We start from the raw sequence: 111,998 nt of genomic DNA, 5'->3' as shown, positions 1-111,998 counted from the left end.
GTTATTATGTAGTGAATGTGGGTTCTCTGCGTGAGGTTGATTAGATTGTTCTGAATCCTCCCTCTTGTTAATGCATCATGTTAGAACCCTGCCGGCAGTTTGTGGAGAACGTGGAAGTCCTCATCTGAATGCTGGCAAGAACGCTGCACCAGATTGAGGAGTAATCTGACTGATAATCTTTTATATTACTATGCTCACAGAAATAAGCTACGGGTTTAGATGGAGCAATAAAACCGAGCTCTTGCATGTAATTTGCCCTTTGTGATGATAACAGTAAAAGATTATTTTTTTTTTTTCAGCGGAGGGGGGTGAATGGGTGAGTGGGTGGGTACGCATGGACATAAAGAGAGAGAGAGAGAGAGAGAGAGAGAGAGATAGATAGATAGATAGATAGATAGATAGATAGATAGATAGATAGAGAGAGAAAAAGTGAGTGAGCGAGAGAGTAACAGAGAGAGAGAAAAAGAGAGAGAGAGAGAGTTGGTCAGAGTGGGTAAGAAGGGAGTCTAAAGAGAGCTGGAGGAAAGAGGATGCTGGAATAGAAAGCAAGGGGCTCTGAAAGCAAAGCGGAGGATGAGGACAGCGAAAGGATCATCGGACAGTCCAGCAGTCGCAGAGCTGGTCAGTTTCATCCGCAGCCTTTCGCTTATTTCTCCAAGCCTATGCAAGCAGTAGCAGCACCCATGGACCTCATTCCCATGGACCAAGCAGCCCTTAGCTGAATGGCATTCAGGCGTTGCCAAGGATTCGGATGTCTAAGAAGAAGAGGAGCACGGCAGTCGCCAATCAGAAGCCCAGATTAGTCGGCTCCCCAGGCAGGTCCCCCCAGGCCAGGCCGGGGCCACCATGGGGATAGAACGAGGCCCGAGGGCCACGCTGGCCTTCACGCTCAACTGCGCGGCCTTCGCCTTGGCCGTCTCGGCCGTCACCACCAGCTACTGGTGCGAGGGGACCAGGAAGGTGGCCAAACCCTTCTGCACCGGACCGGTGAAGGTCAAGCAGACCTACTGCATCCGCTTCAACAGCTCTGACATCAACAACACGCGCCTGGTGCAGTACATCTACGAGACCGGGGAGGAGAAGTTCCTCATGAGAAAGTTCCACACGGGTATCTGGTTCTCATGTGAACAAGCTGTCGACCTAGTAGGTAAGAGAAACTCGGAAAGTATGATATAAAGGATGCTTCCAATTGTGCTTTAATGGATGTCTTAAAAAGAAAAATCAGAGGAATCAGTTTTGGTTGCATATACACTGTAAAAAAACAATCCTGTATATTATAGTTATAATTTAACATTAAACAAAAAAAAATGGCAATAAAGAATTGAAAAAAAAAAAACCCAGCATATTATTGTGTAATTTACTGTAAATAAGTTACACAGTATTACACATTTCTTGGAGTAAATATGTAATAAATTATTCTTTACTCCTTTTTTTGAGGCTTTATTTGCCAATGAATTACTGTGAATAATATTATATCCGCCCATACACTTGGAAGATTTTCATCGTAATGAACACTAATACTGGCAGCAGAGATGATGCAACGTTACTGCATTACAAATCCCAGCCAGCATTAATCCATGATTTACAGTAAAGAAAATAGTAAATTGCTCTTATAGCCTAACAACATCGTGTAAAGGCAACAAACCATTATATAAAATATACCTGAATACACCAAGCAAAGGCAGCCCTGCAGGAAAGAGTCCACACAGATGATGAGTTATAGAAGGCTGTACTAGTTCATTATGCCAATAGGAAATTGACATCCTAACAAAAGTTAGATTTTTTGACTATGTATTAGTTGTTCAATTTAGGTAAAATTAGATATAGAAAATATGGAGTAAACTTTACCCAAACAAAGTGAGAGCAAATTGTTGCTTTAAATGATTAAGTATATTCTATGTCTTACGTTTTACATTGCATTATTGGGTAAAATTTGGGAAGCTTCTGCATTGTACATTTTATGTGTTTTGTCTGGTTTGAGGTCTCTTGGGAAACTACTTCACTGCGTTCTACAATTTTACCACAGAACAGTTACTTACTGTATGAATTTACTGTAAAGATTCTTGAGATTTATCTTTAATTATAAAATGTTCTTTCACTATACCTCTCTATTACAGGTTTTCCATCCATCAAGTGTTTTTCAAAATAAAAAAATACAAATAAAAAAAAAACAATATTGCAAAATAGTTTTTTTACAGTAGGAGAGGGTGAAAATATAGTAACCAATACCCCTTATACTAACCCATACTCCCTATACTACCCTATACTCCTCAAACAACCCTATACTACTTTATACTAACCTATCATATACTGCCATCTATAACCCTATAGTAACCTATACTCATTATACTAACCCATACTCCCTACACTACCCTATACTCTTTAAACAAACCTATACTACTTTATATTAACCTATAATATACTATATATATATATATATATATATATATATATATATATATATATATATATATATATATATATATATATAACAGTATAGTGACATAAACTCCTTAAACAAACCTATACTAGTACTATACACTAAACCACACTAACCTATCATATACTACCTTAGTATAGTATAATAATATAGTAACCAATACTCCTTATACTAACCCATACTCCCTATACTACCCTATACGCATTAAACAAACCTATACTACTTTATACTAACCTATCATATAGTGCAATGTATAACCCTATACTAACCTATACTCATTATTTACTTACCCATAATCCCTATACTACCCTATAATCCTTAAACAAACCTATACTACTTTATACTAACCTATAATATACTCCATGTATGCAGTATAGTGACATATACTCCTTAAACAAACCTATACTACTATTTACTAAACCACACTAACCTATCATATACTCCCTATATAACCCTATAGTAACCTAAACTCCATATAGACCTTATGTTACCCAACACTAACCTATACTCCTTAAACAAACCTCTACTACTATATACTATCATATACTTCCTAAATAACCCTATAGTAACCTAAACCCCTTGTACTAATCCATACTCCCTATACTACCCTATACTTCTTAAACAAACCTATACTACTTTATACTAACCTATAATATACTCCATATATAACAGTATAGTGACATATACTCCTTAAACAAACCTAGAATAGTACTATACACTAAACCACACTAACCTATAATATACTCCCTATATAATCCTATAGTAATCTATATTCCATATAGGCCTTATACTACCCAACACTAACCTATAATCCTTATACAAACCTCTACTACTATGTACTAACCTATCATATACTTCCTATATAACCCTATAGTAACCTATACCCCTTGTACTAATCCATACTCCCTTTACTACCCTATACTTCTTAAACAAACCTATACTACTTTATACTAAACTATACTAACATATCATACACTCCCTCTATAACCCTATAGTAACCTTTACACCCTATACTTCCCCATACTTGCCTTACTACCCTATACTACCATATACTCTTTATATTCCCTACGCTACTATATAGTACCCTATACCCCTATAGTATAGAGTATTTAGTAGAGTATATACTCTATTCTCTGTATACTGCCTATCCATAAATTACCAATACTACTCTATACTGTAAAATACTATAGAACCTATCCATGCTCAAATAATTAATTAAAACACCTTCATTTTTAAGAGTGCCATATGACACTAATATCATAAAGTTAACTTGCAGTGATTGTCTAATCTTTTACAAAAATGTAATAATAATGTATTAAGTGAAAAATGAAAATCAGTATATGCACGAGATGCAGACATGTACACTCATGTAGCATTCTGAAAAATTCTGAAATGTTGGTTGTTGTACAATTTGGGGATAAAATAATTTTCAATAATTTTGCACAATAAATAAAGATTAACCAGGTTTGGGATCACAAAATCATAGATCCAGCTGTAGCTGTGAAACCAGAGCTGTCTGCAACTTGTTTGACTATTATTCAGTGATGTACAGTATATAATATTATTTATGATGTATATGATCATATCTATGATAAATGTATTTGGTATCAAAGCCATACTTAGTTAATATTGCAATTTTTTTCTTAAAAAAAAAACCTTTTTATTTCCATAGATAAAACATCTTTAAAAAAAAAAAACGGAAGAAGAAAAAAAAAAACCATAAGTGATTTCCCATTTGACTGTGGAAGCTTGGATTCTTTGAATCTGGAATTTAAATCCCAGTGGTGTTCTGCAACTGGTTCAGCTTTAAAGCTATAAGGGTTCCCTGGAATATTATATATTACATGTTTTAATGGTTATACACATTTCTCAGAATATTTCGCATTTTTCACAAAACTAATAATCAAAGCTTTGAACCGTATATACTATCACTAAACCTTTACACCACCAAAAAAACCACTTTGGCTAAAACAGACACATAGACATACTATACACAAATACACAGCAGGTATGTATTAACACAAAAAGTTAAAAAGTATTTTTTTTAACTGTAATACCTTACATACAGCCACGAAATTAACTAATTTTTTACAACAACGGTAAATCCAACACATATAATGATCTATAAGCGAGTCGTCGACTGCACCATGCAGCTTGATTTTAGGCATTTTGTCTTTGCTATCGTAACAATAGGAAAAGTACACTTTGTATGGCTCAAAACTTGCAAAAAGCATGTACTAATTCTTTTAATTAATCATTGTTGTGTATTTGGGCGTAATGTAAAATGAACCAGTCAGTGTGCCAGTTGTCATTCCCTTTAAGTGGCAGGTGTGCTCTGACTTTTTGGCGGATTGGTATTTCAAAGTCGCAGCGCTTCTGTGCTTCACAGCAGAGGGAACTGACCTGCTTGTTCAAACTGTGAAGGTGCACCAGCAGGTCAATTACGGAAACAGCATGTTTATATTTGCGTAAAAACATCCAAACATACAAGCATCCAAAATATTAAATTATAAAAAATATAAATTAAGATTTTTTTGAGAAAGAGAGGAAAAATAAAATATCTGTAACAAAAAATAAAACAATATTGAACCAAATAAAAAAAAATTACCTTTAAAGCAAACAATATATATATATATATATATATATATATATATATATATATATATATTTTTTTTTTTTTTTTTTTTTTTTAAGAAAATGAAAAGAAAGTAAAAATAAGCACCAAGAAATACAATATTATACAGTAGTATGTGCTTAAACTTTTGCAAATAACCAAAATAAAATAAACAACTTCATTTATATTCTTATTGATCTAGTTGACTTTTTTTTGGGGGGTGATTTCTTTGCTAACTTTTTTTTCTTTCCAGAATCAACGTATGAGTTTAGTGACTATAGTGAAATGAAAATATGTGCCAGCTGTAAATCAAAGCCAGACTTTTTCTGTTTGCAGGATTTTCCTGTAGAGAATTCTTGGAGATCACTCCAGATCATGAAAGAGGTGGGTAAGTAATAGTTACAATAGTGTCTCTTATACTGAACAACTTTAGAAATAAATGTACTGATGGGAATTTGTGTCCCAAGACTTTTGCCGTGTCTCTTGGTAACGACACGTTGTCTGTTAGCAATTACAATTATAGACAGATACCACCCAGATGCACTGTGGGGGGTAATAATGCTGTATATGGCGTTTTCCTGATATACTGTACATGTAACACTGTGTATCAAGGAATGTTAAATGCCTGGGTAACTTTGGATATTAAATATCTAATATAATTCAATTAGACCCCACTATCAGTCATTTTTCCAACTTAGATAATGATCTATAGATGAGCCGTCAACTGCACCATGCTTGATTTAGCTTGATTCAGGGCGTCACTATCATTGTCTTTGCTATCGTAACAACAGGAAAAGCGCTAAAGGCATGTACTTATTCTCTTAATTATTCATTGGTGCGTAACGTGGGCATTTGGGCGTAACGTGAAATAAACTAATCAGCATGTCATTGCTGTTCCCTTTAAGAGACAGGTGCACTCTGACTTTTTTTTTTAAATTGGGATTTTAACGCTGCTGCACTTCTGCGCTTCTCAGCAGAGGAAACAAAATGACCTGCACTATCACGCTGTGAAATTGCTGGAGCAGATCGCTTACGAGAACAGCAGTGTTATTTTATTTTCTATTCTGTTTATTGTTGATGTTAAAATTGGGCTTGTGTTGCCAAGATAGCAATGAGTATCTGATGCTTGACTGTTGTTTTCAAGTTCGTTTAAGTCAGTGGAGCACCTGTGTTTTCCGATGCCAAGATAGAAATACGCCAGAACCTTACCAGAACCCACCTAATTCCAAACCAAAAGTACAAGATGTAAAAAATAGATTGTTGGCAGGGTCTAAGATAGCAATGAGCATCGCCATGAGCACTATCCATCCTCAAACTGTTTCCCTGGTCTTTGTCTTTTTCTCCTTTATTTTTCTTAGTCTCTTTTCTTAGCCTTCATAATTAACCCCTGCTCTCTCTGTCTTTTGCTCTCTCTCGCTCTCTCTCTTTTGCTCTTTCTCTCTCTCTCTTTTGCTCTCTCTCTCTCTTTTGCTCTCTCTCTCTCTCTCTCTCTCTTTTGCTCTCTCTCTCTCTCTCTCTCTCTCAGGGGTGCTCTGGTTGTGTATTGTTGGGGAATGTCTGTACATCTCTCTGCTCTTTACTGGAGGTGCCCTCATGATGGTGGAGATGTGCCAATGCTGCAACATGATGAACAGACTCAAGCTCAACGCCTTCGCTGCCCTGTTTACTGCACTCTCAGGTAAAATCACAGTTTATACATTTTGAACCTGGGAATCTTTTTTTTTTTTGAGGTACTTGATAGATCCTATAAAAGATCTCACAGTGCATTTTCTGTTTAGCTTTTTTCAGGAATTATAAAAAGCAAGGATATTATGTAAAGGGGGATTCCTCAGATTTTTCAAAATGTCTGCAGGATTCAGCTGATAAAATCCACTTAATTCCAAGGTCACCCTATATTGCACCAGTCAGTTGCGAAATGCGTAGCTTAAAAAATGCATTGGGTGGATTGAAGCGTGAAAAAAGGCATGAACTAATTCTCTTAAATAATCATGGGTGTGTTTTGGGGGTTAAGGTGAAAAAAAACAATCTGTGTGTGTGTGTTGCCATTCTCTTTAAGAGGCAGGTGTGCTTTGGGTTTGTGTAATGCTGTGTGTTCTTGTGTGTGTTTAATGAGCAGGGGTGTATGTGTGTTGAACATACGCTGCAACCCTGTGTTGCCAAGATAGCAATGAGCATCTGATGGTTGACTTTTATATGTCATGAACCTGAGAATCAAAGGGCACACCTATAGGAATGGACTCTGATGATTGACTGTTCATTTCAGTCAGTGGAGCTCTTGAGTTTTCCACCGCCAAAACAGAAACATGTCCGAAATTTTCCTGAAAACACCTCACTTCCAGACCACCACGCCCATCAGTGGAGATTTATTCCTAAACTCTGACGCTATTTTAATAGTGCAGGCACAAGGCATGAAAATAGACTTTTGAAGGGATGTAAGATAGCAAAGAACATCAGGACAAGCCTTGTGAGACAACCATATCCACCATATTTGCGCTGGGCACAGATGGCATTTGGGAATCCCCTGGGGTGCCCTGAGTTCTCCCACATTCTCCACCGCTGTGAAAAACTCAAACTTGCTTTCTCTAGAACAAAGCATTTCATTAAGCCCGAATAACGGGAATGACTTTACCTGAGTTCACATCTTAATCACCAAATCATGCAGGAAGTTCGAAAATTTGGTGAAACGCCCCTTTAAGACAGAGATATGTGGCATCTGTGCTGCTGTGTTTGCTTTTATATTGTAAATTCCATCTGCTCCTCTATTACCCCTTCACCCTACGAGAGCTTAGAGCTGCTTCTGAGGATAGAGCTGCATCTGTCGTTTCCGGTTCTGCAGAAATTCTCTAATAATTGTGTGACACGGTGCACCTTCTCTTCTTAAAACAAAACCAGCTAGTTTTCTTTGTCAGTTTTACATATTTTTACATGTATTTATTAAACTAGCAAACCAAAAGAAACCAAAAGTTAGAAAAGTTTTAAAATATGTTTTATTTAGATATGCTGTACATTAATAATTATGTACATTAATAGTATAAGAAAAATAAATATTACTGCATTAGCACTTAACCTACCTTACACAGGCATAAAGCAACTTTAAAGAGAAAAACTTCTTAATGTTCATGGAGATCAGTGTAAAAAGAGTTTATTTCAGGCTATTTTTCAGGAGATTTTTTATTCTTCCATTAGTCCATTCTTCAAAAAGTGTTGACACAGTGTAAAGTAGGGCTGCACAATATATTGTTAGCATCAATATTGCAATATTATGTTTTGTGCAATGTCAGTAAACCTTTTACAACTCAAAACTATTTTGCTTCTTAAAGCCCCACTAGGTAGGATTTCCTGGATTTTTGATCTTTTTAAAGAAGTGAAATTACAGCTTGAAACTCACTGCAGCGCTGCATTGAGGTGTAACAGGAGGAATAGCGGTGCTCTCATGTCTCATGTGCCGGAGCTTCTTTGAGCTCAAACCAGACTCCGAGGCGGCCGCGACCATCGCTCGCGAGAACTGCAACCTGCTTTCCAACCTTTAGTTCTAATGAAACATTTATTACACTCTGCGACTGTAGGGGGAGCCCACAAGCATAAAATCTCAGTCCTTTAATACAAAAAAAAACATACTTTTCTCAATTTATATGACAATATCGACTGGAATATGGATTATATAATTTATTTTACTCCAGCCATTGATACACAGATTGCAATATTAATATTATGATGTGTAAAATTCTTCTATTTTTTGATATAGCAATACATATCACAAAACATTAAAATATCACAATGCAATTTTTTTCCAGTATCGTGCAAATAGTTAATAGACTGGAATATGTTAAGAAATAAGTAACATGTCCCATGATTTATTTTTTTTTTGCATTGAATGTGGATGTGATTGATTTCTGTGGATGTGATTGAGTCACTTGTTTGTTCACATGGACAACCGAGAAAGCCCAGTGCAGTGCAAATTGAAAAGCGCTGCAAAAGCACAAAACACATCCATCAAAATTACAACACAGGCGCAGCAAATAGAAAAACGCGCTGCAAAAAGAAAAACGCGCTGCAAATAGAAAAACGCGCTGCAAATAGAACCACAACACAACGGAAGTGAGTCACAACACAACGGAATTTTCCCGGGGGACCTTAAAAGATGCTGTACCAGCTGTATACAAAGGACAATAAGTGGCAAACAAGCTTCTGAAAAGTAAGTTATGTTTATTACCTGTGATTACCACGGTTGTGTGCATATTATTAAAAGTTCTGCTTCACAAAACGCCTTGTTTGCCACTTATTGTCCTTTGTACACATAGTGAAGTCCGAGACGTTACTGAAGACGCAGCTTAGCTGCTACAGTATCTTTTAAGGTCCCCCGGGAAAATTCCGTTGTGTTGTGACTCACTTCCGTTGTGTTGTGGTTCTATTTGCAGCGCGTTTTTCTATTTGCAGCGCGTTTTTCTATTTGCAGCGCGTTTTTCTATTTGCAGCGCGTTTTTCTATTTGCAGCGCGTTTTTCTATTTGCTGCGCCTGTGTTGTAATTTTGATGGATGTGTTTTGTGCTTTTGCAGCGCTTTTCAATTTGCACTGCGCTGGGCTTTCTCGGCCACCGTAGGGGGAGGTGTACAGTGTGTGTTTATCGAAAATGTGTTTTGATATATGTTTTTCACAAAAAATGAGCCAATGCCAATGAGTTTGAGTTAGAACAAATATTTTTTTAGTATAATTTGATGAAAAATGAAAACGGGTCCCACAGACCCAAACACCATACAAGGGTTAATATACCTATTTGTTCCTGGCATCATTTATTTTCATAATGCGTGTGTGTCTCCTCACCATTACCTCACCTTCAGTGTGTAGTCTTATCAACAAGGTAGTATATTTTACAATGTGTTGTACTGTATGTTGCTCATGCACGTGATAACACCTCACAACTTATACATATGTAAGTAGGACTTCCCAAGCCATTCCCTGAGGTAACACTTCATGATCAGTCTTCCCTAAACATGACGATCAGTCCTTCCCCTCATGCCTGTGTTTTAGCACGGACACTTCTGCACTGCTCACATGGCAGGCGGGAAATCCTGCCAGCTCTGCTCCTGCTGAAAACACAGAGGGGGATTACGCAATGCCCGGCCAGCCCAGCTGCTCCGCCTGCCACCCTGTTACCCCGGGCAGAGGCGAGCACTCCCTCATTTAGCAGCGGCAGAGGGCAGGGAGAAGAGGGCCACGTCTGCTGAACAGTGTTGGGCACGTTACTTTGAAAAAGTAATTAGTTATAGTTACTAGTTACTTTTCCAAAAAAGTAACTGAGTTACTAACTGAGTTACTCCATAAAATAGGGGTGTCGCGATTCCGATATTTAATCGAAATCGATCGAAATTATGTCATGGTTCAAGCCTCAAAGTCAAAAAGAGGATCGATGGACCCTCCCTCAAATGGCGCAGCACACTGTAGCAGACGCCACGGACATTGTGACTGCTCAAAGAGCTCTTTCTCTTAAAGAAAAACTTGAATATTGTTGTGTCTTCTTGTTTCTTGTGGACTCCTCTTTGGGTGTTCTTGGAAGGCTGTTGTTTCTTGAAATAAAACTCAGTACACACTGTCTTCTTAACCGGAATAAATATTTATTTCAATCAGAAGCAAAGTGTGGGAGAGAGCTTGTCAATTCTTGGTGTCCCAGGTTTTTCTCTCTCTCAGTCTTGTAGTCTAAACCGTTTAAATAGTCCCTCACAGTCACGCCTATAGCTCTCATGCCTAAAAAATTCCAACCACCCTATTTACAGCTTTACCATATATGTAAATATGACCTTTTGAGAAGCGGCATGTTGTTTACCTGCAACCACTTGTGACATGCCAATCATGTATAGAAATGGACTTCTCAAAAATAGTTTAGCTGGACACATGAACTTCTCTGGGCTAAAGGCCTCTCAAACAAGAAGTGGTAAACATCCATAGTACAGAATACACCTCAATATATAAAAATAAAAGTAGTTTTGTCAAGCCTCAAATATGTTAACAGTTTTGGTACCTTAAGGAGCATCTTTCTCTTAGATAAAGTTAATAATATATCTTTGTTAAAGAAAAAAGTTCTTAAAGTCTTATTTTTCATGTTTAACTGTTATAGTAGGATAGGGTTCAGTTTGTTAAGGCTCTAATTGTTCTATTATTATTTTGTACATGACTGTTCCTGTATTTTATTATTATTTATTTTGTTATGTTGCACATTGCTGTTTTAATAGTGCACACTGCTGCTACCAAAAAAAGCCACGAGATGGCATTACATATATATCTTAATTTAATTATATAAATTTGACCCTTAGTGCCGAATGTGGTGTATTACAGATCACTTGTATCACTTTGCATCACTTATATCAAGCCCACCTTTTGAAATGAGATTAAATCAAATGTAAATTTGATGAATCAAACCAATGACTGACGAATCTAAAACTGGCATAGGCCTCTCTGCTGTAAAAAAAGAAAATCGAAAATCAAATCGAATCGTGACCCTAAAATCGGAAATAAAATCGAATCGAGGATTTAGAGAATCGTGACACCCCTACTATAAAAGTTACTAGTTACCAGTAAAAGTAACTATTGTGTTACTTTCGTGTTACTCGCCCCTGTAACCATCACCCCCCGGCCCCCATCTTTTCAGAGCATGTTTCATAAGCCAGATGAATAGAATGCACGACAGCGAAGACAAGTACCTGCATAGAGGTTTGTCCATGACAAATTTTTCATTTCTTTTCGCTCACTGAGTTTGAAATAGTTTCGGTATTTCCATCTGGAAAAGGCTGTTTTGCTGCTGGAGTCCTCCTCACTCGCCATCTCTCGCTATGTGCTGTAAACATCCGCCACTATGCATACGCTCTAAACACCCACCCACCTTTTTTCTCTGATTGGCTGAAGATGTAATCTTACTATACCTTAGCCAATCATTGCTTAGGCGGTTATCTCATCCTCCCCTCCCTTGTGACTCACACACACAACGCACACACACATACACATGCGCCTTTGTCTGTAAGTAAAAACTTAATTGAGCCGTTAAACGGGGTGTCGGAAATGGTAATGCGTTATTCATTAGATTCCTCGTTACTGAAAAAGGTAACGGTGTTAGTAACGCCATTTATTTCAATGCTGTTATTCCCAGCACTGCTGCTGAATGATAGCTCTGCACCACAAACCTGTTTAATAGCATTTTAGATATCAGAGTCTACTGTTGTCAGATTTCTGTAAATTCAGTTTAGGATATCATCTCTTCACTTCTACAGTTTCTCTCAATATCAGTTTAATATTGATTTCCGATGCTGCGTATTATATGGCATACAATATGGCAGTGTACAATACATCCATTTCAGTTTCTTCTCACAACATCTAAAAAAAACGTTTTGGCAACAAGAATAGCAAGCAATGATGTGTTTCAGGTGTTATTTTGCCCTTTCCTTTCTGCAAACATATCTTATGGTGTGCAACAGTACAGTTCCTGCACCCTTTTCTTCCACAGCCATCCCTTGTAATGTGTGCAGCATGCGGTTATGCATTGCCTTGTGGAAAAATGCATGGGCATAAAAGGAAGACCTCAGTGTAGACCTCTTTTTCTGCATTATTGCTGCAGCATTACCAGGCTTTGCCAAGACAAATCTTTGCATTTGGACTTTTGGTAACCCTTATTTGGATTGTCTATTGCAGATGCTCAATAGATGCTCAACTAACATTCAACTGCATGTCTACTAAATGTAACTTTTCTCTTTACTGAATTCTATGGTCTAAGTAAATTCTTTTCTGAATGATACTAAATGTAACCCTACACCTAACTCTAACCCTAAATTATATCTTGATATTTTTAGGGTTAGATTTAGGGTTTAGCTTAGTGTTTTGGTTAGGGTTATGTTTAGGGTTAGATGTAGGGTTTAGCTTAGTGTTTTGGTTAGGGTTATGTTTAGGGTTAGATTTAAGGTTTAGCTTAGTGTTTTGGGTAGGGTTATGTTTAGGGTTAGATTTAAGGTTTAGCTTAGTGTTTTGGGTAGGGTTATGTTTAGCTTTAGATTTAAGGTTTAGCTTAGTGTTTTGGGTAGGGTTATGTGTAGGGTTAGATTTAAGGTTTTGCTTAGTGTTTTGGGTAGGGTTATGTTTAGGGTTAGATTTAAGGTTTAGCTTAGTGTTTTGGGTAGGGTTATGTTTAGGGTTAGATTTAAGGTTTAGCTTAGTGTTTTGGGTAGGGTTATGTTTAGCTTTAGATTTAAGGTTTAGCTTAGTGTTTTGGGTAGGGTTATGTGTAGGCTTAGATTTAAGGTTTAGCTTAGTGTTTTGGTAAGGGTTATGTTTAGGGTTAGATTTAAGGTTTAGCTTAGTGTTTTGGTTAGAGTTATGTTTAGGGTTAGATTTAAGGTTTAGCTTAGTGTTTTGGGTAGGGTTATGTTTAGAGTTAGATTTAAGGTTTAGCTTAGTGTTTTGGGTAGGGTTATGTTTAGCTTTAGATTTAAGGTTTAGCTTAGTGTTTTGGTTAGGGTTATGTTTAGGGTTAGATTTAAGGTTTAGCTTAGTGTTTTGGTAAGGGTTATGTTTAGGGTTAGATTTAAGGTTTAGCTTAGTGTTTTGGTTAGGGTTATGTTTAGGGTTAGATTAAAGGTTTAGCTTAGTGTTTTGGTTAGGGTTATGTTTAGGCTTAGATTTAAGGTTTAGCTTAGTGTTTTGGTAAGGGTTATGTTTAGGGTTAGATTTAAGGTTTAGCTTAGTGTTTTGGTTAGAGTTATGTTTAGGGTTAGATTTAAGGTTTAGCTTAGTGTTTTGGGTAGGGTTATGTTTAGAGTTAGATTTAAGGTTTAGCTTAGTGTTTTGGGTAGGGTTATGTTTAGCTTTAGATTTAAGGTTTAGCTTAGTGTTTTGGTTAGGGTTATGTTTAGGGTTAGATTTAAGGTTTAGCTTAGTGTTTTGGTTAGGGTTATGTTTAGGGTTAGATTTAAGGTTTAGCTTAGTATTAGTGGGTTATTTGAATTCTAGTTGAGCATCTGGAACCTCTAATGGACCATCCAAATAAAGTAATGTTTTGCTGATAACATTAGATGGGAATGTATGTACTTTTCCTCTTTGGTCTGGACCACTTCTGGTTTCTTTTGCACAGTAAAATCCTGAGTGGCATTTGTGAATTTAACTCTGTATTGTAGAGCTTCACAAAGGTGTGCTAAAGCAATCTCTTGCCCATGTGGTTCTATCAGTTATAGCTGAATGATGGTTCTCCTAAAGGGATGGGAGATCACGGTGTTCAGCACAGGCATGTGCCCTTCCCATTTTTTGCACTTAAATTCATCCTGAATGTAATTGTTTAAGGATATTATGCACTTTAGAGGATGAAATCTGCAAATCCCATCTTTTTTTGAAGAACACTGCCTCTGAACATCTCAAGTTTCTCAGGTATTTTTGGATAAGCTGTCCATCTGTCCATATTTGCTCCTCAAAGTCTCAGGCTTTGTTGGTACTGCTTAAAAAAATCATGATAAATCAGTTGATGACTTTGGGCTTTGGACTCTGGGAGCACGGCTATCTTACACCATGCCAGCAGTCTATTTTCAAGCCTTCACCTGTGTAATTTAAACAGCAACGGTGCTTGTGAATATATTTACGCCAATGGATGTGGTTGTCTAGAAATGAATTGCATTCAGGTAAATTTCCTGTATTGTCGAATTGCTATCTTGGCAACGGAAAACACAAATGCACCACTGACTGATTAGAACCTATACATACCTTCATGTGTAAGTGTAGAAGGGCAGTTGTTATTAGTTATTTGTCTCTAATGTAGTTGCAGGTTTTTTTCAGTATTTTGTTATAATTTTGGTTTAGATAAACTGTTTTGAGGCAGGGAGTGCACTTTCAGTACAGGGGGAAGTGCAGCTCTAATATAGGCTCTGCCCTGAATCTACTGCTCGTCCCAGCATCGCAGGGATTTCGTAGTTTGTGCTGTAATCGGATTGAAGCGTTTGTGTGTGTGTGTGAGGGGGGTGTGGAGTGGTTTTGCCAGCCCAGAGGAGACCACCCACTCCCCCTCCCTCTCTCCCTCTCTTCTGCCCCCTCTCTCTCCCTCTCTCGTTCACTTCTTCACTCCTCATTCCCCTGCATCCCTCTCCCTCCCTCCATCCCTCCATAGCTCATTAATCCTGAATAGTGTAGCATAGAGATTTTTAACCCCCCAGAATATATTGTGGCGTCTGTGTGTGTGTGTGTGTGTGTGTGTGTGTGCCAGCTTGTAGTGTGCCTGTGGGGGCGGGTCATGGTAATCCGGGGCCAGCGGGGCATTATGGGGGTATGTTTTGGGTGGGTTAAGGGGACCTACCATCTCTGTGCTGGATAGCTGGGTTGGTGGCCTCAGGGCTGTTTGTGCTGTGTTGGCAGTTGGGTTTCGCTCTCCTAGCCTTGTTAAAGGCTATAAGTGAGTGGCAAGCCTGTTAATAAAGAGCTGTTGAGTACTTGCAATGAGTCTCACGAGTCCTCCTTCCTCTTCCACGCCACAATATGTATTCTAGAGGACAGAAAATGCTCTGGTGGCAACTCATCTGTTGATTGTATCAGTCTTGGAGCTTGTAATCATGTTATATTCGGCTATATATTTGTAGTTTAATACTGACAAATTCCAAATTCCACTACATCCAGAAAAAAACGTACTGTGCAAAAGTCTTGTAAAGCTGTTTATGTGGACAGTAAGCCTTTACAGTCCTGTAAAAATGAGGGCATCACATTAAAAACATGGTTTTATTATGGCAAGACCTACTCAACTAAGTAATGAAAAAATTACTTGATACAAAGTTAAGTGAAAAAAGACTATCAAAATGTTATGATGAAACTGGCTCTCATCAGGATTGCCTCAGGAAAGAAAGAGCAAGAGTTTCTCTGTTGCACAGGAAGAGTTCATCAGAGTTACCAGCCTCAGAAGCCTAAAGTTGACAGCACCACAGATAAGTGCAAGAGTATTTTGTTTTGTTTAACACTTTTAAGTTACTACATAATTTATTATATGTTCCTTGATAGTCTGGAAGAAATAAAAACATTAATTAAGAAGGTATTTCCAAACTTGGTAGTGTATTTAAACTTAAAATAAATTTGAAAGAAGAATACACTATTTTGACATACTTAACACCTCAGCATACTCCTTTTACTGTTGCCAAAAATCCAAAAATCTGGCTTCAGCAAACAATATAACCTAATTGCACGCAAAACAAACATTCTCAGATGTCAGTAAAAAAAAAGTTGTGCCGTTTATGTTTCTCTCCCTCAGGCCTTTTCGGAATGGTAGCACACATGATGTTCACTACAGCTTTCCAGCTTGCAGTCATTATGGGTCCGGAAGACTGGAAGCCTAAAACCTGGGACTACAGCTGGTCCTACCTGTGAGTCAAACACTAAAAAAACACACACATTTTGCATAAGAAGTAAAGTAACGATATAAAGACCACTTCAGTTTCTGAATGAGTTTCTCTGATTTTGCTATTTATAGGTATATGTTTGAGTAAAATGAACATTGTTGTTTTATTCTATAAACTACGGACAACATTTCTCCCAAATTCCAAATAAAAATATTATCATTTAGAGCATTTATTTGCAGAAAATTAGAAATTGAGCTTTCAGACCTCAAATAATGCAAAGAAAACAAGTTCATATTCATAAAGTTTTAAGAGTTCATAAAGCAATATTTGGTGAAATAACCCTGGTTTTTAATCACAGCTTTCATGCATCTTGGCATGTTTTCCTCCACCAGTCTTACACACTGCTTTTAATTTAATTAAATAATGCACTTTGAAAGAAAGGGGTTGGGTGTGAATTCAACCAACAGAGCCCACTGATAGGTATGTGTCGCTCTATTGTCTACTTGTGCACTTTTATTGTAGAAAGTGCACAAGTGAGTAATTGACAATGTTTCAGTTTTCAGGATATTGTATCTGATTTGTGGGCATACTGTAGTATGACCATTGTCAATGTATAGGAGAAACTCGCAGGTCATGGGGGATGTCTGAACATGACTGTGTAGAACATTTTAATGAATCATTCACTAGTTAACAGTACCATATACAGGGGTTGGACAATGAAACTGAAACACCTGTCATTTTAGTGTGGGAGGTTTTATGGCTAAATTGGAGCAGCCTGGAGGCCAAGCTTCATTAATTGCACATTACACCAGTAAGAGCAGAGTGTGAAGGTTCAATTAGCAGGGTAAGAGCACAGTTTTGCTCAAAATATTGCAACGCACACAACATTATGGGAGACATACCAGAGTTCAAAAGAGGACAAATTGTTGGTGCACGTCTTGCTGGCGCATCTGTGACCAAGACAGCAAGTCTTTGTGATGTATCAAGAGCCACGGTATCCAGGGTAATGTCAGCATACTACCAAGTAGGACGAACCACATCCAACAGGATTAACTGTGGACGCTGTAAGAGGAAGCTGTCTGAAAGGGATGTTTGGGTGCTAACCCAGATTATATCCAAAAAACAAAAAACCACGGCTGCTCAAATCACGGCAGAATTCAATGTGCATCTCCTCTCTCCTGTTTCCACCAGAACTGTCTGTCGAGACGATAAATGATTGTGGTCTAAAACCAGGTGTTTCAGTTTCATTGTCCAACCCCTGTAACTTTTCCATGTGATTCATGAAGTATAGGCTTGTGCCATTTTGTGCTTCACACCATGAATAAACAGAATATCAGCAATTATTAATATTTATGATCAATCTGATCAATGATTGGCCAAAAATTCTATTTTTAATTTATATTTGTGTTACACAGCCAGAAAAAAATATCTCCAAATAATGTCATATTAGAAGTTTACTTACGTTTTGCCTCGTCTTTCCTCTCTCTCCACTAGTTTGGCGTGGGCCTCCTTCGCTACCTGTATGGCCTCTGCCGTCACCGCCCTCAACCACTACACCAAGACCATCATCCAGTTCAAGTTCAAGCGGCGGAACATCGAGAAGAACCTGCGCATCAAGCAGAAGCTTCTGGAACTAGACATGCCTGAAGGCTTATGGGACCTTTACCTCACCCCAGACACTGATACTGTAGATCAGCACGTGAACTTACCAGTGAATGGCATCAAACCGCACTGTTCTCCAGTCCTGGACACTGGAGCGCTGGACTCGCAGGGTGAAGAGTACTGCTGAAGCTCTTCATTCTTCTTACTTTTCTCTCTTAAACAACCAAGTGTGACTTTCTCAGCATACTTTTACAGCTTATGTTGTGTTGCTAATTTGAACCAGTCCAGTTCAGTTCATTTGGGCAGGTGTAAGCAATGACATTGACCACCAGAAGGTCTGTGCGCCTCCAAAAGAGCAGAAGTTTGGATTTTTAAAAGCACTGCCCACATAATTAGCATTTGAGCTGGTAGTGTGGCAGAGGAGCAGTAAATTAGTAAGAAACTTAGTGTTTTAATGGATTGCAGATTACGTTTTTGACATGATGTTACTGATGTGGTTTTATTATATTAAAGTTGCCAAATTAATCAACAATAAAAAGCAGAGATCAAGTAAATTTTATTCTTTTTGATTGTGACATCTTTATTTGTATGCAATGTATTGGATTTTTTTTTTAATTAAAAATATACAGTAGCAGTCAAATTAAAAATGTTCTGCATTGTACATTAATACTAAATCATCCAAACTATGAAGAAAAACATGGAAATATTTAGTTAACAAAAGAGTGTTAGATAGAATACCAGAAACCAAAATATGTTTTATATTTTAAATTCTTGGAAGTTAGATGACTATGCTTATATTTGCACATATTGGCATTTTCTCAGTCAGCTTTATGAGGTAGAGTCACTTGGAATTCAGGCTTTCAGTTAACAGCTGTGCTGAACTCGTCAAGAGTTAATTACTTAGATTTCTTGTCTCTTAATGTGTTTAAGAGCATCAGTGGTAAAGTTGTGAAGGGGTAGAGTTGGTATACAGTGAAAAGCTCTATTTGAGTAATGCTAATCCATATTATAGCAGGGACTACTTAACTAAGTAAAAAAGAAAGGTAAGTCAATCTGAAATGTCATGATAATGATGAAACTGGCTCTCATCAGGATCTCACAGGATCTCACAGGAAAGGAAGAGCAAGAGTCAACTCTGTTGTACAGGATCATTTCAATACATGATTTCTTCATAGCCTGGGTGACTTCAGTATTCATTTACAATGTAGGAAAAAAAGAAAAAGATAAACATAAAATAAGAAATTGTGTCCAATAATGTGATTGGTACTGTATGTGGGGGACTGATATGGAATGTTTTGGGCTTATTTAAACTGCAAAAAAAGTATATCTTAGATTTTTTTTTTTAGCTATCATTTCTAATTTTGAGATTATTAAAGCTACAGCTTTGGAAAAAAAAATATGAGACCACTTAAAATTATGAGTTTTTTCATTTTACCAAATTGAAAACCTCTGGAATATACTTAAGAGGAAGAAGGATGATCACATGCACCAGGAGTGGCATAAAGTTATCCAAAAGCAGTGTGTAAGACTGGTGGAGGAGAACATGCCAAGATGCATGAAAACTGTGATTAAAAAACAGGGTTATTCCACCAAATATTGATTTCTGAACTCTTAAAATTTTATGAATAGTTGCATTATTTAAGGTCTAAAAGCTCTGCATCTCTTTGGTTATTTCAGCCATTTTGCAATTTTTTGCAAATAAATGCTTTAAATGACAATATTTTTATTTGGGAGAAATATTGTTTGTAGTTTATAGAATAAAACAACATTGTTCATTTTACTCAAACATATACCTATAAATAGCAAAATCAGAGAAACTGATTCAGAAACTGAAGTGGTCTTTTAATTTTTTTCCAACTTGTTTTACGTGATTGATTCTACTAAAATTCAGAAAGTAACACAAAATTTAGTTTTTGGCAATTAATAATTCTTTAAACAATTAAAAATATTTTTTTATTATAGTTAATATTGCTGACAGGAAATGTGAGAACGCTTGGGAACGTCTCTGAATGATTGGGTAAGACTGCCATCTAGTGAACATTGAAATCAGTGCAGCACCTCAATAATAATAAATCAGGCAAACTTGTGAATTGCCACTTGGATTTAATGTAACTCATTTGGAGGAAAAACACCAAAAACGAAGGGGGAGGAGTATGTTTGAGTATTACATTAGAATTAAGTAAAAAAAAAAAAAAAAAAAAAGAAGTGTGACACTGATTTAAGGGCCAACATTTCTAAAATATTTTAAAGATTGTATGAAATATTAGACTGGCATAAATATCTGCATTAATAGTCTGTAGGCATATACCACACTGCACATATTTACCACTAGTGTCTTCAGAGTGCAATCCCATATAATTTCTATATAAAAGTACGCTCATTTGGACTAAAATCTATATACAGCATCCTGACAAAAACATGAAAATGAATTATGGAGGGTTGTTTCATTTACCTTTCATAAGCAAGTACAGGAAACACACAAATGCTCTACCACTCATCTAGCAGGTGTGATTGAAATCTGCCAGGCAGGCTTAAAAGGGTTGTGTCCTGAAAACTAGTGGTAACCAAAAGAAAAGCCCATACCTAATTTGGGGATTTTGGCGGGAAAAGAACAAAGGCTGCCAGGGAGAAAGCTGGCTTTCCCAGGAGAAAGGGAAAATACACAAAGCAAACAAAAAATGGCTGCTCAAACAACAGAAAAATGAAAAGGGGTTAACAGAAAAATAGAAAAGAAAGGCCAAGCCTTTCTACCACAGGTAAATGTAAATTGTACAGTTCTTTTCTTTTTCTTCTCTCTCTTCTCTTTTGTTGTAAATGAATGGAAAACAGAAAAGAGGTCCAAAGATCCAAAAGCTTGAGAGAAAGAATAGCAGCCATTTGGCTAATCACACACACAAACAAGGATACAGTAAATGCTAGTTTGTGTTCCTCCCTCTTTTATAGGCAGGCCACATGTGTTGCTAAACGAGCCTGATCACCACCAGGATCTACCTATTGCCCCCTCTGGTGGCTGGAGGCTGCCTAGCCCTGGAGCCAGCTCTTACTCGAGGTATTATTTTTCAGCCTAAAGTTTTTCAGCCTTTTTAACAAGCTCTGGCTGTAACTCCAACATCAACAATCCCACCATTCAACACACAGCAGCAGTATTGCTAGCACCTTTAATGCCTTAAAGCTGTCTACCATAGGAAAATAGAAATGATGGGAGGTATAGTGTCAAATTACAAAGAACCATATGTCCCCAAAAAAAGGTCTGTCCCTGGTTGACTAGCAGCTGCCACTTAAAGCAGCCACTAATGGATTATGCTAGCTTACTAAAGGATTATTTTAGAATAATGGGTTGGAAAAAAATATATTATAAGAATGTATTACCCTGAATAAGCTCTTCTTCTCCAGAAGTTTTCCATCAGTGGCGGATGCTGGTTTTTCAAGGAGGGGAAGCTCAATTTCGGCCTACATCTTAAAATGTGTCGGTTTATTTATACCTAAATTCTACCCTCCCTGAGATGGTTTCATCAAGAGGAATGGTCAACAGTACATTTTATTTGTTACAGCACTTCCAGTCAGCCAACTCACTTTATCATACCAGGACAGCTGAAAAGACCTGTTACTTTTCCCCACCTTTTGCACCAAATTAATCTGAGGAGTTGGTTTGTCCTGCTGTTTAACTTTTTCCTGCTGTTTAAGTTTTTCTTTGTAAGGAAACTCTCAAAAGGCTTCGCCAAAACCTGGTCCACAACATTAAAACTGTCTGCCATTGTGTGCAGTTTGCTACCTAGCTAGAGACTGGTTTGACTGGCGTGAGGCTAGTGTAAAGTGTGTCCGCCTGTGAGTGCTTTGAGGCGGTGGAGGGGCTCAGCAGCACCCGCTAGACAGAAACTGCGATAGAAGTCAGAAAGAGTGATAGAAGTCTGAAAGTGTGATAGAAGTGTGAAAGAGTGATAGAAGTCAGAAAGAGTGATAGAAATCTGAAAGTGTGATAGAAGTCAGAAAGTGTGATAGAAGTCAGAAAGTGTGATAGAAGTCAGAATGTGTGATAGAAGTCAGAAAGTGTGATAGAAGTCAGAAGGAGTGATAGAAGTCTGAAAGTGTGATAGAAGTCAGAAGGAGTGATAGAAGTCAGTCTCCAAACACAAGCAGCTACAAAAAAACACCAGACGCTAGTCGTTTTTAACAAAGAAATGCCGCTATAAGGATTAATTAAGTTAAGCGCGTTGTAGCACATATGTAGTCAATGACATGTACACACAACAGTATATATTTGATCATTTATTTTAGGGGAAGCTGAGCTTCCCTTGCAGTCTTAGAGCAATCGCCTCTGTTTTCCATGTATAATTAATTGACTTAGGTCTTGCTTTCTTTTATTTGACATTGGAACATTCGGGTACAACAAAGGCTACATAAGGCACATACTCTGCCTTGTTTATATCATCATGACAAGTGCTTAAAACTAACAAAGAGCTTGCTTTTAGATGTCTTAAGTTGCTTTTCATTTGCATGAAACTAAAATAAGCTGTGAGTTCTTTTAGCAGGTGTATCCTGAGTGAGAGAGGAGGTTCACACTGATTAGTGAACTGAATCATCTCTTGGGGAAATCTCCACATCAGTGCTCCTCTCTCTTATCCTTCACTGCCCCCTACAGCCTCTCCTCTCACATTCACTTTAACACTAATCCACTACAGAGTCTGTCAGTCCAATAAAACAGCAGAGGGAGAAACACTGTGTCCAATAATCTGATCAGACTTCATTAAATCAGCTCCATCATTTATCCCAATTCTGCTGACGGATGGCGCTCTTCACAACCACGTTACCAAACCCCGCCCCCTCCACTTTATTACCCCCACCCTCCATACCAGCCCTTATTCATTCCCTCCTTTTAGTACAACTAACTGCACATCCATCAGTAACTCAGATATGGTCACAATCAACTCAAACAATGCACAGCAAGAGTTTTTCACTTCTGCATTTTATTCAAATCCATCAAACAACTTTATCGTAGAAGAGAAAAGATGAAGGAGTACGTAAGCAGGAGATGATCCAGTGTTTGTTGCTGGAATCAGCATTCTTTCACTACACACTAAACTACTGTTTCTATTCAGCACTGCCAAGTAAGAAGTGTACGTCTGAAGAAGAAGAAAAGAATGAAGATGAACAGATGTGATCAGGTTCAGTCCATGCATTCAGACTTCTTCATGCTTTTACTTGTAGTTTTTGAGGCAGCAGACACTTCACATGTTATGTCTTTATCTTTCTCCCACTCTGATCTCTCAATGCTCAAATAGCTGCTCAGTCTGAACTTCTTATTGGGCTGCTGCTCTGCAGAGCCAGTGCTCACTCCACTGCTGACCGCCTTTCCGTCCAGCAGCCAACGAACATCAGCATAACCAGTGGACATGTCACTGACCACACACACTAGAGTGGCTTTATTAGACTTCAGCTCTTCACTGGACGGAGGGAAGATGCTCAGAACAGGAGGAGGAGCAGCAGAGTCTGATTAGAGAAAGAAAGAAAGAAAACATTTATTACATTAGAAATGAAGAGAATGTGAGGATAGAATTTCACTGATAAACTCTAAAAACTCTGCATTTAAAATATGATGCCTTAAACATTTTCACAACATCAAACATTTTCCAAAAACATCATTTCAAATAAATCTTTACACCAAATTATTCCACAATTTACCAAACAATAGTTGAGTTTGTTTATCATATCTCCAGTGATGAGCTTGATTTCAGAGGGTTAAAGAGACAGTATGTGGAGATGAGTTCAGTTTAACATGAATAAAAGTTTAGTTTTTGGGACGTCAGGATAGAAAAGCTTTAAATGAAACTCTTTTATTAGAAGGAAATAGAACTTTATGACTGTTTGGCCTAACTTTTCCAACAGAATAGTGTATTATACTTTTAAATGGAACACAAGTTTAATCAAATATCTGGGTATAAATTTACCAAAAACGACTACAAACTTGTATTTAGTAAGTAATTATAGCCCCATAAATAAAGCAATAAAATCAGACATTGATAGATGGTCTCTATTACCGCTAGATCTGTTGAATCTAATGGAAGTCATCAAAATAAGTGTTTTCCCACGTCTATTATATCTCTTTCAGTCATTACTTATTTCTCAAGAACACACGGATATCAAGATTTATATGGAGTGGAATGAGGCCTAAGATAAGGTACAAGACGCTACAGCTTCCCAAAGACAAAGTAGGGAGAGCTCTTCCATGTTTACGAGATTAATATACAGCAGCACAACTTAAAAGTTTTAGCATGTTGGTGTTACCCATGAGTATGAAGCTACATGAAAAAAAAACTTATGAAATAACACAAATATCTACCCCTTTACAGTCTTTACTCCGAGTCAGAAACAGTAATTTGGATTGTAATATTACTGATAACCTAAATAGATGGACTAATCTTGCCCTAACAGTCTGGTTTAAAGAGGTCAAGAAATTACAAATAACTGAACAGGTGACGATTTTGATAAATACTCTTAAAATACTCTTGGCAGCAATTAAAAAGGCTGTAACTAGAAAATGGATACAGCAGGATCCCCCAACAAAAAAACAGTGGATTGATGCAGTATTCTAAATATACACAATGGAAAGATTTACGTTTATGTTGCAGCTAAGACTGAATCAGTTTATAAAATACTAGCACTGGGAAATAATTAGCACTGTGCAAAATGATGTATCTCATCATACAACATGTAAACTGCCTCTACAAGCAAAGTGGCACCATGTATTTCTGCAAGTCAGCCTTTGTTCTTGTTTTTTATTATTAGTATTATTTTTTTATTATTAATGTATGCATGTTTCTTATATATATACTTGATATATTTGTACACATCTGTTTACATTTTTTATACATTTGAATCTACATATACTATCCCTTTGTATTTATCTTTGTATTGTATTTTTTTCGTTCTTTCAGTTTGAAAATTGGGGAAAAAAATTGATAAAAGAAAAAAAAAAGAATAGTGTTTTATACACATAAATATTTCAGATAAAGTGTGAAATATAGTTTTAAAATAATTAATTAATAATTAAATATCTTGTTTTAATATAATATTGACTCTATCATTTTAAAAAGACATTTACCTAAACAACACATTAAGAATTTAACAATTACTTTTTACTCAAACATCAACAAAAATATGAAAGAAAACAAAAACATGCATTAATTTTTCTATTAGTTAAATATGCAGACTGTACAATCTGCAGTGAATATATTTCATTTGATTCATATATTGATTTAAATACATTCACTGCATGTAGCACAGTCTTCTTATTCGACTGATCCTAACTTCAGTATTAAGATACAAGGTTTTAACAGCAATTATAAAAATGCTTTGAGATGCTGCAGCTCAAATGTTTACTCTTAATCAGTACTTTAGTTATTTTCAGAGATAAAATATTTATTGCTGATTTTATTATTATTCTTTTTAAACTATTACTTGAGAGTGAGTGCTGACTATTGTACTCTACTCTGTGTATCATAAAGCTCTATCATTAAAACAACAACAAAAAAAAACAGATTTCTTTATTAATAACCATGAAAAATCAATTGATTAATGGTATTTTGTAGAAAGTCAAATTTTTACTTCACCCACAGCTGACCGTTTACGTGCCAAATCCAATTCAATAAATCCCTTCATTTGTTACATTTCACAATTATATTTAGTTTAATAAACTCTACAAAATATAAAACACAATAAATTTTATAAAAATACATTCAGTGATAGTAGAAGAGATTTCACATTCATATTCAATAAATCATGATTTCTTTACAGTTAATAAAATATAAGTTAAACTGAATTCATTTTTCTGGTTAAATAGAGAAATGTAATGAAATATAAGATAATCAGTGTAATGTAGATAAAGAGAAGAGTTTCTTACCAGTGACGATCAGCTTTGTTCCTGGGCCGAATACCACAGTGCTTCATTTCATATCCTCACCCGTACAAAAACCTCCTCAGTTTCAGAAGTGAAAGTAGCGGAACTGAAACGTCCTCTAGACTTCAGCTCTCTCTTCTACTGTCTATGATCAGCACTGAGTCCTTCCACATCCCATTTCAGTCTCTGGGAATTCCACATCTCTGTTCTCCTGGGATTTCTTCACACGTCCTGCTCAAGAGAACTGCACCTATTAACCTCACTTTTAAAGGTTCTGAATTATTACAGTAGATATTAAACTTGTAGTGGTAGAGTTAATAACTGTGCATTCCAGTTATTCTAGTAGACTGAAATATCATATGAATCTAAATGCACATAACTATATATTTTTTTTTTCTTTAAAAGAATTAAATAGAACTTACTTCACACTCTTGTAGTCTGAGATTCTGTTGAAGTTGTTGTGTTTCCACTGTTGTCTGAAAGCAGAAGTGAATGTGAGCAGTGAGGAGGTTTTTGTCATGATCTCAATCACTGTGATACCCGTTCATCAGCATAGATGTCCCATGTATAACAGTAATACACTGCAGAGTCTCCTACCTCCACATTACTGATGATCAAAGTATAATCTGATTTAGATGAGGATGTTGAATTAAATTTAGGAGAAGAGAAGCCAGATCCATAGCTAGGAGAACTCCAGGTATTATACATCTCTAACACATACTGTGGAACTCCTCCTGGAACCTGTTTATACCAATTAGAAAAGCTAACCCTAAGCGGCCCCACATTACAGTGCATAGTGGTGGTCTCTCCTTTAGTCACTGTGAGAACAGGGGGATTCTGGGTCACCACAGTCACACCACTGACACCTGCAATAAAAGCAGCATCATGTTACATTAGTTGATGCTCACATTAGATGTAGGTGAATGCTGAGGAGCTCCAGTGTTGTGAGATCTTACATGAGAGCGCAGTGAAGAGAGTGCAGAGTGCTGGCAGCATCTTGTCAGTGTGTGATGCTCTCTGTGCTGAGTGAAGAGATGAGCAGCTTGAGGAGCAGATAAAGGAGAGAGTGCAGGGATGAGCTATAAGAGAGACAGGAGGGGGCAGAGGGAGGGGTCACTCAACTACACTCATCATATAGGAGCATCTACACACTCTCATCATCATGTGCTACAGGATATGATAATGATTCATCTTCATATATATCTCCTATATGGAGGAATTTAATATGAAACTGATGATCATGTTAAATAGTGGTGTTATAATTGACACTATTACATATTACTTATTGATTATCTTATATTAAAATTATTATTTTAATCCATTAAAATTTTTGATTGAGTTTTTCTCTCATTCTAAAATGATGATCCACAGATAAAGCTCCTCATTTGCATGAAGCTAAAATAAGCTGAGTTCTTTCAGCAGGTGTATCCTGAGTGAGAGAGGAGGTTCACACTGATTAGTGAACTGAATCATCTCTTGGGGAAATCTCCACGTCAGTGCTCCTCTCTCTGATCCTTCACTGCCCCCTACAGCCTCTCCTCTCACATTCACTTTATCACTAATCCACTACAGAGTCTGTCAGTCCCATAAAACAGCAGAGGGAGAAACACTGTGTCCAATAATCTGATCAGACTTCATTAAATCAGCTCCATCATTCATTCCACCATTAGATTCAGTTGTACTGAACACAATAAAAGTGCTGTAGAATTATGAATATTTAATGAAACAGGGAGAGATGTGAAGAACAGCACAGCAGTTCAGATTCTCTCACCAACAGAACAGAATGAAATGAAAGACAAAATGAAATGATAAGCTAAATCGAAACGATTCAAACAGAACTGAGTAAAAAGTATAAATGGAGTGGATTTAAAAGAATCTCATGAAAATAGCAAGAAAGAAACAAATTCACCAAAATGTTCCTGAAACCCATCAAACTCTGCTCTTCCCGCACTACTGAGTAAACCACTCTCCTGCTGAACAGTAGACTGCAGTTCACGCTTCTGCTGACGGATGGCGCTCTTCACAACCACGTTACCAAACCCCGCCCCCTCCACTTTATTACCCCCACCCTCCATACCAGCCCTTATTCATTCCCTCCTTTTAGTACAACTAACTGCACATCCATCAGTAACTCAGATATGTTCACAATCAACTCAAACAATGCACAGCAAGAGTTTTTCACTTCTGCATTTTATTCAAATCCGTCAAACAACTTTATTGTAGAAGAGAAAAGATGAAGGAGTACGTAAGCAGGAGATGATCCAGTGTTTGTTGCTGGAATCAGCATTCTTTCACTACACACTAAACTACTGTTTCTATTCAGCACTGCCAAGTAAGAAGTGTACGTCTGAAGAAGAAGAAAAGAATGAAGATGAACAGATGAGATCAGGTTCAGTCCATGCATTCAGACTTCTTCATGCTTTTACTTGTAGTTTTTGAGGCAGCAGACACTTCACATGTTATGTCTTTATCTTTCTCCCACTCTGATCTCTCAATGCTCAAATAGCTGCTCAGTCTGAACTTCTTATTGGGCTGCTGCTCTGCAGAGCCAGTGCTCACTCCACTGCTGACCGCCTTTCTGTCCAGCAGCCAACGAACATCAGCATAACCAGTGGACATGTCACTGACCACACACACTAGAGTGGCTTTATTAGACTTCAGCTCTTCACTGGACGGAGGGAAGATGCTCAGAACAGGAGGAGGAACAGCAGAGTCTGATTTGAGAAAGAAAGAAAGAAAATATTTATTACATTAGAAATGAAGAGAATGTGAGGATAGAATTTCACTGATAAATTAAAAAAACTCTGCATTTAAAATATGATGCCTTAAACATTTTCACAACATCAAACATTTTCCAAAAACATCATTTCAAATAAATCTTTACACCAAATTATTCCACAATTTACCAAACAATAGTTGAGTTTGTTTATCATATCTCCAGTGATGAGCTTGATTTCAGAGGGTTAAAGAGACAGTATGTGGAGATGAGATCAGTTTAACATGAATAAAAGTTTAGTTTTTGGGACGTCAGGATAGAAAAGCTTTAAATGAAAATGTTTTATTAGAAGAAAATGGAACTTTATGACACTTTGATCTAATTAAACTGGATTTTATTAATTATGTATTTGCAGTTTTCACTGTCAACAGTCAATATGAGAAACATAAGGAAATTTATTAGGTATTTTTCGAGCAGAATAATGTATTATAAATATAAACTCAAATAATAAATCTAATTAGTTTATCAGTTTAAATGTGAAATATATTAATTAATTAATTAATTTCTTGTTTTAAAAAAGACACTTCCCAAAAAAAAACATTCAAAAAATTAACAATTACTTTTTTTACTCAAACATAACCAAAAATTGTTGAAGAAAAATAGTATCAGACTTGTATTAATTAATACACAGACTGTACAATCTGCAGTAGGTATAGTTAAATAGATATATATACTGATTTATATACATTCTCTAGACGTGACAGTCTTCTTATTCCACTGATCCTTACTTCAGTATTAAGATACAAGGTTTTCACAGTAATTATAAAAAGGCTGAGCGATGCTGCAGCTCAAATATTTAATCTGAATCAGTACTTTAGTTATTTTCAGAGATAAACTATTTATTTCTGCTTTTATTATTATTTATTTTAAACTATAACTTGATTGTGAGCGTTGACTATTGTTCTCACCTCTGTGTATCATAAAGCTCTATCATTAAAACAACAAAAAATACAGATTTCTTTATCAAAAACCATAAAAAATGAACTGATTTATGGTATTTTGTAGGAAGTAAAATTTCACTTCATCCACAGCTGACAGTTTAAATGGCAATTCAAATTCAATAAAGCAGTTAATTTAATATATTCCACAATTATTCTTTAATAAACTCTACAGAATATAAAACACAGTAAATATTCATAAAAATACATCAGTGATAGTAGAAGAGATTTCACATTCATATTCAATAAATCATGATTTCTTTACAGTTAATAAAATATAAGTTAAACTGAAGTTCATTTTTCCTGGTTAAATAGAGAAATGTAATGAAATATAAGATAATCAGTGTAATGTAGATAAAGAGAAGAGTTTCTTACCAGTGACGATCAGCTTTGTTCCTGGGCCGAATACCACAGTGCTTCATTTCATATCCTCACCCGTACAAAAACCTCCTCAGTTTCAGAAGTGAAAGTAGCGGAACTGAAACGTCCTCTAGACTTCAGCTCTCTCTTCTACTGTCTATGATCAGCACTGAGTCCTTCCACATCCCATTTCAGTCTCTGGGAATTCCACGTCTCTGTTCTCCTGGGATTTCTTCACACGTCCTGCTCAAGAGAACTGCACCTATTAACCCCACTTTCCTGCTGCAGCTGAGAAATGTGCTGAATGAAATGGAGAAGTGAATGTGAGCAGTGAGGAGGTTTTTGTCATGATCTCAATCACTGTGATACGTAAACACTGACAGAGTTGAAAGATGTCCATGTTCCACAGTAATACAATGCAGAGTCTCCTACCTCCACATTACTGATTATTAACTGATAGATGATGTTTGAAGAGGTTTTAGATGTGAAGCGTGAAGATGGAAAATCGGCTCCGTGATGAGTAGCTGAGCCACCAGAATCAGATCTCAGCACAAACTGATGAGCTGATTGTGGAATCTGTTTATACCAGTGGACGCTATTGCTTTCATGCTTTGCGATGTTACAGTCCATGCTGATGGTCTTGCTCTGCTGCTCCGTCAGAACTGAAGGGGTCTGTGTCAGAACTTTCTGTGAACTGACCCCTAAAACATAAAGCAACATTGGAGCTGATGATCATCAATATCATTTTAAGCACAATCAGAAACAATCAAACCCCATCAATGTAAAGAGAGAAGCAGGAGGAGATCTCTTACATGCCAGAGCAGGGAGGAGGACACAGAGGGTGGGCAGCATGTTGTCTGTGTGATCAGCAGAGTGATGAACAGAGTGGAGGATGAAGAGAGGAGAGAGAGCTTTCATAAGGAACTGAGGGAGGAGGAGTCAATCTGTAATCAGCAAATCAGCTGTGAGTTTGTTGGCGTCTAACCAGTGCATCAATCATCCAATCTATTTAAAGTTCTCAATATCAGATTTGTTTGAAATGTGGTATTTGATTATCACTAGTTAATGACAAAAGTATGCCAACGCTTGACCATCATACATAAATGAAGCAACGGTATGAAGATGTTCTTTTGTAACTTTGGGACGTTGGGTCAAAGACAAATGAACACAGTCAAAATGATTCATACAAGATCATAAATACACATACAGAGACGTGAACAATACATTTAGAAATGATAGCTGTTGGTTATCAGCTGGTAACTATCAGCTTTAGACAGCACTACATAAATACACAGAGAATGGAAATCAAAAGCACAGTGTAGATCTGAAAGATAAACGGGACTGTTTTCATTCAACCCCATCACCCTCAAGAACACTGTACCAACTGCCCAGGTAACATGCCCATGTGTAGCTTGTTTGAGCAGCTCAACTGGGAACTGGGAAGGTTTTGTATATGGGTTCCATTTAGGCTCCATATATGGATGTCTCATTTTAACCCTACAGGTTTACCCTACAGTTGTAGACTGAGCATGGGGTCTAGATAGGACCTATGGGAGATTTAGCTGCACAGCAAATTTCTGGAGTTAAACAAAAATGTGTGAAAGTGTTAAATTGTGTGAGTTTAGTCTCCTACTTAAACTACAAGTTGACTTGAGGGGAACTCTTTGGTGGTGTAGTATTTCAGAGTTTATTTCAAGGTGTTAAGGAGCGTGACTGAACTCTAATAGGCGTGTCCCCCAATCCCAGTTTACCCTCAGTGTAAAGTCTTGCCCACCAGGGCTTCTTCCATGGGGTATTCTATTGTAATCTATATAATGGTTGTTTGCCTAACTAACATTTTGTTGACTATAAGAGCAAGTTACCATCTTCTGCACTGTTAAGTGTGGCAAAGTGCTGGCAATGCCCTGAAAATGGCAGTGTTTAAAATATTACAATGTTTTTTTAGAATATTAGTTTACCAACACAATTGTTTTTGCATTGATTGTTAACACTGCGAAGGAGTTTATGGTAAAATTAACTCCAGCTGAGAGCTGTATTTTACTCTAGTTTGGATAAATATTTAACTCCTTAACAGAGTTAAAAGGCCAACTCCCAGAAAAGAGTGTACACTCATAGAGTGTATTCAATAGTCATGCATATACACTTAAAATTAGTTGATTTTAACTCTCAGGGAGTTTATTCCAAAAAACTGAATTTGCTGTGTGGGCTTTAAAGATAGGGCCCATTTAGGAAGCCTAACAGTGTCTCAGTAGCATCACATGCACAAACCCACTCACTTAGCCCAAGCTCCACTCATCTGAACTCCACAAGAGCATTGCTCATTATATGAAGACTTTATGTTAGTTAATCCTGCATTTCTTAGTTAAATTTGTATCAAAAGACAAGACACAAGATCCTGCTCAAAAAATAGAAAGCCATGTGTAAAACAATTCAACAATACTTATTATACCACAGTTAGTTCCGACCCTGCAATGTGATTGGCTGAGAAGCGTTCTATGAGTACCTATCAGCCGGTAATGCACTGTAACCGAAGCTCTCCCTGTATAACTCTGCCACATACAGGTTACCTAGCAACAATGCAGCACTTACAAGCCAAACAGCGCAGCTACAAACAGAGCAGCAATGAAACTATTTTAACTCGCAGAGTGTTTATGACCAAACAGATTGTATTTTCTCATCCTTTTTAACTAAAAAACTTTATAAACAGCGATAATGGAACTGTGGTATAATCGCAATAATACACTTGAGGTTCCTGCTAGGCAGAGAGGGAGGGCTAATACTACACGTTGAAGCGCACCCTCTTGTGTATTATTGCTTAAATATATTGCATATAAAATATTGTATTTCATTCTTTTGTTGAAGTTCTGAGAATGTCTTACTTTCCTAATGAAAATTGAGCCCTTAAATCTCATAAACATCACCTGTAAACCTATTTCAGGTGGCTTAAGATAGGACATGGGTGAGAAACACTGTAGTCACACAGATTAAAATCTAAAGCCTGAATGCTAATATAATTTAGGAAATACATGAAATATAGTTATTTACATCAGTCAGATAACACCAACAAATTGTAAAGAAATAAATAAATGTATTTTAATTACATTTTATCTCTATTACTCTTGTAGTTGGAGATTCTGTTGAAGTTGTTGTGTTTTCACTGTTGTATGAAAGCAGAAGTGAATATGAGCAGTGAGGAGGTTTTTGTCATGGTCTCAATCACTGTGATACGTACTCACCAACAGAGCTGTCCCATGTCTTACAGTAATACACTGCAGAGTCTCCTACCTCCACATTACTGATGATCAAAGTATAATCTGATTTAGATGAGTGTGTTGATGTGAATTTAGGAGAAGAGAAGCCAGATCCATATCCAGGAGAACTCCAGTCATGACGATTCTTTAACACATACTGTGGAACTCCTCCTGGAACCTGTTTATACCACAGAGCTTCCCTATTAGTAACCGTGCCCAGATTACAGTACATAGCGGTGGTCTCTCCTTTAGTCGGTGTGAGATCAGGGGGATTCTGGGTCAACACAGTCACACCACTGACACCTGCAATAAAAGCAGCATCATGTTACATTAGTTGATGCTCACATTAGATGTAGGTGAATGCTGAGGAGCTCCAGTGTTGTGAGATCTTACATGAGAGAGCAGTGAAGAGAGTGCAGAGTGCTGGCAGCATCTTGTCAGTGTGTGATGCTCTCTGTGCTGAGTGAAGAGATGAGCAGCTTGAGGAGCAGATAAAGGAGAGAGTGCAGGGATGAGCTATAAGAGAGACAGGAGGGGGCAGAGGGAGGGGTCACTTTATAACAGTCTTTATATGGGAACACCTACACATACTTGTGTTCTCTTCTGCTCTGATTCTCTAGTTGTGGATTTAAATGAATGCAGGGTAACAGTGGTTTGTAGACACAAGACTCTACAGTAGGTGTTCTGGATGGGGTTATTAAAAAAAATATATAATCTCCTCATAGAGTCTAAACTTGAACTATTTATCTAAACATCTGAATGTGTGTAGATCTTATTAATTAACCTGATTTACTTTTTGCTTTTAATAATCATGAAAATTATAACAGCACACACGCCTTAATGAGGATGAAGACTGAATTTTTTTAGTAAAGTAATAGCCTCATGATGAACATTTCTGCTTAGTATCCATACCTAAGTTGTATTTCTCTCCATCGTGGGAAATATTGGAAATATTATTTGAAAATATTATGTATGTAAAATAATGAGAAGACCTTTAAAACTAAATCTGATTTTTTCTACTCATTATTCCACAATCACAAGCAAGAATTCTACCCTTTACCTGAGTATTTTAGTTTTTTAACACTAACCAAAGCCATTTAAGTGGCTCCCAGGGTGATCAATTACAAGAAAAAATATTATACTAATGTGATTATGAAAAAAAAAAATAATGAGAAAGAAAGTAATTAGTTAATATTGATAAATAAATTAAAGAAAGTCTCCTAAAAAGCTTTTAGTACACAGTCTAAAATCTGACTTGGTCTTGAATCAAAACTGTTTTCTGTGTTTTATCCAGGATTAAAGCTCTAAATGTTGAATAGAAATTTCAGATTTCCCGAATGTCGTCCGTCTTTCTCTACATAAAGCTTCATTTATAGAAATAAAATGATAAGAAATGATCTGCTCTGATAACTATGAAAACAGTGAGGATCATTTTGGAAGTGTGAAAAACTCTCTTTTCATCTTATAGTGCATAAACTTTATTGATGTTTTTACCCAACAATTGTATCTTATAATTTTCATGTAACATTATATATTATAAAACTCAGCAAGTGGGCAAAGGAGTATGTTTATAACTTTACTCTATATTATTTAACTCTGATATTTTTTAACTGTGGATGTAATAAAATAATACAATTATGATGATCTTTTTTGTACAGCCATTGTTTAATTAAAACGTAAAGTCATCTACCCACTATTGTCAAATTAATATTATCATATAAGACCATATAAAATCCAGTCATAGGTCTTCTGAACATGTTTTGGAACAATGTGATTAATGTTTTTGGTTATTATGCTATTTCGTACTGTACCTCATTTTTAAGGTATGTATGATGGTACATACATGTAGAATATAATGAGTGAGGTATGCTAGAATATGTAAGGAAGTAAGTATATTTGGCTGTTCATATTCTTACATTCTAAAAACGGTAAACTGAAGGAAAATACTTTTTAATTGTTGTGTTTATTGTCAGCCAATTAAAGCAACACTTAAGAAAAAACAGCAACATATAAACTTAATAAAATACAACTCAATTCAGTTCAGATTATGTTGATGTTATTGTGTTTCCACTGTTGTCTGAAAGCAGAAGTGAATGTGAGCAGTGAGGAGGTTTTTGTCATGATCTCAATCACTGTGATCCCCACTCTTTAACAGAGCTGTCCCATGTAGCACAGTAATACACTGCAGAGTCTCCTACCTCCACATTACTGATGATTAAAGTATAATCTGATTTAGATGAGTGTGTTGATGTGAATTTAGGAGAAGAGAAGCCAGATCCATAGCTAGGAGAACTCCAGCCATGATAATTCCTTAACACGTGCTGTGGAACTCCTCCTGGAACCTGTTTATACCACCGAGCAGCACTATTAGTAACAGTCCCCAGATTACAGTGCATAGTGGTGGTCCCTCCTTTAGTCGGATTGAGAACAGGGGGATTCTGGGTCACCACAGTCACACCACTGACACCTGCAATAAAAGCAGCATCATGTTACATTAGTTGATGCTCACATTAGATGTAGGTGAATGCTGAGGAGCTCCAGTGTTGTGAGATCTTACATGAGAGAGCAGTGAAGAGAGTGCAGAGTGCTGGCAGCATCTTGTCAGTGTGTGATGCTCTCTGTGCTGAGTGAAGAGATGAGCAGCTTGAGGAGCAGAAAAAGGAGAGAGTGCAGGGATGAGCTATAAGAGAGACAGGAGGGGGCAGAGGGAGGGGTCACTCAACTACACACCCCATAATGATAACCTGTAACAGTAAAATGTAATGACTTCTGTGATGTTTTTCTGGTAGACATGTGAAACTGTGGATCGAGGAATGTTAAATGTTCCTCCTTAAGCTTTATTATTCCATAACTAACGTTAATACAGTGTGTGATTAATGTTTGGACTCAGTGTAAATTCTGGAATTATTAATGAGTTATTAATAATCTGATGTGTTTATTGTCATCCACTCACTCACACCCAGGGGGCAGTTTATCACAGCCAGTTCACCCACCATGTACATTTTTCAGAGGTGGGAGGAGACTGGAATATTGGAGGAAACCCAGACAAACAAGGTGAGAACACACCAATCACCTCACAGACAGTGACCAGAGTGAGTATTGAACCCACAACCCCAGACATCTAGAGCTCTGTGACACACAGACACTACCTGTGATTAAACTGTGCTGTAGAATTTCTCTACAATTAATTTATTTTCAACAAAACTACAATTAAATTAATGATTTATATTTTCTTGTTGACATACATTTGTATCAAATCATCCTATAAAGTTTTATGATTTAAATATGAAGATTTTCTTCATTTATCATAACTACGAATGGGTTTTTGTTACTGTGTTTATTGTACATCTAAGGTGAGAGTTATAATTTCAGGTAAATGAGATCGACAATGATTGGCTGGATTCGTCCAAATGTACATGGATATTAATACAAGAAAAATAGTGTTTCTCTATGTTTTGAATCCTGTCTGCTTAAAGATATCATTTTTGATCACTGTAAACAGGGTTTTTTATGTAAAGAAATGCTCTCAAAGGTGGAGATTTGTGAAAGCTTTGTTCTCAGTGTTGTTGTGTGGATGGAAAAACACAGGTGTGAATTTCCCAAAAGGTTCTTAAGCACAAAGATGATTCTTAGATGGTCAAGCGAGCTTCACACTGACCACTTTCTCTCCATATTAACCTATTGTTAATGCTGAGATACTTTTAGAAAACTGAACCCAGATATATGAAAATGTTAACATCACAATGAATGCATATTTCTGGCTGTATCTCAAATTTTTCCTTACTCCCTAAATAGTGAACTACATAAAATCCTAAAACTACAATTTAACAAAGCAGATGGCACTAGATTTCAGATTTACACATATGAATAAATGTAAAGAATGTTCTATAACAAACATATAATGGTCTATTTAGATTTAGAGTCAGTCATTTACTCACACTAACATAGTAGTCATTCGGGATTACACCTTTATGTTTTCTTCATGTTTTGTGGTGTGTTGATGACTCTCTTTATGAGGTACTATCGCCTCAAACAGGGCTAGCATAATACTAGCAAGCATTTTTGTCTCTGTGTGGATGGTAGTATTAAAAAAAATGGAGAAAGCTCTGTTCTCATAAAAATCACATAAATGTAAGAAAAGGATCCTTAAAACAGATGATAATTCATGATATCAAAAAAGAAAATATGATACAAAGTTATTTCACATCACAACCTATGTTTTATTGTTTCTTTAAAATAAATAAATAAATAAAGTTACATACAGTATAAATGTGAACTCTAATAAAAAAAAGCTGCAAATCTAAAACAAAAATTTCATAATTTTACACTGCTTACTCTTGTAGTCTGAGATTGTTGTTGTGTTTCACTGTTGTCTGAAAGCAGAAGTGAATGTGAGCAGTGAGGAGGTTTTTGTCATGATCTCAATCACTGTGATACGTACTCATTAACAGAGCCGTCCCATGTAGCACAGTGATACACTGCAGAGTCTCCTACCTCCACATTACTGATGATCAAAGTATAATCTGATTTAGATGAGTGTGTTGATGTGAATTTAGGAGAAGAGAAGCCAGATCCATAGCTAGGAGAACTCAAGTCATGATAATTACTCAACACATATTGTGGAACTCCTCCTGGAACCTGTTTATACCACCAAGCTCGATAATTAGTAACCGTGCCCAGATTACAGTGCATAGTGGTGGTCTCTCCTTTAGTCGGTGTGAGAACAGGGGGATTCTGGGTCACCACAGTCACACCACTGACACCTGAAATAAAAGCAGCATCATGTTAGATTAGTTGATGCTTACATTAGATGTAGGTGAATGCTGAGGAGCTCCAGTGTTGTGAGATCTTACATGAGAGAGCAGTGAAGAGAGTGCAGAGTGCTGGCAGCATCTTGTCAGTGTGTGATGCTCTCTGTGCTGAGTGAAGAGATGAGCAGCTTGAGGAGCAGATAAAGGAGAGAGTGCAGGGATGAGCTATAAGAGAGACAGGAGGGGGCAGAGGGAGGGGTCACTCAACTACACTCACCATATAAGAGCATCTACACCACATGTGTCAAACACAAGGCCCGCGGGCCAAATGTGGCCCGCCACGTCCTTTTATGTGGCCCGCGAGAGCTTGTAAAATCTTAGTGTCTATAATAAATAAGTCAGAAGCGTTCTTTGACCAAAAACTACATTTCCCACAATGCTTGTCGATTGTATTACCCGCAAAGTTACGGCTTACTGCCACTACACGGCAGTGTAGTCATTGATGTGGAAACCCTGCTGGAGGGAAGGTGTAACTTCGCGGGTGTAATTGAGACATACAAATGTTTATCCCATAATGTCCAGAAAAAGAGAAGTTGATGCAGATGGACGGTTGTGCTTCAAGGCGAAAGACCGGTATGCCTTTTGTGTTACGAAGAGTGTTACTGACCAAAATAAACGCTTTTTAGGAGAGATATAAGTTCTGTGTAAATATTTATAAGACAATACCTGACAAAATCTGTTTTAATGACGTTAATAAACATCACTGTGACAGCGCTAGTCGCAGTTTCACCACAGCAAAGGACGAGGACGTGAATCACTTATCTAACCAGCCTTTACTGATTTCTTCCCCCAGTAACCCTTTCAATAACCTCCAATAGCCTTCAACAGTCTAACCTTGCAGCCGTGCTGTGTCCACCACTAAACTCCGTAGTTATAAACATCATAAGGTTAGCAGCGCGCTAACTGACCTGTTTTTAATGTAATCCCAGCAGTGACTCAGTGACGGCTGCTCTAAACTGCTGCTGTTAGCTGCTTGGGCTGAAAGATGAACTGTAGAGAGCTGTATTATCCGGTTAGTGGGGTTAAAACCTTTATTTTCTACACGGAAGAACTTTAATTTAAAAAACGCTCCAGACTGGCTCAACTGAGCCCTGTAGCCTGTGGCTGGACTGTAGCTCTGACTAAGTAAAGACTGCGGGCTTGTGGTGCTGCTGCTGCTGCAGCTCCCACTAGTGGTTGTATGAGGAACTGCTAAATCTGTCAAATGTTCTTAACAGCTCACAATTTTTGATTTTATATTTATTAAGCCTTATTGCAGTATCAAACATTTTGATCAAAGTTAATATAACTTGTATTTTATGTCATTTCTATTCACTTGAATAGTTTGGTTCTTGATTGATGGAGTTTTTGGATTTCATAACATGACAAATTAAAAGGATTTATGTTAATAGAGCAACAAGCAAACATTTTTTCCATGCAACTGTAATATTTGATTGAATAAATAATATATTGAGTGGTATTTAACATTAAGGAGTAATTACATTCATTTTATATTACATTTGGTTACATTTTCTTACATTTATAAGTTACATCTGGCCCTCAGAGGACAGCCAATATGCCAATGTGGCCCTCGGCCAAAATGAGTTTGACACCCCTGAGCTACACACTCTCATCATGTGCTACAGGATATGATAATGATTTATCTTCATATATATCTCCTATATGGAGGGATTTAATATTAAACTGATGATCATGTTAAATAGTGATGTTATAATTTACACTATTACATATTTCATATTACAGTTATAATACTTATTGATTATTTTAGATTAAAATCATTTTAATCCATTCAGAGTTTGAGTCAGTTTTTCTCTCATTCTAAAATGATGATCTACAGATAAAGCTCCTCATTTGCATGAAGCTAAAATAAGCTGAGTTCTTCCAGCAGGTGTATCCTGAGTGAGAGAGGAGGTTCACACTGATTAGTGAACTGAATCATCTCTTGGGGAAATCTCCACGTCAGTGCTCCTCTCTCTGATCCTTCACTGCCCCCTACAGCCTCTCCTCTCACATTCACTTTAACACTAATCCACTACAGAGTCTGTCAGTCCCATAAAACAGCAGAGGGAGAAACACTGTGTCCAATAATCTGATCAGACTTCATTAAATCAGCTCCATCATTCATTCCACCATTAGATTCAGTTGTACTGAACACAATAAAAGTGCTGTAGAATTATGAATATTTAATGAAACAGGGAGAGATGTGAAGAACAGCACAGCAGTTCAGATTCTCTCACCAACAGAACATAATGAAATGAAAGGCAAAATGAAATGAGAAGCTACATTGAGACGATTCAAACAGAACTGAGTAAAAAGTACAAACTGAGTGGATTTAAAAGAATCTCATGAAAATAGCAAGAAAGAAACAAATTCACCCAAATGTTCCTGAAACCCATCAAACTCTGCTCTTCCCGCACTACTGAGTAAACCACTCTCCTGCTGAACAGTAGACTGCAGTTCATGCTTCTGCTGACGGATGGCGCTCTTCACAACCACGTTACCAAACCCCGCCCCCTCCACTTTATTACCCCCACCCTCCATACCAGCCCTTATTCATTCCCTCCTTTTAGTACAACTAACTGCACATCCATTAGTAACTCAGATATGTTCACAATCAACTCAAACAATGCACAGCAAGAGTTTTTCACTTCTGCATTTTATTCAAATCCATCAAACAACTTTATTGTAGAAGAGAAAAGATGAAGGAGTACGTAAGCAGGAGATGATCCAGTGTTTGTTGCTGGAATCAGCATTCTTTCACTACACACTAAACTACTGTTTCTATTCAGCACTGCCAAGTAAGAAGTGTACGTCTGAAGAAGAAGAAAAGAATGAAGATGAACAGATGTGATCAGGTTCAGTCCATGCATTCAGACTTCTTCATGCTTTTACTTGTAGTTTTTGAGGCAGCAGCAGACACTTCACATGTTATGTCTTTATCTTTCTCCCACTCTGATCTCTCAATGCTCAAATAGCTGCTCAGTCTGAACTTCTTATTGGGCTGCTGCTCTGCAGAGCCAGTGCTCACTCCACTGCTGACCGCCTTTCTGTCCAGCAGCCAACGAACATCAGCATAACCAGTGGACATGTCACTGACCACACACACTAGAGTGGCTTTATTAGACTTCAGCTCTTCACTGGACGGAGGGAAGATGCTCAGAACAGGAGGAGGAGCAGCAGAGTCTGATTAGAGAAAGAAAGAAAGAAAACATTTATTACATTAGAAATGAAGAGAATGTGAGGATAGAATTTCACTGATAAACTCTAAAAACTCTGCATTTAAAATATGATGCCTTAAACATTTTCACAACATCAAACATTTTCCAAAAACTTCATTTCAAATAAATCTTTACACCAAATTATTCCACAATTTACCAAACAATAGTTGAGTTTGTTTATCATATCTCCAGTGATGAGCTTGATTTCAGAGGGTTAAAGAGACAGTATGTGGAGATGAGTTCAGTTTAACATGAATAAAAGTTAAGTTTTTGGGACGTCAGGATAGAAAAGCTTTAAATAAAAATCTTTTATTAAAAGAAAATGGAACTTTATGACCCTTTGATCTAATAAAACTGGATTTTATTATTTATGTATTTGAAGTTTCCAGTGTCAAAAGTCAATATGAGAAACATTAGGAAATGTATTAGGTACTTTTCCAGCAGAATAATGTATTATACATATAAACTCAAAAAATCAATCTAATATTTTTTTTTTGTTCAAGTGTGAAATATATTAATTAATTCATTAATTTCTTGTTTTAATATAATTTTAACTCTATCATTTAAAAAAGACACTTACGAAAAAAAAAACACATTTGAAAAACTTAACAATTACTATTTACTCAAATATTACCAAAAAATGTTCAACAAAAAAAGTATCAGACATGTATCAATTAATATACAGACTGTATATTCTGCAGTAAATATATTTAAATTGATTCATATATTGATTTAAATACATTCTCTACACGTGACACAGTCTTCTTATTCGACTCATCCTAAGTTTAGTATTAAGATACAAGGTTTTAACAGTAATTATAAAAATGCTGAGAGATGTTGCAGCTCAAATATTTAATCTGAATCAGTACTTTAGTTATTTTCAGAGATAAACTATTTATTTCTGATTTTATTATTATTTCTTTTAAACTATTACTTGAGCGTTAGTGTTAACTATTGTTCTTTCCTCTGTGTATCATAAAGCTCTATCATTAAAACAACAAAAAATACAGATTTCTTTATCAATAACCATGAAAAAATTATTCATAGTATTTTGTAGGGAGTAACATTTTACTTTACTCACAGCTGACTATTTTAAATGAATTTTTAAATTCAATAAAGCAGTTAATTTAATATATTCCACAATTATTCTTAGTTTAATAAACTCTACAGAATATAAAACACACAGTAAATATTTATAAAAATACATTCAGTGATAGTAGAAGAGATTTCACATTCATATTCAATAAATCATGATTTCTTTACAGTTAATAAAATATAAGTTAAACTGAAGTTCATTTTTCCTGGTTAAATAGAGAAATGTAATGAAATATAAGATAATCAGTGGAATGTAGATAAAGAGAAGAGTTTCTTACCAGTGACGATCAGCTTTGTTCCTGGGCCAAATACCACAGTGCTTCATTTCATATCCTCACCCGTACAAAAACCTCCTCAGTTTCAGAAGTGAAAGTAGCGGAACTGAAACGTCCTCTAGACTTCAGCTCTCTCTTCTACTGTCTATGATCAGCACTGAGTCCTTCCACATCCCATTTCAGTCTCTGGGAATTCCACATCTCTGTTCTCCTGGGATTTCTTCACACGTCCTGCTCAAGAGAACTGCACCTATTAACCCCACTTTCCTGCTGCAGCTGAGAAATGTGCTGAATGAAATGGAGAAGTGAATGTGAGCAGTGAGGAGGTTTTTGTCATGATCTCAATCACTGTGATACGAACTTAGTGCCGGACGTCCTTCTAGTACAGTAATACACTGCAGAGTCTCCTACCTCCACATTACTGATTATTAACTGGTAGATGTTTGAAGAGGCTTTAGATGTGAAGCGTGAAGATGGAAAATCAGCTCCGTACTTTACAGGAGAACCATCAGAATAATCTGACGTCAACACATACTGAGGAGATGATTGTGGAATCTGTTTATACCAGTGGACGTAGTTGCCTTCATACTTTGCGAAGTTACAGTCCATGCTGATGGTCTTGCCCTGCTGCTCCGTCAGAACTGAAGGGGTCTGTGTCAGAACTTTCTGTGAACTGACCCCTAAAACATAAAGCAACATTGGAGCTGATGATCATCAATATCATTTTAAACACAATCAGAAACAATCAAACCCCATCAATGTAAAGAGAGAAGCAGGAGGAGATCTCTTACATGTCAGAGCAGGGAGGAGGACACAGAGGGTGGGCAGCATGTTGTCTGGGTGATCAGCAGAGTGATGAACAGAGTGGAGGATGAAGAGAGGAGAGAGAGCTTTCATAAGGAACTGAGGGAGGAGGAGACTATCTGTACTCAGCCAATCAGCTGTGAGTTTGTTCACTGTAAAGAACCTTAATTCCAATCAGTGCATCAATTGTAAGATCTAATTTAAAGTTCTAAAGTTCAGATTTTCTTGTTTTCAAGGATTTAAAGAAATCAACACTAGTTAGTATTAAAAGTAGGTGATCATCATATTTAAATGCATTCAAAGCAGTGTGAAATGGTCTGAAACTCAATCTCCTTTTATGGCGATAACAGCCTCCACTCTTCTAGTTTGGCTTTCTAGAGAATTTTAAGGTCAGGTACTGATGTTGTAGAAGAGTAATGATGTTGGTTTTGGTCAAAATCGGTATTTTAATTCTTTCTAATGGACCTGAAATCAGTGTGGTTGAGGTCAGGGGTCTCTGCAGATCACTGTATTTAATGGTATAAATTTATCCTTATTATTAACAATCAATATTTCTTATCTTTCCTGTTGATCAGAATTCCTATAATCTGAGTTCATTATTACACATAAAAGAGTTTCCCTGTTTCAGATTAATCACTAAAAAAAAACTATGATTCAGAAAACAAGAGGAGAACCCATGATCATGGAGATGAGGAGAAGTAAATAATAAAATAAAATAAAATAAATGAATCAATGATTAAACCTACCTATGGTAAAATCTTTTAGGATCTTTTATCTGTTATTGTTTTAGGATCAGTTTTACAGAAAGGGATTAAGTGAGAAATCAGAGAAAAACAAAAAAAAATAATAATAAAGTGTGGTTTTAGAATGTGATAAAACTAAATCTAGTAAAGTAAAGCACAGGATGAAGCTTATAATAAATTCATAAAGTTATGAACAGTACGAACATTGTACTCTGAAGTCACAAACAAGCATCAGAAACTGATACTGATAGGAATATTAAAGAAGATCCAGAATGGTGCACTGAGAGGTCCAGCGGTCTAAAGCGCTGCCACTATGAGCGGGGGGTCGTAGGTTCGAACCCCCGCTCATGCAGATGTGCCATTAAGCTGCCGGCGCTCAGAGGGAGCAAAATTGGCCCTGTTCCCTCTGGGTGGGGGGGGCTCTCTCCCCACATCCTCCCCACATCCTACGGTGATGTATGTAGCACAGGCGTCTGTGAGCTGATGTACTGGAACCGAGCCGCTGCGCTATCCTCCGAGTGTGCTGGCCGCTCGGCAATGCTGCATCAGCAGCAGCTCGAAAAGAAGCGGTGGCTGACTTCACATTTATCGGAGGAAGCATGTGTTAGTCTTCACCCTCCTGGTGTGTTGGGGCATCACTAGTAATAGGGGGAGTCCTAATGAATGGGTTGGGCAATTGGCCGTGTAAATTGGGGAGAAAATGGGAAAAATTTGAAATAACAAAAAATTAAAAAAAGAAGATCCAGAATGATAAACATCAGGTTTTACTGATTCATAAAAATATCTTACCTTTACATAAAAAACACACTACTAAAATGAACAGCACAAAGCAACCGAATGTATTTACATAAAAAGTAATAGATTGTTATGAAGATAAAGGAATATGGACATGATGAAGCAATATATAAAATATTTTAATGAATAGAGAATCTGTATACTATAATCTTCTGAAAATGCAACCCAGCTAAACTTAGTTTAACTGAGATTCTGTTGAAGTTGTGTTTCCACTGTTGTCTGAAAGCAGAAGTGAATGTGAGCAGTGAGGAGGTTTTGTCATGATCTCAATCACTGTGTAACAGTGGAGCTGTCCAATGTCTTACAGTAATACACTGCAGAGTCTCCTACCTCCACATTACTGATGATTAAAGTATAATCTGATTGAGATGAGTGTGTTGATGTAAATTTAGGAGAAGAGAAGCCAGATCCATATTTAGGAGAACTCCAGCTATGATGATTACTCAACACAAACTGTGGAACTCCTCCTGGAAACTGTTTATACCACACAGCTTCATAATTAGTTACAGTCCCCAGATTACAGTCCATAGTGGTGGTCTCTGCTTTAGTCGGTGTGAGATCAAGGGGATTCTGGGTCACCACAGTCACACCACTGACACCTGCAATAAAAGCAGCATCATGTTACATTAGTTGATGCTCACATTAGATGTAGGTGAATGCTGAGGAGCTCCAGTGCTGTGAGATCTTACATGAGAGAGCAGTGAAGAGAGTGCAGAGTGCTGGCAGCATCTTGTCAGTGTGTGATGCTCTCTGTGCTGAGTGAAGAGATGAGCAGCTTGAGGAGCAGATAAAGGAGAGAGTGCAGGGATGAGCTATAAGAGAGACAGGAGGGGGCAGAGGGAGGGGTCACTCAACTACACACCACGTAATGATAATCTGTAACAGTTAAATGTAATGACTTCTGTGATGTTGTCCTGGTAGACATGAGACTCTGTGGATCGAGGAATGTTAAATGTTACTCTTTTATTATTATTTCATAAGTAACGTTAATACAATGTGTGATGAATGTTCCTCCTCGGTGTGAATTTTGGAATTATTAATGAGTTATTAATATTATGATGTGTTTATTGGGTTGTTTTGATTTTTATTGATTATGCATTTGTTCATCTTCTTATCAGATGGTGGGTCTGGATCTTATCTGGAATCATTGGGTGTAAGGCAGGAATACCCCCTGTACAGGGCAGCAGTTCATCACAGGGGGGCAAACTCAACCAGTCATCCACTCACTCACACCCAGGGGGCAGTTTATCACAGCCAGTTCACCCACCATGTTCATTTTTCAGAGGTGGGAGGAGACTGGAATATTGGAGGAAACCCACACGGACACGGTGAGAACACACCAATCACCTCACAGACAGTGACCAGAGTGGGTATTGAACCCACAACCCCAGACATCTAGAGCTCTGTGACACACACACACACACACTACCTGTGATTAAACTGTGCTGTAGAATTCCTCTACAGTTCATTTATTTTTTAACAAAACTACAATTAAATACATGATTTATATTTTCTTGTTCACATACATTTGTATCAAAACATGCTTTGAAGTTTTATGATTTAAATATGGATATTTTTTGTCATTTATCATAACTATGAATGGGTTTTTGTTACTGTGTTTATTGTACATCTTAGATGAGTGTTATAATTTCAGGTAAATGAGATCTAAAGTGATTTGCTGGATTCGTCCAAATGTTCATGGATATTTATACAAGAAAAATAGTGTTTCTCTATGTTTTGAATCCTGTCTGCTTAAAAAATATATATATTTTAAATACTGTAAACAGGGCTTTTTTTTAAGAAATTCTTTCAAAGGTGAAGATTTGTGAAAGCTCTGTTCTCAGTGTTGTTGTGTGGGTGGAAAAAACACAATGGTGAATTTCCCAAAAGGTGTTTAAGCACAAAGATGATTCTTAGATGGTCGAGCGAGCTTCACACTGACCACTGTCTCTCAATGTTAAGCTTTTCTTAATGCTAAGATCCTTTTAGAAAACTGAGCCCAGATATATGACTGGTAACATCACAATGCATGCAGATTTCTGGCTGTATCTCAATTTCCTCCTTACTCCCTAAATAGTAAATTAAATAAAATCATAAAACTACAATTTAACAATGCAGATAGCACTAGATTACAGATTTAAACATATGAATGAATGTAAATACTGTTCTATAACAAACACACAATGATCTCTTTAGATTGAGTGTCGTCATTTATTCACATGTATTGAGCAGTCATTTGAAATTACACCTATATGTTTTCTTCATGTTTTGTGGTGTGTTGATGACTCTCTATATGAGGTACTATCGCCTCAAACAGGGCTTGCATAATACTAGCAAGCATTTTGGGAATGTGGATGGGAAGGCTTTAAAAAATGGAGAAACTGATTTTATATATATATATATATATAAATCACATAAATGTATGGACAGGGTCCCTAAAAGATAAGATAATTCATGATAATATAAAAATTACGAAATTCTTTTACAGCACAACCAATGTTTTTTCTTTTTTTTATCATAAAAAAATGTAATAATTTTCAAATGCAAACACCAGTGAAAAAAAATTGCAGATTAAAAATGCAAATTTAAAATGAAAATTCAATACATTTTACACTATTGTAGTCTGAGATCCTGTTGAGGTTGTTGTTTTTCCACTTTTGTCTAAAGCAGAAGTGAATGTGAGCAGTGAGGAGGTTTTTGTCATGATCTCAATCACTGTGATACGTACTCACTAGCAGAGCTGTCATATGTCTCACAGTAATAAAATGCAGAGTCTCCTACCTCCACATTACTGATGATCAAATTACAATCAGATCTAGATGAACATGTTGATGTAAATTTTGGAGAAGAGAAACCAGATCCATATCTAATAGAACTCCAGGTTTGATGATTCCTTAACACATACTGTGGAACTCCTCCTGGAACCAGTTTATACCATCGAGCTTCATAACCAGTAACTGTCCCCAGATTACAGTGCATAGTGGTGGTCTCTCCTTTAGTCGGTGTGAGAACAGGGGGATTCTGGGTCACCACAGTCACACCACTGACACCTGCAATAAAAGCAGCATCATGTTACATTAGTTGATGCTCACATTAGATGTAGGTGAATGCTGAGGAGCTCCAGTGTTGTGAGATCTTACATGAGAGAGCAGTGAAGAGAGTGCAGAGTGCTGGCAGCATCTTGTCAGTGTGTGATGCTCTCTGTGCTGAGTGAAGAGATGAGCAGCTTGAGGAGCAGATAAAGGAGAGAGTGCAGGGATGAGCTATAAGAGAGACAGGAGGGGGCAGAGGGAGGGGTCACTCAACTACACTCACCATATAGGAGCATCTACACACTCTCATCATCATGTGCTACAGGATATGATAATGATTCATCTTCATATATATCTCCTATATGGAGGAATTTAATATGAAATTGATGATCATATTAAATAGTGGTGTTATAATCATATTACAATAATAATAATTATTGATGACCTTATATTAAATTCATTATTTAATCCATTAAAAGTTTGAGTGAGTTTTTCTCTCATTCTAAAATGATGATCTACAGATAAAGCTCCTCATTTGCATGAAGCTAAAATAAGCTGAGTTCTTTCAGCAGGTGTATCCTGAGTGAGAGAGGAGGTTCACACTGATTAGTGAACTGAATCATCTCTTGGGGAAATCTCCACGTCAGTGCTCCTCTCTCTGATCCTTCACTGCCCCCTACAGCCTCTCCTCTCACATTCACTTTAACACTAATCCACTACAGAGTCTGTCAGTCCCATAAAACAGCAGAGGGAGAAACACTGTGTCCAATAATCTGATCAGACTTCATTAAATCAGCTCCATCATTCATTCCACCATTAGATTCAGTTGTACTGAACACAATAAAATTGCTGTAGAATTATGAATATTTAATGAAACAGGGAGAGATGTGAAGAACAGCACAGCAGTTCAGATTCTCTCACCAACAGAACAGAATGAAATGAAAGACAAAATGAAATGAGGAGCTAAATTGAAACGATTCAAACAGAACTGAGTAAAAAGTACAAATTGAGTGGATTTAAAAGAATCTCATGAAAATAGCAAGAAAGAAACAAATTCACCCAAATGTTCCTGAAACCCATCAAACTCTGCTCTTCCCGCACTACTGAGTAAACCACTCTCCTGCTGAACAGTAGACTGCAGTTCACGCTTCTGCAGACGGGCGGCGCTCTTCACAACCACGTTACCAAACCCCGCCCCCTCCACTTTATTACCCCCACCCTCCATACCAGCCCTTATTCATTCCCTCCTTTTAGTACAACTAACTGCACATCCATCAGTAACTCAGATATGTTCACAATCAACTCAAACAATGCACAGCAAGAGTTTTTCACTTCTGCATTTTATTCAAATCCGTCAAACAACTTTATTGTAGAAGAGAAAAGATGAAGGAGTACGTAAGCAGGAGATGATCCAGTGTTTGTTGCTGGAATCAGCATTCTTTCACTACACACTAAACTACTGTTTCTATTCAGCACTGCCAAGTAAGAAGTGTACGTCTGAAGAAGAAGAAAAGAATGAAGATGAACAGATGTGATCAGGTTCAGTCCATGCATTCAGACTTCTTCATGCTTTTACTTGTAGTTTTTGAGGCAGCAGCAGACACTTCACATGTTATGTCTTTATCTTTCTCCCACTCTGATCTCTCAATGCTCAAATAGCTGCTCAGTCTGAACTTCTTATTGGGCTGCTGCTCTGCAGAGCCAGTGCTCACTCCACTGCTGACCGCCTTTCTGTCCAGCAGCCAACGAACATCAGCAATACCAGTGGACATGTCACTGACCACACACACTAGAGTGGCTTTATTAGACTTCAGCTCTTCACTGGACGGAGGGAAGATGCTCAGAACAGGAGGAGGAACAGCAGAGTCTGATTAGAGAAAGAAAGAAAGAAAACATTTATTACATTAGAAATGAAGAGAATGTGAGGATAGAATTTCACTGATAAACTCTAAAAACTCTGCATTTAAAATATGATGCCTTAAACATTTTCACAACATCAAACATTTTCCAAAAACATCATTTAAAATAAATCTTTACAACAAATTATTCCACAATTTACCAAACAATAGTTGAGTTTGTTTATCATATCTCCAGTGATGAGCTTGATTTCAGAGGGTTAAAGAGACAGTATGTGGAGATGAGTTCAGTTTAACATGAATAAAAGTTTAGTTTTTGGGACGTCAGGATAGAAAGGCTTTAAATAAAAATGTTTTATTAGAAGGAAATTGAACTTTATGACCATTTGATCTAATTAAACTGGATTTTATTATTCATGTATTTTAAGTTTCCAGTGTCAAAAGTCAATATAATAAACATAAAAAAAATAATAATTAGGTATTTTTCAAGCAGAATAATGTATTATAAATATAAACTCAAATAATAAATCTAATTAGTTTTTCAGTTTAAATGTGAAATAGATTAATTAATTCATTAATTTCTTGTTTTAATATCATTTCAATATCATTTTAAAAAGACACTTAGTAAAAAAACACACTTAAAAAATTAACAATTACTTTTTACTCAAACATTACCAAAAATTATGAAAATGAAAAAATAAAGTATCAGACATTTATCAGTTAAATATACAGACGGTACAATCTGCAGTCAATATATATTTTATATATTTAACTGATTCATATATTGATTTAAATACATTCTCTGCACGTGACACAGTCTTCTTATTTGACTGATCCTAACTTCAGTATTAAGATACAAGGTTTTAACAGTAATTATAAAAATGCTGAGAGATGCTGCAGCTCAAATATTTAATCTTAATCAGTACTTTAGTTATTTTCAGAGATAAAATATATTTTTATTATTTTATTATTATTATTTATTTTAAACTATAACTTGATTGTGAGTGTTGACTATTTTTCTCTCCTCTGTGTATCATAAAGCTCTATCATTAAAACAACAAAAAATACAGATTTCTTTATCAATAACCATGAAAAATTAATTAATTCATGGTATTTTGTAGGAAGTAAAATTTTACTTCATCCACAGCTGACAGTTTAAATGCCAATTCCAATTCAATAAAGCAGTTTATTTAATTTATTCCACAATTATTCTTAGCTTAATAAACTCTACAGAATATAAAACACACAGTAAATATTCATAAAAATACATTCAGTGATAGTAGAAAATATTTCACATTCATATTCAATAAATCATGATTTCTTTACAGTTAATAAAATATAAGTTAAACTGAAGTTCATTTTTCCTGGTTAAATAGAGAAATGTAATGAAATATAAGATAATCAGTGTAATGTAGATAAAGAGAAGAGTTTCTTACCAGTGACGATCAGCTTTGTTCCTGGGCCGAATACCACAGTGCTTCATTTCATATCCTCACCCGTACAAAAACCTCCTCAGTTTCAGAAGTGAAAGTAGCGGAACTGAAACGTCCTCTAGACTTCAGCTCTCTCTTCTACTGTCTATGATCAGCACTGAGTCCTTCCACATCCCATTTCAGTCTCTGGGAATTCCACATCTCTGTTCTCCTGGGATTTCTTCACACGTCCTGCTCAAGAGAACTGCACCTATTAACCCCACTTTCCTGCTGCAGCTGAGAAATGTGCTGAATGAAATGGAGAAGTGAATGTGAGCAGTGAGGAGGTTTTTGTCATGATCTCAATCACTGTGATACGAACTCATTAGCAGAGTCATCCCATGTCTTACAGTAATAAACGGCAGAGTCTCCTACCTCCACATTACTGATTATTAACTGATAGTCGATGTTTGAAGAGGTTTTAGATGTGAAGCGTGAAGATGAAAAACCAGTGCCATAATAATAAGCAGAACCACCAGAATCAGATCTCAACACAAACTGAGGAGCTGATTGTGGAATCTGTTTATACCAGTGGACCCAGTAGCCTTCATACTTTGCGATGTTACAGTCCAATTTGATGATCTTGCCCTGCTGCTCCGTCAGAACTGAAGGGGTCTGTGTCAGAACTTTCTGTGAACTGACCCCTAAAACATAAAGCAACATTGGAGCTGATGATCATCAATATCATTTTAAACACAATCAGAAACAATCAAACCCCATCAATGTAAAGAGAGAAGCAGGAGGAGATCTCTTACATGCCAGAGCAGGGAGGAGGACACAGAGGGTGGGCAGCATGTTGTCTGTGTGATCAGCAGAGTGATGAACAGAGTGGAGGATGAAGAGAGGAGAGAGAGCTTTCATAAGGATCTGAGGGAGGAGGAGTCCATCTGTAATCAGCCAATCATTACTCCAACTCGGGAGAATTCAGCAGTGCTGTGGACTCCCAACTGGAATGCAGGTTTTCTCCAGTATATCTGGCAGCAATGTGTGGGGCTCCAGTTAGGGTAGTATCCACCTTATTTCACAACCACAGCTTTAATAAAACATGAAATGGGTAATTTAATATGCTCAGTTAGAGTGAGTCATAATAACTTTTAAAAGAGGAGAACTTTGCTTAAACAGCAGTGATGGAAACACAACACAGAATGATCAGAGTGTTGTGGAGCTCCATATAACTGGTTAAATGTGCTAAATTGAAAACATCACCTAAATCTTCATATATCTGCTCTTATTCAGTGTAGGGGAAACAGCTTTGTCATTAAACTCTAGTGAAGCAGATATGTAAGTGTGCTTTTCTCATGTTTTTTTTTCAGTTACCTTGCTAACATCATACCTAACAGCAACACTAAGACATGAGCCGTCTGCTTCTCCAGAGCTACATAACTTGAGTTTCCCTCCACAGAATGGTGAGAATGATTGACGTGAGAATGATTGGGTGGAGGTTTTAAAGTTTTAGCATCTGCAACCATAGATACAGTTCCTCATCTTGGAAAGTGGTGAACATAAGTTCAATAGTTTTCTGCTATGGTGTTCAAAAGCTAGCTATAGCTATTATCTTAATACCTTAAATGAACATTAGCTGTCATATTAATAGCTCTTAATAACATTAAAGCGTCTTTTGGGAAGTGAGGTTAGCGTAGCCACAGCAGTAGCTACTTCAGACTGTATTCACTGTGAATATGATATGATCATAAACTATTTGATACCAAATAATCTGAAACTGTAACAAAAAAGCAGACGAATCCTTTTAAATTCTTTAAAGTGTGGGTTCAAGAATAAGGTTGATATACATGTAGTATGAGCTGATATTAGCTATAATAAGGTCATGTGATAAGCGCTACATATGTTACACATCCTGTGTGGGCGGGGCTATGTGGGTGGGGCTATGTAAGCAAGTTGATTGCACTCTCTACACATACTAAGCTATACTCTATAAAGACACAACTTATGATACGGGTGGGTAAAAGGAGCATTAAGTCCCATGAAGACTTGATCCCATTGTGTGCTCTACCTTTCATCACTGATTTTTGTGACAACATTAAAAACGTATCTGATTCTACTGTACTTTACTTTATGAAGTTTTACTAAAATATGTGGTTTAATCTGGAAACCATAGAAAAATAGTGTAAAATGTTTAGAGATTGTACATGGCATTTAAAGTGCAGAGAGGAGAAGCTACACATTATAAATATGATTCTAAAATATTTTTAAATGATGTGCAAATGATCTTCTTCCCTTAAAACAATTGCAGAAAACATTTCACTTAATTTTTCAGATCAACTACTCTAAAGCCAAATTGCATTGAATACAGATTTAATTCAATTAAATATTTTTTTTTCCGTAAATGGTCTACATAATAATATAGAACAGCTGTAGCTGTAGCTGAATTAAACACTTCAAAAACAGCTAAACTTTCTAAAACATTGTTGTTATGTTTCCACTGTTTGAAAGCAGAAGTGAATGTGAGCAGTGAGGAGGTTTTTGTCATGATCTCAACCACTGTGATACACCCTGATTAGCAGAGTCATCCCATGTATAACAGTAATACATTGCAGAGTCTCCTACCTCCACATTACTGATTATTAACTGATAGATGATGTTTGAAGAGGCTTTAGATGTGAAGCGTGAAGATGGAAAATCGGCTCCGTGATGAGTAGCTGAGCCCCCAGAATTAGATCTCAACACAAACTGAGGAGCTGATTGTGGAATCTGTTTATACCAGTCGACGCTATTGCCTTCATGCTTTGCGATGTTACAGTCCATGCTGATGGTCTTGCCCTGCTGCTCCGTCAGAACTGAAGGGGTCTGTGTCAGAACTTTCTGTGAACTGACCCCTAAAACATAAAGCAACATTGGAGCTGATGATCATCAATATCATTTTAAACACAATCAGAAACAATCAAACCCCATCAATGTAAATAGAGAAGCAGGAGGAGATCTCTTACATGTCAGAGCAGGGAGGAGGACACAGAGGGTGGGCAGCATGTTGTCTGTGTGATCAGCAGAGTGATGAACAGAGTGGAGGATGAAGAGAGGAGAGGGAGCTTTCATAAGGAACTGAGGGTGGAGGAGTCAATGTGTACTCAGCCAATCAGCTGTGAGTTTGTTCACTGTAAAGAACAGTAATCTTAATCTGTGCATCAATCATAAAATCTTTGAACATCTTGTTTGTAATCCAACCTGGTATTCCTGATATGATTATTTGTAATTCTGGAATTGCACAATGTCTCCTCATCCTCACGTGCTAATTGGCACAAATGAAAGTCAGACCAACAAATTAATCATCATGCAGTGAACCAAGGCAGGTATCGATCGGTTTGTGCAGCTCTGAGTACAGTCCAACAAGCCTAAAGTCTTGAATACACTATACAACTTTTAGATTCAGAGTAGATTATAAACAGACTGGGTGTATTACATTACACTTTTTTGCTTTTTGTAGAATCTGAACCTTTATACACACACTACACACTTCCTTACATCACTTTAGAAATGATACAGTGTAAGGTCTACTCTGTGTAAAAATGAGCCTGCTTGACAAATTATATAGTTTTAAAATTATGCAGCATTTTTGTTATCTTATATTTTAAGCCTGACAAACAGGACTAAAACTAGGCTATAAAAAATACACAATGGAACACTGCTGTTATTAATTATGATACCAATCAACGTTTATAATAATCAACCTTCAAACAACCCCAAAGTCTAGACTGTTTCAGGCTCCACCAGACAACTACAAAAGAAAAGATAATGATAAGTAACATTTCCCCTCTACAGACTTTAGGTTGAAGAGAGCTTTAGATCACTTGCATGTAAAGAGTTGTTGCACTGCAGCCAGAAAGTTCTGTGAGCTTTTCACGTTTTGATGCATTATTTTCACGGACTTGTCTTTTATTTTTTTTTAATCCAGCTTTTTTCTTACGCTTTCTGCTGAAAGTAACGATTCACGTAGGCTACATTCACATTACCAAGCTGAAGTGGTGCAAATCTAATTTTTTAATGGTTGTGTGAACGTGCTAAAAATGTTTTTTTTTTCTAATCAGATTTAACAGGTCACTTATATTTGTGAATGTGAACTGTCAAGATTGCCAAATCCCATCTGAACAAAAAATCGTATTTAAGCAATTTGCCTGGTAATGGGAACGTAGCCTTACTGTTCTTTGTTGGTTATTAGGCCTATGGAATTTATGCTAGAAAAATGGACAAATGATCGTATTAACTCCCCCTAGAGTCTAACAACCAGCAGCAGGGGTCGCTAAAACGATCATGGATGTTTCCAGAACACACAGATTGCCAGTCTGTCGTTAACCCACTGTTAGTTTTTTGTTGTAGATAAATGATTTCTTCAGTAATATGCATCTAGCATGATTTAATGTCTAAAGTTGGACAGTGTTATAGTGTCACTTTTGTTTTGCTAATACAGGCAAAAACAAGGCTGTTTTTGATCAGATTCAACAGTCAATCAAACGTTTGTTTTTTTTTTGGCTGAAGATGCGATTTTGTGTGTAAAAGTTGAGTCTCAGCTCATCATACACTACAACACCTTCACACTCTGACTGTCAGCTCCAACTGCACCAGAGTTGACAAACTAAATTGGATGGTTCTTGATTGTAAAGACATGTGGCAGTCATATTCAGATGTAAAGGATTATGGGAATTTTAGTGAAACTGGATGGTGTAGATGGAAGAAAAGCATGCATGTATTATAACAATAAATATTATAATAAATATAAAATATTGTCCTTAATTTTCACATTGGAGTTCAGAGAAAGCTTCACCCTACATATTTTTTCTAATAAAGCTATTCATTGAAAGTTTTATATCACTGGTAATAAATGATAAGGATATCTAAAATAAACATAGGTGAGATTTTTTATTAAATAATTATTTTAGGAAATGCTTTATTTACACAGTTTAAATAATTGTAAAACTCTTTCACAATTTAGCAAATAAATGTACTGTTTTTGATTGTTTGAGTTACTGGAAGACTAACATAAAGTAAAGAAATAAAAAATATATAAATAAATTAAGCTCAGTTGACACTTTGTAGTCTAAGATTCTGTTGAAGTTGTTGTGTTTTCACTGTTTTCTGAAAGCAGAAGTGAATGTGAGCAGTGAGGAGGTTTTTGTCATGATCTCAATCACTGTGATACGAACTCATAAACAGAGCTGTCCCACACTTTACAGTAATACACTGCAGAGTCTCCTACCTCCACATTACTGATGATCAAAGTATAATCTGATTTAGATGAGTGTGTTGATGTGAATTTAGGAGAAGAGAAGCCAGATCCATATTCAACAGAGGTATATCCATGATAATTCCTTAACACATACTGTGGAACTCCTCCTGAAACCTGTTTATAAAATCGTGGTCCATTACCAGTAACCGTCCCCAGATTACAGTACATAGTAGCGGTCCCTCCTTTAGTCAGTGTGAGAACAGGGGGATTCTGGGTCACCACAGTCACACCACTGACACCTGCAATAAAAGCAGCATCATGTTACATTAGTTGATGCTCACATTAGATGTAGGTGAATGCTGAGGAGCTCCAGTGTTGTGAGATCTTACATGAGAGAGCAGTGAAGAGAGTGCAGAGTGCTGGCAGCATCTTGTCAGTGTGTGATGCTCTCTGTGCTGAGTGAAGAGATGAGCAGCTTGAGGAGCAGATAAAGGAGAGAGTGCAGGGATGAGCTATAAGAGAGACAGGAGGGGGCAGAGGGAGGGGTCACTCAACTACACTCATCATATAGGAGCATCTACACACTCTCATCATCATGTGCTACAGGATATGATAATGATTCATCTTCATATATATCTCCTATATGGAGGAATTTAATATGAAACTGATGATCATGTTAAATAGTGCTGTTATAATTTACACTATTACATATTTCATATTACAGTTATAATACTTATTGATTATCTTATATTAAAATTATTATTTTAATCCATTAAAAGTTTGAGTGAGTTTTTCTCTCATTCTAAAATGATGATCCACAGATAAAGCTCCTCATTTGCATGAAGCTAAAATAAGCTGAGTTCTTTCAGCAGGTGTATCCTGAGTGAGAGAGGAGGTTCACACTGATTAGTGAACTGAATCATCTCTTGGGGAAATCTCCACGTCAGTGCTCCTCTCTCTGATCCTTCACTGCCCCCTACAGCCTCTCCTCTCACATTCACTTTAACACTAATCCACTACAGAGTCTGTCAGTCCCATAAAACAGCAGAGGGAGAAACACTGTGTCCAATAATCTGATCAGATTACATTAAATCAGCTCCATCATTCATTCCACCATTAGATTCAGTTGTACTGAACACAATAAAAGTGCTGTAGAATTATGAATATTTAATGAAACAGGGAGAGATGTGAAGAACAGCACAGCAGTTCAGATTCTCTCACCAACAGAACAGAATGAAATGAAAGACAAAATGAAATGAGGAGCTAAAATGAAACGATTCAAACAGAACTGAGTAAAAAGTACAAATTGAGTGGATTTAAAAGAATCTCATGAAAATAGCAAGAAAGAAACAAATTCACCCAAATGTTCCTGAAACCCATCAAACTCTGCTCTTCCCGCACTACTGAGTAAACCACTCTCCTGCTGAACAGTAGACTGCAGTTCACGCTTCTGCTGACGGATGGCGCTCTTCACAACCACGTTACCAAACCCCGCCCCCTCCACTTTATTACCCCCACCCTCCATACCAGCCCTTATTCATTCCCTCCTTTTAGTACAACTAACTGCACATCCATCAGTAACTCAGATATGTTCACAATCAACTCAAACAATGCACAGCAAGAGTTTTTCACTTCTGCATTTTATTCAAATCCATCAAACAACTTTATTGTAGAAGAGAAAAGATGAAGGAGTACGTAAGCAGGAGATGATCCAGTGTTTGTTGCTGGAATCAGCATTCTTTCACTACACACTAAACTACTGTTTCTATTCAGCACTGCCAAGTAAGAAGTGTACGTCTGAAGAAGAAGAAAAGAATGAAGATGAACAGATGTGATCAGGTTCAGTCCATGCATTCAGACTTCTTCATGCTTTTACTTGTAGTTTTTGAGGCAGCAGACACTTCACATGTTATGTCTTTATCTTTCTCCCACTCTGATCTCTCAATGCTCAAATAGCTGCTCAGTCTGAACTTCTTATTGGGCTGCTGCTCTGCAGAGCCAGTGCTCACTCCACTGCTGACCGCCTTTCTGTCCAGCAGCCAACGAACATCAGCAATACCAGTGGACATGTCACTGACCACACACACTAGAGTGGCTTTATTAGACTTCAGCTCTTCACTGGACGGAGGGAAGATGCTCAGAACAGGAGGAGGAACAGCAGAGTCTGATTAGAGAAAGAAAGAAAGAAAACATTTATTACATTAGAAATGAAGAGAATGTGAGGATAGAATTTCACTGATAAACTCTAAAAACTCTGCATTTAAAATATGATGCCTTAAACATTTTCACAACATCAAACATTTTCCAAAAACATCATTTCAAATAAATCTTTACACCAAATTATTCCACAATTTACCAAACAATAGTTGAGTTTGTTTATCATATCTCCAGTGATGAGCTTGATTTCAGAGGGTTAAAGAGACAGTATGTGGAGATGAGTTCAGTTTAACACGAATAAAAGTTTAGTTTTTGGGACGTCAGGATAGAAAAGCTTTAAATGAAAATATTTTATTAGAAGGAAATGGAACTTTATGACCCTTTGATCTAATTAAACTGCTTTTTATTAATTATGTAAGAAATCTTATTAAGTTTTCCGCTAAAGTGTGAAATGTAGCTTTATATTACTTAATTTATAAATATCTTGTTTTAATATAATTTTAACTCTATAATTTTAAAAGAACATTTACCAAAACAGCACATTTTAAAAATGTAAACAATTAATTTTTACTCAAATCATTACTGAAAATTATGGAACAAAAGAAAAAGTTGCTTTTATTTTCCTCCATATATGAGAAATGTATCAGTTAAATATGCAGACTATACAATCTGCAGTGAATATATTTTACTTGATTTATATATTGATTTAAATACATTCTCTGCACGTGACACAGTCTTCTTATTCGACTGATCCTAACTTTAGTATTAAGATACAAGGTTTTAACAATAATTATAATAATGCTGAGAGATGCTGCAGCTCAAATATTTAATCTGAATCAGTACTTTAGTTATTTTCAGAGATAAAATATGTATTTCTGCTTTTATTATTATTTCTTTTAAACTATTACTTGAGTGTGAGTGTTGACTATTGGTCTTTCCTCTGTGTATCATAAAGCTCTATCATTATATCAACAAAAACTCCAGATTTCTTTATTATAACCATTTAAAAAACTAAATTGATTGAAGGTATTTCATTTCACCCACAGCTGACATGTACAATGTCAATTCCAATTCAACAAAGCAGTTCATTTAATATATTCCACAATTATTCTTAGCTTGATAAACTCTACAGAATATAAAACACACAGTAAATATTTATAAAAATACATTCAGTGATAGTAGAAAAGATTTCACATTCATATTCAATAAATCATGATTTCTTTACAGTTAATAAAATATAAGTTAAACTGAAGTCCATTTTTCCTGGTTAAATAGAGAAATGTAATGAAATATAAGATAATCAGTGTAATGTAGATAAAGAGAAGAGTTTCTTACCAGTGACGATCAGCTTTGAGAGAAGAGAGAGCTTTCATAAGGAACTGAGGGAGGAGGAGTCAGTCTGTAATCAGCCAATCAGCTGTGAGTTTGTTCACTGTAAAGAACAGTAATTTTAATAAGGGTATTAATCATAAGGACACTTGATCATCATAGCTAAAGTAACCAGTGGTATGAAGATGTCTCTCTATAACTGTGGGATGTTGAGTCACAGTCAAATTTATACATACGTGATCATTAATACACATATAGAGACTTTGACAATAAATTAAGTTATGATAGCTGTTAGTTATCATCTGATAAAAGTGTTTGTTAGACAGAGTTCTTTGGATTAATAGAAAATGGATGTTTAAAGAGCACAGTGTAGATCTGAGAAGGATTACTGTAACAGTTCCCATTCAAACCCCTCAGCTTCAACAGCACTGTATCAACTGTCCTGATTATATGCTCACCTGGGTCTTGTTTGTATAACCCAACTGAGAACCAGAAGGTTTTGTCTACAGGTTATATTTTAGCTCACATTTTGATGCACTTCTGGGTTAGTGATGGGACCTGTAAGGGTTCAACATGAACCTCTTATTTTTAGATTATATTGGTATTTTATTAATTGAGATTTATAATTATTTGTGCATGTTCAGTTCAATTTGTATCAAATCACAAACACCCTTCATAACAACATGTTCTCTAACTGCTCTCTACTGACAAATTACTTAAAGTATTGCTCCTTAATTACAGAGTTTATAAATACTGCTTTAGACCTGAAAGTTTTTAAATGCCATTATAAATAATTATTAGAGTTGCCTTAGTGTGTAGTGACTAAAATACAAAACCAAAGTCATGTTGTAGTTCAGAGCATTTTACATAAAATCATCATGGAATTGAAAGTCATGGCAGACATCTTTCATAGGAAGAAAAATTCAAAAGTACAGTCTTGGAGGATTACTGAAATCAACACAACGTTAAAATTAAAATACACACTTTGACTATTAATAGTGATAAACGTTCCACAATGCCTGCAAGTTGCACTGTCCAATACCTCATAACTGCCTGTTAATGATCAGCTGATGTCTTTTCTGCGTCCAATAAAAAGGCTTAGCATAACAGCAATCATTGGATTGGCCATCAATAATGGAAAAGTCCTAAAAGCTCAGCGCAGATCTAAAGGATGATCATAGATTTACATAAGTAGGGTTTTCTTCCCCATAACCCACAAGAGGACCATTTCAACTGTTAAGCATGGTTGTGGTAGTATTACACAAGATCAATAGATTATTCAAGGAGGATCAGATATTTGGTTCACTCATGGACAGACTCTGACGTTTAAACAGGACATTAACGCTAAACAAACATCAAAGGTGATTGAGAAATATTTAAAACAGACTTTTATTCCCTGCTTTTATTATCAGACCACTCTTGTAGTCTGAGATTCTGTTGAAGTTGTTGTGTTTCCACTGTTGTCTGAAAGCAGAAGTGAATGTGAGCAGTGAGGAGGTTTTTGTCATGATCTCAATCACTGTGATACCCACTCACTAACAGAGCCGTCCAATGTCTTACAGTAATACACTGCAGAGTCTCCTACCTCCACATTACTGATGATCAAATTACAATCAGATTTAGATGAACATGTTGATGTAAATTTAGGAGAAGAGAAACCAGATCCATATTTAGGAGAACCCCAGGTTTGATGATTCTGTAACACATACTGTGGAACTCCTCCTGGAACCTGTTTATACCATCGAGCAGAGCTACCGGTAACAGTCCCCAGATTACAGTGCATGGTGGTGGTCTGTCCTTTAGTCGCTGTGAGATCAGGGGGATTCTGGGTCACCACAGTCACACCACTGACACCTGCAATAAAAGCAGCATCATGTTACATTAGTTGATGCTCACATTAGATGTAGGTGAATGCTGAGGAGCTCCAGTGTTGTGAGATCTTACATGAGAGAGCAGTGAAGAGAGTGCAGAGTGCTGGCAGCATCTTGTCAGTGTGTGATGCTCTCTGTGCTGAGTGAAGAGATGAGCAGCTTGAGGAGCAGATAAAGGAGAGAGTGCAGGGATGAGCTATAAGAGAGACAGGAGGGGGCAATGGGAGGGGTCACTCAACTACACACCCCATAATGATAATCTGTAACAATTAAATGTAATGACTTCTGTGATGTTTTCCTGGTAGACATGTGACTCTGTGGATCGAGGAATGGTTAATGCTCCTACTTAAGCTTTATTATTATTTCATAAGTAACGTTAATACAATGTGTGATGAATGTTTGGACTCAGTGTGAATTCTGGAATTATGGATGAGTTATTAATATTCTGATGTGTTAATTGGGTGAGAATGTAATAAAAAGGATTAATGATACTTTACGATGTTTATTAGATTTTTATTGATTATGCATCAGTTCATCTTCTTATCAGATGGTGGGTCTGGATCATACCTGGAATCATTGGGTGTAAGGCAGGAATACCCCCTGTACAGGGTAGCAGTTCATCACAGGAGGGGGCAAACTCAACCAGTCATCCACTCACTCACACCCAGGGGGCAGTTCATCACAGCCAGTTCACCCACCATGTACATTTTTCAGAGGTGGGAGGAGACTGGAATATTGGAGGAAACCCACACGGACACGGTGAGAACACACCAATCACCTCACAGACAGTGACCAGAGTGGGTATTGAACCCACAACCCCAGACATCTAGAGCTCTGTGATACACACACACACTACCTGTGATTAAACTGTGCTGTAGAATTTCTCTACAATTCATTTATGTTTTTAACAAAACTACAATTAAATTAATGATTTATATTTTCTTGGTGACATACATTTGTATCAAATCATGCTTTGAAATTTTATGATTTAAATATGGATATTTTTGTAATTTATCATAACTATGACTGGGCTTTTGTTACTGTGTTTATTGTACATCTAAGATGAGTGTTATAATTTCAGAAAAATGAGATTTACAATGATTTGCTGGATTCGTCCAAATGTTCATGGATATTAATACAAGAAAAATAGTGTTTCTCTATGTTTTGAATCCTGTCTGCCTAAAGATATCATTTTGATCACTGTAAACAGGGTTTTTTATGTTAAGAAATGCTCTCCAAGGTGAAGATTTGTGAAAGCTCTGTTCTCAGTGTTGTTGTGTGGATGGAATAAAAAAAAAGGGGTGAATTTCCCAAAAGGTTCAAAGATGATTCTTAGATGGTCAAGCGAGCTTCACACTGACCACTTTCTCTCCATATTAACCTATTGTTAATGCTGAGATACTTTTAGAAAACTGAACCCAGATATATGAAAATGTTAACATCACAATGAATGCATATTTCTGGCTGTATCTCAAATTTCTCCTTACTCCCTAAATAGTGAACTACATAAAATCCTAAAACTAAAATTTAACAAAGCAGATAGCACTAGATTTCAGATTTACACATATGAATAAATGTAAAGAATGTTCTATAACAAATATATAATGGTCTGTTTAGATTTAGAGTCAGTCATTTACTCACACTTATGTAGTAGTCATTCGGGATTACACTTCTATGTTTTCTTCATGTTTTGTGGTGTGTTGATGACTCTCTTTATGAGGTACTATCGCCTCAAACAGGGCTAGCATAATACTAGCAAACATTTTTGTCTCTGTGTGGAAGGTAGTATATAAAAAATGGAGAAAACTCTGTTCTCACAAAAATAACATAAATGTAAGAAAAGGATCCTTAAAAGAGATGATAACTCATGATATCAAAAAGAGAAATATGATACAAAGTTATTTTACATCACAACCTATGTTTTATTGTTTCTTTAAATTAAAGAAATAAAGTTAGATACATTTTAAATGTGAACACTAATCAAAACAGCTACTCAGATTAAAACTGCAAATATAAAACTAAAATGTAATTAATTTTACACTGTTTACTCTTGTAGTCTGAGATTCTGTTGAAGTTGTTGTGTTTCCACTTTTGTCTGAAAGCAGAAGTGAATGTGAGCAGTGAGGAGGTTTTTGTCATGATCTCAATCACTGTGATACGAACTCATTAACAGAGCCGTCATATGTCTTACAGTAATACACTGCAGAGTCTCCTACCTCCACATTACTGATGATCAAAGTATAATCTGATTTAGATGAGTGTGTTGATTTGAATTTAGGAGAAGAGAAGCCAGATCCATAGTAAACAGAGCTCCAGCCATGATAATTCATCAACACATACTGTGGAACTCCTCCTGAAACCTGTTTATACCATCGAGCAGAGTAACTAGTAACAGTCCCCAGATTACAGTGCATAGTGGTGGTCTCTCCTTTATTCGGTGTGAGAACAGGGGGATTCTGGGTCACCACAGTCACACCACTGACACCTGCAATAAAAGCAGCATCATGTTACATTAGTTGATGCTCACATTAGATGTAGGTGAATGTTGAGGAGCTCCAGTGTTGTGAGATCTTACATGAGAGAGCAGTGAAGAGAGTGCAGAGTGCTGGCAGCATCTTGTCAGTGTGTGATGCTCTCTGTGCTGAGTGAAGAGATGAGCAGCTTGAGGAGCAGATAAAGGAGAGAGTGCAGGGATGAGCTATAAGAGAGACAGGAGGGGGCAGAGGGAGGGGTCACTCAACTACACTCACCATATAGGAGCATCTACACACTCTCATCATGTGCTACAGGATATGATAATGATTCATATCATATATATCTCCTATATGGAGGAATTTAATATGAAACTGATGATCATGTTAAATAGTGGTGTTATAATTTACACTATTACATATTTCATATTACAGTTATAATACTTATTGATTATCTTATATTAAAATTATTATTTTAATCCATTAAAAGTTTGAGTGAGTTTTTCTCTCATTCTAAAATGATGATCCACAGATAAAGCTCCTCATTTGCATGAAGCTAAAATAAGCTGAGTTCTTTCAGCAGGTGTATCCTGAGTGAGAGAGGAGGTTCACACTGATTAGTGAACTGAATCATCTCTTGGGGAAATCTCCACGTCAGTGCTCCTCTCTCTGATCCTTCACTGCCCCCTACAGCCTCTCCTCTCACATTCACTTTAACACTAATCCACTACAGAGTCTGTCAGTCCCATAAAACAGCAGAGGGAGAAACACTGTGTCCAATAATCTGATCAGACTTCATTAAATCAGCTCCATCATTCATTCCACCATTAGATTCAGTTGTACTGAACACAATAAAAGTGCTGTAGAATTATGAATATTTAATGAAACAGGGAGAGATGTGAAGAACAGCACAGCAGTTCAGATTCTCTCAACAGAACAGAATGAAATGAAAGACAGAATGAAATGAGGAGCTAAATTGAAACGATTCAAACAGAACTGAGTAAAAAGTACAAATTGAGTGGATTCAAAAGAATCTCATGAAAATCGCAAGAAAGGAACAAATTCACCCAAATGTTCCTGAAACCCATCAAACTCTGCTCTTCCCGCACTACTGAGTAAACCACTCTCCTGCTGAACAGTAGACTGCAGTTCACGCTTCTGCTGACGGATGGCGCTCTTCACAACCACGTTACCAAACCCCGCCCCCTCCACTTTATTACCCCCACCCTCCATACCAGCCCTTATTCATTCCCTCCTTTTAGTACAACTAACTGCACATCCATCAGTAACTCAGATATGTTCACAATCAACTCAAACAATGCACAGCAAGAGTTTTTCACTTCTGCATTTTATTCAAATCCATCAAACAACTTTATTGTAGAAGAGAAAAGATGAAGGAGTACGTAAGCAGGAGATGATCCAGTGTTTGTTGCTGGAATCAGCATTCTTTCACTACACACTAAACTACTGTTTCTATTCAGCACTGCCAAGTAAGAAGTGTACGTCTGAAGAAGAAGAAAAGAATGAAGATGAACAGATGTGATCAGGTTCAGTCCATGCATTCAGACTTCTTCATGCTTTTACTTGTAGTTTTTGAGGCAGCAGCAGACACTTCACATGTTATGTCTTTATCTTTCTCCCACTCTGATCTCTCAATGCTCAAATAGCTGCTCAGTCTGAACTTCTTATTGGGCTGCTGCTCTGCAGAGCCAGTGCTCACTCCACTGCTGACCGCCTTTCCGTCCAGCAGCCAAAGAACATCAGCAATACCAGTGGACATGTCACTGACCACACACACTAGAGTGGCTTTATTAGACTTCAGCTCTTCACTGGACGGAGGGAAGATGCTCAGAACAGGAGGAGGAACAGCAGAGTCTGATTATAGAAAGAAAGAAAGAAAACATTTATTACATTAGAAATGAAGAGAATGTGAGGATAGAATTTCACTGATAAACTCTAAAAACTCTGCATTTAAAATATGATGTCTTAAACATTTTCACAACATCAAACATTTTCCAAAAACATCATTTCAAATAAATCTTTACACCAAATTATTCCACAATGTACCAAACAATAGTTGAGTTTGTTTATCATATCTCCAGTGATGAGCTTGATTTCAGAGGGTTAAAGAGACAGTATGTGGAGATGAGTTCAGTTTAACATGAATAAAAGTTTAGTTTTTGGGACGTCAGGATAGAAAAGCTTTAAATGAAAATCTTTTATTAGAAGAAAATGGAACTTTATGACCCTTTGATTTAATTAAACTGGATTTTATTATTTATGTATTTGAAGTTTCCACTGTCAAAAGTCAATATGAGAAACATTAGGAAATTTATTAGGCACTTTTCCAGCAGAATAATGTAGTATAAATATAAACTCAAAAAATCTATCTAATATTTTTTATTAGTTCAAGTGTAAAATATATTAATTAATTAGTTAATTTCTTTATTTTTATATAATTTTAACTCTATCATTTAAAAAAGACACTCACCAAAAAAAATATAATTACTTTTTACTCAAACATAACCAAAATTTTTTGAAAAAATAAAGTATCAGTGTATCAATTAAATATGCAGACTGTACAATCTGCAGTGGATATATTTAATTTGATTCATATATTGATTTAAATACATTCTCTGCACGTGACACAGTCTTCTTATTAGATTGATCCTAACTTCAGTATTAAGATACAAGGTTTTCACAGTAATTAAAATGCTGAGAGATGCTACAGCTCAAATATTTAATCTGAATCAGTACTTTAGTTATTTTCAGAGATAAAATATTTATTTCTGCTTTTATTATTATTTATTTTAAACTATTACTTGAGTGTGAGTGTTGACTATTGTTCTCTCCTCTTATATCATAAAGCTCTATCATTAAAACAACAGAAAATACAGATTTCTTTATTATAACCATTTAAAAAACTAAATTGATTGATGGTATTTCATTTCACCCACAGCTGACATGTACAATGTCAATTCTAATTTAATAAAGCAGTTCATTTAATAAATTCCACAATTATTCTTAGCTTGATAAACTCTACAGAATATAAAACACACAGTAAATATTTATAAAAATACATTCAGTGATAGTAGAAGAGATTTCACATTCATATTCAATAAATCAGGATTTCTTTACAGTTAATAAAATATAAGTTAAACTGAAGTCCATTTTTCCTGGTTAAATAGAGAAATGTAATGAAATATAAGATAATCAGTGTAATGTAGATAAAGAGAAGAGTTTCTTACCAGTGACGATCAGCTTTGTTCCTGGGCCGAATACCACAGTGCTTCATTTCATATCCTCACCCGTACAAAAACCTCCTCAGTTTCAGAAGTGAAAGTAGCGGAACTGAAACGTCCTCTAGACTTCAGCTCTCTCTTCTACTGTCTATGATCAGCACTGAGTCCTTCCACATCCCATTTCAGTCTCTGGGAATTCCACATCTCTGTTCTCCTGGGATTTCTTCACACGTCCTGCTCAAGAGAACTGCACCTATTAACCCCACTTTCCTGCTGCAGCTGAGAAATGTGCTGAATGAAATGGAGAAGTGAATGTGAGCAGTGAGGAGGTTTTTGTCATGGTCTCAATCACTGTGATACGAACATGAAAGGAGAGTCATTAAGTGTGCAGCAGTAATACACTGCAGAGTCTCCTACCTCCACATTACTGATTATTAACTGATAGTCGATGTTTGAAGAGGCTTTAGATGTGAAGCGTGAAGATGAAAAATTATCTCCATATTTATCAGGAGAGCTGTGAGAATGATAAAACCTCAACACAAACTGAGGAGCTGATTGTGGAATCTGTTTATACCAGTGGACGTAGTTGCTTTCATCTTTAGCGATGTTACAGTCCATGCTGATGGTCTTGCCCTGCTGCTCCGTCAGAACTGAAGGGGTCTGTGTCAGAACTTTCTGTGAACTGACCCCTAAAACATAAAGCAACATTGGAGCTGATGATCATCAATATCATTTTAAACACAATCAGAAACAATCAAACCCCATCAATGTAAAGAGAGAAGCAGGAGGAGATCTCTTACATGCCAGAGCAGGGAGGAGGACACAGAGGGTGGGCAGCATGTTGTCTGGGTGATCAGCAGAGTGATGAACAGAGTGGAGGATGAAGAGAGGAGAGAGAGCTTTCATAAGGAACTGAGGGAGGAGGAGTCAATCTGTAATCAGCCAATCAGCTGTGAGTTCACTGTAAAGAACCTTAATTCCAATCAGTGCATCAATCATAAGATCTTATTTAAAGTTCTAAAGTTCAGATTTTTTTGTTTTCAAGGATTTAAAGAAATCAACACTAGTTAGTATTAAAAGTCGGTGATCATCATATCTAAATGTACTTAATGGGCAACTGCTTTCAAAGCAGTGTGAAATGGCCTGAAACTCAATCTTCTTTTATGGCGATAACAGCCTTCACTCTTCTATTTTGGCTTTATACAGTATTTTGAGGTCAGTTGTTGATGGTCGACAATAGGAATGATGTTGGTTTTGGTCAGAATCGATGCTTCAATTTTTTTCTAAAGGTCTGGAATCAGTGTGGTTGAGGTCAGGGGTCTTTGCAGATCACTGATTTTCATCCATATTAAACTAGTCTAATACAGTCTTTATGAACTCTCTTTGTAAACAGGAGCACAGTAATGCTGGAACTGGTAAGAACCTTTAAAACACCTTTTTGAAACAAATCTGGAATAATCGTTTCTATTGGTCAGTTTCTGTGTGGGAGTTCATTTATTTTTAATAAGTGTCTGAACTTAAATAAATAGTGTCTGTTGAGCTCATGGCTCCTAATTTACATGTTAAACTGGATTAGATCATTTATGGGGCATTTATTTTGGCTTGTTGGTCATATATTTCACCGTCCTGGATTAGAGGAAGCACAATAGAATGAGGGTGTCTGATAATAATCTTCATTTCTATAATAATGATGGTGAACATGTATCCGTAGCTGTGTATAATGCTGCATGTTTCTGAATGATCTGTTTTACATGTCTCTGTCTGCTGTGTGTTTGAGTTATGAGCTGAAATAGATACAGGAGTCTGGAGGAATCAAGAGGATCTTACAGCAGTGAACTGTTTTTGGTACACACACACACACACACACAGATAGAAGTGTAATTTTGTGTTATAATATGGCTGAAAATGTGATTTTTACTATGAAAATTGATTTTATTTTTTTCTTTTATAATGATGTTCCTTATCTGTAACGATCTGTTCCAAAGCCAATTTGAAATGTATAAACAAGAATCTAATGGTATAAATGTATCCTAATTAATAGAAGTCAATGTTTCTAATATTACCTGTTGATGAGAATTCTCATAATCTGTGCTCATTATTACACCTAAAAGACTTTCACTCTTTCCGACTAATCACATCTGTAACTATAATTCTGAAAACAAGAGGAGAACCCATGATGATTGAGATGAAGAGCAGTGAATAAAATTAATCCATGACTAAATCGTGCCTATGGTAAAATCAGCTTTTATTGCTTTAGGATCAGTTTCACAGAAAATGATTAATAGACAAATCTGTTTAAAATATTCTGTGGTTTTAGAATGTGAATAAATTCAATCTAGTAAAGTAAACCACAGGATTAAGCTGATAATAAATGTATAGTTATGGACAGTAATCATGTACTCTGGAGTCACAAACTCATATTGAAATGGCTATGAAAAGTCATCCAGAATAATAAACATCAGGTTTTACTGTTGTATAAAAATAATCTTAATCCCGCATAAAAACACACTACTCAGAAATCTAACAACACAGAGCTGTTTAATGTCTTTTCATAAAAGTAATAGATTGTTATAAAGACAAACAAATAGAAATAGAAATAGTAGAAATAGTTTTATTATTTGAGAAGCTATCAACTGTAAACTTCTCAAAATACATCCCAGTATAACTCAGATTCTGTTGAAGTTGTTGTGTTTTAAATAAAAAAAAAATGAAATACTATAAACAGGGCTTTTTTAAAGAAATTCAATTCTCCAAGGTGAAGATTTGTGAAAGCTCTGTTGTCAGTGTTGTTGTGTGGATGGAAAAAAACACAGGGGTGAGTTTCTCAAAAGTTTTTAAGCACAAAGATGATTCTTAGATGGTCGAGTGAGCTTCACACTGACCAATTTCTCTCCATATTAAGCTTTTCTTTATGCTAAGATGCTTTTAAAAAACTGAACCCAGATATATGACTGTTAACATCACAATGAATGCATATTTCTGGCTGTATCTCAATTTCCTCCTTACTCCCTAAATAGTGAACTACATACAATCCTAAAACTAAAATTTAACAATGCAGATAGCACTAGATTTCAGATTTACACATATGAATACATTTAAAGACAGTTCTATAACAAATATATAATGGTCTGTTTAGATTTAGAGTGTCATTTACCTACATTTATGGAGTAGTCATTTAGGATTACACCTTTATGTCTTCTCATGTTTTGTGGTGTGTTGATGACTCTCTACATGCCTCAAACAGGTCTAGCATAAAACTAGCAAGCATTTTTGTCTCTGTGTGGATGGTAATATTTTCAAATATATATATATATATATATATATATATATATATATATATATATATAGTTCTACTGCAGACTGAAATGAAGTAAATGTAAACATTAAAAGTAATTACTAAAATCTATAGAAACGAAAGGCAGAAAAAAGAAGGTTGTTTACTGAAAGGTTTGAAAATCCATTGCTTGTTGTCATGTATTAAAAACAACATTAAAATGTATATATACAAACTGTGAAACATAAACTTAAAAAGTTAGCTAAAAAGTTTGCAGTTTGTAGACTGAGATTCTGTTGAAGTTGTCGTGTTTCACTGTTGTCTGAAAGCAGAAGTGAATGTGAGCAGTGAGGAGGTTTTTGTCATGATCTCAATCACTGTGATACCCATTCTTTAGCAGAGTCGTCCCATGTAGTACAGTAATACACTGCAGAGTCTACTACCTCCACATTACTGATGATCAAAGTATAATCTGATTTAGATGAGTGTGTTGATGTGAATTTAGGAGAAGAGAAGCCAGATCCATATCTAGGAGAACTCCAGCCATGATAATTCCTTAACACATGCTGGGGAACTCCTCCTGGAACCTGTTTATACCACACAGCGTCCGCATTAGTAACCGTCCCCAGATTACAGTGCATAGTGGTGGTCTCTCTTTTAGTCGCTGTGAGATCAGGGGGGTTCTGGGTCACCACAGTCACACCACTGACACCTGCAATAAAAGCAGCATCATGTTACATTAGTTGATGCTCACATTAGATGTAGGTGAATGCTGAGGAGCTCCAGTGTTGTGAGATCTTACATGAGAGAGCAGTGAAGAGAGTGCAGAGTGCTGGCAGCATCTTGTCAGTGTGTGATGCTCTCTGTGCTGAGTGAAGAGATGAGCAGCTTGAGGAGCAGATAAAGGAGAGAGTGCAGGGATGAGCTATAAGAGAGACAGGAGGGGGCAGAGGGAGGGGTCACTTTATAACAGTCTTTATATGGAAACACCTACACATACTTGTGTTCTCTTCTGCTCTGATTCTCTAGTTGTGGATTTAAATGAATGCAGGGTAACAGTGGTTTGTAGACACAGACTCTACAGTAGGTGTTCTGGATGTGGTTGATGAAGTTCGGAGTTTAAATACATATATAATCTCCTCACAGAGTCTAAAATTAAACGATTTGTCTAAACATCTGAATGTGTAGATCTTATTAATTAACCTGATTTACTGTATTGCTTTTTAATATGCATGAAAATTATTACAGCAAAACGCCTGAATGAGGATGACGATTGTAAAATCATTAGTAATGTAATAGCCTCATGATGATCATGTCTTAGTATCCATGCCTAAGGTTGTATTTTTCTCCATTATGGGAAATATTGGAAATATGATTTGAAAATATTCTGTATAGAAAGTAATGAGAAGAACTTTAAAACTAATTCAGATTCTTTCTATTCATTATTCCACAATCACAAGCAAAAATTCTACCCTTTACATGAGTCTTTTCATTTTTTAACACTAACCAAAGCAATTTAAGTGGCTCCCAGGGTGATCAATTACAAGAAAGATTATTATAATAATGTTACATATTAAACTCAAAATCACAAGAAAGAAAGTAATTCATTAAAAGTGATAAATAATTAAAGAAAGTCTCCTAAGAAGCTTTTAGTTCACAGTCTAAAATCTGTCTTTTTCTGTGTTTTATCCAGGATTAAAGCTCTAAATGTTAGAAGAGGAATTTCAGCTTTCCTGAATGTTGTACATCTGTCTCTTCATAAAGCTTCATTTATAGAGATAAAATAATAATAAATGCTCTGCTCTGATAACTATGAAAAGAGTAAAGATCATTTTGGAAGTGTGAAAAACTCTCTAATCATTTTATAGAGCATAAATTTTATTAATGTTTTTACCCCACAATTAAGTATCTTATTATTATTATATATCATTATATACAGCTCTATTAAAAAAAGAGGCCACGTCAGTTTCTGAATCAGCTTCTCTGATTTTATTGGTATATTTTTGAGTAAAATGAACATTGTTGTTTTATTCTATAAACTACAGACAACATTTCTCCCAAATTCTAAATAAAAATATTGTCATTTACAGCATTTATTTGGAGAAAGTGAGAAATGCCTGAAATAACAAAAAGGACGCAGAGCTTTCAGACCTCAAATAATGCAAAGAAAACAAGTTCATATTCATGAAATTTTAAGAGTCCAGAAATAAATATTTGGTGGAATTAACCTGGTTTTTAATCACAGTTTTCATGCATCTTGACATGTTCTCCTCCACCAGTCTTACACACTGCTTTTGGATAACTTTTTGCCACTCCTGGTGCAAAAATTCAAGCAGTTCAGTTTGGATAGATGGCTTGTGATCATCCATCTTCCTCTTGATTATATTCCAGAGGTTTTCAATTTGGTAAATTCAAAGAAACCCATCATTTTTAAGTGGTCTGTTATTTTTTTCCAGAGTTGTATTATAATACTCAGCATGCTGGTACAAATGTTTTCATAAATGTACTGTTTATTATTTATCTCTGCTCTTTTTAATTGTGGATGTAATAAAATTATAAAAAATAAAATGATGATGATTTTTTCAATGCACTCATTTTTTAGTTCAAACATAAAGTAATCTATCCACTATAATCAAATTAATATCATCATATACGATCATATATACGATTAACATAAGATTCAGTCATATGTCTTCTGAACATGTTTTGAAAAAACATCTGAATTCTCACATTTAACCCTCTGTAGCATCTTTTTGTTATTACACCATACAATGCCTTAAATGTATTAATTTATTTAATGACTCTATTTTTTATATAATATTACAGGGCATTTCTATGTACAATACAATGAAGTGTGCTAGAATACGTAAAGACGTATATTTGGCTGTTTAAATTATTACATTCTTGTTGTGAGCTTAATGAAACAAGTTTATTTCAGTTGTTGCCTTTGAACAACATTATGTAGTTCACTATTGTTAAGGCCTTTATGATTATCATGATGATAGTGGTGATTCAAACAATCAAAAATAAAAAAAAAAGTCTGAAAAATGTTCCCAAAGTAAAAATCTCTAAAAGGCAGGTGTGATTTGTTTTTTCCCCCCAGAAATAATTCATGGCATAGATGGCTAATGATCACTAGTTTCACTAAATAGTAGATTTACATTATTTATTTAAATTATGTTCATTGGTATTAATTGAGTATTTCTGCTTTGTGTTAAAGTTATGAGCTGAAGTGAAGTCAATGATCTTACAGCAGAGAACTCTTCCACAATCTTACTGGTGAAAGAAAATAAACAAAGAGAAATACTTTTAATTGTTGTGTTTATTGACAGACTATTAAATTAACACTGAAGAAAGAACTGCAACATTTAAATTTAATAAAATACAACTCAGACCTGCTTAGATTCTGTTGATGTGTTTCCACTGTTGTCTGAAAGCAGAAGTGAATGTGAGCAGTGAGGAGGTTTTTGTCATGATCTCAATCACTGTGATACGAACTCATTAACAGAGGTGTCATATGTCTGACAGTAATACACTGCAGAGTCTCCTACCTCCACATTACTGATGATCAAAGTGTAATCTGATTTAGATGAGTGTGTTGATGTGAATTTAGGAGAAGAGAAGCCAGATCCATATTCAGGAGAACTCCAGCCATGATAATTCCTTAACACATACTGTGGAACTCCTCCTGGAACCTGTTTATACCATTGAGCAGAGCTACCGGTAACCATCCCCAGATTACAGTGCATAGTGGTGGTCTCTCCTTTAGTCGCTGTGAGATCAGGGGGATTCTGGGTCACCACAGTCACACCACTGACACCTGCAATAAAAGCAGCATCATGTTACATTAGTTGATGCTCACATTAGATGTAGGTGAATGCTGAGGAGCTCCAGTGTTGTGAGATCTTACATGAGAGAGCAGTGAAGAGAGTGCAGAGTGCTGGCAGCATCTTGTCAGTGTGTGATGCTCTCTGTGCTGAGTGAAGAGATGAGCAGCTTGAGGAGCAGATAAAGGAGAGAGTGCAGGGATGAGCTATAAGAGAGACAGGAGGGGGCAGAGGGAGGGGTCACTCCACTACACTCACCATATAGGAGCATCTACACACTCTCATCATCATGTGCTACAGGATATGATCATGATTTATCTTCATATATATCTCCTAATGGAGGAATTTAATATGAAACTGATGATCATGTTAAATAGTGGTGTTATAATTTACACTATTACATATTTCATAGTGCAGTAATAATATTTATTGATTATTTTAGATTAATATAATTATTTTAATCCATTAAAATTTTGAGTGAGTTTTTCTCTCATTCTAAAATGATGATCCACAGATAAATCTCCTCATTTGCATGAAGCTAAAATAAGCTGAGTTCTTTCAGCAGGTGTATCCTGAGTGAGAGAGGAGGTTCACACTGATTAGTGAACTGAATCATCTCTTGGGGAAATCTCCACGTCAGTGCTCCTCTCTCTGATCCTTCACTGCCCCCTACAGCCTCTCCTCTCACATTCACTTTAACACTAATCCACTACAGAGTCTGTCAGTCCCATAAAACAGCAGAGGGAGAAACACTGTGTCCAATAATCTGATCAGACTTCATTAAATCAGCTCCATCATTCATTCCACCATTAGATTCAGTTGTACTGAACACAATAAAAGTGCTGTAGAATTATGAATATTTAATGAAACAGGGAGAGATGTGAAGAACAGCACAGCAGTTCAGATTCTCTCACCAACAGAACAGAATGAAATGAAAGACAAAATGAAATGAGGAGCTAAATTGAAACGATTCAAACAGAACTGAGTAAAAAGTACAAATTGAGTGGATTTAAAAGAATCTCATGAAAATAGCAAGAAAGAAACAAATTCACCCAAATGTTCCTGAAACCCATCAAACTCTGCTCTTCCCGCACTACTGAGTAAACCCCTCTCCTGCTGAACAGTAGACTGCAGTTCACGCTTCTGCTGACGGATGGCGCTCCTCACAACCACGTTACCAAACCCCGCCCCCTCCACTTTATTACCCCCACCCTCCATACCAGCCCTTATTCATTCCCTCCTTTTAGTACAACTAACTGCACATCCATCAGTAACTCAGATATGTTCACAATCAACTCAAACAATGCACAGCAAGAGTTTTTCACTTCTGCATTTTATTCAAATCCATCAAACAACTTTATTGTAGAAGAGAAAAGATGAAGGAGTACGTAAGCAGGAGATGATCCAGTGTTTGTTGCTGGAATCAGCATTCTTTCACTACACACTAAACTACTGTTTCTATTCAGCACTGCCAAGTAAGAAGTGTACGTCTGAAGAAGAAGAAAAGAATGAAGATGAACAGATGTGATCAGGTTCAGTCCATGCATTCAGACTTCTTCATGCTTTTACTTGTAGTTTTTGAGGCAGCAGCAGACACTTCACATGTTATGTCTTTATCTTTCTCCCACTCTGATCTCTCAATGCTCAAATAGCTGCTCAGTCTGAACTTCTTATTGGGCTGCTGCTCTGCAGAGCCAGTGCTCACTCCACTGCTGACTGCCTTTCTGTCCAGCAGCCAACGAACATCAGCATAACCAGTGGACATGTCACTGACCACACACACTAGAGTGGCTTTATTAGACTTCAGCTCTTCACTGGACGGAGGGAAGATGCTCAGAACAGGAGGAGGAACAGCAGAGTCTGATTAGAGAAAGAAAGAAAGAAAACATTTATTACATTAGAAATGAAGAGAATGTGAGGATAGAATTTCACTGATAAACTCTAAAAACTCTGCATTTAAAATATGATGCCTTAAACATTTTCACAACATCAAACATGTTCCAAAAACATCATTTCAAATAAATCTTTACACCAAATTATTCCACAATTTACCAAACAATAGTTGAGTTTGTTTATCATATCTCCAGTGATGAGCTTGATTTCAGAGGGTTAAAGAGACAGTATGTGGAGATGAGTTCAGTTTAACATGAATAAAAGTTTAGTTTTTGGGACGTCAGGATAAAAAAGCTTTAAATTAAAATATTTTATTAGAAGAAAATGGAACTTTATGACCCTTTGATCTAATTAAACTGGATTATATTAATTATGTATTTAAAGTTTCCAGTGTCAAAAGTCAATATGAGAAACATTAGGAAATGTATTAGGTACTTTTCCAGCAGAATAATGTATTATACATATAAACTCAAAAAATCAATCTAATATTTTTTTTTTGTTCAAGTGTGAAATATATTAATTAATTCATTAATTTCTTGTTTTAATATAATTTTAACTCTATCATTTAAAAAAGACACTTACCAAAAAAAACACATTTGAAAAACTTAACAATTACTATTTACTCAAATATTACCAAAAATTGTTCAACAAAAAAAGTATCAGACATGTATCAATTAATATACAGACTGTATATTCTGCAGTAAATATATTTAAATTGATTCATATATTGATTTAAATACATTCTCTACACGTGACACAGTCTTCTTATTCGACTCATCCTAAGTTTAGTATTAAGATACAAGGTTTTAACAGTAATTATAAAAATGCTGAGAGATGCTGCAGCTCAAATATTTAATCTTAATCAGTACTTTAGTTATTTTCAGAGATAAAATATTTATTTCTGATTTTATTATTATTTATTTTAAACTATTACTTGAGCGTTAGTGTTAACTATTGTTCTTTCCTCTGTCTATCATAAATCTCTATCATTAAAACAACAAAAAATACAGATTTCTTTATCAATAACCATGAAAAATTTATTCATAGTATTTTGTAGGAAGTAACATTTTACTTTACTCACAGCTGACTATTTTAAATGAATTTTTAAATTCAATAAAGCAGTAAATTTAATATATTCCACAATTATTCTTAGTTTAATAAACTCTACACAATATATAACACACAATAAATATTCATAAAAATACATTCAGTGATAGTAGAAGAGATTTCACATTCATATTCAATAAATCATGATTTCTTTACAGTTAATAAAATATAAGTTAAACTGAAGTCCATTTTTCCTGGTAAAATAGAGAAATGTAATGAAATATAAGATAATCAGTGTAATGTAGATAAAGAGAAGAGTCTCTTACCAGTGACGATCAGCTTTGTTCCTGGGCCGAATACCACAGTGCTTCATTTCATATCCTCACCCGTACAAAAACCTCCTCAGTTTCAGAAGTGAAAGTAGCGGAACTGAAACGTCCTCTAGACTTCAGCTCTCTCTTCTACTGTCTATGATCAGCACTGAGTCCTTCCACATCCCATTTCAGTCCCTGGGAATTCCACATCTCTGTTCTCCTGGGATTTCTTCACACGTCCTGCTCAAGAGAACTGCACCTATTAACCCCACTTTCCTGCTGCAGCTGAGAAATGTGCTGAATGAAATGGAGAAGTGAATGTGAGCAGTGAGGAGGTTTTTGTCATGATCTCAACCACTGTGATACACCCTGACTAGCAGAGCTGTCCCATGTATAACAGTAATACACTGCAGAGTCTCCTACCTCCACATTACTGATTATTAACTGATAGTCGATGTTTGAAGAAGCTTTAGATGTGAAGCGTGAAGATGGAAAATTATCTCCATTTTCAATAGGGGAGCCGTCAGTATCAGATGTCAACACATACTGAGGAGCTGATTGTGGAATCTGTTTATACCAGTGGACATAGTTGCTTTCATCTTCAGCGATGTTACAGTCCATGCTGATGGTCTTGCCCTGCTGCTCCGTCAGAACTGAAGGGGTCTGTGTCAGAACTTTCTGTGAACTGACCCCTAAAACATAAAGCAACATTGGAGCTGATGATCATCAATATCATTTTAAACACAATCAGAAACAATCAAACCCCATCAATGTAAAGAGAGAAGCAGGAGGAGATCTCTTACATGCCAGAGCAGGGAGGAGGACACAGAGGGTGGGCAGCATGTTGTCTGTGATCAGCAGAGTGATGAACAGAGTGGAGGATGAAGAGAGGAGAGAGAGCTTTCATAAGGAACTGAGGGAGGAGGAGTCAATCTGTAATCAGCCAATCATTACTCCAACTCCAACTAGAATTCAGTTCTGCTCTGGTTTATTTGAAGAGTAATGGAGAGAGTATGATCAGAACAGAGGAGCTGAAAGGTGGATCTCTGGCAGTATATCTGGCAGCAATGTGTGGGGCTCCAGTTAGGGTAATATCCACCTTATTTCACAAACACAACTTTAATAAACACATGAAATGAGTAATTTAATATGCTCAGTTAGAGTGAGTCATAATAACATTTAAAAGAGGAGAACTTTGCTTAAACAGCAGTGATGGAAACACAACATAAAATGATCAGAGTGTTGTGGAGCTCCATATAACTGGTTAAATGTGCTTAAGTGAAAACATCTGCCTTAAACTTCATATATCTGCACTTACCATTCAGTGTAGGGGAAACGGCTTTGTCATTAAACAGATATGTAAGTGTGCTTTTCTCAGGCTTTTTTCAGTTATCTTGCTAAAATCATACCTAACAGCAAGACTAACACATGAGCCGTCTGCTTCTCCAGAGCTTCATAACTTGAGTTTCCCTCCACATAATGGTAAGATCTATCTGCCGATCGCCGATACCGTATTTTGGCTGAAAATCGTCTGATACCGATACACTGCCGATCGATCGTTCCATCTCTAGTTATTTGGTTTATGTGTGTGTTTCAAGAATGAGGGCCCCTTGTTTATATTTTGCCTAGGGCCCCAAAATGGCTAGATCCGCCCCTGCCCCAGACTAAAATGTATATTTCAGTTTGGGGCAATTTACTTCCAGCTAAGCTTACAAACAGCCATATTTTACACGTTTTAACATGATATATTTACACATTTAACCCGATTGCTTATGCTAATCGCAAATGCTAATCGCTGCTAGCTTCCGCCTGCTAGTCTACAGCTTTACCAGTTAAAACAAACACTTTTAACTCTACTTATACATTACACATTTACACTCTGGTTGTTTTACTAATCTTTTAACTATCTATCTTATTAACATTTTAAGCTCCTTACAAAACAGAAACACCCACTGATTTACTTATAATCTGTATCTATCTAGTATCTGAACTCACCCCGAAGCTTCTCCAGTACAGCACAGACGAGCAGCACAAAAGATTTGTTCAAATGAACAAATCTTTTGAACAAATCTTTTTAGTGAACGGATTCTAATGATTCAGTTAATCTAAAAGAGCTGCTGTGCCCATCACTACTAGTTAGCTTCATTAAAAAATTAACCAACTCCAAATAGCAGGTTTTTGTAGTCCTTGTAGAACTGTTAGAACTACATACAGGTTGGAAAGCAGGTCGCAGAGTTCAAAAGAGGCGCAGTTCTCGCGAGCGATGGGCACGGCCGCCTAGGAAAACTTACAGAGTCTGGTTTGAGCTCAGAGGAGCTCCGGCACAGATGCGAAAGCACCACTAATCCTCCTATTACACCTCAATGCAGCGCTGCAGTGAGTTTCAAGCTGTAATTTTACTTCTTTAAAAAAGTTCAATAATCAAGGAAATCCTACCTAGTGTTCCTTTAAGTCCCATAAAGACTTGATCCCAGTGTGTGCTCCACCTTTCATCATTGATTTATGTGACAACATTAAAAACATATCAGATTCTACTGTACTTTATGCAGTTTCACTAAAATATGTGGTTTAATCTGGAAACCTTAGAAAAATACTGTGAAATGTTCAGCGAGTGTACATGGCATTTAAAGGGCAGAAACGAGGAACTACACATTATAAATATGATTCTGATATATTTTAAATGATGTACAAATTATCTTCTTTCCTTTAAAAACAATTGCAGAAAACATTTCACTTAATTTATCATTCAGATCAACTACACTAAAGCCAAATTGCATTTAATGCAGATTTAATTCTATTTAATATTTTTTTCTGCAAATGATTTACATGAATATATAGAAAAGCTGTAGCTGTAGCTGTATTAAACACTTCAAAAACATCTGAACTTTCTAAAACGTTGTGTTTCCATTGTTGTGTAAAAGCAGAAGTGAATGTGAGCAGTGAGGAGGTTTTTGTCATGATCTCAATCACTGTGATACGTACTCACTAATAGAGCTGTCCCGTGTTGCACAGTAATACACTGCAGAGTCTCCTACCTCCACATTACTGATGATCAAATTACAATCAGATCTAGATGAACAAGTTGATGTGAATTTAGGAGAAGAGAAACCAGATCCATATCTAGGAGAGCTGTAGGTTTGGTAATTGAATAACACAAATTGTGTATCTCCTCCTGGAACCTGTTTATACCACAAAGCGTCCCTATCACTAACCGTCTCCAAATGACAGTGCATAGTGGTGGTCTCTCCTTTAGTTGCTGTGAGAACAGGGGGATTCTGGGTCACCACAGTCACACCACTGACACCTGCAATAAAAGCAGCATCATGTTACATTAGTTGATGCTCACATTAGATGTAGGTGAATGCTGAGGAGCTCCAGTGTTGTGAGATCTTACATGAGAGAGCAGTGAAGAGAGTGCAGAGTGCTGGCAGCATCTTGTCAGTGTGTGATGCTCTCTGTGCTGAGTGAAGAGATGAGCAACTTGAGGAGCAGATAAAGGAGAGAGTGCAGGGATGAGCTAAGAGAGACAGGAGGGGGCAGAGGGAGGAGTCACTCAACTACACACCCCATAATGATAATCTGTAACAGTAAAATGTAATGACTTCTGTGATGTTTTTCTGGTAGACATGTGACACTGTGGATCGAGGAATGTTAAATGTTCCTCTGTAAGCTTTATTATTATTTAATAACTAACGTTAATACAATGTGTGATTAATGTTTAGACTCAGTGTGAATTCTGGAATTATTAATGAGTTATTAATATTATGATGTGTTTATTGGGTTTTAATGGAATAAAAAGTGTTTATTGATACTTTATGATGTTAATTAGATTTTTATTTATTATGCATTTGTTCATCTTCTTATCAGATGGTGGGTCTGGATCCTACCTGGAATCATTGGGTGTAAGGCAGGAATACCCCCTGTACAGGGTAGCAGTTCATCACAGAAGGGGGCAAACTCAACCAGTCTTCCACTCACTCACACCCAGGGGGCAGTTTATCACAGTCAGTTCACCCAGCATGTGAATTTTTCAGAGGAGGGAGGAGACTGGAATACTTAGAGGAAACCCACACGGACACGGTGAGAACACACCAATCACCTCACAGACAGTGACCAGAGTGGGTATTGAACCCACAACCCCAGACATCTAGAGCTCTGTGACACACACACACTACCTGTGATGAAACTGTGCTGTAGAATTTCTCTACAATTAATTTATTTTCAACAAAACTACAATTAAATTAATGATTTATATTTTCTTGTTTACATGCATTTGTATCAAATCATCCTATAAAGTTTTATGATTTAAATATGAAGATTTTCTTCATTTATCATAACTATGAATGGGTTTTTGTTACTGTGTTTATTGTACATCTAAGATGAGAGTTATATTTCTGGTAAATGAGATTGACAATGATTGGCTGGATTCGTCCAAATGTACATGGATATTTATACAAGAAAAATAGTGTTTCTCTATGTTTTGAATCCTGTCTGCTTAAAGATATCATTTTTGATCACTGTAAACAGGGTTTTTTATGTTAAGAAATTCTCTCCAAGGTGAAGATTTGTGAAAGCTCTGTTCTCAGTGTTGTTGTGTGGATGGAATAAAAAAAGGGGTGAATTTCCCAAAAGGTTCTTAAGCACAAAGATGATTCTTAGATGGTCAAGCGAGCTTCACACTGACCACTTTCTCTTCATATTAACCTATTGTTAATGCTGAGATACTTTTAGAAAACTGAACCCAGATATATGAAAATGTTAACATCACAATGAATGCATATTTCTGGCTGTATCTCAATTTTTTCCTTACTCCCTAAATAGTGAACTACATAAAATCCTAAAACTACAATTTAACAAAGCAGATGGCACTAGATTTCAGATTTATACATATGAATAAATGTAAAGACTGTTCTATAACAAATATATAATGGTCTGTTTAGATTTAGAGTCAGTCATTTACTCACACTAACGTAGTAGTCATTCGGGATTACACCTTTATGTTTTCTTCATGTTTTGTGGTGTGTTGATGACTCTCTTTATGAGGTACTATCACCTCAAACAGGGCTAGTATAATACTAGCATTTTTGTCTCTGTGTGGATGGTAGTATTAAAAAAAATGGAGAAAGCTCTGTTCTCATAAAAATCACATAAATGTAAGAAAAGGATCCTTAAAAGAGATGATAATTCATGATATCAAAAAAGAAATATGATACAAAGTTATTTCACATCACAACCTATGTTTTATTGTTTCTTTAAAATAAATAAATAAATAAAGTTACATACAGTATAAATGTGAACTCTAATAAAAAAAAGCTGCAAATCTAAAACAAAAATTTCATAATTTTACACTGCTTACTCTTGTAGTCTAAGATTCTGTTGAATTTGTTGTGTTTCACTGGTGTCTGAAAGCAGAAGTGAATGTGAGCAGTGAGGAGGTTTTTGTCATGATCTCAATCACTGTGATACCCACTCACTAACAGAGCCGTCATGTGTCTGACAGTAATACACTGCAGAGTCTCCTACCTCCACATTACTGATGATCAAAGTATAATCTGATTTAGATGAGTGTGTTGATGTGAATTTAGGAGAAGAGAAGCCAGATCCATAGCTGGGAGAACTGTAGGTTTGGTGATTGTATAACACATGCTGTGGAACTCCTCCTGGAACCTGTTTATACCACCAAGCTCGATAATTAGTAACCGTGCCCAGATTACAGTGCATAGTGGTGGTCTCTCCTTTAGTCGGTGTGAGAACAGGGGGATTCTGGGTCACCACAGTCACACCACTGACACCTGCAATAAAAGCAGCATCATGTTACATTAGTTGATGCTCACATTAGATGTAGGTGAATGCTGAGGAGCTCCAGTGTTGTGAGATCTTACATGAGAGAGCAGTGAAGAGAGTGCAGAGTGCTGGCAGCATCTTGTCAGTGTGTGATGCTCTCTGTGCTGAGTGAAGAGATGAGCAGCTTGAGGAGCAGATAAAGGAGAGAGTGCAGGGATGAGCTATAAGAGAGACAGGAGGGGGCAGAGGGAGGGGTCACTCAACTACACTCATCATATAGGAGCATCTACACACTCTCATCATCATGTGCTACAGGATATGATAATGATTCATCTTCATATATATCTCCTATATGGAGGAATTTAATATGAAACTGATGATCATGTTAAATAGTGGTGTTACAATTTACAATATTACATATTTGATATTACAGTAAGAATATTTGTGGATTATTTTATATTAAAATTATTAATTTAATCCATTAAATGTTTGAGTCAGTTTTTCTCTCATTCTAAAATGATGATCCACAGATAAAGCTCCTCATTTGCATGAAGCTAAAATAAGCTGAGTTCTTTCAGCAGGTGTTTCCTGAGTGAGAGAGGAGGTTCACACTGATTAGTGAACTGAATCATCTCTTGGGGAAATCTCCACGTCAGTGCTCCTCTCTCTGATCCTTCACTGCCCCCTACAGCCTCTCCTCTCACATTCACTTTAACACTAATCCACTACAGAGTCTGTCAGTCCCATAAAACAGCAGAGGGAGAAACACTGTGTCCAATAATCTGATCAGACTTCATTAAATCAGCTCCATCATTCATTCCACCATTAGATTCAGTTGTACTGAACACAATAAAAGTGCTGTAGAATTATGAATATTTAATGAAACAGGGAGAGATGTGAAGAACAGCACAGCAGTTCAGATTCTCTCACCAACAGAACAGAATGAAATGAAAGACAAAATGAAATGAGGAGCTAAATTGAAACGATTCAAACAGAACTGAGTAAAAAGTACAAATTGAGTGGATTTAAAACAATCTCATGAAAATCGCAAGAAAGAAACAAATTCACCCAAATGTTCCTGAAACCCATCAAACTCTGCTCTTCCCGCACTACTGAGTAAACCACTCTCCTGCTGAACAGTAGACTGCAGTTCACGCTTCTGCTGACGGATGGCGCTCTTCACAACCACGTTACCAAACCCCGCCCCCTCCACGTTATTACCCCCACCCTCCATACCAGCCCTTATTCATTCCCTCCTTTTAGTACAACTAACTGCACATCCATCAGTAACTCAGATATGTTCACAATCAACTCAAACAATGCACAGCAAGAGTTTTTCACTTCTGCATTTTATTCAAATCCATCAAACAACTTTATTGTAGAAGAGAAAAGATGAAGGAGTACGTAAGCAGGAGATGATCCAGTGTTTGTTGCTGGAATCAGCATTCTTTCACTACACACTAAACTACTGTTTCTATTCAGCACTGCCAAGTAAGAACTGTACGTCTGAAGAAGAAGAAAAGAATGAAGATGAACAGATGTGATCAGGTTCAGTCCATGCATTCAGACTTCTTCATGCTTTTACTTGTAGTTTTTGAGGCAGCAGCAGACACTTCACATGTTATGTCTTTATCTTTCTCCCACTCTGATCTCTCAATGCTCAAATAGCTGCTCAGTCTGAACTTCTTATTGGGCTGCTGCTCTGCAGAGCCAGTGCTCACTCCACTGCTGACCGTCTTTCTGTCCAGCAGCCAATGAACATCAGCATAACCAGTGGACATGTCACTGACCACACACACTAGAGTGGCTTTATTAGACTTCAGCTCTTCACTGGACGGAGGGAAGATGCTCAGAACAGGAGGAGGAACAGCAGAGTCTGATTAGAGAAAGAAAGAAAGAAAACGTTTATTACATTAGAAATGAAGAGAATGTGAGGATAGAATTTCACTGATAAACTCTAAAAACTCTGCATTTAAAATAAGATGCCTTAAACATTTTCACAACATCAAACATTTTCCAAAAACATCATTTCAAATAAATCTTTACACCAAATTATTCCACAATTTACCAAACAATAGTTGAGTTTGTTTATCATATCTCCAGTGATGAGCTTGATTTCAGAGGGTTAAAGAGACAGTATGTGGAGATGAGTTCAGTTTAACATGAATAAAAGTTTAGTTTTTGGGACGTCAGGATAGAAAAGCTTTAAATGGAAATCTTTTATTAGAAGAAAATGGAACTTTATGACACTTTGATCTAATTAAACTGGATTTTATTAATTATGTATTTAAAGTTTCCAGTGTCAAAAGTCAATATGAGAAATATTAAGACATTTATTTATACCAAAATATTTAAATCAGAATAGTGTTTTACACATATAAACTCTAACAATTTGAATTACGTTTTCAGTGAAAGTGTGAAATGTAGTTTTACATTACTTAATGAATAAATATCTTGTTTTAATGTAATTTTAATTTTATCATTACAAAAATAAATTCATCAAAACAGCACATTAAAAAAATATATATATTTTTTTATTGAAACATTACTAAATATGATGAAACAAAGCAATAACATGCATTTATTTTTCTCCACATATCAGATATGTATCAGTTAAATATGCAGACTGTACAATCTGCAAATAATATATTTAAACTGATTCATATATTAATTTAAATACATTTACTGCACATGGCACAGTTTTCTTATTCGACTGATCCTAACTTCAGTATTAAGATACAAGGTTTTAACAGTAATTATAAAAAAATGCTGAGAGATGCTGCAGCTCAAATAATCAGTTCTTTAGTTATTTTCATAAATAAAATATTTATTTCTGATTTTATTATTATTTGTTTTTAACTATTACTTGAGTGTGAGTGTTGACTATTGTTCTCTCATCTGTGTATCATAAAGCTCTATCATTAAACGAAATAAAAAATACAGATTTTTTATTAATAACCATGAAAAATGAATTGATTCATTGTATTTTGTAGGAAGTAAAATTTTACTTCAGCCACAGCTGACAGTTTAAATGGCAATTCCAATTCAATAAAGCAGTTCATTTAATATATTCCACAATTATTCTTAGTTTAATAAACTCTACAGAATATAAAACACACAGTAAATATTCATAAAAATACATTCAGTGATAGTAGAAGAGATTTCACATTCATATTCAATAAGTCATGATTTCTTTACAGTTAATAAAATATAAGTTAAACTGAAGTTCATTTTTCCTGGTTAAATAGAGAAATGTAATGAAATATAAGATAATCAGTGGAATGTAGATAAAGAGAAGAGTTTCTTACCAGTGACGATCAGCTTTGTTCCTGGGCCGAATACCACAGTGCTTCATTTCATATCCTCACCCGTACAAAAACCTCCTCAGTTTCAGAAGTGAAAGTAGCGGAACTGAAACGTCCTCTAGACTTCAGCTCTCTCTTCTACTGTCTATGATCAGCACTGAGTCCTTCCACATCCCATTTCAGTCTCTGGGAATTCCACATCTCTGTTCTCCTGGGATTTCTTCACACGTCCTGCTCAAGAGAACTGCACCTATTAACCCCACTTTCCTGCTGCAGCTGAGAAATGTGCTGAATGAAATGGAGAAGTGAATGTGAGCAGTGAGGAGGTTTTTGTCATGATCTCAACCACTGTGATACACCCTGACTAGCAGAGCTATCCCATGTATAACAGTAATACACTGCAGAGTCTCCTACCTCCACATTACTGATGATCAAATTACAATCAGATGAAGATGAACATGTTGATGTGAATTTAGGAGAAGAGAAGCCAGATTCATAGCTAGGAGAACTGTAGCTTTGGTGATTGTATAACACAAACTGTGGAACTCCTCCTGGAACCTGTATATACCACAGAGCTGCATTATCAGTAACCGTCCCCAGATTACAGTGCACAGTGGTGGTCTCTCCTTTAGTCGCTGTGAGAACAGGGGGATTCTGGGTCACCACAGTCACACCACTGACACCTGCAATAAAAGCAGCATCATGTTACATTAGTTGATGCTCACATTAGATGTAGGTGAATGCTGAGGAGCTCCAGTGTTGTGAGATCTTACATGAGAGAGCAGTGAAGAGAGTGCAGAGTGCTGGCAGCATCTTGTCAGTGTGTGATGCTCTCTGTGCTGAGTGAAGAGATGAGCAGCTTGAGGAGCAGAAAAAGGAGAGAGTGCAGGGATGAGCTATAAGAGAGACAGGAGGGGGCAGAGGGAGGAGTCACTCAACTACACACCCCATAATGATAATCTGCAATAATTTCTGTTGCTTTAACATGCCACATGTACAGTAAAATGCCACAAAAACACTTAACTAACCCTGTAAGAACTAACATTAACACTACAGCCTGGAACATGTGGAACATGATTCTAGTCACTCTGGATAGGAACTTTAAACACAGTCTGTAAAGGTTATTGTAATGTCCATTCCTCTCATCCATCCATCTGTCTGTTTCTTTCTGGTCACAGGTGGTCCAGAATCTAAAGGAACCATGGAAGTCAAGTCAGGAATACTGTCAAGACTTTGGGCCAGTTCATTGCCGGTTGCAATACACCACTATTCACTTGTGAAATCACACCAGGGGGATAATTAGCATAGCCAGTTCACCTACAGTGTGTGTTTTTGGTAAACAGTAAGAAAATATTAGTCAACAAGCTTGTGTGGGGCTCATGTGGGTGAAACATGGTCTAAGAGAGTTTCAGGTGGACGTGGGCTTCAAGTGGGTTTGTTCTGAGACCCACATTGATCTAATCTAAAACCTTCCTGGTGCTGTAAAATTTGTTGATTTTGCTTGTTAGAATTTGGGAAACGGGTTGTTTGAAAAAGTAAATATAGCTTATATTTTAAAGTTCTGTTTGCTTAATCTTATCTACTTAAGTGTAACTAAAAAAAGCATTGGCAACTTCTATTATTAAAGGTAATCAAACAAAAGTTAATATAACTATTGGTGCCTGGCATCATTTATTTGCATAATGGCTGTGTCCCCCATCCACCACTAACTTACCATCAGTGTGTAGTCTTGTCAACAAGGGCTACCTTACCATGGGTATTTATTTAATATATAACAAAAGCGTAAGATGATTGCTAATGTATTTTTTTGTTCCTTTGTATTCTATCATGTATTCAGTCAACATTACGTAGAGCTTTAGCTTTTTAATAGAGAATGATAACAGGCTTGGTTCCATTCTACCATTACGTGTGTATATTAATCCAGCTCAGAGTAACTTCACTGCACTCCCTAATAAGCATAAAATCACACTTCAAATTAAACAGGAAAATGGTAACATGCACTTACAAACTACAACACTCCAATCAAGCAATCAACCATTACACACCCTGTGACCTAATACCCAAAATAAGGTACCTATTTTAGACAAGACTACACAATGATGATGAGTTACTGATGGGTGACCATGGATGTCCATTATGCAAATACACGATGTGAAGAACCAATATGGAAGATATATGGGTTAATGTAGTGATTAATTATTTAAGTGAAATCTACTAGGGTACAGAAATGATATATACTTCAGTGAAGGTGAGTTGCAAATTGTGAATTATGATTTAGATTATTATAAATTACCAAAAGAAGTTTGTATTTGAAGTGCAGGTTCAATGTGTGGAAAGTTCTCTTGCACCGCTCCTCAGCTCAGTGTATTGATTTTATTCACCTAATTTTAGAGAGTGAACAGAAGTCTGGTTAAATTATTCATTATACCTTGGGTTAAAAATCTGCTTTTGTTATGGATTTTGACTGTTGCCATCCAAATCTAGCAAACAACTATAAAGGACAAAAATTGGCCAATAAACTACACTACATTCAGCTCAGTTAAAACTGTGTAGAGATTCTATGATGTTTCCAATGTTTTCTGAAAGCAGAAGTGAATGTGAGCAGTGAGGAGGTTTTTGTCATGATCTCAATCACTGTGATACTGCGCCAGAGTCCCATGTCTGACAGTAATACACTGCAGAGTCTCTTACCTCCACATTACTGATGATCAAAGTATAATCTGATTGAGATGAGTGTGTTGATGTGAATTTAGGAGAAGAGAAGCCAGATCCATAGCTAGGAGAACTATAGCCATGATAATTCCTTAACACATACTGTGGAACTCCTCCTGAAACCTGTTTATACCATCAAGCCTCACTACCGGTAACCGTCCCCAGATTACAGTGATGGTCTCTCCTTTAGTTGATGTGAGAACAGGGGGATTCTGGGTCACCACAGTCACACCACTGACACCTGCAATAAAAGCAGCATCATGTTACATTAGTTGATGCTCACATTAGATGTAGGTGAATGCTGAGGAGCTCCAGTGTTGTGAGATCTTACATGAGAGAGCAGTGAAGAGAGTGCAGAGTGCTGGCAGCATCTTGTCAGTGTGTGATGCTCTCTGTGCTGAGTGAAGAGATGAGCAGCTTGAGGAGCAGATAAAGGAGAGAGTGCAGGGATGAGCTATAAGAGAGAAAGGAGGGGGCAGAGGGAGGGGTCACTCAACTACACTCACCATATAGGAGCATCTACACACTCTCATCATCATGTGCTACAGGATATGATAATGATTCATCTTCATATATATCTCCTATATGGAGGAATTTAATATGAAACTGATGATCATGTTAAATAGTGGTGTTATAATTTACACTATTACATATTTCATATTACAGTAATAATACTTATGGATAATTTTAGATTAAAATAATTAATTCAATCCATTAAAAGTTTGAGGGATTTTTTCTCTCATTCTAAAATGATGATCCACAGATAAAGCTACTCATTTGCATGAAGCTAAAATAAGCTGAGTTCTTTCAGCAGGTGTTTCCTGAGTGAGAGAGGAGGTTCACACTGATTAGTGAACTGAATCATCTCTTGGGGAATCTCCACGTCAGTGCTCCTCTCTCTGATCCTTCACTGCCCCCTACAGCCTCTCCTCTCACATTCACTTTAACACAGGGGTCTCAAAGTAGCGGCCCGCGGGCCGGGGTTTCATACGGCCCCTCACGGGTTAACAAAATAAACATAAGTTACATCTGGCCCGCAATTCAATTTAATTATTTATGCTTTATTATGTTCGTTTTCATATTTTATCTTAACTTGTATTTTGGTGTGTGTGTGTGGTTTTTGTTTTTTTTTTTGCTTACGCTGCGTTGCCTGCTTTAGTAGTCTTCAGTAGCCTTCAACAGTCTAACCTTGCAGCCGTGGTGTGTCCACTAAACTCCGTAGTTATAAACATCCTGAGGTTAGCAGCGCGCTAACTGACCTGTTTATAATGTAATCCGAGCAGTGCCTCCGTGACGCTGCTCTAAACTGCTGCTGTTAGCTGCTTGGGCTGAAAGATGAACTGTAGAGAGCTGTATTATCCGGTTAGTGGGGTTATTTTATTTCATACACAGAAGAACTTACAAATTTTTAAAAACGCTCCAGACTGGCTCAGCTGAGCCCTGTAGCCCGTGGCTGGGCTGCAGCTCTGACTAAGCAAAGACTGCGGGCTTGTGGTGCTGCAGCTGCAGCTCCGACTAGTGGTTGGATGAGGAACTGCTAAATCTGAGGAAATGCTAAATCTGTCACAGCTCACAATTTTTGATTTTATATTTATTAAGCCTTATTTCAGTATCAAACGTTTTGATCAAAGTTAATATAACTTATAAATTAAAAGGATTTATGTTAATAGAGCAACAAGCAACCATTTTTCCATGCAACTGTAATATTTGATTGAATAAATAGTATATTGAGAGTTATTTAACATTAAGGAGTAATTACATTCATTTTGTATTACATCTGGTTACATTTTCTTATATTTATAAGTTACATCTGGCCCTCAGAGGACAGCCAATATGCCAATGTGGCCCTCGGCAAAAATGAGTTTGAGACCCCTGCTTTAACACTAATCCACTACAGAGTCTGTCAGTCCCATAAAACAGCAGAGGGAGAAACACTGTGTCCAATAAACTGATCAGACTTCATTAAATCAGCTCCATCATTCAGTCCACCATTAGATTCAGTTGTACTGAACACAATAAAAGTGCTGTAGAATTATGAATATTTAATGAAAGAGGGAGAGATGTGAAGAACAGCACAGCAGTTCAGATTCTCTCACCAACAGAACAGAATGAAATGAAAGACAAAATGAAATGAGGAGCTAAATTGAAACGATTCAAACAGAACTGAGTAAAAAGTACAAATTGAGTGGATTTAAAAGAATCTCATGAAAATCGCAAGAAAGAAACAAATTCACCCAAATGTTCCTGAAACCCATCAAACTCTGCTCTTCCCACACTACTGAGTAAACCACTCTCCTGCTGAACAGTAGACTGCAGTTCACGCTTCTGCTGACGGATGGCGCTCTTTACAACCACGTTACCAAATCCCGCCCCCTCCACTTTATTACCCCACCCTCCATACCAGCCCTTATTCATTCCCTCCTTTTAGTACAAATAACTGCACATCCATCAGTAACTCAGATATGTTCACAATCAACTCAAACAATGCACAGCAAGAGTTTTTCACTTCTGCATTTTATTCAAATCCATCAAACAACTTTATTGTAGAAGAGAAAAGATGAAGGAGTACGTAAGCAGGAGATGATCCAGTGTTTGTTGCTGGAATCAGCATTCTTTCACTACACACTAAACTACTGTTTCTATTCAGCACTGCCAAGTAAGAAGTGTACGTCTGAAGAAGAAGAAAAGAATGAAGATGAACAGATGAGATCAGGTTCAGTCCATGCATTCAGACTTCTTCATGCTTTTACTTGTAGTTTTTGAGGCAGCAGACACTTCACATGTTATGTCTTTATCTTTCTCCCACTCTGATCTCTCAATGCTCAAATAGCTGCTCAATCTGAACTTCTTATTGGGCTGCTGCTCTGCAGAGCCAGTGCTCACTCCACTGCTGACCGTCTTTCTGTCCAGCAGCCAACGAACATCAGCAATACCAGTGGACATGTCACTGACCACACACACTAGAGTGGCTTTATTAGACTTCAGCTCTTCACTGGACGGAGGGAAGATGCTCAGAACAGGAGGAGGAACAGCAGAGTCTGATTAGAGAAAGAAAGAAAGAAAACATTTATTACATTAGAAATGAAGAGAAAGTGAGGATAGAATTTCACTGATAAACTCTAAAAACTCTGCATTTAAAATATGATGCCTTAAACATTTTCACAACATCAAACATTTTCCAAAAACATCATTTCAAATAAATCTTTACACCAAATTATTCCACAATTTCCCAAACAATAGTTGAGTTTGTTTATCATATCTCCAGTGATGAGCTTGATTTCAGAGGGTTAAAGAGACAGTATGTGGAGATGAGTTCAGTTTAACATGAATAAAAGTTTAGTTTTTGGGACGTCAGGATAGAAAAGCTTTAAATTAAAATGTTTTATTAGAAGAAAATGGAACTTTATGACCCTTTGATGAGATGAGAATACATAAGATGAGATGAGATTGATGATTGATGATTGATGAGATGAGAAACATAAGAAAATGTATTAACATCAGAACGTTTCTATCAGAACAGTGTTTTATACACTCTGTAAATTTAATTTGGGATTTTAGTGAAATTATGAAATGTAGTTTTTCATTATTAAATTCATAAATATCTTGTTTTAATGTAATTTTAATTTTATCATTATAAAAATACATTCAACAAAACAGCACATTTAAAAAATTACTAAACATTACTAAATATGATGAAACAAAGCAATAACATGCATTTAATTTTCTCCACATATCAGATATGTATCAGTTAAATATGCAGACTGTACAATCTGCAAAGAATATATTTAAACTGATTCATATATTAATTTAAATACATTTACTGCACGTGGAACAGTCTTCTTAATCAACTGATCCTAACTTCAGTATTAAGATACAAGGTTTTAACAGTAATTATAAAAAAATGCTGAGAGATGCTGCAGCTCAAATAATCAGTATTTTAGTTATTTTCATAAATAAAATATTTATTTCTGATTTTATCATTATTTATTTTAAACTATGACTTGAGCGTGAGTGCTGAATATTGTTCTCTCATCTGTGTATCATAAAGCTCTATCATTAAACCAATAAAAAATACAGATTTCTATATTAATAACCATGAAAAATAAATTGATTCATTGTATTTTGTGGGAAGTAAAATTTTACTTCAGCCACAGCTGACAGTTTAAATGGCAATTCCAATTCAATAAAGCAGTTCATTTAATATATTCCACAATTATTCTTAGTTTAATAAACTCTACAGAATATAAAACACACAGTAAATATTCATAAAAATACATTCAGTGATAGTAGAAGATATTTCACATTCATATTCAATAAGTCATGATTTCTTTACAGTTAATAAAATATAAGTTAAACTAAAGTCCGTTTTTCCTGGTTAAATAGAGAAATGTAATGAAATATAAGATAATCAGTGTAATGTAGATAAAGAGAAGAGTTTCTTACCAGTGACGATCAGCTTTGTTCCTGGGCCGAATACCACAGTGCTTCATTTCATATCCTCACTCGTACAAAAACCTCCTCAGTTTCAGAAGTGAAAGTAGCGGAACTGAAACGTCCTCTAGACTTCAGCTCTCTCTTCTACTGTCTATGATCAGCACTGAGTCCTTCCACATCCCATTTCAGTCTCTGGGAATTCCACATCTCTGTTCTCCTGGGATTTCTTCACACGTCCTGCTCAAGAGAACTGCACCTATTAACCCCACTTTCCTGCTGCAGCTGAGAAATGTGCTGAATGAAATGGAGAAGTGAATGTGAGCAGTGAGGAGGTTTTTGTCATGGTCTCAATCACTGTGATACGAACATGAAAGGAGAGTCATTACGTGTGCAGCAGTAATACACTGCAGAGTCTCCTACCTCCACATTACTGATTATTAACTGATAGATGATGTTTGAAGAGGCTTTAGATGTGAAGCGTGAAGACGGAAAATCGGCTCCACGATCAGTAACTGAGCCACCAGAATTAGATCTCAACACAAACTGAGGAGCTGATTGTGGAATCTGTTTATACCAGTGAACACCATTGCCTTCATACTTTGCGATGTTACAGTCCATGCTGATGGTCTTGCCCTGCTGCTCCGTCAGAACTGAAGGGGTCTGTGTCAGAACTTTCTGTGAACTGACCCCTAAAACATAAAGCAACATTGGAGCTGATGATCATCAATATCATTTTAAACACAATCAGAAACAATCAAACCCCATCAATGTAAAGAGAGAAGCAGGAGGAGATCTCTTACATGCCAGAGCAGGGAGGAGGACACAGAGGGTGGGCAGCATGTTGTCTGTGTGATCAGCAGAGTGATGAACAGAGTGGAGGATGAAGAGAGGAGAGAGAGCTTTCATAAGGAACTGAGGGAGGAGGAGTCAGCCTGTAATCAGCCAATCATTACTCCGACTCCAACTACAATTCAGTTCTGATCTGGTTTATTTGAACAGAAATGGATAGACTATGATCAGAACAGAGGAGCTGAAATGTGGATCTCTGGAGAATTTAGCAGTGCTGTGGACTCCCAACTGGAATGCAGGTTTTCTCCAGTATATCTGGCAGCAATGTGTGGGGCTCCAGTTAGTGTAGTATCCACCTTATTTCACAACCACAACTTTAATAAACACATGAAATGAGTAATTTAATATGCTCAGTTAGAGTGAGTCATAATAACATTTAAAATAGGAGAACTTTGCTTAAACAGCAGTGATGGAAAAACAACACAGAATGATCAGAGTGTTGTGGAGCTCCATATAACTGGTTAAATGTGCTTAAGTGAAAACATCTGCCTTAAACTACATATATCTGCTCTTATTCAGTGTAGGGGAAATGGCGTTGCCATGAAACTCTAGTGAAACAGATATGTAAGTGTGCTTTTCTCAAGCTTTTAGGTACCTTGCTAACATCTTAACTAATAGCAACAATAACACATGAGCCGTCTGCTTCTCCAGAGCTACATAACTTGAGTTTCCCTCCACAGAATGGTAAGAATGATTGACGTAAGAATGATTGGGTGGAGGTTTTAATGTTTTAGCATCTGCAACCATAGATACAGTTCCCCATCTTGGAAAGTGAAGAACATAAGTTAAATGGTTTTCTGCTATGGTGTTCAAAAGCTAGCTACAGCTATTCTCTTAATACCTTAAATGAACATTAGCTATCATATTAATAGATCTCAATAACATTAAAGAGTCTATTGAAAAGTGAGGTTAGCGTAGCCACAGCAGTAGCTACTTCAGACTTTATTCACTGTAAATATGATATGACCATGAACCATTTAATACCAAATAATCTGAAACTGTAACAAAAAAGCAGATGAATGTCTTTAAACTCTTTATAGTGTTGATTTAGGAATAAGGTTGATATACATGAAGTATGAGCTGATATTAGCTATAATAAGGTCATGTGATAAGCGCTACATATGTTAAACATCCTGGTGTGGGTGGGGCTGTGTGGGCGGGGCTATGTTAGCAAGTTGATTGCACTCTGTAAACATACTAAGCCATACTCTATAAAGACACAACATATGATACGGGTGGGGTAAGAGGTGCATTAAGTCCCATGAAGACTTGATCCCATTGTGTGCTCTACCTTTCATCATTGATTTTTGTGACAACATTAAAAACGTATCTGATTCTACTGTACTTTACTCTATGAAGTTTTACTAAAATATGTGGTTTAATCTGGAAACCATAGCAAAATAGTGTAAAATGTTTAGAGATTGTACATGGCATTTAAAGTGCAGAGAGGAGAAGCTACACATTATAAATATGATTCTAAAATATTTTTAAATGATGTGCAAATGATCTTCTTCCCTTAAAACAATTGCAGAAAACATTTCACTTAATTTTTCAGATCATCTACTCTAAAGCCAAATTGCATTGAATGCAGATTTAATTCAATTAAATATATTTTTTTTCCGTAAATGGTCTACATAATAATATAGAACAGCTGAAGCTGTAGCTGAATTAAACACTTCAAAAACAGCTAAACTTTCTAAAACATTGTTGTTATGTTTCCACTGTTTGAAAGCAGAAGTGAATGTGAGCAGTGAGGAGGTTTTTGTCATGATCTCAATCACTGTGATATACCCTGATTAGCAGAGTCATCCCATGTATAACAGTTATACATTGCAGAGTCTCCTACCTCCACATTACTGATGATTAACTGATAGATGATGTTTGAAGAGGTTTTAGATGTGAAGCGTAAAGATGGAAAATCAGCTCCACGATGAGTAGCTGAGCCAGCAGAATTAGATCTCAACACAAACTGAGGAGCTGATTGTGGAATCTGTTTATACCAGTGGACGCTATTGCCTTCATACTTTGCGATGTTACAGTCCATGCTGATGGTCTTGCCCTGCTGCTCCGTCAGAACTGAAGGGGTCTGTGTCAGAACTTTCTGTGAACTGACCCCTAAAACATAAAGCAACATTGGAGCTGATGATCATCAATATCATTTTAAACACAATCAGAAACAATCAAACCCCATCAATGTAAAGAGAGAAGCAGGAGGAGATCTCTTACATGCCAGAGCAGGGAGGAGGACACAGAGGGTGGGCAGCATGTTGTCTGTGTGATCAGCAGAGTGATGAACAGAGTGGAGGATGAAGAGAGGAGAGAGAGCTTTCATAAGGAACTGAGGGAGGAGGAGTCAATGTGTACTCAGCCAATCAGCTGTGAGTTTGTTCACTGTAAAGAACAGTAATCTTAATCTGTGCATCAATCATAAAATCTTTGTACATCTTGTTTGTAATCCAACCTGGTATTCCTGATATGATTATTTGTAATTCTGGAATTGCACAATGTCTCCTCATCCTCAAGGGCTAAGTGGCACAAATGAAAGTCAGACAAACAAATTAAGCATCATGCAGTGAACCAAGGCAGGCATCGATCGGTTTGTGCAGCAATGAGTACAGTCCAACAAGCCTAAAGTCTTGAATACACTATACAACTTTTAGATTCAGAGTAGATTATAAACAGACTGGGTGTATTACATTACACTTAGACTATTTTTTGCTTTTTGTAGAATCTGAACCTTTATAGAGTACACACTACACACTTCCCTACATCACTTTAGAAATGATACCCTGTAAGTTCTACTCTGTGTAAAAATTAGCCTGCTTGACAAATTATATAGTTTTAAAATTATGCAGCATTTTTGTTATCTAATATTTTAAGCCTGACACACAGGCCTAAAACTAGGCTATAAAAAATACACAATGGAACACTGCTGTTATTAATTATGATGCCAATCAACGTTTATAATAATCAACCTTCAAACAACCCCAAAGTCTAGACTGTTTCAGGCTCCACCAGACAACTACAAAAGAAAAGATAATGATAAGTAACATTTCCCCTCTTTAGACTTTTGGTTGAAGAGAGCTTTAGATCACTTGCATGTAAAGAGTTGTTGCACTGCAGCCAGAAAGTTCTGTGAGCTTTTCACGTTTTGATGCATTATTTTCACGGACTTGTGTTTTATTTTTTTTAATCCAGCTTTTTTCTTACGCTTTCTGCTGAAAGTAACGATTCACGTAGGCTACTTTCACATTACCAAGCTGAAGTGGTGCAAATCAAATTTTTTAATGGTTGTGTGAACGTGCTAAAAATGATTTTTTTTCTAATCAGATTTAACAGGTCACTTATATTTGTAAATGTGAACTGTCAAGATTGCCAAATCCCATCTGAACAAAAAATCGTATTTAAGCAATTTGCCTGGTAATGGGAACGTAGCCTTACTGTTCTTTGTTGGTTATTATGCCTATGGAATTTATGATGGAAAAATGGACAAATGATCGTATTAACGCCCCCTAGAGTCTAACAACCAGCAGCAGGGGTCGCTAAAACGATCATTTATCCATGTAGTTTTGGTTATTGAGCAGGGCCTATGGCCGTAGACCAGATGGTTGTTCTGGATGTTTCCAGAACACACAGATTGCCAGTCTGTTGTTAACCCACTGTTAGTTTTTTGTTGTATATAAATGATTTCTTCAGTAATATGCATCTAGCATGATTTAATGTCTAAGGTTGGACAGTGTTATAGTGTCACTTTTGTTTTGCTAATACAGGCAAAAACAAGGCTGTTTTTGATCAGATTCAACTTTTGGCTGAAGATGCGATTTTGTGTGTAAAAGTTGAGTCTCAGCTCATCATACACTACAACACCTTCACACTCTGACTGTCAGCTCCAACTGCACCAGAGTCGACAAACTAAATTGGATGGTTCTTGATTGTAAAGACATGTGGCAGTCATATTCAGATGTAAAGGATTATGGGAATTTTAGTGAAACTGGATGGTGTAGATGGAAGAAAAGCATGCATGTATTATAACAATAAATATTATAATAAATATAAAATATTGTCCTTAATTTTCACATTGGAGTTCAGAGAAAGCTTCACCCTACATATTTTTTTCTAATAAAGCTATTCATTGAAAGTTTTATATCACTGGTAATAAATGATAAGGATATCTAAAATAAACATAGGTGAGATTTTTTATTAAATAATTATTTTAGGAAATGCTTTATTTACACAGTTTAAATAATTGTAAAACTATTTCACAATTTAGCAAATAAATGTACTGTTTTTGATTGTTTGAGTTACTGGAAGACTAACATAAAGTAAAGAAATAAAAAAAATATAAATAAATTAAGCTCAGTTGACACTTTGTAGTCTAAGATTCTGTTGAAGTTGTTGTGTTTTCACTGTTTTCTGAAAGCAGAAGTGAATGTGAGCAGTGAGGAGGTTTTTGTCATGATCTCAATCACTGTGATACATACTCACTAACAGAGCCGTCCCACACTTTACAGTAATACACTGCAGAGTCTCCTACCTCCACATTACTGATGATCAAAGTATAATCTGATTTAGATGAGTGTGTTGATGTGAATTTAGGAGAAGAGAAGCCAGATCCATATTCAACAGAGGTATATCCATGAAAATTCCTTAACACAAACTGTGGAACTCCTCCTGGAACCTGTTTATAAAATCGTGGTCCACTTTTAGTAACAGTCCCCAGATTACAGTGCATAGTGGTGGTCTCTCCTTTAGTCGGTGTGAGAACAGGGGGGTTCTGGGTCACCACAGTCACACCACTGACACCTGCAATAAAAGCAGCATCATGTTACATTAGTTGATGCTCACATTAGATGTAGGTGAATGCTGAGGAGCTCCAGTGTTGTGAGATCTTACATGAGAGAGCAGTGAAGAGAGTGCAGAGTGCTGGCAGCATCTTGTCAGTGTGTGATGCTCTCTGTGCTGAGTGAAGAGATGAGCAGCTTGAGGAGCAGATAAAGGAGAGAGTGCAGGGATGAGCTATAAGAGAGACAGGAGGGGGCAGAGGGAGGGGTCTCTCAACTACACTCACCATATAGGAGCATCTACACACTCTCATCATCATGTGCTACAGGATATGATAATGATTCATCTTCATATATATCTCCTATATGAAGGAATTTAATATTAAACTGATGATCATGATAATTAAATAGTGGTGTTATAATTTACACTATTACATATTTCATATTACAGTAATAATACTTATTGATTATCTTATATTAAAATTATTATTTTAATCCATTAAAAGTTTGAGTGAGTTTTTCTCTCATTCTAAAATGATGATCCACAGATAAAGCTCCTCATTTGCATGAAGCTAAAATAAGCTGAGTTCTTTCAGCAGGTGTATCCTGAGTGAGAGAGGAGGTTCACACTGATTAGTGAACTGAATCATCTCTTGGGGAAATCTCCACGTCAGTGCTCCTCTCTCTGATCCTTCACTGCCCCCTACAGCCTCTCCTCTCACATTCACTTTAACACTAATCCACTACAGAGTCTGTCAGTCCCATAAAACAGCAGAGGGAGAAACACTGTGTCCAATAATCTGATCAGACTTCATTAAATCAGCTCCATCATTCATTCCACCATTAGATTCAGTTGTACTGAACACGATAAAAGTGCTGTAGAATTATGAATATTTAATGAAAGAGGGAGAGATGTGAAGAACAGCACAGCAGTTCAGATTCTCTCACCAACAGAACAGAATGAAATGAAAGACAAAATGAAATGAGGAGCTAAATCGAAACGATTCAAACAGAACTGAGTAAAAAGTACAAATTGAGTGGATTTAAAAGAATCTCATGAAAATAGCAAGAAAGAAACAAATTCACCCAAATGTTCCTGAAACCCATCAAACTCTGCTCTTCCCGCACTACTGAGTAAACCCCTCTCCTGCTGAACAGTAGACTGCAGTTCACGCTTCTGCTGACGGATGGCGCTCTTCACAACCATGTTACCAAAACCCGCCCCCTCCACTTTATTACCCCCACCCTCCATACCAGCCCTTATTCATTCCCTCCTTTTAGTACAACTAACTGCACATCCATCAGTAACTCAGATATGTTCACAATCAACTCAAACAATGCACAGCAAGAGTTTTTCACTTCTGCATTTTATTCAAATCCATCAAACAACTTTATTGTAGAAGAGAAAAGATGAAGGAGTACGTAAGCAGGAGATGATCCAGTGTTTGTTGCTGGAATCAGCATTCTTTCACTACACACTAAACTACTGTTTCTATTCAGCACTGCCAAGTAAGAAGTGTACGTCTGAAGAAGAAGAAAAGAATGAAGATGAACAGATGTGATCAGGTTCAGTCCATGCATTCAGACTTCTTCATGCTTTTACTTGTAGTTTTTGAGGCAGCAGCAGACACTTCACATGTTATGTCTTTATCTTTCTCCCACTCTGATCTCTCAATGCTCAAATAGCTGCTCAGTCTGAACTTCTTATTGGGCTGCTGCTCTGCAGAGCCAGTGCTCACTCCACTGCTGACCGCCTTTCCGTCCAGCAGCCAACGAACATCAGCATAACCAGTGGACATGTCACTGACCACACACACTAGAGTGGCTTTATTAGACTTCAGCTCTTCACTGGACGGAGGGAAGATGCTCAGAACAGGAGGAGGAACAGCAGAGTCTGATTAGAGAAAGAAAGAAAGAAAACATTTATTACATTAGAAATGAAGAGAATGTGAGGATAGAATTTCACTGATAAACTCTAAAAACTCTGCATTTAAAATGTGATGCCTTAAACATTTTCACAACATCAAACATTTTCCAAAAACATCATTTCAAATAAATCTTTACACCAAATTATTCCACAATTTACCAAACAATAGTTGAGTTTGTTTATCATATCTCCAGTGATGAGCTTAATTTCAGAGGGTTAAAGAGACAGTATGTGGAGATGAGTTCAGTTTAAAATGAAGAAAAGTTAAGTTTTTGGGACGTCAGGATAGAAAAGCTTTAAATAAAAATCTTTTATTAGAAGAAAATGGAACTTTATGACCCTTTGATCTAATTAAACTGGATTATATTAATTATGTATTTGAAGTTTCCAGTGTCAAAAGTCAATATGAGAAACATTAGGAAATGTATTAGGTACTTTTCCAGCAGAATAATGTATTATACATATAAACTCAAAAAATCAATCTAATATTTTTTTTTTAGTTCAAGTGTGAAATATATTAATTAATTTGTTAATTTCTTGTTTTAATATAATTTTAACTCTTTCATTTAAAAGAGACACTTACCAAAAAAACAAGTTTAAAAAATTAACAATTACTTTTTACTCAAACATAACCAAAAATTATTGAAAAAATAAAGAATCAGACATGTATCAATTAAATATGCAGACTGTACAATCTGCAGTAAATATATTTTGTTTGATTCATATATTGATTTAAATACATTCTCTGCAAGTGACACAGTTTTCTTATTCGACTGATTCTAACTTCAGTATTAATATACAAGGTTTTAACAGTAATTATTAAAATGCTGAGAGATGCTGCAGCTCAAATATTTAATTTAAATCAGTACTTTAGTTATTTTCAGAGATAAAATATTTATTTCTGATTTTATTATTATTTATTTTAAACTATAACTTGAGTGTGAGTGTTGACTATTGTTCTTTTCTCTGTGTATCATAAAGCTCTATCATTAAAACAACAAAAAATACAGATTTCTTTATCGATAACCATGAAAAATAAATTAATTCATGGTATTTTGTAGAAGGTCAAATTTCACTTCACCCACAGCTGACAGTTTAAATGGCAATTCCAATTCAATAAAGCAGTTCATTTAATATATTCCACAATTATTCTTAGTTTAATAAACTCTACAGAATATAAAACACACAGTAAATATTCATAAAAATACATTCAGTGATAGTAGAAGAGATTTCACATTCATATTCAATAAATCATGATTTATTTACAGTTAATAAAATATAAGTTAAACTGAAGTCCATTTTTCTTGGTTAAATAGAGAAATGTAATGAAATATAAGATAATCAGTGTAATGTAGATAAAGAGAAGAGTTTCTTACCAGTGACGATCAGCTTTGTTCCTGGGCCGAATACCACAGTGCTTCATTTCATATCCTCACCCGTACAAAAACCTCCTCAGTTTCAGAAGTGAAAGTAGCGGAACTGAAACGTCCTCTAGACTTCAGCTCTCTCTTCTACTGTCTATGATCAGCACTGAGTCCTTCCACATCCCATTTCAGTCTCTGGGAATTCCACATCTCTGTTCTCCTGGGATTTCTTCACACGTCCTGCTCAAGAGAACTGCACCTATTAACCCCACTTTCCTGCTGCAGCTGAGAAATGTGCTGAATGAAATGGAGAAGTGAATGTGAGCAGTGAGGAGGTTTTTGTCATGGTCTCAATCACTGTGATACGTACGAGAAAGGAGAGTCATTAATCGTGCAGCAGTAATACACTGCAGAGTCTCCTACCTCCACATTACTGATTATTAACTGATAGTCGATGTTTGAAGAGGTTTTAGATGTGAAGCGTGAAGAAGAAAAACCAGTGCCATAATCACCAGGAGAGCCACCAGCAGTAGATCTCAACACAAACTGAGGAGCTGATTGTGGTATCTGTTTATACCAGTAGACGCTATTGCCTTCATACTTTGCGATGTTACAGTCCATGCTGATGGTCTTGCCCTGCTGCTCCGTCAGAACTGAAGGGGTCTGTATCAGAACTTTCTGTGAACTGACCCCTAAAACATAAAGCAACATTGGAGCTGATGATCATCAATATCATTTTAAACACAATCAGAAACAATCAAACCCCATCAATGTAAAGAGAGAAGCAGGAGGAGATCTCTTACATGCCAGAGCAGGGAGGAGGACACAGAGGGTGGACAGCATGTTGTCTGTGTGATCAGCAGAGTGATGAACAGAGTGGAGGATGAAGAGAGGAGAGAGAGCTTTCATAAGGAACTGAGGGAGGAGGAGTCAATCTGTAATCAGCCAATCAGCTGTGAGTTCACTGTAAAGAACCTTAATTCCAATCAGTGCATCTATCATAAGATCTTATTTAAAGTTCTAAAGTTCAGATTTTTTTGTTTTCAAGGGTTTAAAGAAATCTACACTATTTAGTATTAAAAGTCGGTGATCATCATATCTAAATGTACTTAATGGGCAACTGCTTTCAAAGCAGTGTGAAATGGCCTGAAACTCAATCTTCTTTTATGGCGATAACAGCCTTCACTCTTCTATTTTGGCTTTATACAGTATTTTGAGGTCAGTTATTGATGGTCGACAATAGGAATGATGTTGGTTTTGGTCAGAATCGATGCTTCAATTTTTTTCTAAAGGTCTGGAATCAGTGTGGTTGAGGTCAGGGGTCTTTGCAGATCACTGATTTTCATCCATATTAAACTAGTCTAATACAGTCTTTATGAACTCTCTTTGTAAACAGGAGCACAGTAATGCTGGAACTGGTAAGAACCTTTAAAACACCTTTTTGAAACAAATCTGGAATAATCGTTTCTATTGGTCAGTTTCTGTGTGGGAGTTCATTTATTTTTAATAAGTGTCTGAACTTAAATAAATAGTGTCTGTTGAGCTCATGGCTCCTAATTTACTTGTTAAACTGGATTAGATCATTTATGGGGCATTTATTTTGGCTTGTTGGTCATATATTTCACCGTCCTGGATTAGAGATAGCACAATAGAATGAGGGTGTCTGATAATAATCTTCATTTCTATAATAATGATGGTGAACATGTATCCGTAGCTGTGTATAATGCTGCATGTTTCTGAATGATCTGTTTTACATGTCTCTGTGTGCTGTGTGTTTGAGTTATGAGCTGAAATAGATACAGGAGTCTGGAGGAATCAAGAGGATCTTACAGCAGTGAACTGTTTTTGGTACACACACACACACACACACACACACACACACAGATAGAAGTGTAGAATAGAATTTTGTGTTATAATATGGCTGAAAATGTGATTTTTACTATGAAAATTGATTTTATTTTTTTCTTTTATAATGATGTTCCTTATCTGTAACGATCTGTTCCAAAGCCAATTTGAAATGTATAAACAAGAATCTAATGGTATAAATGTATCCTAATTAATAGAAGTCAATGTTTCTAATATTACCTGTTGATGAGAATTCTCATAATCTGTGCTCATTATTACACCTAAAAGACTTTCACTCTTTCAGACTAATCACATCTGTAACTATAATTCTGAAAACAAGAGAAGAACCCATGATGATTGAGATGAAGAGCAGTGAATAAAATTAATCAATGACTAAATCGTGCCTATGGTAAAATCAGCTTTTATTGCTTTAGGATCAGTTTCACAGAAAATGATTAATAGACAAATCTGTGAGAAACCTGAGTTTAAAATATTCTGTGGTTTTAGAATGTGAATAAATTCAATCTAGTAAAGTAAACCACAGGATTAAGCTGATAATAAATGTATAGTTATGGACAGTAATCATGTACTCTGGAGTCACAAACTCATATTGAAATGGCTATGAAAAGTCATCCAGAATAATAAACATCAGGTTTTACTGTTGTATAAAAATAATCTTAATCCCGCATAAAAACACACTACTCAGAAATCTAACAACACAGAGCTGTTTAATGTCTTTTCATAAAAAGTAATAGATTGTTATAAAGACAAACAAATAGAAATAGAAATAGTAGAAATAGTTTTATTATTTGAGAAGCTATCAACTGTAAACTTCTCAAAATACATCCCAGTATAACTCAGATTCTGTTGAAGTTGTTGTGTTTCCACTGTCTGAAAGCAGAAGTGAATGTGAGCAGTGAGGAGGTTTTTGTCATGATCTCAATCCCTGTGACATACCATGACTGACAGATGTGTCCCATGTTCCACAGTAATACACTGCAGAGTCTCCTACCTCCACATTACTGATGATCAAATTACAATCAGATGAAGATGAACATGTTGATGTGAATTTAGGAGAAGAGAAGTGTTATAATTTTTGGTAAATGAGATCTACAATGATTTGCTGGATTCGTCTAAATGTACACGGATATTTATAAAAGTAAAGAGTGTTTCTCTATGTTTTGAACTCCTGTCTGCTTAAAAATATATATTTTAAATACTATAAACAGGGCTTTTTTAAAGAAATTCTCTCCAAGGTGAAGATTTGTGAAATCTCTGTTCTCATAGTTGTTGTGTGGATGGAAAAAAACACAGGGGTGAGTTTCACAAAAGTTTTTAAGCACAAAGATGATTCTTAGATGGTCGAGTGAGCTTCACACTGACCACTTTCTCTCCATGTTAAGCTTTTCTTTATGCTAAGATGCTTTCAGAAAACTGAGCCCAGATATATGACTGTTAACATCACAATGAATGCATATTTCTGGCTGTATCTCAATTTTCTCCTTACTCCCTAAATAGTGAACTACATACAATCCTAAAACTACAATTTAACAATGCAGATAGCACTAGATTTCAGATTTACACATATGAATACATTTAAAGACAGTTCTATAACAAATATATAATGGTCTGTTTAGATTTAGAGTGTCATTTACCTACATTTATGGAGTAGTCATTTAGGATTACACCTTTATGTCTTCTCATGTTTTGTGGTGTGTTGATGACTCTCTACATGAGAGACTATCGCCTCAAACAGGTCTAGCATAAAACTAGCAAGCATTTTTGTCTCTGTGTGGATGGTAATATTTTCAAATATATATATATATATATATATAGTTCTACTGCAGACTGAAATGAAGTAAATGTAAACATTAAAAGTAATTACTAAAAACTATAGAAACGAAAGGCAGAAAAAAGAAGGTTGTTCACTGAAAGGTTTGAAAATCCATTGCTTGTTGTCATGTATTAAAAACAACATTAAAATGTATATATGCAAACTGTGAAACATAAACTTAAAAAGTTAGCTAAAAAGTTTGCAGTTTGTAGTCTGAGATTCTGTTGAAGTTGTCGTGTTTCACTGTTGTCTGAAAGCAGAAGTGAATGTGAGCAGTGAGGAGGTTTTTGTCATGATCTCAATCACTGTGATACCCATTCTTTAGCAGAGTCGTCCCATGTAGTACAGTAATACACTGCAGAGTCTCCTACCTCCACATTACTGATGATCAAAGTATAATCTGATTGAGATGTGTGTGTTGATGTGAATTTAGGAGAAGAGAAGCCAGATCCATAGCTAGGAGAACTCCAGCCATGATAATTCCTTAACACATGCTGTGGAACTCCTCCTGGAACCTGTTTATACCACCGAGCAGCACTATCAGTAACCGTCCCCAGATTACAGTGCATAGTGGTGGTCTCTCCTTTAGTCGCTGTGAGATCAGGGGGATTCTGGGTCACCACAGTCACACCACTGACACCTGCAATAAAAGCAGCATCATGTTACATTAGTTGATGCTCACATTAGATGTAGGTGAATGCTGAGGAGCTCCAGTGTTGTGAGATCTTACATGAGAGAGCAGTGAAGAGAGTGCAGAGTGCTGGCAGCATCTTGTCAGTGTGTGATGCTCTCTGTGCTGAGTGAAGAGATGAGCAGCTTGAGGAGCAGATAAAGGAGAGAGTGCAGGGATGAGCTATAAGAGAGACAGGAGGGGGCAGAGGGAGGGGTCACTCAACTACACTCACCATATAGGAGCATCTACACACTCTCATCATCATGTGCTACAGGATATGATAATGATTTATCTTCATATATATCTCCTAATGGAGGAATTTAATATGAAACTGATGATCATGTTAAATAGTGGTGTTATAATTTACACTATTACATATTTCATAGTGCAGTAATAATATTTATTGATTATTTTAGATTAATATAATTATTTTAATCCATTAAAATTTTGAGTGAGTTTTTCTCTCATTCTAAAATGATGATCCACAGATAAATCTCCTCATTTGCATGAAGCTAAAATAAGCTGAGTTCTTTCAGCAGGTGTATCCTGAGCGAGAGAGGAGGTTCACACTGATTAGTGAACTGAATCATCTCTTGGGGAAATCTCCACGTCAGTGCTCCTCTCTCTGATCCTTCACTGCCCCCTACAGCCTCTCCTCTCACATTCACTTTAACACTAATCCACTACAGAGTCTGTCAGTCCCATAAAACAGCAGAGGGAGAAACACTGTGTCCAATAATCTGATCAGACTTCATTAAATCAGCTCCATCATTCATTCCACCATTAGATTCAGTTGTACTGAACACAATAAAAGTGCTGTAGAATTATGAATATTTAATGAAACAGGGAGAGATGTGAAGAACAGCACAGCAGTTCAGATTCTCTCACCAACAGAACAGAATGAAATGAAAGACAAAATGAAATGAGGAGCTAAATTGAAACGATTCAAACAGAACTGAGTAAAAAGTACAAATTGAGTGGATTTAAAAGAATCTCATGAAAATAGCAAGAAAGAAACAAATTCACCCAAATGTTCCTGAAACCCATCAAACTCTGCTCTTCCCGCACTACTGAGTAAACCACTCTCCTGCTGAACAGTAGACTGCAGTTCACGCTTCTGCTGACGGATGGCGCTCTTCACAACCACGTTACCAAACCCCGCCCCCTCCACTTTATTACCCCCACCCTCCATACCAGCCCTTATTCATTCCCTCCTTTTAGTACAACTAACTGCACATCCATCAGTAACTCAGATATGTTCACAATCAACTCAAACAATGCACAGCAAGAGTTTTTCACTTCTGCATTTTATTCAAATCCATCAAACAACTTTATTGTAGAAGAGAAAAGATGAAGGAGTACGTAAGCAGGAGATGATCCAGTGTTTGTTGCTGGAATCAGCATTCTTTCACTACACACTAAACTACTGTTTCTATTCAGCACTGCCAAGTAAGAAGTGTACGTCTGAAGAAGAAGAAAAGAATGAAGATGAACAGATGAGATCAGGTTCAGTCCATGCATTCAGACTTCTTCATGCTTTTACTTGTAGTTTTTGAGGCAGCAGCAGACACTTCACATGTTATGTCTTTATCTTTCTCCCACTCTGATCTCTCAATGCTCAAATAGCTGCTCAGTCTGAACTTCTTATTGGGCTGCTGCTCTGCAGAGCCAGTGCTCACTCCACTGCTGACCGCCTTTCTGTCCAGCAGCCAACGAACATCAGCAATACCAGTGGACATGTCACTGACCACACACACTAGAGTGGCTTTATTAGACTTCAGCTCTTCACTGGACGGAGGGAAGATGCTCAGAACAGGAGGAGGAACAGCAGAGTCTGATTAGAGAAAGAAAGAAAGAAAACATTTATTACATTAGAAATGAAGAGAATGTGAGGATAGAATTTCACTGATAAACTCTAAAAACTCTGCATTTAAAATAAGATGCCTTAAACATTTTCACAACATCAAACATGTTCCAAAAACATCATTTCAAATAAATCTTTACATCAAATTATTCCACAATTTACCAAACAATAGTTGAGTTTGTTTATCATATCTCCAGTGATGAGCTTGATTTCAGAGGGTTAAAGAGACAGTATGTGGAGATGAGTTCAGTTTAACATGAATAAAAGTTTAGTTTTTGGGACGTCAGGATAAAAAAGCTTTAAATTAAAATATTTTATTAGAAGAAAATGGAACTTTATGACCCTCTGATCTAATTAAACTGGATTATATTAATTATGTATTTAAAGTTTCCAGTGTCAAAAGTCAATATGAGAAACATTAGGAAATGTATTAGGTACTTTTCCAGCAGAATAATGTATTATACATATAAACTCAAAAAATCAATCTAATATTTTTTTTTTGTTCAAGTGTGAAATATATTAATTAATTCATTAATTTCTTGTTTTAATATAATTTTAACTCTATCATTTAAAAAAGACACTTACCAAAAAAAACACATTTGAAAAACTTAACAATTACTATTTACTCAAATATTACCAAAAATTGTTCAACAAAAAAAGTATCAGACATGTATCAATTAATATACAGACTGTATATTCTGCAGTAAATATATTTAAATTGATTCATATATTGATTTAAATACATTCTCTACACGTGACACAGTCTTCTTATTCGACTCATCCTAAGTTTAGTATTAAGATACAAGGTTTTTACAGTAATTATAAAAATGCTGAGAGATGCTGCAGCTCAAATATTTAATCTTAATCAGTACTTTAGTTATTTTCAGAGATAAAATATTTATTTCTGATTTTATTATTATTTCTTTTAAACTATTACTTGAGCGTTAGTGTTAACTATTGTTCTTTCCTCTGTCTATCATAAATCTCTATCATTAAAACAACAAAAAATACAGATTTCTTTATCAATAACCATGAAAAATTTATTCATAGTATTTTGTAGGAAGTAACATTTTACTTTACTCACAGCTGACTATTTTAAATGAATTTTTAAATTCAATAAAGCAGTAAATTTAATATATTCCACAATTATTCTTAGTTTAATAAACTCTACACAATATATAACACACAATAAATATTCATAAAAATACATTCAGTGATAGTAGAAGAGATTTCACATTCATATTCAATAAATCATGATTTCTTTACAGTTAATAAAATATAAGTCAAACTGAAGTCCATTTTTCCTGGTAAAATAGAGAAATGTAATGAAATATAAGATAATCAGTGGAATGTAGATAAAGAGAAGAGTTTCTTACCAGTGACGATCAGCTTTGTTCCTGGGCCGAATACCACAGTGCTTCATTTCATATCCTCACCCGTACAAAAACCTCCTCAGTTTCAGAAGTGAAAGTAGCGGAACTGAAACGTCCTCTAGACTTCAGCTCTCTCTTCTACTGTCTATGATCAGCACTGAGTCCTTCCACATCCCATTTCAGTCTCTGTGAATTCCACATCTCTGTTCTCCTGGGATTTCTTCACACGTCCTGCTCAAGAGAACTGCACCTATTAACCCCACTTTTCTGCTGCAGCTGAGAAATGTGCTGAATGAAATGGAGAAGTGAATGTGAGCAGTGAGGAGGTTTTTGTCATGATCTCAACCACTGTGATACCCACGAGAAAGGAGAGTCATTAAGTGTGCAGCAGTAATACACTGCAGAGTCTCCTACCTCCACATTACTGATTATTAACTGATAGTCGATGTTTGAAGAGGCTTTAGATGTGAAGCGTGAAGATGGAAAATTATCTCCATTTTCAATAGGGGAGCCGTCAGTATCAGATGTCAACACATACTGAGGAGCTGATTGTGGAATCTGTTTATACCAGTGGACATAGTTGCTTTCATCTTCAGCGATGTTACAGTCCATGCTGATGGTCTTGCCCTGCTGCTCCGTCAGAACTGAAGGGGTCTGTGTCAGAACTTTCTGTGAACTGACCCCTAAAACATAAAGCAACATTGGAGCTGATGATCATCAATATCATTTTAAACACAATCAGAAACAATCAAACCCCATCAATGTAAAGAGAGAAGCAGGAGGAGATCTCTTACATGCCAGAGCAGGGAGGAGGACACAGAGGGTGGGCAGCATGTTGTCTGTGTGATCAGCAGAGTGATGAACAGAGTGGAGGATGAAGAGAGGAGAGAGAGCTTTCATAAGGAACTGAGGGAGGAGGAGTCAGCCTGTAATCAGCCAATCATTACTCCAACTCCAACTAGAATTCAGTTCTGCTCTGGTTTATTTGAAGAGTAATGGAGAGAGTATGATCAGAACAGAGGAGCTGAAAGGTGGATCTCTGGCAGTATATCTGGCAGCAATGTGTGGGGCTCCAGTTAGGGTAGTATCCACCTTATTTCACAAACACAACTTTAATAAACACATGAAATGAGTAATTTAATATGCTCAGTTAGAGTGAGTCATAATAACATTTAAAAGAGGAGAACTTTGCTTAAACAGCAGTGATGGAAACACAACACAAAATGATCAGAGTGTTGTGGAGCTCCATATAACTGGTTAAATGTGCTTAAGTGAAAACATCTGCCTTAAACTTCATATATCTGCACTTACCATTCAGTGTAGGGGAAACGGC

General features: G+C 36.4%; 6 protein-coding genes, 3 pseudogenes and 3 gene segments (V, D, J or C); 1 reads left to right on the top strand and 11 right to left on the bottom strand.

The window, feature by feature from the left end:
* Window positions 1-384: 384 nt before the first annotated feature.
* On the top strand, window positions 385-18,520 carry LOC103032838 (germ cell-specific gene 1-like protein). The gene is made up of 5 exons (XM_022664636.2): window positions 385-1,147; window positions 5,391-5,438; window positions 6,580-6,732; window positions 16,310-16,421; window positions 17,892-18,520. The coding sequence occupies exons 1-5, from the start codon at window positions 847-849 to the stop codon at window positions 18,184-18,186; spliced, it is 909 nt and encodes a 302-aa protein (XP_022520357.2). The 5' UTR covers window positions 385-846; the 3' UTR covers window positions 18,187-18,520.
* A 4,456-nt stretch (window positions 18,521-22,976) lies between these two features.
* LOC125784400 (immunoglobulin lambda-1 light chain-like) lies at window positions 22,977-27,968 on the bottom strand. The gene is made up of 4 exons (XM_049467872.1): window positions 27,803-27,968; window positions 26,426-26,759; window positions 25,897-25,937; window positions 22,977-23,486 (listed from the first exon to the last, which is right to left on the bottom strand). Exons 1-4 carry the CDS (start codon window positions 27,966-27,968, stop codon window positions 23,164-23,166), a joined length of 864 nt encoding a protein of 287 aa, XP_049323829.1. The 3' UTR covers window positions 22,977-23,163.
* A 133-nt stretch (window positions 27,969-28,101) lies between these two features.
* LOC125784372 (immunoglobulin lambda-1 light chain-like) lies at window positions 28,102-38,186 on the bottom strand (annotated as a pseudogene).
* Window positions 38,187-40,668: 2,482 nt separating this feature from the next.
* On the bottom strand, window positions 40,669-52,360 carry LOC125784375 (immunoglobulin lambda-1 light chain-like). Its single transcript, XM_049467720.1, has 4 exons — window positions 52,075-52,360; window positions 42,979-43,297; window positions 42,621-42,661; window positions 40,669-41,212 (listed from the first exon to the last, which is right to left on the bottom strand). Exons 1-4 carry the CDS (start codon window positions 52,178-52,180, stop codon window positions 40,887-40,889), a joined length of 792 nt encoding a protein of 263 aa, XP_049323677.1. The 5' UTR covers window positions 52,181-52,360; the 3' UTR covers window positions 40,669-40,886.
* A 5,758-nt stretch (window positions 52,361-58,118) lies between these two features.
* On the bottom strand, window positions 58,119-64,482 carry LOC125784378 (immunoglobulin lambda-1 light chain-like). Its single transcript, XM_049467721.1, has 6 exons — window positions 64,428-64,482; window positions 64,012-64,337; window positions 62,622-62,630; window positions 61,369-61,380; window positions 59,988-60,000; window positions 58,119-58,659 (listed from the first exon to the last, which is right to left on the bottom strand). Exons 1-6 carry the CDS (start codon window positions 64,465-64,467, stop codon window positions 58,337-58,339), a joined length of 723 nt encoding a protein of 240 aa, XP_049323678.1. The 5' UTR covers window positions 64,468-64,482; the 3' UTR covers window positions 58,119-58,336.
* A 1,390-nt stretch (window positions 64,483-65,872) lies between these two features.
* Window positions 65,873-67,741, bottom strand: LOC125784399 (immunoglobulin lambda constant 6-like). The segment is given in 2 exon segments: window positions 65,873-66,198; window positions 67,711-67,741. Coding segments are annotated over 2 exon segments (357 nt in total).
* Window positions 67,742-67,764: 23 nt separating this feature from the next.
* On the bottom strand, window positions 67,765-68,511 carry LOC125784376 (immunoglobulin lambda variable 1-47-like). The segment is given in 3 exon segments: window positions 67,765-67,856; window positions 67,983-68,254; window positions 68,366-68,511. Coding segments are annotated over 3 exon segments (444 nt in total).
* A 7,471-nt stretch (window positions 68,512-75,982) lies between these two features.
* Window positions 75,983-83,914, bottom strand: LOC125784373 (immunoglobulin lambda-1 light chain-like; annotated as a pseudogene).
* Window positions 83,915-85,036: 1,122 nt separating this feature from the next.
* Window positions 85,037-90,150, bottom strand: LOC125784374 (immunoglobulin lambda-1 light chain-like; annotated as a pseudogene).
* Window positions 90,151-92,218: 2,068 nt separating this feature from the next.
* Window positions 92,219-94,207, bottom strand: LOC125784379 (immunoglobulin lambda constant 3-like; the record flags this gene model as incomplete). The annotated part of the segment is given in 2 exon segments: window positions 92,219-92,759; window positions 94,165-94,207. Coding segments are annotated over 2 exon segments (366 nt in total), but the record flags the coding sequence as incomplete, so codon positions are not given.
* A 6,928-nt stretch (window positions 94,208-101,135) lies between these two features.
* LOC111190926 (immunoglobulin lambda-1 light chain) lies at window positions 101,136-108,620 on the bottom strand. Its single transcript, XM_049467871.1, has 4 exons — window positions 108,455-108,620; window positions 107,062-107,395; window positions 103,089-103,129; window positions 101,136-101,679 (listed from the first exon to the last, which is right to left on the bottom strand). The coding sequence occupies exons 1-4, from the start codon at window positions 108,618-108,620 to the stop codon at window positions 101,354-101,356; spliced, it is 867 nt and encodes a 288-aa protein (XP_049323828.1). The 3' UTR covers window positions 101,136-101,353.
* Window positions 108,621-108,716: 96 nt separating this feature from the next.
* LOC125784398 (immunoglobulin lambda-1 light chain-like) lies at window positions 108,717-111,587 on the bottom strand. The gene is made up of 4 exons (XM_049467870.1): window positions 111,460-111,587; window positions 111,027-111,348; window positions 110,669-110,709; window positions 108,717-109,262 (listed from the first exon to the last, which is right to left on the bottom strand). The coding sequence occupies exons 1-4, from the start codon at window positions 111,563-111,565 to the stop codon at window positions 108,937-108,939; spliced, it is 795 nt and encodes a 264-aa protein (XP_049323827.1). The 5' UTR covers window positions 111,566-111,587; the 3' UTR covers window positions 108,717-108,936.
* Between the last annotated feature and the right edge of the window lie 411 nt (window positions 111,588-111,998).

Source organism: Astyanax mexicanus, chromosome 19 (assembly GCF_023375975.1).
Source record: "Astyanax mexicanus isolate ESR-SI-001 chromosome 19, AstMex3_surface, whole genome shotgun sequence".
NCBI lineage: Eukaryota > Metazoa > Chordata > Actinopteri > Characiformes > Acestrorhamphidae > Astyanax > Astyanax mexicanus.
The sequence above is the reverse complement of the archived record's forward strand: the minus strand, read 5'-3'. Positions and strand labels throughout refer to the sequence as shown.

What these genes read in the sequence shown, in the direction of transcription:
- LOC125784375 (XM_049467720.1), bottom strand. Translation starts at nt 52,180, where the DNA reads ATGAAAGCTCTCTCTCCTCTCTTCATCCTCCACTCTGTTCATCACTCT. An exon ending in AGAAGGACGTCCGGCACTAA is followed by an intron (nt 42,662 to 42,978) that starts GTTCGTATCACA and finishes TATGAAATGAAG; the next exon opens with CACTGTGGTATTTGGCCCAG. An exon ending in AACAAAGCTGATCGTCACTG is followed by an intron (nt 41,213 to 42,620) that starts GTAAGAAACTCT and finishes TTCTCTAATCAG; the next exon opens with ACTCTGCTGCTCCTCCTCCT.
- LOC125784378 (XM_049467721.1), bottom strand. Translation starts at nt 64,467, where the DNA reads ATGCTGCCAGCACTCTGCACTCTCTTCACTGCTCTCTCAT. An exon ending in TCTCTTCACTGCTCTCTCAT is followed by an intron (nt 64,338 to 64,427) that starts GTAAGATCTCAC and finishes CTTTTATTGCAG; the next exon opens with GTGTCAGTGGTGTGACTGTG.
- LOC111190926 (XM_049467871.1), bottom strand. Translation starts at nt 108,620, where the DNA reads ATGGAGGGTGGGGGTAATAAAGTGGAGGGGGCGGGGTTTGGTAACGTG. An exon ending in TGGGTTTCAGGAACATTTGG is followed by an intron (nt 107,396 to 108,454) that starts GTGAATTTGTTT and finishes CTTTTATTGCAG; the next exon opens with GTGTCAGTGGTGTGACTGTG. An exon ending in GCTAAAGAATGGGTATCACA is followed by an intron (nt 103,130 to 107,061) that starts GTGATTGAGATC and finishes TATGAAATGAAG; the next exon opens with CACTGTGGTATTCGGCCCAG.
- LOC125784400 (XM_049467872.1), bottom strand. Translation starts at nt 27,968, where the DNA reads ATGGAGGGTGGGGGTAATAAAGTGGAGGGGGCGGGGTTTGGTAACGTG. An exon ending in TGGGTTTCAGGAACATTTTG is followed by an intron (nt 26,760 to 27,802) that starts GTGAATTTGTTT and finishes CTTTTATTGCAG; the next exon opens with GTGTCAGTGGTGTGACTGTG. An exon ending in AACAAAGCTGATCGTCACTG is followed by an intron (nt 23,487 to 25,896) that starts GTAAGAAACTCT and finishes TTCTCTAATCAG; the next exon opens with ACTCTGCTGCTCCTCCTCCT.
- LOC125784398 (XM_049467870.1), bottom strand. Translation starts at nt 111,565, where the DNA reads ATGAAAGCTCTCTCTCCTCTCTTCATCCTCCACTCTGTTCATCACTCT. An exon ending in CCTCCTCCCTGCTCTGGCAT is followed by an intron (nt 111,349 to 111,459) that starts GTAAGAGATCTC and finishes TTTATGTTTTAG; the next exon opens with GGGTCAGTTCACAGAAAGTT. An exon ending in CTTAATGACTCTCCTTTCTC is followed by an intron (nt 110,710 to 111,026) that starts GTGGGTATCACA and finishes TATGAAATGAAG; the next exon opens with CACTGTGGTATTCGGCCCAG.
- LOC103032838 (XM_022664636.2), top strand. Translation starts at nt 847, where the DNA reads ATGGGGATAGAACGAGGCCCGAGGGCCACGCTGGCCTTCACGCTCAAC. An exon ending in CACTCCAGATCATGAAAGAG is followed by an intron (nt 5,439 to 6,579) that starts GTGGGTAAGTAA and finishes TCTCTCTCTCAG; the next exon opens with GGGTGCTCTGGTTGTGTATT. An exon ending in GACTACAGCTGGTCCTACCT is followed by an intron (nt 16,422 to 17,891) that starts GTGAGTCAAACA and finishes TCTCTCCACTAG; the next exon opens with TTTGGCGTGGGCCTCCTTCG.